Source organism: Passer domesticus, chromosome 17, assembly GCF_036417665.1.
Source record: "Passer domesticus isolate bPasDom1 chromosome 17, bPasDom1.hap1, whole genome shotgun sequence".
Classification (NCBI taxonomy): domain Eukaryota; kingdom Metazoa; phylum Chordata; class Aves; order Passeriformes; family Passeridae; genus Passer; species Passer domesticus.
The window spans coordinates 1,880,383-2,004,739 of NC_087490.1; the positions used below are offsets into that span (position 1 = coordinate 1,880,383).

The 124,357-nt window shown below is 55.0% G+C and overlaps 3 protein-coding genes across 6 annotated transcripts; all 3 read left to right on the forward strand.

Annotated features, from left to right (window-relative positions):
• Window positions 1–5,283: 5,283 nt before the first annotated feature.
• NOS1 (nitric oxide synthase 1) lies at window positions 5,284–85,516 on the forward strand. 4 transcript variants are annotated; one of them, XM_064392132.1, is made up of 29 exons: window positions 5,284–5,424; window positions 33,327–34,418; window positions 44,900–45,032; window positions 51,109–51,246; window positions 52,336–52,481; window positions 53,308–53,470; window positions 54,531–54,622; window positions 55,074–55,215; window positions 56,347–56,486; window positions 56,888–57,062; window positions 58,284–58,385; window positions 59,046–59,240; window positions 61,656–61,741; window positions 64,469–64,613; window positions 64,896–65,000; window positions 65,356–65,414; window positions 67,932–68,048; window positions 68,589–68,763; window positions 69,957–70,095; window positions 70,772–70,850; window positions 71,352–71,545; window positions 72,450–72,619; window positions 72,835–73,045; window positions 74,425–74,512; window positions 74,783–74,904; window positions 75,614–75,762; window positions 76,561–76,755; window positions 77,457–77,575; window positions 78,461–85,516. In XM_064392132.1, the coding sequence occupies exons 2-29, from the start codon at window positions 33,700–33,702 to the stop codon at window positions 78,474–78,476; spliced, it is 4,314 nt and encodes a 1,437-aa protein (XP_064248202.1). In that variant the 5' UTR covers window positions 5,284–5,424; window positions 33,327–33,699; the 3' UTR covers window positions 78,477–85,516. The 4 variants fall into 4 exon arrangements, with proteins under 4 accessions (XP_064248202.1, XP_064248201.1, XP_064248200.1 ...); XM_064392131.1 differs by lacking the exon at window positions 5,284–5,424 and adding an exon at window positions 21,140–21,448; XM_064392130.1 differs by lacking the exon at window positions 5,284–5,424 and adding an exon at window positions 23,761–24,010.
• A 3,590-nt stretch (window positions 85,517–89,106) lies between these two features.
• Window positions 89,107–110,068, forward strand: FBXO21 (F-box protein 21). Its single transcript, XM_064392237.1, has 12 exons — window positions 89,107–89,324; window positions 91,605–91,740; window positions 94,236–94,330; window positions 95,978–96,099; window positions 97,697–97,843; window positions 98,330–98,463; window positions 98,687–98,823; window positions 99,432–99,608; window positions 100,294–100,426; window positions 103,424–103,614; window positions 104,479–104,636; window positions 108,424–110,068. Exons 1-12 carry the CDS (start codon window positions 89,122–89,124, stop codon window positions 108,600–108,602), a joined length of 1,812 nt encoding a protein of 603 aa, XP_064248307.1. The 5' UTR covers window positions 89,107–89,121; the 3' UTR covers window positions 108,603–110,068.
• A 3,505-nt stretch (window positions 110,069–113,573) lies between these two features.
• On the forward strand, window positions 113,574–119,629 carry TESC (tescalcin). Its single transcript, XM_064392656.1, has 8 exons — window positions 113,574–113,732; window positions 117,006–117,075; window positions 118,077–118,157; window positions 118,368–118,507; window positions 118,669–118,730; window positions 118,798–118,905; window positions 119,249–119,296; window positions 119,369–119,629. Exons 1-8 carry the CDS (start codon window positions 113,675–113,677, stop codon window positions 119,444–119,446), a joined length of 645 nt encoding a protein of 214 aa, XP_064248726.1. The 5' UTR covers window positions 113,574–113,674; the 3' UTR covers window positions 119,447–119,629.
• Window positions 119,630–124,357: the final 4,728 nt, after the last annotated feature.

The window sequence follows — 124,357 nt, forward strand, 5'->3', positions numbered from 1 at the left end:
GTCCCGCAGCCCCGGTGCCGGTGCTCCCCGGGCCGGCTCCGCCGCGGGGCCGTGGCAGAGCCCCACAATGGGGCATTGTTCCCAGCTCTGATTTATGTTTCCTCCCCGGGCTGGTCTGGCCTTTCTCAGGAGCCGCAAGGAGCGCAGGGCCGCTCCTCTCGAGGGGAGGCGGGCTGGGCTGAGCCCCCCCAGCACGGCCCGGGGGGTCCCGCCCGGCTGAAGCTCCGGCTCTTCATTAGGGCTTGATTAGCTCATTAAGGGCTGCCCTGCGCCAGGGACAGCCCCAGCCCCGGGGGAGAGCCCCGGGGAGCCCCGGGCAGGCAGTGCCCGAGGCCGGGCTAATTGGCCGCTTGTGTCGTGGGCAGCCGGCCCTTGGCAGGATCGCGGCTCCGAGCCAGCGCGGAGCTGATCCCGCAGGAACCCGGGATTAATTCCGGCCGGGAGCGTCCCGGGGGCTCCAGCGGGGAAGGGGCTGCCCTGCTCCGAGCCCCCGCCGCTGCCCCATTGCTCAGCAGATTTTCTGTCCTCACCTCTATTTTTACGCTGCCCTCGGGGACAGAAACCCGACCCCTGTGAGCTCCTGCCGGGCTCCCAGCGCGGGGTCCTTTCCTCCTGGCAGCTCTGGGAAGGAGGAGCGATTCCCAATCCCCAGGTTTTTGCCCTAAATTTGACACCTGCAGCCTCCTCCAGAGAGCCGAGCCGTGCCCCGGGCAGCAGCAGGTAGAAAAACGAGCTGAAGGTTTTCCTGGGTCCCAGTTTTTTATTTATTCCTGGTTTTTTGGGGACAGGGTGGGTTTTTGTGCCTGGATTAGGGGTGGGAGGGAGTCAGGGGATCCTGGGGGTGCTGTGAGGCCCCCGTGGGGTGGGGAAGAGTCGGAGATGCTGAAGGAAAATAATTCCTCCAAACTCAGGGTTTGTGCCTGGGCACCTGGAGGGGAAGAGTTGTCCCAGGGGGAATTGTCCCACAGGGGTGTGGGTGACCTGTCCCAGCACCTCGGGGTGCCAGACATCCCCAGGGGCTCTGGAGAGCAAGAGGAGATCCCTGTGCCCCCCATCCCAGGGCCAGCCATGGGGTAGGGGTGCTCTGTGGGACCCCCTGGCTCCATGGCCCCACTTCCAGCTGGTGGAGAGACACATTCCAGCGTCCTGGAAGGAGCCAGGCAGGGTGGATGAGCCTTCAGCCTGAACTCCCATCCTCCTCACCCACCAGCTCCTGTGGGGACAGCTCAGCTCCAGACTCCTCCAGCCCCATGGCCATGGGGCAGAACCCAGCAATTCCCACTGCCAGAACCAAAGAATTCACACAGCCAGAACCATGGAATTCCCTGTACCAGAACAAAGGAATTTCCACTGCCAGAATGAGAGAATTGCCACTGCCAGAACCAGGGAAATTCCCCCTGCCAGAACCAAAGAGTTCCCACTCCCAGAACCAGCAATTCCCACTGCCAGAACCAAAGAGTTCCCACTGTCAGAATCCAGCAATTCCCACTGCCAGAATCCAGCAATTCCCACTGCCAGAACCAAAGAGTTCCCACTGTCAGAATCCAGCAATTCCCACTGCCAGAACCAAAGAGTTCCCACTGCCAGAATCCAGCAATTCCCACTGCCAGAACCTTCCCCTTCCCCCTCTCCAGAGCCTCCCTGCACCCCTGTGGAGATCCAGGATGTGCAGCTGCCCGTGCAGAGCCATTCCCACCCGGCACAGCCCTGCTTTGGCTGCTCCTAAAGCCTGGATGTGCTGCTGGAAATGCACAATGAGGTGGGAAGCAGCCAAATCTTTGGGGTTTTGGGGGCTCAGGGGCTGATCCTCTTGTGGGAGGGATAATTCCAGCAGCAAATCCCCCGTGGAAGGGGTGAGCAAGGAGCCATCCCCATGCAGGGAGCTGCCTGGCAGCTGGAGCAGGGTGATTCCGTGTGGGATTGCAGTCTGGGAGCTCTGGGATGCTCCAGGGAGGGACTGGAACCCATTTTGTCAATTTTTTCCAAACTCCTTCTCACTGGTGCTGCCAAATTCCCCCCAGCCGTGCTGGGAGCTCCCAGCAGGATTCCTGAAGGAAAACTCACTCCAGGAATGCCTGGTTTTCTCCAGAGGTTGGTTTGCTGGCTGCAGTGGCACTTGGGGCCCTGCTGTCCCTCTGTGCCTGGTGACACCAAGAGCCTCTGGTAGCCCTGGCTGCTCCCCTGTGACCAGGGGCTGCAGGAGGGGACAGCCCCCCCGAGCTCATGGACATTGGGATTGGGTTTCGGATATTTTTGGTCCTGTAAATCCCATGGGTGATGATGCTCAGCATGATGGGTCCTTCCTCCACGTGGCCAAGCTCTTTTTTGGGATTTAACCTCCCTTAACTCTTATTCCCAGCTGCACGCTCCATTCATCCCCAATTGCAGCTCCCTGCATGGGGATGGCTCCTTGCTCACCCCTCCCACGGGGGATTTGCTGCTGGAATTATCCCTCCCACAAGAGGATCAGCCCCTGAGCCCCCAAAACCCCAAAGATTTGGCTGCTTCCCACCTCATTGTGCATTTCCAGCAGCACACCCAGGCTTTGGGAGCAGCCAAAGCAGGGCTGTGCCGGGTGGGAATGGCTCTGCACGGGCAGCTGCACATCCTGGATCTCCACAGGGGTGCAGGGAGGCTCTGGAGAGGGGGAAGGGGAAGGTTCTGGCAGTGGGAACTCTGGTTCTGGCAGTGGGAATTCTGTGGTTCTGGAAGTGAGAATTGCTTGGTTCTGGGAGTGTGAATTCCTTGGTTCTGGCAGTGAGAATTCCTTGGTTCTGGAGTGGGAATTGCTGGATTCTGGCAGTGGGAACTCTTTGGTTCTGGGAGTGTGAATTCCTTGGTTCTGGCAGAGGGAATTTCTTAGTTCTTGCTGTGGGAATTGCTGGGTTCTGGCTGTGTGAATTCCTTGGCTCTGGCAGTGGGAATTCCTGGTTCTGGCAGTGTGTACTCCCTGGTTGTGGATGGGTGAACTCTGTGGTTCTGGCTGTGTGATTTCCCTGGTTCTGGCAGTGAGAATTCCTTGCTCCATGGCTGGGCAGACACCAGCGGCGCCTTTCCCCAGCTCCTGCCCCCGGGCTTGGCTCCGTGCAGAGCTGCCCGAGGCGCTGGGAGGAAGATGGATTGATTGCCTCATTATCCCTGCTCAACCCCACTCCTTAAATACAGCACACCTGCCCTGAGAGCTGCTCCCACACCTCCCACCGAGCGCCCCGGGACTGATTTTCCTGGGAAACAACGCCGTAGCCATCCCTGGGGGCAGCGGTGAGCGGGATCTGGGCTGGGCTGGGGGGATACCCCGGGCTGGATCCGTGTGCCAGGGTTTGGGATGCTGCTGGTTGGGATCATGCGCTCTGGGGTGCTGGTTTTGGGGGGAATTTGGGGCATGAGTGGCTGGGAAGGTTGTGCTGTGCTCCTAAAGGGAGATGGGAATTGTGGATCCACTACTCTTGTCATGGGAATAAAATGGGAAAGGCAAAGGATTTGGCTTCAAATATTTGGGAAGCTGCAAAACCAGCAATTTCCCTGGTGGGAGCTGCCTGTTCCTGGTGGGAGCTGCCTGTTCCTGCCTGGCTGCAGCTGCAAGGCATCCATCCATCCATCCATCCATCCATCCATCCATCCATCCATGGCTTCCTCCAGTGCTGCTGGAGATGTCCAAGCCCCCTATAAATTCAATTACAAAAGTGGGAAATTGGCCTGTCCATCAGTCACAGCCCCTTTTCCTACTGCTCCCTCCTTATTTCCATGAATCTGGCTGGTGTTTGGGGAGGGATCCTGGGAATCTGGGATTTGGAAGCCACACTGGGGGCTCAGAACCACTGAACTGCCCCAATGCCTCTGCTCGAGGTGGCTGCTCAAAAATCCTTCCCAGGGAGATTTGCTGGTTAAATGGGACAGAACTGCAGGGATGGATTCTGGTTTTGGGAGTGGGAATTGCTGGATTAAATGGATAAAAGTGGAGTTTGGAGCGAGGCCGTGCAGGGTTCCTGCTCTCAGGAGCTGTGTCTGAGTCACCTCGGGATGGGAAGGATCATGTGAAGTGTGACCTGCTCTGGAGGTGTTGACAACAGCAATGTGACATCAAAAACTGTTTTTATTTTATTTTTATTTGGCTGCTCAGAGTTAAACTGAGGCTTTTGGGCAAGAGAGCCGCATCTGTGTTGGTGTGATAGGTGGGCCAAGCTCATTTCTCCCTCCTCAGAGCTCTCACTGGGGTTAAAATTTTTTCAATTTAAAGAAGAAAATAGTTTCTGGGGAAGTTCCGGGGCTTTGAAGCAGAACCTGACATGGACTGAGGTGCAGCTTGTCCTGCTGGATGGGACAATTGGAGGGGACAGGGACAACGGGTCCCTGGTGATGATTTAATCTCCAAGGACTCCGTTAATTAATGCAGCAGCCCTTGGATGCCTCCTAATTGTCCAGGCATGCCTGACTTTGCAGCAAGCAGGGGCTGAGGTTGTGGTGAGGAGCCTGAATGTGCCTCTCTGCTCTGCCTCCCTTTGGAGCTGAGAAAAATCAATGGAAAACCCTTCCAAAGGCCTGGAGAGCTCCGTTATCTCCGATCAACCTCAAACAAAACCCCACTGCACGTCAAGGACAGCAGCTCCTTGCTTGCTCTTCTGAGAACAGGTTGAAAATTGAGTTTTTCCTAATAGATGGATAAAATTCCTTTGGTTTAGGGCAGAAAGGGCCGTGCTGTGGGGTGGAAATGCCTTTTTCCCACTCTGCAACTTTGGGAGATGCATTTTGGGGAAGGGGAGGTCCTGATCCCCCGTGGCCCTGAGGGGCTGCTGGGCTCTTCCTGCCCTTCCCATGAGCGGGATGTGTGGAACTCAACCCCGGGGCTTCTCCCATGCTCACCCTCCTTCCCAGCCCCACCGGGTCAGACACAGCCCCCGCTGAACACCCGAAAACCAGCTCAGAGCCGTGCTTAGGCAGGCGTGGAGCAGCTTCCAGCCGCGAGAGATTAAAAGTTACTGAATAACCCGGCTCCTCCGCCAGCCCCGGGGGCTGAGGCCGGTGCCAGGTGCCCGCTGCCCGCCGGGCATTCCCCTGTCCCCAAAACCAGCAGCAGCGATTTCCCGTGTCCCAGCCCACCGGCTGGACTGCTGAGCACGGTGGGTCCTGGGCATGGGCAGAGGGGACGAGGGCACTGCGGGACCCGCCGGGGGGCAATGCCACCGTGGGAAAGGCGGCGGGCACGGCGCAGCCGGCTGGGCACGGCTCCCGCAGCCCTCCCGCAGCTCCAGCGCCGCCCGAGCCCTTTTCCTGCCGCTGCCCAGCGCCTCCTTCCCCGGCTCCGGCCAGCCCTGCCTCTGGACCTGCCATGGCCTCGGTGCGTGCCTTTTGTTCGCTCTTCCTTTCGGGGCCCGGAGGCCGGGCGGGGGCAGCGGGGCCGCGGCCAGGCGGCCCCCCCGGACACAAGTAAGGCTGGGGCGGCGGGGACGCTCCGGGGAGGCGGCTCGGGGTGGCTCCGCGCGGCCCGGAGGGTGGACATGCCGAAGCAGGAGTTGTGGTTTTGTAGGAGCGCTTTGTTGGGGATGGGAGCGGGGGGTTTGTTCGGGTTCCTGCTGGGAATCGCAGGGGATCGCTCCTGCCTGCCCGCTCCACTTGTTCCTCGCCTCGGATGCACCTCTGGCCTCGCACCCCGCACCTTTGGGGTGGGCTGGGGATGTCGGCAGCGCCCTCCTGGCTGGGGGCTCTGCGGGACTCTTTTAGGGAAGTGACAACCTCAAAACCCCTCCCAGGTGCACCTTTCTCCACCCGGGACCTCCAGCTTCCCCTCCGTGCGTGGGCTGGCGGGGCCGTGCTCTGCCCGGGGCACAGCAGGGCAGGTTTGGGGCACCCGCGGGGTGTGGGGTGCGGCTGTGGGGAAGGGAGAAGGAAAAGCACCCCAAGGGAAGGGAAGGGATGGGAAGGGAAGGGAAGCATCTCCTGCGGGGAGGCGTGCGCTCCTTCCTCCAGCGCCGAGCTCATCCTGCAAACTGCGTCGGCACCGCAGCTGCTCCGGCTTCCTGGGAAGTCCTATTGATGCCAAAGCAGCCCTGGAGAGGGAGGGGGGATGACTAAAGTTATCCGCGGCCGTGTGCTGCTGCAGATGCGGGGTCCTTCCCCCCCTTCTCCCTGGTTTTTTGGGGAGGGGTTCCGAGCCTGTGATCAAAAGCTGGAGCTGGCGTCCATCTGCTTCTGACAACCTGAGCTCTCGCTGGCAGCTTCTGCATTCACAGCCTTGAATTCCTCAATAATTAGAGGAGTTTTTTCGGAAAAAAATCTCCATCTGGGCTTTTTCATGATGGGAATGAAAAGCCAAGGTGGGTGTGGGAGGGGGGCAGGTGGATTTTCAGCCTTAGCAACCCAAATCTTGAAATATTACATCAGCACCGAAGAGGTGTAATTAAGTAGGAAACAAATGAGCCCAGCTAATCTGTTTTGCTTGTTTGAGCTTAGCGGAGTGCAGAAAACAAACAGAGGCTGAATGATGAATGAGACTTCTTTTTATTTGTTTTTTAAAGGGTTTTTCTTTCCCCGAGCCCCGAGGGGGGGTCGGGATGTGGGTCAGGAAACGCGGCCGCTCTCCCCCGCGGCTCCGAGGTCACCCGGCCGTGGCAGCCGGGGCTCTGCGCCGCCGCTCGCCCGTCCCCCGCTCCGATTGCCCGCTCTGCCAAGCTGGCTGCCCTGGACGCCTTCCCGGAGGGATGGGGATGGATCTCCGAGCTGCTCTTCCCCGCGCCTGCCGTGGCATCAAAGCCGCGGCCCCGCGGGTGGCCGCGAGTGCCCTTTGAGGTGGCACTGCCACCTCACCCTCCCTCCGCAGCTGCTCGGGACGCGGGGCACCGCTGGGCTTTCTGCAGGAATTGTTGCTCTTGGGGCACCTTTGGGTGCCAGGAGTGAGGAAAAGCTTCATGGGGACCCCACAGGCTCAACCACACCCTCTCGTTGTCTCCCTGTCCCCGACCACCCCACAAAGGACAGGGGGACACGGCCCTGGCCCTGAGGCTCCCGCAGCTCCTTGAACACCCCAGAGGGCTCCAGCAGCTTGGCTGTGTCCCTGCGTGTCCCCCCCGCCCGTGTGGCAGCTGCTGTGGCATCTCCGTGCTCCCCCGGCGAGGGCTCGGGGGGCCGGGGCCGCTCTGGGGCTTTGGGATGGTTTGGGGCTGCTTTGGGGCTTTGGGATGGTTTGGGGCTCCTTTGGGGCTTTGGGATGGTTTGGGGCTGCTTTGGGATGGTTTCCCCCCGCTCCCGGGCGCTGTCGGGCTCCGGCAGTGACACGAGGTGCCAGGAGCAGATGGCAGCCATCGGCCGGGCTGGCTCTCAGATCCCTGTGGCTCCTGGCACCGTGCTGGGCAGCGGCTCCTTGTAACCCCCTCGCTGCCACGCTGCTCTCTGGGGGAAAACCGGGAGGTTTTGGGGCCTCTCCTTTGGGTATTTTGCATTTGAGCCCCGTGCCCAGCCCGGAGGAGCTGCTGGTTGCTGCTCCTGGTGCGATGCCCCGAGCTGGGGATGGGAGGGGAGGATCTCTGTGGGTCTGGAGCGCTGCCCGTCAGTCAGTGGTGACAACAATCCTGCTCCCCCACCCCGCTCCTGCTAAACCTTGCAGAAATGGATTTAAAACCGGAAGAAAAGAGCAGCTTTTTGGGCCCGAGAGGGCAGGGGGCTGTGCCAGGGGCTCGGCTGGGTGGAACAGGGGGCTGCCACTGCCAGCGTGTGGGGTCACCCCGGCATGGGGAGCCTGAGGTCCTCCCTGGCACCAGACTGCCCCAAAATCACATGGCAGAGGAGATGTCCCCAAAATGGGGGAGTCCCCAAACCCTGCACGGCAGAGGAGATGCTCCCAGAATGGGCAAGTCCCAAATCTTGCATGGCAGTGATGCTCCCAAAATGGGAGACCCCAAAACTTTTCATGGCAGAGGAGATGCTCCCAAAATGGGGGTGCCCCAAAACCTTGCACGGCAATGATGCTCCCAAAATGGGAGACCCCAAAACTTTGCATGGCAGAGGAGATGCTCCCAGAATAGGGGAACCCCAAAACCTTGCACGGCAATGATGCTCCCAAAATGGGGGAGCCCCAAATCTTGCACGGCAGAGAAGGCGCTCCCAGCGTGCCTGTCCTGCCCCTGGTTCTTCCTGGGCTCCCACTCGCTTGCTCCTGCCCCTCGAAGCCTCCTCGAAGGGGCCGTGCCCCCCCAGGAGCCCCCCACAGCCCCGGCTCTCCCCTTGTACCCCCCTGCCCTCCTCCCTCCCCTCCGGCTCCTCCCGCCCCCGGAGCGGCCGGGAATTGGGCAGCGGCCAAAATGAAACAAGTTCTCCCCTTCCCTCCTGGGTGACAATTTCAAGCCCGCGGGAGCTCCGTGGCCACCAGCCAGCTCCCGAATCCACAGCCCCGAGGGGAGCAGCAGCCCCTGCTTCCCTCCAGAACCGCCACAAGCACTCGTCTTGTTGTTCTTGTCATTATAATTATTATTGCATTTGTTTTAAATCCTGTTTCTCCTCGGCGAGGGGAAGGCTGGAGCGGTTTATTCGCAGGCGTTGCGGTGCCTGCCTGGTTTCGGCAGCGCTGCCTCTTCTCGAGTAATCAGAGCCGTTCTGGAAGGGAAAATTGAGCAACTCGGCAGCGGGCAGTGTCCTCCTCACCGAGCGAGTGAGGCTGTTTATCCTCCTCGTTTGGGTTTCAGACGAATAAATTCGCCAGACAACAATGATATTACCCTCGTCTCAAAGACTTTATCAATTTGCAGTTGTCTCTCCGCTGATAGTTTTTTATTGAGCTGTCTGAGATGATTTCCAAAGAGAGGACTGCAATTTCAACTATTAAGTAATTTGGGAGAGCAATTAGTGTGAATCTGGAAACTCCCTGTGTTGCTCCTGAATAAATCAACCTCTCTGTGAGAGCCGTGCTGAAAGAGCCCGGGCTGATTTATGGGAAGGGGGGGTTTGGCCAAGGAGAGTGTTCCTTGCCTGGAAAACTTTAATGCTTTGGTGCTGCTGTGCTTCAGAGGGTGTTGGGGTCCTGGGAGCTGGGATTTCCTCTGGGGGTGTTCCCCTCCTTGCACCCCCATTTCCAAAAGGATTCTCTGCTAAAAGAAGTCCCAGGTTCTGCTTTGGTTCTCCTGGGGGAGATGGAGGAGGGGAGGAAGGGATGGGGACAAGGAAATGAGGGAGGGCAGAGGAGATCCCAGATCCTCCCTTGCCCCATGGGGCTGGATCCAGCTCACAGCTCCCAGTTTTAAGCTGGGATGGGGTTGATTTATATGAGATACAAGGAAGATGTATTTCAGGATGAGGGTGGTGAGGTGTGGCTGCCCCTGGATCCCTGAAAGGTCCAGGCCAGGTTGGGCACTGGGACTTGGAGCACTCTGGGATGGTGGAAGGTGTCCCTGCCCATAGCAGGGCAGGAATGGGATGGGCTTTAATGTCCCTTCCAACCCAAACCATTCCATGATTCCTTTCTCTGGTGCCACAGGACTGTCAAAGGCCTTGCCACAGTGAGGTCTCACAGCCTGAGCTGCTGTTCCTGCTCCACAGAGCCCCTCCCCTCTCCAGGGATGAGATCAGGGCCACTGGCCACGATTTACACCTGGCAGATCCCTGCTGGCAGCTCCCAGTGACTCCCACATCCATCACAGGTGGGACCCTTCCAGCAGGATTTGCTCCTCAGAGCAGCCTGTGCTGCCCTGCATCACCCCTGCTGTGTGATGGGTGATGACTTTTCCCTTTTCCCATTTCCCTTTTCCCTTTTCCCTTTTCCCTGGGCTCGGGAGCTCCCCAGCATCACCCAGGGCCAGGGGCAGCTCTCAGAGCCGGAGGGGTGAAGCACAGGGGCCATCCCAGCCCTGCTCTCCACCCCAAGGTCATCCCAGGGAAGTTATTTCTGGCTGCAGGAGCACGAGCCTGGAGAGCCTCCCCCTCTGCACGCAGTTGCTCCTGTTTGGAGCTTTTTCCTGGTGGCTGCTGCTTCCCCCTGAATCCCTCTGTAATCCACTAAGGGACCTCACATCTCCCTTTCTTTCTCCTTTTTTTTTTTTTCTGTTCCTAAAACAATTAGCTTGGCTCAAACCCTCTGCAATCCATCAATTAATACAAGCTGCGGCAGTAAATTAAAGGGAAACAGGAACAACTATGCTGGGATTAGGTCACTGAAACTATAAACTTTGGAACAAATCAGATTTCCTTGGGAAGGGAAATGGACAGCAGTGATATGTCAAGCCCTGAGATGAGACAGGCTCGGAGCAACTTTCCAGAGTCTCCTGACTCGGCTGCTGGATGCCAGAACTTCTTCCCCAAGGGAAGTTTTGGGTTGCCAGACCCCGTTGCTGCTGCTGGAAGCTTGGATGGCCAAATAAACAAACAGGCAGAGAGGGAAAGGGGAAAGGGCTGGGGGGGAAGCTGCAGGGACACTTTGGGTGCCAGGGCCTGCTCTCACCATGGCTGTTGTGCCCTGCTAAAAGGTGGGGTTTGCTCCTTCCCAGTTCTCCCAGTGACATTCCTGTCCAGAGCAGTGCTGGGAATGCTGCTCAGGGGGAGGCAGGGCACCCACAGCCCTGTGCCAGCTCAGGGAAAGGGGATACAAACCCTCCCCAAAGCCAGGGTGAGGGGTACAGCGGGGATTTCTGTCCTGAGGGGTGAGATCCTTGTCCTGGAGCTGCGGCAGGGCTCAGGCTGCCCCTGCCCTGCTGGACAGGGCTCTGCTCTCCTCCCCTCTCCACAGAGGATGCCGCTGTGCTGGGGGGCTGCAGCAGGGCTCTGCACCCTCCTGGAGGGACAATCCCAGCCCCTGTGCCCCCATCACTCCAGAAACGCCTTTTGGCCCAGCCCTTGGCTTCAGGAGATGCTGCAAGCTGAATTCCAGAATGTCCATGAGGGAAACTTTCCCTGCTCTCTGCACCCTCCCTCTCTCCTCTCCTCCCACAATTTTCACCCCAGCTTTGCCCTCCGGGCCGGAGGTGCCAAGCCCTGAGATCCTTCCCGGGGAGGTCCCTGGCACCCCGCGGGCACCAGGCGCTCCTGCTGCTGCCCCGGCACTCGCCCCTGCCCGCGGGCACCGCGCCCCGCAGCTCCAGACAAAGTCTTGTTAACTGCAGAACTCTGCTGGAACAGCGTGGGAGCTGCAGGGCTCGGCCCCGAGAAAAACCACCCAGCCCGGCCTTTTATCCCTCCTAATGATGTGTCTCAGCCAGCCCCGGCTCCTTCCGAGCGCCCAGGTGGGAGCAAACACAGAGCTCTGCCCTGGGAGGACCGGGAAATAAATTCACATCTCAGCAGATTTGAACGGTGCAGAAATTCCGGGGGGAATTGGAGTTGCTGCTGCCTGGGTGGAATGGGGTTGGCATCCCCAAAATTCTGTACAAACACAGCCTGAAGGACTCCTGAGGGGGAGCAGGGTGGGGACACCAGGCCGGGTCTGGAATCCTGCAGGGACGGGAATTCCATGGGACCTGGGAGCTGATAAACCTCAGGGCAGCTCTCACAGGAGGGGTGAACTCTCCAGGGCCGGATTTGGTTCTAATTGTAATTAACACCTCCCTCCATCCCAGAGTTACCTACCCCAAAAGTATGACCACCCCTTGCTTCATATTTTTTTAATATATATATATATATATATATATATATATATATATGTGTGTGTGTGTGTGTGTGTATGTGTGTATATATATATATATGTATATATATACACACATATATAAAATACATTAATATAATATAATATATTACATATTCATCTATAAAATAGATATTAATTAATTTATTTTATAACTTTAACTGTTTTATATCTTTTATATTTTTATATGTTTTATATATTTATTTGCTATATTCATAATATTTATATTATTATATTATTATGTTCATATTATATATTTATTCTATATTATAGAAATAATCATAGTAATGATAATGATAATGATAATGATAATGATAGCTAGATCATACTCTGAGTGTGCTGAGGCAGATTTGGGGGACCAGATCTTGTTCAGAAATCTCTTTGGATGCATTTTTGCAGTGAGCAGCAATCCTTGAACACAGTCCCAGTTTTTAATTAACGTGTGCATTAATTATTTCCTAAGCTGACGGTGTGGGCCCTCAAGGGCACGGTGGGGAGCGCTTTGGGATAAACGTGGGGATGTGGGAAGGGTCCCTGGGCAGCCCCAGTGAGTGTCCCTGTGCTCCATGGAGAGCCCCACAAAGGGACACTCCAGGGCAGTGACCCCACAGGTCCTGGCTTTCCTGGGCTTGGGGAGAGAATTCCCCATCTTCCATGAGAGCTGGGGTAGTGAGAGAGGAGGGAAGGAGCGAGGATGAGGAGGGAAGGCGCGAGGATGAGGAGGGAAGGAGCGAGGATGAGGAGGGCTGTGATGGAGCAAGGCAGTGACAGGAGCCCAGTCCTGGCAATGCTGGTGCAAAAATGTCCTGGTTTAACAGGAAAACCCCAATTCCTTTTGGTGAAACCCCTCCCTGCTCCGAGGGGAGGCAATCCAGGCAGATCCTGCTCCTGTCTGGAGCCTTTCCAGGGGCACCTGGCGGGATGCTGCTGCTGCTGAGGCACTCCCAGCAGCTGCTGCTGAACATTCCCACGTTCCTGCTGCTGCCTCCTGCCCAGGGCTGAGCTCAGAGCCGGGCTGAGCTGCCTGTGCCACCCTCGGCCTGCTGGGGACAGCGCCTGTGTCCCCTCCAGGCGTGACCCAGCGTGGCCTTGGGGATCTCCAGGTGTGGCCCCACCAGCCCGGAGTGAAAACTGCGGCAGGAGAGGAGGGAGGGGGGTGCAGAGAGCAGGAAAGCCCAGAGCAGGGCTGGTTTCATGAGCCCTACACCCAATTTATTGCTCTTTATCTCCCTTTTCCTGGGTCTAAGTGGGGACAGGATGGGAAGAGCAGAGACATTTCAGCCTGGGCTGGGATGTGCTGCTGGCCCCACAAAATTCGGCTTTTTAGTTCACCTTCTCCTCTGGTTTATATTTTCCCACCCTCTTAACAAGAGCAGAGGCCAGGAATTGTGTTGGTGCTTCCAAACAAAAACTGTATAGACTCCAGACTGATGCCAGGAGAAGCTCAAGCAGCTTCCAGGAGCACCTGGATCCTGCTTTGGGAGCAGCAGGCAGGGAATGCCCAGCAGCACTTGGGTAACCCAGGGCATCCCTGGTGCTTCCAACATCAATATCCCCAGTTCCCACTGCTGGGGGACAAGGGACAGCTTGGGAGAGGCCAAGACAGCAAAGAAAAGTGGGATTTGCAAATGGAGAAACTGGGATAAGTCTGGGATAAATCTGGATAACTCTGGGATAAATCTGGGGTAACTCTGGGATAACTGTGGGATAAATCTGGAATAAATATGGAATAATTGGGATAACTCTGGGATAAATCTGGAATAACTTTGGAATAAAAATCTGGGATAACTGTGGGATAAATATGGGATAAATCTGGGATAAATCTGGGATAACTCTGGGGTAACACTGGGATAACCTGGGATAACTCTGGGATAACCTGTTCAAACCTCTGCTGGCAGCACCCACCTTCACACCAACAAATTCTCCACCTTCAGCCCCCCTCAATCTTCCCCTCCCTGCATCCACCTGAACCACGGTTTTCCATGGCTCTTTGGGGTTTTCTGGGGTTTTTTGGGGTTTTTTTCGTTCTTTTTGGGTTTTTGGGCAGGGAGATGCCTGCAGGGAGAGCGGGAGGTTCAGACGCTGGCTAATCCTGTTAGGAAGGCAGTGGTTATTGCAGGGCTTCCAGTGGGACCTGCTAAATGAACCATAATTCTGTAATGAGATTTCCTTTTCCCGGCCAGACTAAATGTTCTTGGCCACTGGGAATAAGAGGTTGGGGAGAGAAGGAAAAATAAAGAGAGAGAGAGAAGAAGAGGAGGGGGAGCCCGGTTCAGGCTGCTCTCTCTGGGCTGCAGGGAAGGTTTGAGGAGCTCTGGTTCTTGTGGCTCTTTCCCCACCCTGGGACAGCAGCTCGGGGCCAGAGGCTGCCCTGGCCTCCCCTGCAGGGCACTGAGGGGACCCTGAGAGCAAGAAAAACTCCTCTGAGGGTGTGCTACCACCCCAAAATCTGGAGAAGGAGTGAGAGACTTCTTCAGGGAGCAGCAGGATGCTGGAGAGGGAAGAGGAATGAGCTGTGAGGGGAAAACGGGCTCTGGAGAGGGGAATTCCTCCTGCTGGGAGAAGGGAATCACACCGAGGTGTAGTCAGCACTTCCTGATGGGTGATCATCGCCCTGGGCTGGGGCAGCTCTGATCCTGTCCTGGTCCATCCCTGGGACATTTTTGGCACGGGGTGAAGCCAGGGCAGAGCGCAATGGGATCCCTGGCCTGGGCAAACTGTGGGGTTCAGGTGAAAACCCCTGGCAGGGACTGGGATCTGCTCAAAGGTCATCAGGCCCTTAAATCCCATCCCATCCCACCCCTGCCATGGCAGGGACACCTCCCACTGTCTCAGGCTGCTCCAAGCCCTGTCCAGCCTGGCCTTGGGCACTGCCAGGGATCCAGGGGCAGCCACAGCTGCTCTGGGCACCCTGTGCCAGGGCCTGCCCACCCTGCCAGGGAAAAATTCCTTATTCCCAATCTCCCATCCAGCCCTGCCCTCTGGCAGTGGGAGCCATTCCCTGTGTCCTGTCCCTCCATGCCTTGTCCCCAGTCCCTCTCCAGCTCTCCTGGAGCCCCTTCAGGCCCTGCAAGGGGCTCTGAGCTCTCCCTGGAGCCTTCTCCTCTCCAGGTGAGCACCCCCAGCTCTCCAGCCTGGCTCCAGAGCAGAGGGGCTCCAGCCCTTGGAGCATCTCTGGTGCCTCCTCTGGACTCTCCAGCAGCTCCAGGTGCCTCCTGAGGTGGCCCCAGGGCTGGATGCATTTCTGTGCCAACCCCAGCCCAGGTCCCAGTGCAATCCCAGTCTCTGCCCCCCTCTCCCCCTTCAGCCTTCAGGTGTCCCCACACTTCCCAAATTTCTCTCTTTTCACCCCAGATTGAGAAGCCTCCCTGGGAGCAGAGTGGGCTTGGGAGTGCTCCAGGCAGGGAGAGCTCCAGGATTCACTGAGAGCCCTTTCCTTGCTTGCTGCTGGTCCTGTTCAGGGTTTGTTGCTTTTCTTCCTGGTCCTTCCTGCTCTGATTTTTTCTGTCTGGGTGACAAAGAGAAGCCTTTGCTTTGCCAGAGGTTCCTCTGCCTGTGCTGCTCCACTGGGGTGAGAGTGTTCCAGGAATTCCTGGTGGTCCTGGAAACCCCTGGGCTCTGTCTCTCATCCAGGTGAGAAAGGGAAGAAAAATGTTTGGATGTTTTTATCTTTCCCTTTGAAGTTTGGCCCCGGGGGTGCTGCAAACCCTGATCTTTTCTGTGCCTTTGTTCCCCATTTTTAAAATGGGAATTGGGGAGGAACTGGTTCTTTTCCAGCCTTCATGGGGCAAGGTGGCCTGGTTCTTTGTGAGGTTGTTTTTCCTCTTTTCTGTGGTTTTAGCCTCCAATCCCTCCCTTGGGCTGCATGGATGGGCACCTCCTGCTCCCAACTCCCAGCTTTTTCCAGCCCATCAGCTGCTCCTGCTGCAAAACACCCTGGGATGAGGAGGGGAAAATAACATTGCTAAAATAACATAAAATAAAATTAAAAATAACATAAAAATAAAATAAAATTAAAAATAACATTAAATTTTAAAATAGAATAAAATGAAATAGAATGTAATAAAATGTAAATAATAAAATAACATTCAAAAAATAAAATAAATAAAATAAAAATTTAAAAATAGAATAAAATGAAATGAAATAAAATGTAAGCAATAAAATAAAATAAAAATTTAAAACTTAATATAAAATAATAAAATAAAATATTTTTAAAATGTAAAATAAAATAGAAAAAAAATTAAAAATAAAATAAAATTATTTTAGATGTAAAATAAAATAAAATAAAATAAAATAAAATAAAATAAAATAAAATAAAATAAAATAAAATAAAATAAAATAAAATAAAAATAAAATACAGTGGTTTAGATGCTGGCTCTCCTTGGTACCCTGAGCACCTCCCCTCCCTCCTGTTCCCATACTGGCCCAGAAATAATTGTGGGGCTGGGTCTGTCCGGCCCGTGGGGCTCCAGCCCCGTTCGGGCTGTCCCCGGGATCCAGCACTGAGCCATTCCCAGGGGCCGGAGGCGTTCAGGAAAGGCTGGAAATCGGAGCAGGCGGGGCCCTGCCGGCTTTCCTGGCACGGACAGACAGGATTTCCCGGGATTCACCTCCTCCCACCGCAAACTGCACGGGATCGTGAAAAATACCAAGCACTTGGTTTTAAATTTTAAAAGTTTAATAGTAATAGAATGGTTATTAAAATAGTAATATAATTAGAGTAATAAAAATTTGGACAATTAGGATTTAGGACAATATGAGACAATAAAATCAAAGAGTTACAGACAGTCCGGGTACCTCTTTCTGGGCAAAATAAGCCCAAAAAAGGACCCACGTTAACAAAGGATTAACCCTTAAAAGCAATTGCCTGTTGCATATTCATACACCTCATAGATGATGCATAAATTCCATTCAAACACAGGATTCTGCCTGGTCACTGTCACCTTCTTCCTCTGAATCCTGACGGGATCTTCAGGGCTGAGAGAGGCAGGAAGAAGTTAATTTCTTCTGATGAGGGAGCAATCAATTCTTTTTCTCTGAAAGATTCAGGTGTCCTGTGGCTGCTATCTCAGTGCGAGTACCTCAATCCTCTCTTTAAAAAAGTATCTTACATAGCATAGTTTGTGTTTTAACATTCTGTTATAACCTAAAACTATATTTAACACACTACTGAAGAAATTAACACAGCATAACTTTCTAACATAGCACATACAATATTCATTTTAATATTTGCAAAAAGCCAATCATAAAATACACATTTTTCACAGGATGCAGGTGCAAGGGGTGGGACAGGGAGATCTGGGGGTGCCCAGAGTGGGATCGTGGATGGTTTGGGATGGAGGGACCTTAAAGCCCATCCCATCCACCAGCCTCCACTATCCCAGTGTGAGAAACCCTGCTCACCTTAAAAAATGTGAAAGGTTTATTAAACCTTATCAAAAACACAACAGAAGACTGAATAGAGAAATTATTATGGTGCCAGGAGCAGAGGATTTTCCCCACCACGTGCTCACCCACACCATGGAGGTTTGGCCTTTTAACCCTTTGGTCCCTCACAAAGTTCTGTCCATTGACTCCTCCTTCCCTGCCCAGGGGTGGAGATCCCTGCATAAATCCTGATTGGAGCTCAGGTGCTGCCATAGCAATGAGTGACCCTCCCAAAGGTCCCAAAGCCACCCCCTAATAACAACACAACGGGGTGAAACACAACTATAAATCTATAAAATTAACATATCTACAGGATATTTGCCTTTTGATCGTAAGAGCCAACCCTGGCATTGCTCACCTGTCGCACCTTGCTGCTCCAGTCCCTGCTCTGGCCTTGGACACTCCAGGCATCAGGAATCCTCTCCCTGCCAGGATTGATCCTGGGGATAAACTCCTCGATGTAAATATCCTGGAGGAAAACATCCTTGGATCCCCTCCAAGAGCAGCTGGGATTTCTGGGCAGCAACTCCAGCCCTTGGTGGAGCTGCCATCACCCCCGGGATGTATCCAGAGGGGAAAACCCTCCAGATTTTAAACTCAGGGACAATTTCCCTTCTCCAACAGCACCAAAACTCTGGAAGGTTTGGGGTTGTTTTTTTCTTTCTGGGGACCCCTTTGGTCTCCCTTTCCTGAGGGAGCATCCTGCATTCGTGGGCTTTATCCTCTGCGTCATCCTGGCCAATCCAGCTCAATTCGGGATGGGTTTGGGAGCCGTGGGAAAAGGGTGTGTGAAACGTGGGGGATAAAGCCAGGGAGCTGCGCTTGGAGCTGGAACCCACCCCTGGCAATCACAAGGGGGTGGCAGGGGTGGTCTTGACTCCAGGCAAAATCTCCATCACCTTCCTGGAGATTCCAGCCCCACCCAGGACGGGGCTCCCAGGGACCCCAGTGAGCTGCTGGGCCCCAATTCCCTCCCTTTACTGGGACCAGTCCAGCCTGAGATCCCAGGGCTGCTCAGGGGGAACCTCTCCCAGGTCAATCACTGGGCTGTGTCTGGAGGCAGCCAAAAATCTCTGTATTGAGTTGGTACTACTACTACTACTATTATTACTATTATTATTATTATCATCATCATCATCATCATCATCAACAACATCATCATCATTATTAAATTTTTTATTATTCTATATTATTATATTATTTTATGTATTATAATATATATAATACTATATAATATATTTTTATATTTATACATACTATATAGGATATATTGTATATATATACATCATATATACTGTATATTTATTATATAGTATTGTATTTATTATATTTTGTTGTTGTTGTTGTTGTTGTTAATTGAGGTTTTTTAGGGTCTGGCACGTCCAAATCCGCTTCTGGGGCTTGGTGCTCAGCTCTCTTGGCCAGGCTGGTGTTTGTTGGCTCAAAGCAAAGTGGTTTGGGGGGCTGAGAAGTTTAAGTAGCTTCAAATTCCAGCAGTGTCAATATCCCATCACAGCCGTGCCAGGAATAAATCCAGATTCCTGGCACAGCATCTGCAAACTTCTCCTCACTTGGTGGAAAGGCTGAGCAGAGGCTTTTTGTTGGATTTGGGGGAAAAAAGGAGGAAAACCTGACAGCTCCTTCTCTTGAGTTCTTGTTTGTCCCTCTTTTTTTGGGAGTTGGGCTGGGAGAGCTCCGTGGCAGCTGTTTGGAATCAGCCAAACGGGGCTGATTTGGAGGTGAACATCACTCAAGGGTTTTAAAAAAATTATTATTATTATTATTTTTCAGGGCTGTGATTAATTTGGGAGCTGGGATTTGCCCTCCTCATGGTCACCTTCTCCTTGCTCTTTGCTGCTCCATCCAGGCTGGATTCCAGACCTGGAGTCATGGAATGGTTTGGGTGGGAAAGGAGCTTAAAGCTCACCCCATTCCCATGGCAGGGACACCTCCCAGCGCCCCAGGTGCTCCCAGCCCTGCCCAGCCTGGCCTTGGGCACTCCAGGGATCCAGGGGCAGCCCCAGCTGCTCTGGGAATTCCATCCCAGCCCCTCCCCACGCTCCCAGGGAACAATTCCTTCCCAAAATCCCACCTAACCCTACTCACTGCTCCCTCCTCCCGGTGGCGTGCCCGAATTCCCTGTTAGAGTGTATTCCCTGATACACTTTATACACATTTTATTTATAATGAAATACACATTTTATTTATAATAAAATACACATTTTATTGGAGTGGGTCTGGGGCGAGCAGGGAATTGGCGCCTCCTCCCTCCAGGCCAGCACCGAGGGACTTTGCTGCTTCGTGGCGGATTATTTTTATCATATTATTTTTTCCCCTCCTTGCTCCTCTTTAGAAATGAAGAACTCGGCAGCAGCTGTTTCTGTGCTCTTGGGTTTGCTTTGTGCTGGTTTTTTGCAGTGAATGCTGTGCAGATTTGGCTTATCAGGCTCGTCAGGCTGCTGCACTCCTCCCCGGCCCTATTTACCCAGCGCCCCGGCCCTTTCCTGTGCTTGTCGCCACCCACCCCAAGGTGCTCCAGCGATAACTTTTCACTCCGGATTAGGGATTTGGGGCTTTTCAAAAGAGTCTTTAAGCCACAGCCCTCAGAATTGTGTCACTTCGTTAAAAAAAAAAAAAAAGGAAAGTAAACCTCGACATTTACTGCTTAAGGTTGACACGAGAGCGATTTTCCTGGTCTGTAATTACAGCAAGAATTGATCTAAAGGTTCAGAGGTGCCGTTTGGGGGCCTGATCCCGCTGGGAAGGAAGGGGCTGGAAATAGGGACTCAGATGGCACAAAATCCCGGGAAGCGGCTGCTTTTAGCTGGCTTTAATGATCTCGATTCCGCTGATTCCAGTGGAGTCGTGGAGCTCTGCTGCTGCTGCGAAGCATCTGCCCCCAGGCTCCAGCTGCTGGGGATGGCTCAGCTCAGCCACTCGTGCTTCCAAACAGGGTTTGCATCTGAATAACCCAGGAGTGACTCCAGCCCCTTTCAGGCTGCCAAGAGAGGTTTCAAAGCGGGGTTTTTAAATTTAAATTACACCCCGGATTTACAAGGAGTCCTTGAACTTTGGGGTGTTTGTCAGCCCTTCAACGCATCCTTAAAATGATAATGAGAGCAATTTGGATTTTGATGGGAAGGTGCCAGGGCTTGGGGCTGGAGGAAATGTGACTTTTGAAGGGAGGGGGTTCGTATTTTGAAGTAGAATTTAAAAAGAAATGCAAGGGAAGACAGACAGGTCCTTCCCTGCCCTGTAACAGCGATGAAACATGAATTCATCCCCCTGGAATTTCTTGTTTGTGTGCTCCCATAATCTCATTTCTTTGGTGTCTGTATGAAGCTCGAGATAGTTGAATGCCAGGAGCCAAATTCTCTCGGACTAATATCTTTTTATTAGATTTGCTGCGTGCGTGTGTGCCCACGTGTGAGAGAGAGAGATCACCCTTCATCACCCACCTCGTGCCGAGGAGGAGGAGGAGGAGAGGAGCTCCCAAGGAATCTTTCCAGCAGCGTTTTCCAACTCTGACCCCCAGGGCGGGGAGGTTTGGGACATAAACGTGGCTTTTGGTGGGGTTTGCAGGTGTCTTGCTGGTTTCTGGGGTTTGTGCTGGGGTATTTCGCGTTGTCACAGCTCTGCCTGCTCGCTGAGGGCTGTGACAGCTTCTGCAGGTGGGGGACAAAGAGTTTTCCCCTAAAATGTCGCGGGGAGGGAGGGAGGAGCTGGGAGCTGGCCCAGGATGTTTTAAAAGCGACCTGCCCTGGCCATGAACTCCCAGGTTATAAGGGTTTGATCAAAGCCCAGTTTCGCTCCAGACCTGGCTTCGATGAGCCCCAACCCTTTGCCCCGTGCACAGGGGACGATGCCAAGGAATCCCCCGAGGCCGCAGAGGCTGGGTGGGTTCCGGAGGGAGCAGCGGGTCCCTCCTGTCCCTGTGCGGTCACAGCCACCCTGCCCCAGCCCGCCAGAGCTCCGCGACTTGCCGGGCTGTGCCGGGGGTCGGGGAAGGGGAAGAGCGAAGAGCGAAGGCTCACTGCCACCTCTAGGCAAAGCCCAGCATCGGCGCTCGCTCTAAACTGGAGCACGGGCAGACAATCCTGGGATTTGTCCCAAATCGCCGCAGTGGCAGTGCCAGACCCCGCTCCCAGCCGCCGCTGTGTGTGCGGGGTGCGCAAAGCTTTGGTGGAAATGTGTTCAGCCCTTGCCCTGCTCCGCGGGCTGTAATCCCCCCGCACGCGCGGAAAGAGCAGCCCGGTAACCCCCGAGCCGCGGAGATCGTGTGTGTGATCCGTGCGAGGCCACGCGTTCCTAAGGAGCTCAGGGAGAGCCGAGCATCCTGAGCGGCACATTCCCGGCGGATCCCACCGCTGGGAGCTCCGGCCGAGGGACCCGGCTGCAGCCCCTCGGCACGCTCCCCTCCGAGAGGTGGGTGAGGGAGAAGGGCAGCGGCACAGGGGAAGCAGCGGGAGCGGCGGGGCGGGGAGGAAATTTGGGCGTTAAGCGCTGGGTTTCTATTCGGTTTCTATCCCTAACCTCTGGCAGCATATGGCCGGGAGCGAGCGGCGCTGAGCTGCTGCCAGAGGAGAGGGGGAACGGGGCAGCAGCGCTGCGAGGGGCGGGGAGGCGGCTCTTCCCTCTCCCGAGCAGTTTTGGGGGATAACTTCCCAGGCAGCACCGCCCGGATCGGCTCCCAGCTGTGGGAAAGGGGAAAGCAACTTCCATGGACGAGGCTGGCAATGGGGGGGTTCCTCCAGAGCTGGGGCTGCTCTCCGGGGTGCCCAGGGAGGGTGAGGCAGGATGCCAGGGACACGTTCCCTGCGGAGAAATGCTCTCCCCAGACGCTTTTTGCTGGAGGGAGGCGCAGCCTCGGCTGTCACAGCAGGAGCTGTGCGGGGAAGGGGCTCAGTGGTGCGGCTGTGCTGGGGAGGGTCTCGCTCCACCTTCTCCATTCACAGCCCACCCTCTGCCTCCTCAGTAGTTGTTTATGAGCCTCCAAGCCTTCCCTTCCCGGCTGACTCACGGCTTCCAGCGGGAGGGAAAGGCTACCTGGGGCTCCTCCCTGGCGCAGGGGAGCGCAGGCCGCCGGCTCCCTCCCCACAGGGACACTTTGCTCCTGCCTCACGCGGATCTCCGGGCAGCAGCAGAGCTCCCGGTTATCCCAAAACCATCCCCGTGGGGAAGGAGGCGCTGCCGTGCCCCGGAGGATGAGGCCCAGGGATGAGCAGAGCTCTGTTCTGGGATCTTGGGCTGGTAGAGGATGGGAGTCTGGACTGGCAAAGCCGTGTCCCAGAGTGGCACAGCGAGCTCTGCTCCCCTGGATCAGGGCTCTGCTTCCTCCAATGGATCTGCCTCGCTGGCAGGAGGTGCTGGTGGCCGTGTGCTGGGGTAGCTTTGGCAGCGCAGAGTCCCCTCAAACAGGTGACATCACAGCCACCAGCCCTGCGTGAGCCTGCGTCTGCCTGCACCCCTATCCAGGGAAAACTGCTCCAGCCCGCAGAGCCCTGCAGCTCTACGGCTCCGAGCTGTGAGCCCTGCAAGGAGAAGGGTTTGGACTTTTCCCAGCCCATCGCCACCGGGTCACGAAGTCCTTTGTCACCGCTGTCACTGCTCCCTGCGCGGGGCAGCGCTCCCCGGCCGGTGGGTTAGTGCAGATGTCCTTGGGCACCTTGCTCTTAGATGAGTCCTCCTGCCTCTAAACAGGCAGAATCACGTTCTCCTCAGCCCCAGACAGTGTTACAGCCTGATCTCGGTGAGGAGGGGCGGAACGGGGGAGGCAGCCCCGGTTCCGCTGCTGCATTTGCCCGTCCTCTCCGCCTCTGCGCCTCTGCACAGCTCCCGGTGCGCCGGGCAGGAGCGGGGCTGCTCCGCTCCCCTTCGCCGTGGGAAGTTCTGTAATTGAGCCGCCTGCTGTGCCCTGTGTTGTTCGCCTGCCTCTGGTGAGGCACGGGGGCTGGGTGGCACCGGAGCCGCCGGGCATCCACGGGCTGGGCACCTTCAGCAGGCTCAGGACACATCTCCCTGCTCCGGTGGGAGCTCCTGCTGGGCTCGGGGCAGGCTGGGAGCGGCTGAACCCCACAGCCCTGCCCGAGAGCCCGCTGGGTTTATATAATATTATATATCTATAATTGTGTGTTTGTTGTTGCCATGGGAATGAGCACAATCGCAAAGGCTGGAGGCTGATGTCGAGCCTGGGTCTGCTCTGGGCCGCGCTGGGGGCAGATGAAGAGTCAGGAGGGGCGATGGGGTGAGGAGCCCCTTTGTTCCCTCTCCCGTGTGCAGCCCAGGGCCAGCTCCGGCAGCCGAGGCGCGGGGATGTCCCAGCAGCGCCCGGACCCGGGCTGGGAGCGCCGGGAGCTCCCCGAGGAATGGTGGTGTCTGCCCTGGGCACCGAGCAGCCACGGGCTGCCAGGAGAGGAGCGGGATTTTCTGCAGCGCAACCTGCCTGGGGACAGGGATGTGGGGGCTGCAGCAGGGTTGGGAGGGGACTTGGGGACTTGGGGAGCACTGAGCCCCTCCGCTGCCCCCCGGGGCAGGCAGAGCCCCCCGCTCGCCCGGGGCAGGCTGAGTCAGGCCCGCGGGGGGTGAAGCGGAGCTTCCAGCAACAAGTGGGGGCCGGGGGGTGTCTCTGAGCTCTTTAATTGGTGGGGGAGTTGGGGGGGTGGGCGATGCTCCCCGGCAAGGGGAGGGAGGGGGGGAGAAAAGCCACGCTGGAAATGAGGTTATATAAAAGATGTATGATTTGGAGAGCGGAGTGTCTCCTAATGAGGGCTGCACCGGCTCGCTCCACACCCATAAAAACCCTGGTTGGACGTCAAAGCGGATTCGTTTCGGTGATGCTGGGATAAAGGGGCGCAGCGAGGACTGGCTCCCCCCTGCCAGCCCAGCCGAGCCCAGCGCCGCGCCGGGCTCCGTCCCTGCCGAGCCGCCGGGAGGGATGCGGGGCCGGCCGCGGGGCCGGGGCCGGGCACGGCTCCTCTCCGCCGCACGGTAGGTGCCCCCAGCCCCGCGCCGGGCGCCGCTTCTCCGCGAAACTTTGCAGGGGCTGCGGGACCATGCGCCCCGTCGGAAGCGCCGCCGCCTCCGGGCACCGGGGCCGCGCCGTGCCCGCGGCCGAGGGAAGGGGAAGGGGAGGCGGCGGGACCCCAGCCCTGGCAGTGCCGGGCTCCGCGGAGCGAGGACACGCGCGGGGCGTGCCCGGAGAAAGCCGCTCTGCTGCTCCGAGACGCGGCTCCCACTCTCCCCCCACGCCCAGGACACGCTGTGGGTGTACCCCCCGTCCCTCCGCGCCCCGCAAAGTTCCTCCAGCGCCTGCGAGCCCGGCTCGCCCCGCGGGGTGCCTCCCCCGCAGCCCGGAGCAGCGAGCTGGCACGGGGCAGCGGGGCAGGGCACGCGGTGTGCCCGGCCGGGAGGCAGCTGCGCCGAGTGCGGGGGTGGCAGGCGGGCAGCGAGCCCGGGACAGGCGGCAGTCTGCCCGGGGCGATGGCGGGGAGCGGGAGCCGCCGTTGCCCGAAGTGGGGTTAGGGGGGCGGTTTGGGGAGGGCAGGGGGACAGCTCGCAGAATGCCAGCCTGCCGAGGGAGGGCAGTTTTCCCCGGGGATGCCGTGTCCCGGGAGAAGGCGGTTTCGGGAGGCGGGCGGCGTTGTCCCGGGCGGAGGAGCGGATCGCCAGAGCTGTCCCGGGTGCTGAACTCGGCGGAGCTCCCGATCCGCCGCTCCCCGACGGGGAGGGCTTGGCATTGCGGGAGACGCCGCCGAGCCCGGCGCTGGGGTGGGGAGTGGCCCACGCCACGTCCTGCCCTCGCTGTTCGCCCTGTCCCTGGGATGTCCCAGCTGTCCCAGCGTGTCCTCACTGTCCCCGGGCACTGCGGTGGAAGCAAGACCCCCATCCAGCCCGGCGTGGGGAGGAGACATCCCACCCCTCGGGATGTCCTGTTGGGGCTGGCTCCTGTCCTTTAGGGAGGACGGGGGTTCAGCCCGGATCGTCCCCCTTCCCTCTGCCCACCAAGGACCTCGCAGGTCCCCCTGGGCGAGCCGGGAATGCAGGCGGGAGTTGCCGCCGCAGGGAGCGGAGGGATGAGCCCTGCTTGCCCTCGGGCTCGCAGCCCAAAGCTTTTGGTTCTTACTGGCAAAGCAGAGGGGAAAAGAGCTCTTTGTGCGGGCACATCTGGAACATCTGGCGCGGGGTGGGTGCGCACTGCCCCGCTCCCGAGCACCCACGGCCCGGGTGCAGACATTTTCTCCCGACGCTCCCAAGTTATGACAGTCGGGAGGAAATCCTGGCAGGCGACTTGACAACGATCTGCCGAGTCCCCGAGGAGCGGATCCGCCTCTCCGAGATGGAGGGGAAGCGTCTCCATCCTTCCTTCCGTCCTTCCTCCCTTGCCGGGGAGCAGGGGTGTCTGGCTCGGGGAACAGGGGAGACCGCAGGGGCAGCTGCAGCTCCTCTTCCTCACCCACATTCCCAAGTGCCAGCGGCTCTGGCAGACGGGAATCTACAGGGATGATCACACAGAAGCTGCAGGGAGGCTTCGGGATCAGGGGGGAAATCACTCTCGCAGGAATTTCTACCTGCACCTCTTGCTGGTTATCATTTTCTGCTCAAGGTCTCAGTGGGGAAGCCTTATTTAAAGAATTTAGGTTTGCATCAGCAATTTCCTCCCCCCTCTCTTTTCTCCCAGCTTGTATTTCCCAGAATATTTCCTTAAAGACGCCACAAACTCAGGAACAGACTCTGCAGTTTCAAATGTTTGCAAACAAACTCCGGGTGCGGAGTCTCTTCCCCCGCAGCCGTGGGCTTGGATGGGTTATTTCCCTCCTCAGGTATCCGCCCCGGGAGAATCCTCACACCCTTTCTGGAGCCCAGGAAAGGGACAATTCCTCTCGTCCTTTGGATTCTGTGTATTCCCCCTGCCAGCGCCAGAACTGTGAGCGAGAGGCCATCTTAGGCAGAGGGGTTTGGGCTGAATCCTCCTCGGAATCCTCGCTTGGAATTAACGTTCTGTGGCTGCTCACGGGGAGGGCTGGGTCCTCCCTCACCCTCAGGGGCCGTTTTGGCCCTGTCAGATTTTTTTCCCCCTCCCTGCTTTGCTTGTGTATTTTGTCTTTTCCATTTCAGTGGTGTGTCTGTACAAAGGCTTAGGAAATCTGCCAGAATCCCTAAATCAGTGCCTGAAAACAACTATTTTTAGTAACTGATAAGTCACATGAGCTCAGCTCGCATAGATTAGCATTTACCTTTCCCGAGGAACGAGGATATTGTTTGATACTTGTTGATACCATCAATTTTCCCCTAAAGAAACCCAACCCCGCTAACGAGGGGCCGGGTTGGAGAGGCGGCTCCGAGCGGAGCTCAGATGCCTTTGTTCTGCTCCCACTGCTCCGATCCTATCTGTGCGTTAAATCAAATCTATAGATGCAATCTGATCCTTCCAAAAATAAATGCATTGTGTCCCGAGGAGGCCTGGGAGCCACTGTCTGGCTGAGGCTGGATAAATCGTGCTCGTTCCAAATGAGCCCTGATGGGCTGTGTGTGATAAGGGACCCTGGGCTGTCACCATCCGTGCGGGATGTGGCCGTGGCAAGCCCCGATGTCACCAGGGTGGTGGCTCTGCATGTGGAGCGTGGCAGCCCGGAGGTTCTGTGTGTGTCCCTGCAAAAACGGGGGCAATGATGCCAGGGAAACGCTTTCCATGGCTTCTCCTCTCCGTGACAATCCCGAAACGCTTAACGAGATCCAGCAATGCCCTTCTAGGGGAGCTCGCCTTAATCCCATTTTCCAGAGTTCCAGGCTTACGTCTCCAGACGTGCAGGAACGTGAGGCTCTCCCCTTTCAGAGGCCGGGGAGCTCGGTGCCCCCCGAGCAGGGATTACCCCTATCCCCAGCAGGCAGCAAGATGGAGCTGCCCTGCCACGTCTGGGACCAGGCTCCGAGCTGGCCCTGGGGTCACAGCCTGCCCCAAATGCCAGCAGTGAGGAGCAGGGGCTTGGGGAGCCAAATCCTCTCCTCTGGCACGGGGGAAAACTGGTTTAGGATGGGGGCTGGGGCTGGTTTAGCTTCCATAGGGAAGAGGAAAACCCCTGGGATCGATGGGGTCCATTTCCATTCCTCTCCCACATGCACTCCTGGGTTTTTTGCCACATCCACACTCGGGATGCTGGAGGGGTGAGGATGATGAGGCTGGTGCTGCTTCCAAGGAGCCTCTCTCCTACCGGCAGCAAATCCAGGAGGCAGAAAGCTCCACATCATCTCCCCAGCTGAGTCCTGCTGGAATTGGGGTCAGAGCCCCTGCAGGACAAGGAGCAGGTCCCAGGAGGCCCCTGGAGAACTTTGCCGCTGTTGTTGGTACTATGGCAACAAGTGCTAATGCAAGGCATGGACAGAAACTCGGGGGAACAAATTATCCTCAATTTTCCCCTGGCACGTCCCTGAGGATGCCAAGAGCTCTGCCTTGGCTCCGTGTGGCAGACTCATCCCTGGGGAAGGGAGGAATCCCAATCCTGCCCCTTCCCGTGTTGGAGAGGGGTGGTGGCAGCGCTCAGGAGATCCCAGAGCTGTCTCAGGGGCAGAATTCCTGGGACCTGCCTGGGGCTTGGGGGCTCGTGCCACAAGGAGAACGATCTCCTCCCGAGGGTTTGAAACAGGGACACGAGTCACTCTTTAGAAAACCAGCGCCAACAGGATTTATTGGGAAATTTAATGCCAGGCAAGAAGGATTTTCGGGTGACGGCAGCAAAGGAGGGGACGTGAGAGGCTCAAAAGGACCAGGAGTTTATTCCTGGATGGACTCGGAGCTCCATCCCTGACTTTATTGATGCTGGCTGGCAGCTCCTGAGCTATTACAGCTCCAGCCAGCCTGCTGTGATTTTTAAATTTTCTTTTTCTTTTGTTTTTTCCTAAATGGAGCCCCAATTCCCCTCTCATGCTGCGATTGGACCGCCAGACCATCCATCAAGTGGCATTTTCTCATTTATTTCCTCCCTACCTATTTTGTCTTCCAGGACAAAGTGGCGGTGTGTTAACACCGCTCCAATTTGTCACACTGGAGTCACTGGTGTAATTCCAAGCCTCTCGGAAAATTGATGGTGGCGGAATTGAGGTTTTACAGATGGGCCAAGCCCTAATAAGAACATCAGTTTGAGATGGGGTGAGCGGCAGAATTGACGCTTTTATCTAAATTCTGTTGGAGCCACACACCGCAGGCGTCGGGGAAATATTGTAGGAAACAGCAAAAGAGGAATGGCAGGCGTGGTGCAGAAATCTGCTCAGTCCTGAACTCCAAATTCCAACAAAACCCTGGTTCTGGCAGCTACAGAAAAAGGGGGATTTTGTCAACACAGTTGTCTTGGCAACATTAAAATGCATTTCGTGCATTCTGCTCGAGTTGTGCTGGGTGGGGTGAGCGGGAAGGGGGGTGAGGGGCTCCAATAAATTGCAGGAAAGTTTTGGGGTGGCTCAGCCTCCTCCAGCACTGTTGTTCCATGAGCAGGAGCGTGCAGGACACTGGTGTGAATGGGATGGGATAGGATCAATCAGAAAAAATGGAATATTTGTGTGGGAAGGGAGCTGCAATGATCATTTTAACTGCCCAGACATTCCCGTGGCCGTTGTGCCAGCAGGACCTGGCTTTTCCTGGCTGCTTCATTCCCTGGAGAGGGGATGGACACCAAACCAGTGCCAGGAGCTGGATAAATGTGCAGGTCCCGGGGCTTTGGGGCACATTTATGAGCAAACAGTTGTGGTTTGTTTTCCAGGAAACAACCCCTGATTAGGGGCAGATGAACCCTCTTGGGGTCTGGCCATGGATTTATTTCTACCAGAAACAAGGATTTATCTGATTAACTGCCCTTCCTGTAGGAACAGGAATGGTTTGGGTGCAGAAGCCACCCAAAGGGGAGGTGAGGGGGTCTCCAGGGTGCAGCCCGGGGCATTCCATCCCTTTGGCAGTGTCCTTCCAGAGCCTGCTGGTGCCAGCTCGGGTCAGTGGGCACTGACTGGCACCAGGGCATTGTACAGATGGCAAAGTGTCTCATTCCGGTCACTCCTGGTGGAAATCAGGTTTATTGGGGGCAAAGGCAAGGTCCCAGCCCAGCTGGAATAACCATCCCCAACCCAAGAATGGTTGGGAATTGAGCTGGGAGTGGGAAGGGAGAGCAGAGCCATCGTTTTGGTTTGGAGGAAAAGGGTCTCGCCCTTCCTGGGTGGATTTTGGGAAGGCTGAGGGGAGGTGGGTGGTTAGAGCTGGAGGTGATGCCTGGAACAGGAACTAGACAGAGCTTAAAGAATAAAGTAGGTGGCTTTAATTTATTAAAGGCCTTCAAAGGACACACCTTGGGCAGTGCAAAAGCCTCACAGAGGCTACACCCAAGGTGGACATTGGTCACGAGTTTCTCAGACTGATTTAAGTTTGGTCTATTTGCATATCAGAGCTAATTGTCCAATTATAGCTTCAGGTAATGAAGTCACCAGTTCCCCTGGTTCCCTCTACCCCATTCCCTTTTGTTTAAACTTTCCAGGGTCTGAGGCTGTGTTGGTGGCCTTGGTTCTCAGGCCTGGAAGGATTGTTCTGTCTGCCCAAAATGTGAAGAGAGCTAACTAACACTCTGTATCAGTTCAGAGTTATACACAAATACACTGCAGGACCTGAAAAATGTAAAAGCTAAAACTTAAGGCATCAGAGGAACATTATCTGAGCATTTAAAGGCCGTGGCCAAGGACACCCTGGGCAGGGCTGGAGCGTGGAACTGCTGGCACCAGCGAGCTGCCTGCCAGGGAATCTCTTGACCATTCCCCTTTCAGAGGCACAGCCATGCAGGTTTACAGGAACTGTGCATATGCTGCATCCCAGCGCTCTTCATCCGATCCTCCGATGCTCCATGGGTCGTAAAAATTAAATGGGCATAAATCCATCAGCGCCAGGGCTCTTCCTCGAGCTATAAATCCCACGAAAGCTAATTAAAGAGGACAATGGTGCCCATTTAAAGCTGGCACAGGGATGCAGGAGCCATTATCACCGGGAGAACAGGGCTCCAAATGGATTTGTGAGGCCGAGGAGCTGGCATTGAGCACGGCACTGTGCCGGCGGCTCTGCCTGGCACAGTGAGGAGATTGTGTTAAAGCCCCCAGGATTGATTTCTCCTCCGCTTTGCCTTGGAAATCAAATCATCCCATTAAGGTTTGTGCAGGAGTTTGTTCTTGGAATGTTATCTGGCAGCTCAGGGAGCTTCTCCTGGGCTTGGTTGGTTGAGCCTCGGTCGCTGCCGGAGGGGAGCAGGCTCTGCTGCTCTTCCCTGAAAGCCTCCAAAGGAGGGCTGTTCCCAGGGATTGGCATTGGGATCAGGGCCAAGGCTTGCCTGGGGTGCTGCCCCTCTGCAGGGCTTGCTGCTTTCCTGTAGTTTGAGTCAGGTTTATGCTTTGGGAAGGGCAGGGAAACTGAGGCAGAAATGGGGTGACACCATCCGTGGAGGTTTATTCCTGCAGGGTTTGTTCCCAACAGGGAGTCGAGCCTGGCTTTGCTGATGGATTTTTCATGTCCTGGCTGGTTTTTGGGGTGAAATAAGTGCTCCTACCCTGGTGAAACCCCGTCCTGCTCTCACTGTTTTAAGGAGTTAGACCTGACACCCCCAGCAGCTTTTCAATGTCTGACCTGGCTCTGGGGCCCCTAAATCAGAGTCCTCACGGTGCTGGGAGGGAGAGCTGGGAATCTGTGGGCTCACAGAGCTCAGCAGAGGGCTGAGCTGCTCGGGCTCCATCCGAAGCGTGTCCCCTCAGGAATCAGGCCTGGGACACCCTGGAGTGGGGCAGAGAGCCCCGACCCTCCTGGGGGAGCTTTCCAAGCCCTCCTGGTGTCTCCCTTCTCCCTGAACTTCCCCCTCTCCCTCCTCCCCCCAGTCTCAGTTTGTGCAAGGCTTTCCAGCTGGAAAATAATCGGACTCGAGGATCTTTAGGATTACTTTCCAACGTAAATGATGCCATGATTCTGTGAAAATCCTTATCCAGCTATTCCCTAAAGGAGCAGGGGGCTGAGGGGCTTAGAGCCTCTCTGTCCTCCCTCTCCTTGCCTGTTCCTCTCTTTTCTGGCTCTTTTCTACCCTTCCTGATTCTGAGGAGCAGCAGAAATAAAGGACAAATCTCTGGATTGGTGTTGAGGTACCACTTAAAATCTTTTTTCCTCTCATCCCTTTTGCAAGGAATGCTGAGGTGTCAGTGGGTTTGGGGGCAGGCAACAATGAGCACCTAGAAATGCCAGCGTTCCGTGGGATTGCAGGCTGGGGCTGAACACACACCAGAAATGACAACCTTTTCCATGGAAATAGCTGGAAATTATCCTGCTGGGAGAAGAGTGAGGGATTAACCACCGGGGCTCCTCAGCTCTTTCCAGCGAGCTCAGCAAGTCCCTCTGTAAGGTCTGAAGGACATTCACGGTGCCCCCAGCTGTGCACATCTGCCCGTGTGGGCGGCCGGGTGCCCTGGCAGTGCCAGGGAGCCGTGCCAGGCCGAGACGGGCACGATGCACACCCAGAGCTCGCCCGGGGTGAGGAGCAGGGCTGGCCCTGGCAGGGAGCTGCTGCCCCGTGCTCCCGTGGCGCTTCGGCCGCTCCCGAGGCCACCTTTGTCCCCTTTGTCCCCACAGGATGGGTTTGGTGTGACTCAGCGCCCTCGTGGGGAGCGGGGTCAGGGAATCAGAGCCCGGCAGGGAGAAGGAAGCGGCTCCTGTGAATCCCAAAGAGCCTGGGGAAGGGGAACACTCGGCTGGGAAAGCGGGGTCGGGATGGGGAAGGGATGGAGGGGTGGGAGGGAAGGAAAGGGACAGGACCTGTCGGGGAGAAGCGAATTCCTGCTTTGCTCCATCCTCCCCGAAACTGGAACCGTCCCTGTCCTGCTCTGCTGCCCGAGCCCCGCGGGGCAGCACAGTCCATCCCGGGGTCCCGATCCGGTGTCATTTGTAATTAGGGCGTTAATTGGCCCTCGAGGATGTGACCCAGTGGTACTTAACCCTTTGCAAGCTGCTGCTGCTGCCCTGCAGGGCCGAGTCACAGCAGGGGAAGGGCCACAGGGGTTAAACTCATCGCTTTGGGTTATGGATCTCGAATTGTTTTATCCTTAATTCGCTGGTAAAAGCCCAGCCTGGGGTCAGCAGCGCTCCTCACATGAGGATTAACGTGCCCAAGTGGCGCTGGGGTCCCTGCCCCGCCCCTCAGATCCCTGTTTGTCCCATCGGGGGGCTGGAGGTGCCAATGCTGCCCTGAGCACGGGGAGAGAGAAGATTGTTTTCCTTGCCATGGCAGTGCCCCCAGCAGAGCATGTGCCCTCTGTTCTCTGCGCAAAACTCCGCTTTTAAAAAAAGAAAAGAAGGTGCTGGCTCGATGCGAAGTGTCAGGGCACAGTCCTGGAGAGAAACGCTCTCCAGAGCATCTGAGAAGCGCTCGGAGAGCGCGGGGAGGCTTTGGGAGCAGAAGTGACAGAAGCCAAGCGTGGCTTGTAAGAGCAAGGGTCCCATCAGGAGCCAGCGGGCTGTGACTCCCGAGCCCTGCCAGGCGGCTCCAGCCGTGCCCAGCTGCGCCGGGGAGGCTCCCCGAGGGCGGGCGAGCTCCGAGGTGCTCTCCCGGCGATGCTTTCCCTCCGCCGGAGCAGTTGGTGCGGGAGCGGGGCTGGGCTCGGGGGAGGGCGAGCGTCGCCTCCTTGTCCCCGTGCCAGGCTGGAAATCTGGGGAGAGGAGGAGCTGAGCGCTGATCCCTGCAGCCAGCCTTAAAAGCAGTTGCCTTTGGAAGTGTTTTCCTAACTCGGGGGAAGGGGAGCGGAGCGGCCTCTTCTGTTCCCGCTGCTCTTCAGCAGGTCCAGGACGGGCTCCTGGGGCTCCTGGGGCCACCTCGGAGCGACGGCACCTCCGGCACAGGTTTCCACCCGGGCGGGGCTGCTCGGCCCCTGGCTGGCTCTCACCCCGCAGGGTGTGGGATGCTCTGGAGAACACACGGAGAGGGGGTCCCGAGCCGGCAGCAGCCGCGGCCGAGCCCCCTCGGTGGGCAGAGCGGGCAGTGCCCCAGCGCTGCCCTGCCCTGCCCCGCGGCCCTGCCAGGGCTCCCCCCGCGCCCCCGCCGAACAGATGGTGCCGATTTTCGCAGGGGGAGGTGGAGGAAACAAAGCCCGGAGCGCTGCGAGGCTGCAGCCTGGCTCCCGAACGCAGCCCGGGGTGGGAGGGGGTGACATCTGTGGGGACGGGGTGCCCGTGGCAGGCACTCAGCAGGCACTCGCGCCTGCCCTGCCTCACTTATCTCCCTCCTTTGTTGGTTTTTCCCCTCCTTTCCAGATAAAGAAGCCCGCGCGCCGTCGGCGGGGATGCCGGTGAAGCGGGCGGGCTGCCTCCGCCTCCCAGCCCGGCGCGGGACCCGCGGCTGACCGCAGGCTGCAATGTTCCCCGCTCCAGGCGATGCCCAGCCCTGCCCGCCCCGCTCCTAGCCTGCCTTCCCAGCGGTGACATTCCCGCTTTCCTGCTGTTGGCACAGCAGTGCCCCGAGCATGCCGCAGGAAGCCCCTCGGCAGCCGAAGCCCAGGGGAGTTTTCCAGTGAGTCCAGCTCCCTGAAAGCCAGAGTTGCCCTTTCCCAGGCCGGCGTTGGGAAGCGCCTCCGACAGCGAATTCCCCTGCCCAGCGGGTGTCGAGGTCCTGGAGGAGGGGGCTGCCATGGAAGAGAATGTGTTCAGCGTGCAGCAGATCCAGCCCAACGTCATCTCGGTGAGGCTCTTCAAGCGCAAGGTGGGCGGCCTCGGCTTCCTGGTGAAGGAGCGCGTCAGCAAACCGCCCGTCATCATCTCGGACCTGATCCGGGGCGGGGCTGCCGAGCAGAGTGGCCTCGTCCAGGCTGGGGACATCATTCTGGCCGTCAATGGCAGGCCCCTGGTGGACATGAGCTATGAGACGGCGCTGGAGATCCTGAGAAGCATCGCCTCCGAGACCTACGTGGTCCTCATCCTGCGCGGCCCCGAGGGCTTCACCACTCACCTGGAGACCACCTTTGCGGGCGACGGGACGCCCAAAACTGTCCGTGTCACCAGACCCCTGTGCCCAGCTCCCAAGGCGGTTGACTTGTCCAACACAGGCGCTCCCAGCAAAGAGCAGCCGCTGCCAGCAGCCATGGGATCGCTGTGGGCCAGGGAAACGGGGAAGGAGGTGGAGCCCGTGGTCCACGTTAACGGCGTCGTTCCCGGCAGCAAAGGGCCGGACGGCGGCAAGGGCAGGGACGGGGCTTGTGGTCACTCCTGTCTCAACGGCGGCGTGGAAGACAACGAGCTGCTCAAAGAGATCGAGCCCGTCCTGGACCTGCTGAAGAGCAGCAGTAAGGACAGCGGTGGAGATGCGCCCTCCAAGGTAGAGACACGGGATATAGAAGTCCAGGTGGACTGGTAGGTCCCTAAATACATTTTTTACCTTTGGTGGAACGTGCTGGTTTTGGCTCCCTGAGGTGTCTCCACAGCTGCCTGGTGCAGTAGGGTGGAGATGGAGGGGAAGGGATGGGAAAAACCGGGAAGTGGTCGGTGAGGGGAAGATGAAAAATTGGGAGAAGATTGTGGAAGAAAGATGTAAGCACGGGAAATTGAGGAGATCGGGAATAATGTCACGGACAGCTGAGCTGTGGGATGGGGTGGATCACGGGCTGGGCTGGGCTAGAGCTCTGCTCCATGTTCTCAATTCCATTTGTTTTAAGATGAAGCAATATCCCGTGCCTCAGTTTCTCCACCTGCCAAATAAGGTCCAGGCTATTCCTGTCCTTGTGGTCCTGCTTTAGAGCTCTCCTGTCGAAATCTGCTTTAACTTTAACGGGAGAGGAAGGTTGGACTAGCAGAGCACAGTGCTTCCCAGGAGAAATGGGCTTCCAAACCTTTGGGAGAGGGGAGGAGAGCCCCAGTCCAGCTCCATCTGAAGCCAAGACTGGGCGAGGGCAGTGGGACCAGCCTGGTGGGAAGGGGGGAGATGTTCTCTACCGAGAGCTCGGGATGGCCAATCCTTGTGGAAATGCCAGGAAGGATCTGCCCCTGCTCCTCCTGGAGCCAGATTGCTACTTCAGGACTTGTGTGCATGGGTGGGGACGTGGACAGTGCTTGTCCCACGTCCCGCTGAGGAGGGGGAAGCGGCTCAGCTCCCGACTTTCCTCAGCGTTTCCCTGAGCTGTAGCGCAGCGCTCCGGAGCCGGGGCAGCTCCCCGGGGCCCTCCTGCTTTCCAAAGCTCTTGTTTGCAGCCGGGTTTTTTCAGTCCCAACTCCCTCTCCTCCTGACCGTTCATTAACACTGCTGGGTTGCCTTTTCCTGTTGCTTTTCCCCAAGTCCCCAGACGCGTTTTAGCGGTGTCAAGTGCTGCAGCAGGTTGTGGCTGCCCTCGCTTATTGACTGGCTGGAAAAGCCCCGAGGGTTTGCTGGAGCTGCAGATCTGTGCCTCGGCCACGGGAAGATCTGTAATTCCGAGTTTTCTGTAATTTCAGGTTCTCTTGCTGCAGAGAATTCTTAGGGAAAGGAAAACATTGTGTTCATTTTTCTTTATCAGTAACAAGAGGGGAGAGCCACAGGGGGGTCCCCCCATGGGCTCCCAGCCAAGGCTGGGCTCCCGCTCGCTCCCATCCCAATCCCACCCACCCCCTCTGTGTTTTCCACCTTCCTTGTTTTATTTTCAGTTGTTTTCATGTCGTTCCCGCTCTCCCAATTTATTCCTGTTTCCTGTGGCGGACACGGTACTCAAAGCTTGTTAGGGTGCTCACACTGAGTCAGAGGGAAAAAATATCTGTGGGCTCGGTGCCGGTGTCTGGGTGTCCTTCCTGCCACCCCCTCCCTCCACAGCTGCTCGCCAGGTCTTCTTCACTTTTTGAACAAGAATTGCTCAACAATCGTTCAATTGGATTGTTGGGATTTAGAAAATTCAGAAATCTGCTGTGCGATGGGAAGTGATTTAACCCCCTGAGCTCAGGACGCTCTCCAAAAACCTGTCTGGACTGTGCAGGATTTAATCCCATCCTGGGAGAGCCTGGTTTGAGAACTGGGACATTGAAAGGGTCAGGACTGGATACAAAATGTGCAGGGGGGCTTCAAAATCCCCTCTGGTTTAGCTCTGGGGGTCTCAGCCCAGCGAAGCCCCCAGAGGACAAAATCCCAAACATTGGGGTTGAACAGGGGCAGCCTCACCCTTCAAACCATGTCCCCATCCCAGCAGCTGCAGGATCTCCAAGGAAATTCTGCCCCAGCCGCGGGGAGGGATGAAAAACATGATTCTACTCTGAGGAGTCTCTTTTATTCAGAGATTAAACAGAAATGCTTTGATTTCATTATGATTTTATTTAAACTGAAGGATCCTGAAGCAGCAAAGGGGGGACTTCACCAAAATCTCAATTTTTTGTTTTCAATATCCTAATAATAATGATAACAGTAATGATAATGATAATGATAATGATGATGATAATAATAATAATAACAACAACAACAACAATAATAATAATAATAATAATAATAATAATAATAATAATAATAATGTCTTTGTAGTCTGTATACCTTGGGGATGAAAATCCACTATTCAGTCAAATTCTCCTGCTTGATGAAAAGCTGCAGCCTGGCTCTTGTGGAAGGACTTGGTGTGGGGGGGAAGACCCAGGCTGGAGCAGGGATGTGGGAAAGATTCACTGCAGGGAGAAGCTGTCAGAGCTGTGCAGGGCAAAGGGCATTTCTGTGGGATTGGGCTGGGGATGATTCATCTCCTCAGCTCGGCTCACACAGAGCCAGGGCATCCTCAAGGTCTCCTGCACTCCAAGTTTTCTTGGATGGCAGAAGTGCAGAAAGGTCGGGGAATAAAGGGGAGTGGATGACTGGGGAGAGTGTTTGTCAGTGCCAAGGAAATGCCAAAAAAATTCTAATGAGCTTTGTCAGATGGATGCAGCTCAGCCCTGGCTTGTCCAGGCAGGAACAGCGCAGGAATTGAGCTCTACCTGCACCCTGGAGGGTGCAGAACCTCGCTCAAGGTTGAGCTGGACCTCCTCAGGGGTCCAGCCTGGCCGGTTTGGCTGCTGATCCAGCTGGAGATGGTGGGTTTGGGATGGGTCCTGCTCTGCCTCCTCTCTGCCTGGTGCTGACCTCCCCAGCCCGAGGTGCTCTGTTGGATCCAATCCAGCTCAGGGAGCTGGGACAGCATTCCCAGGCCAGGAGGGAATGGCACAAGGCTGAGCTTGTCCACAGGGAGCCAAAAACTTCTTGCTCAAGATGGGCTTTGGTAAAACCAACTCGAACTACACCTGATGCTTTGGGCTTCCAGCTCCTCTCTCCAGTGTTCCTTCCAAGGAAAACTGAAAGGGAGCCTGCCAGAGAGATGGAGAGGGACTTCTTATAGGAGGGACAGGATAAGGGGAATTTATTCAAAATGGGCAGGGATGGATGGGATATTGGGCAGGAATTGTTCCCTGGGAGGGTGGGCAGGCCCTGGCACAGGGTGCCCAGAGCAGCTGTGGCTGCCCCTGGATCCCTGGCAGTGCCCAAGGCCAGGCTGGACAGGGCTGGAGCAGCCTGGGACAGTGGGAGGTGTCCCTAGCATGGCAGGGGTGGCGCTGGATGGGCTTTAAGGTCCCTTCCAATCCATCCTGTGATTGATTGATTGATTGATTGATTGATTGATCCTAAGTTTGCTTTGGGGACACAATGAGTTCCTCTCCATCCCCCACGGTCTGCATTCCCCAAGGGAATTCTCCTTGCTGGCTTCTCCTCCATGTGCCCTCAGGGTGTGTCCATGGAGTGACCACAGCTGCTCCTCAGCTCAGGCCATCTGCAGTCAGAAAAGGAGCACAGAAGTGGGGCTCAAGGTATGATGAGAGCTGGCATTTCTGCCATGAGGCTCACCGTGGGCTAGGAAGCAAAAATAGAGTTTGATTCACTCCCTGCCAGCAAAGCCAGGTCTGTTTTTCCCTCAGAGCTCTGGGGAGATTGTCAGGTCCCATCTTCCCTCCTTCCTCCCCCCCTCCCCACTGAGTTGCCAGGGTTTATTTTCCTTCCCAGGTCTCTTCCATGACATGAGCAGCATGATGGAAACATGGCAGTTTCAGTCCAAGCAGCAGCCCCGAGAGGGAGAAGTGTGCTGAGAGCAGGAATTCAGTTCAGGAAAGGTTTCAAGGTTTCAGGCTCCAGCTTGCCTTGGAACAAACCCCATAATTTTGCAATTCACCAAGAGAAAATTCTCTTCCTCCCACCTTCCTCAGGACCACCAAAATCTCTTTGTATTGTTCTAAACATTTCATTTGCATTTCTGATCTGTCTTTGTTCTTCTGCACTTGGAGAAAAAACTTTAAAACCTCAGAAAGGAGAAGGTTTCCTGGAATTTCCACGTTTGTGCCATTCTGGAAATGGATGCAGGGAGCTCTGGCAGGGAAAAGCCTTCCCCTGCTCCCCTGGCTGAGGCTTCTTCCTCATCATTCTACTCCATACCTGATCCAGAGAGGCATTTTGTGCTTGGAGACTGTATATTCCCTCCAAATATATCCTATATTCCACCCAATATATCCTATATTCCCCCCAAATATACCCCATTTTCCTCCCAAATACATGCCATAATGCCTCCAAATATACCACATATCCCACCCAAATATATCCCATATTTCTGTCAAATATATCCCATATTCCCCCTAAATATATTCCATATTGTCTCCAAATATATTTCATGTTCCCCTCAAATATGTCCCATATTCCCACCAAATATATCCCAAATTATACCCCATATTGCCCCAAATATATCTCATATTCTGCCCAAATATATCCCATATTCCATCCAATATATCCCATATTCCACCCAAATATATCCCATATTGTCTCCAGATACACCCCATATTCCACCCAAGTATATCCCATATTCCCCTCAAATATATCCCATATTCCCCACAAATACATCCCATATTCCATCCCAAATATATCCCATATTCCCCCAAGTATATCCCATATTCCCCCCAAATATGTTCTATATTCCCCCCAAATACACCCCATATTCCACCCAAGTATATCCTATATTCCCCCCAAATATATTCCATGTTCCCCTCAAATATATCCCATATTCTGCCCAAATATATCCCATATTCCACCCAAATATACCCCATATCCACCCAAATATACCCCATATTCCACCCAAATATATCCCATATTCCCGCCAAGTGCATCCCATATTCCCCCAAATATGTCCTACATTCCCCCCAAATATATTCCATGTTCCCCTCAAATATATCCCATATTCTGCCCAAATACACTCCATGTTCCTCCCAAATATGTCCCATATTCTACCCAATATATCCCATATTCCACCCAAATATATCCCATATTGTCCCCAAATATACCCCCTATTCCCCCAAATATATCCCATATTCCACCCAAATCCATCCCATATTCTCCCAAATCTATCCCATATTCCACCCAAATCTATCCCATATTCCACCCAAATCTATCCCATATTCTACTCAATATATCCCATATTCCATCCCCTACATATTGCATATTCCCCCAAGTACATCCCATATTCCCCCCCAAATACACCCCATATTCCCCCCAAGTATATCCCATATTCCACACAAAAATATCCCAACTACACCCCATGTGCATTCCCCAAACCCATCAGCCCTTCCCTGCCCAGCGCTCTGTGCTGCTCCCTGTGTCCCCAGCCCTTGTCCCCGTGTGTGACCCCAGCAGACAAACCCCGGGGTGACCCCACAGGAGACCCAGGGCTGGTTCCCAGCACCCCTGGGCTGCTTTGCCCCTCTGGACAGGCTGGGATCCTGCAGGAGCTCGTTGGGAAAGGCCGGCAAGGCACAGGAGCCCGGTGCTGGTTGAGTTGGAGCTGTGCTGGTGGGACTTTGGGATCGCCTGGATCTGTTCCCGGGTCTTTCCGTGTCAGTGCCTCCTCAAAGGCATGTTCCAGCCTCATGTTTCACAGGCTCCCTGAGGCTGCAGCTTGCTCGGCTCATTAGTCCCTGATCCCAGAGCTGGGCACATTCCTGACTTTCTGAGGCTGCCGGATCTTCTCCAGATCATTCCACAGGTTCTTCCCGAGGCTTTTGTCCTCCTCCTTCTGTGCTGTCCCACTTGTTCCTTGCTTGGATCACCCTGCAGTTCCCACTGTCCCTGTTGCCTCTCCAGGGAGTGCACCCCGGATTTTGGAGTTTTTCCTTCTTCCAATTTCCCACCTCCTTCCTGAGCTCTGCTCCATCCTCTGCACCCTGCAAATCCCTTCTCCTGCCCCATTCCTCTCCATCCTCTGCACCCTGCAAATCCCTTCTCCTGCCCCATCCCTCTCCCTCTGCTCTTGTCCAGACCTTGCTGAGCACTCCAGCCTGCAGCCAGCACCTTTTCCAACTGCCCCGGGGAAGGAAGCATTTTCATTTTAATTAAAATAATTGAATTAAATTAATTAAAATTAATTAAATTCAGGAATTTTAGTTCCTGCCCCTCTGGAATGTGGTTTTCCATGGGGCAAAAGAAAGGTGAGGCAAGAGCTGCTTATCCCAGCCCCAAGCACTGGAAGGAGGAACACTGCAAGTGCAGCCATTCCCGAGGAAAAATCAGGGAATGAGGCAAGAAGAAGGAATTTCTCTCCAGAGAATAAATCAGGGAATGAGGCAAGAGGAAAGAATTTCTCTCCCAAGGAAAAATCAGGGAATGAGGCAAGAGGAAGGAATTTCTCTCCCGAGGTGTGAGCTTCCCATACAGCCCCGGGCTCAGGTTTTCCAGGAGAAGGAGAAGCCGGTCCCTGGTCACAGCACAGGGTGATGTTATCAGTGTCACCAGGGCTGTCACCAGAGGTGTGGCACTGCCATCCTCATCATCCATCCCGGCTGGGGTGGCAGCAGCCAGGGCTGTCTCTGCTCCCTGCCTGGGAAGTCAGAGAGATCCTTCTGCCAAGGAAATTCAAAGGAGCCGAGTGACAAACTGACAAATTTCCCTTTTGCTTTTTTTTTTTTTTTCCTTTAATTTCTTTTTGGAAAAGCTTTGGAGAAATTTCTGAAAGGGCTGTCTCAGCAACTTCCCTTCTGCTTCATCACTCGGAGCACTGCAACATCATCAAATTAGTCAAAAGAAAACAGTGGTGCCTCTCATTTCTCCAAACAGCCAGATGCTCTTTCCGAGGGGAGGCAGCATCCCGGGCTCTGCTTAGCACCAGTGGGGGAGGGCAGGATTCCTCTTTCCTTTTTAAAGTATCACATTTGGCTTGCAGATCAGCCCCTCAGACAGGGGTCTGGATCTCTCTGGATCCAAGAGATCAGGCCAAGAGTGTGTGATGGATCTGGGAGCAGGCAGAGAGGGATCCTGGATCCTGGATCTGGCTTTTGGGAGAGTTCAGCCAACCGATGGCTTCCACCTTCAGCATTGCTTCCAGTTCCCCAAAGACATCAAAATGGGGATTAAAAACATCTCATGGAATGGTTTGGGTTGGAGAAGACCTTAAAGCTCATCCAGTCCCAGGACACCTTCCACTATGCCAGGCTGCTCCAAGCCCCAGTGTCCAACCTGGCCTGGAGTTCTCCAAAAAGAGGAGCCAGCTCCTCTCTCCCTGTGGCTTTCCCAAGGCAGATCCCTGGGGATGTCCAGCCTGGCTCCCTCAAGGGAGCTGTGCCCCCCCAGTGCCCACCAGAACGGCTTTTGGGGCTCTCCTGTTGATAAAATCCTTTTGGGAGCATTACCCAGGGGCTGAGCTCGGGCACGGCGCTGTGGCTGTCCCCTCAGCCTGCTGGAGCTGAGTGACATCCTCCCAGGCCACCCTGTGCCTCTGGGGCTCCAGCAGCCATGGCAAGAGAGGAAAATAACTCATCCCAAAAATCCCATTCCTGCCCCAGCTCGCAAACAAGGCCCTTACAAGCGAGGGCCAGGAAATATTTGTAAAATGAAGCAATTGATGGTTTTTATTTTTGTTCCCCCATCTGTGCTGGGACTGGGGCGAGGCTCTGGCTGCTCTGAATGGGCTTTTCTCTCCCTGCCTCTCTCCAAAAGGACAGAGCCGGATCCTGCTGGGCAGCCCCATCGGGGGGGCTCAGGGCAGCCCTGGCCAGGCACAGCCCCGGAACACCCCCAGGTCACTCTGTGGCTTTGTCACCGCCACGCCTGGCTGTGCTTTCCCAGCAGAGCTTTCCCTGCAGGGTCAGCCCCTCAGGGCTGGGCTCGGCCACAAATCCATGGGGAAGAGCAGCAGGAATTCAGCTCCTGCCACAGCTGCAGGCACACAGGGGGTGTGGAACTTCCAGGTGATTCCCACCTGGATGTCCCTGTCCCTCAGCTGTCAGGTGCTGCTCGAGGCCAAGGAATGGGAGCAATCCCTGCCCCAGCAGGACCTGGAAATCCCAAACCACCCAAATTAACACCCAGTTTCATTCAACATCTGGGATTTCTCCAGCTGCCAACATTTATATCTTTGCTGCTGTGCACACGATGAGATCCCACATCCCAAGGCCTCCACCTGCTGCTGCTGGGTGGATCCCTCTCCAAGCTTCCCTCGTGCTGGCACTGGCCCTGCAGACCCTTCTCAGGTACCAGCACCCTTCTGGAGGTGCCTGTGGGATCTCTGGCTGATCCCAAACTTCTCCTGGAGAGGCCCTGCGGTTTTCCAGCAGGTTCCTTCTGCGAAGTCCCAGGTTCCAGGAGAGCCAAGGGATCTCTTCCTTGTGGATTCAGTGCTTCTGTCTGGATTTTGGGCCCGCTGTGAGGAGCAGCTGGGGCCTGTCAGCTGCTGGAGGTGACTTCAGGAGCTCGGTGGCCCTGTGCTGACCTGGCTGTGTCCCTGTTGGACAATGCCCTTTCCTGACCCAGAGATGGGGCAGCTGAGAGGTGTTTGAAAAACATTTATTCCATTTTCAGACTCATGAGAAGGGTGAGACAATATATCATTCACACCATCACAATCAGAAGCTAACTATTTTTTAATTATAATATATTATAAGCATTTCTTGGCCTATCAGCTTTTGCCACACCATGCTGTAAATGCTTTAAAGCCAATCACCTAAAACTACCCCTCATAAGTCTTAATACAATGCATCTTTCACAGCTCTATTTCTCCAAAGTATCCAGTCTTATTTGCAAGGCCATCTTTGAAACTTGTTTCTAGCTCCACTTCTCTCCCAACAATGTCTGTCCTATTCCATGGCATTCCTAATTCAGCATTTCTTATCTCAAGGTTTGCACACTGGGTGGGCCTTCTGTCAGGTTTGGAGAATTCCCTACAAATCCATTTCCCACCGGTCCCCTGGCAGGCTGGGATCAGGGCAGGAGGGCAGGGATGTGCAGCCGTGGGAATGAGAGCTCCCCAGGAGATTGAACAGCTGGGCTGGCTCCGAGGCACAGCCAGGCTGGCTGTGCTTCCATCCTGCTAATTCCCTGCCTGCTGGGATTACTGGGATGGAGGCAGGCTGGGCAGCAGACCCTGAGCTTGCCCTCTGGGTTGGGCACAGAGGGGCTGGGTGGCTGCTGGCTGTCCCTGTCCCCAGGATCTCTGTGCAGCCCTGCGGATCCTGGGACCTGTGGGAATCACCACCCCCTGCAGCAGAGATTGGGATCTGTTGCCTTTGGGTGGGGTTTTTTGTAAGCTGTGTTTTATCTGATTGAAACCCTTTCACATCCTCCTAGGGGCCAGCTCACCAGGGAACAGCTTTCATGGCCTGGGGGGCACAGAAATCCCAGGAAAACAGCCCTTGGTCACCTGTGCCTCCTCACTTGCACCAAGGCGGCCACTTTCCAACCTTTGGAAGGTGGCCAGAGCCCAGGGAAATATTTTGGCATCTGAGCATGGCTCTGTAAAAGCAGAAAAATGACAGAAAAAGCACAGGGAGATGCTCTTTAAATGAAGTCTTTTCCTTAAGCTAAAGGAGTTCAAGGACTGTGAAACTGAATTTATTTGTATTTATTTGTCTTCCTGAAATTGGATCAGGAGCATGCTGGTGGTGTGATTTATGCCTTGGGTGCAAGTGTCCTACTTTGGTCAGTGCCCAAACCCTGCCACCATTAATGAGAATTCTCATTATTGGTTCAGTGGCACCTGGAAGGTTTTTAAGGACTGACAGCAGGAGCAAAACAGTTCCAGAGGGCATTTCCTCACTGCCTGTGCCCATCCTGACCCATGCCCCTGCTCTGCCCAGCCCAGGAGCCCATTCCTGGTGGCCTTGGAGGTGACACAGGTGCCACCCCCTGCCTGTCTGCATGTCACCCCTCTAGACCCCGTTTGTTTTCTCCTTGACGAGGGCTCACCTGGCAGAGGTTTTGCACCAGCTCAGGTGGCTTTTCAGAGCCTGTCCCACACCCCAAAAGGTGTGTGGTGCAGTGAGCTACTCCTGAGTTACTCCTGAGTTACTCCTGAGTTACTCCGGTGTCACCGCCTGGCCCAGGCAGCCAGCGCTGGGATGTCCCCAGTGCCCAGCCCTCCCCTCATCCCCAGCAGGGACAATCCCTCATTTGCTTGGCTGAAATCACTTCCACTCCCAGCTCCTGCAAAGGTCAGGAAGAGGAGGGAGAGCTCCTGGAGCCTCCTCTTTGTTCTGGGCTGGTTTTTCCTCTCCCCTGCTCGCGAGCACCGAGCTGCTCCGCAAACTCCTTCTGCCACGAGCTGCCCCAGCCTCCCTTCCCCATCTCCCAGGGTGTTCTCCCAGGGTTCCAGCCGGGGTTTGGGGTGCAGAGGCTCTGCTGTAGAGCCGGTGTGGGCACGGGGCATGCCTGTGGCTCTGAGGTGGAGCTCCCGTGGTGTTTGGGCTGTTCTCACCTCGGTGATTCATTGCCCTGGCTGGGGCTCTGCCTTTCCTCCCTTCCCACGGGGCAGTGGCCAAGTTTTGGCTCCTGTGGGAAGGAGCTGGAGCAGGACCTGTGCCCGTGGTGCCAGCACCCCGAAAGGTTTTTAACCCTTCAGTTTCAGGGAAGGGGAGAACAGTCCCCAGAAAGCTTTGCCGGCTCGGATGGAGAACGATCGTGTCCCGGGGGACCTGTGGGGGAAGAGCAACGTCCCCGTGGTCCTGAACAGCCCCTACTCCAAGGCAGAGCAGGTAAGAGGCCATAGCTGGGGCTGCTTTGGGTGGGAAAACCAAAATTCCCGGGGTTTGTGGGAATGTGACCCATCCTGGTGGGTTCGCCCAGCACAGGGAACCTGCAGGGACAAGGTGTGACCCCAAAAGCCACAGGTGATGATCCCAGAGCCCCTCTGGGCCAGGAGCTGGAGTGGCCGTGGTTCAGGCAGGGAATGGAGGTCACTGGAGAATGATGCTCCCCATGTGACGTGGCACGGGAGCCCAGCCAGGGAGCAGGACGCCGAGGCCTCCCTGGGGAATGTGATCCCTTCTGGTGGCACAAGGCCAAGCTGCATCATTAAAGTCGTTTGGATTCATCTGATGGTAATTCAATAGAGCACTTCAGATAATGCCTTCCACGGTGCCTTTTCATCTCCTCACACTCCACGGCCATAAATTCTCAGGCTTCCTTGCCAAGAGGAGATTAACTCCACGTTTGTAGCAGAGCCAGAGACGTCAGGCAGACCCTGCCAGGCCACCAAGATCACCTTGGGGAAAACACGACGTGCCTGAGCTCTGCCAGTGCTTGGGCAAAAGGATCTCCCTGATGGGATTATCCAGGGCAGGACCTGGGGGACCAGACTGGAGATCACCTCCCTGCCATGGCCAGGGACACTTCCACTGTCCCAGGCTGCTCCAGCCTGGCCTTGGGCACTGCCAGGGATCCAGGGGCAGCCACAGCTGCTCTGGGCACCCTGTGCCAGGGCCTGCCCACCCTGCCAGGGAACAATTCCTAATTCCCAATATCCCATCCATCCCTGCCCTCTGGCAGTGGAAACCATTCCCTGTGTCCTGTCCCTCCATCCCTTGTCCCCAGTCCCTCTCCAGCTCTCCTGGAGCCCCTTCAGGCCCTGCAAGGGGCTCTGAGCTCTCCCTGGAGCCTTCTCCTCTCCAGGTGAGCACCCCCAGCTCTCCAGCCTGGCTCCAGAGCAGAGGGATGGGTGGCCTGAAGATCACAGGGATTCCCACAGGATCACCCAGTGCCACCCCTGCCATGGCAGGGACACCTCCCACTGTCCCAGAGTGCTCCAATCCCCATCCAGCCTGGTCTTGGACACTGCCAGGGATCCAGGGGCAGCCACAGCTCCAGAGCAGAGGGGCTCCAGCCCTTGGAGCATCTCTGGTGCCTCCTGTGGACTCTCCAGCAGCTCCAGGTCCCTCCTGAGCTGATCCCAGGGCTGGATGCATTTCTCCTGGCAATCCTCCATGCAATGATGTTCCCATGCACTTTTGCAGCCTGGCAGTGCCAGAGACCCGTGGGGGACACAGGACACCCTCTGAGCTGGTGCTGATGCCCACACAGGGCACTGGGATAGCCCTGGCCAGGCTGCAGGGCTGTACCCAGCCTGGCTGGGATCCATTTCCACCCTCCCTCACCTCAGACATGGCCAGGTGTCCCAGCAGCCTCGGGCTGGGTGTCACCCCACGCTGGTGACAGCACCCCTGAACTGCAGCAGCCACTGGGGATGGCCCTGGGCAGCCCCACGTCGCAGCAATGGGATCCTGAGCCTGGGGACAGGTCAGGGCTGCTCCCTTTGCCCCAGCTCTGCAGAGACTCCGATTTCCTGCCTCCTTTGCTAAGCCCCGTGCGTGTCCGTGTCTGTTACTATAAGCACTTTATAACCTTCTGTGTGCAGAGCTTAATTTCTCTCTGTGCTGGGGCTGCCAAAACCGCCAGTCTTAAGCTGCTATTAAACTCTTTATTATTTTTTTTCCACTGGATGCACAGCTTTCTTTTTATCCTTCTTATCCCCGAATCCTTACGCCTGCTTTTCTGGAAGCAGTCTGGTTTTTCCCCCCAGCCATTCCCCGGGGCTGTGCGCAGTCAAGGCAGCTGAACTTCTTTCAAGCAGCAATAAATACTATTAACACAGGGGAAAGTCAAGCCAAGTGGGAACTTTCCTTGGTCTTTTTGAAGCAGGATTGGGTGGATTCACTTGGCCAGGTGGCGAATGCTCACTGAGGCTCATAATAAGGTGCTGAAAGCCCCGCTGGGCATCGATCCCCATCCCTCTGTTATTTTTTACAAAACCACACGGCGTTTTTTGCCGTTTCCCAGCAGCCCGATCCCCCAGGTCTAACCCTGAGGATGCCGGGGCTGTGCCGGGTCCCGGCTCAGCCCGCAGGATCGATTCGTGAGCAGCCCGGGGGCAAGCGGAGCCCTGTGCCCGGGCGGCTCCCGGGGGAAGCGGCTCGGAGCAGCTTGCGGGGGTGATTTGCAGCTCTGCAGAGGCAGGGGACACGCTCTGAGCCCAGCGGGCTGGTGCAGTCTGGACGGAAATGTCAGCACGGAGATAAATCCACGACCCGGCTGCCGCCGCTGCATCCCCGGTGGGATCCAGCCGAGCGCTGCCAGCGCAGGGTGGGCACCTGCAGAGCCCGGACGGGGCATGTCCGCTGTCACCGTGTCCCCAAGGAGTCCCCGGGGCCGGGCGTGCTCCTCCCGCGGGCGCAGACAGCTCCGGCACGCTCCGGGTGGGAGCTGTTTGCATAACGCGTGTGCCGCAGTTGTCTCTCGGCTTGTCCCTCTCCTGAGTCACCGAGATCCCAGCTGCCTCATTAAAACATGAAAGGAGCGCACGCAGCCTCCCTGGCACAGCGGCGGGGAGTGCTTGGCTCTGATTTCGGCACACACACACACGACACGAACTCACACACAGCTCCTTCCCGGCTCCCCTGGGCTCTCTCTTCTCTCCGCAGCTGCTCCGGGGTGGGGCTGTCAGAGCTGACACCTCTGCTCCAGCCTGGCTGCTGTCCCAGGATTCAGCATCCCTCTGCTCCCTGGGCTCTCCCGGCAAGGGTAGTCAGGCACTGGATGTCTTGGTTTGGAAAGACAGGTGTCTGCTAAGGCAGGCAGGAGCCTCCCCTGAAGTGGGAAATGTAAACCCCTTCCTTCCCAACTGTTATACATTTGAAATTAAGGGGCTCTCAGGCAAAAATATGGGAGCAGGAATAACAGTTCTTTATTAAGGAAAAAATAAAAATATAAAATAAACAATGCAGTAAACCAAAACAGCACTGACAGAGTCAGAACATGACCTGACACCCTGTGGGTCATGGTGCTGGTAGCCTCCAATTAGAATGGTGCCTGCATTCCTCCTGGAGTGTTGGAGCAGGGATCCTGGAGAAGGGTGTAGTCTTCCTCTGAAGATGCAGTGGAAGAGGCAGCTGCTCCTCTGGGAAATCCAGTGGAGAAGCTGTGCTGGTGTCCCAGAATCTCAGATTCTATCCAGGCAGGAATGCTGGGCTCCTCCTCTGGGCTCACATCCCCCAGTGGATGCTGTAGTTCTTATCAGCCGTGCAGGGACATTCCACAGCCTGTTATCAGCAGATGTGCCCCCAGAGGGAGGAGTGGGTGTGGAAGAGATAAGGAAAACTGCCCACTTGACAGAAGACAACTGCCATACAGATGGCAAGTAGAACACACACATTACCTTGCAGTCTGGGACACTGGGACAGATTGATGTGGTCCCACTGATCCCTGGAAGTGTCCAAGGAATGACCCTCGGTGCTCTGCTCCAGCTGACAGCTTGGTGCTCACCCAGAGGTGGGGATCAACCACCTTGGAGACCTTTCCCAACCTCAGTGACTCTGTGATTCCAGGATTGCAGCTCGCCCAGCTCCTGCAGCAGGGAAAAGACAAATGGGGAGGGAGCAGCTTGGGGGGGTTTGAGCAGAGCACTGCAGGCAGATAAGCACCAGCCCTCAGAGAAGTTCTGTCCCTTTGTCATCCCGTGGTGGCAGTGTCCCCTGTCCCCAGGAGCTGCGCTGGCCCCAGGCAGGGAAGGGCAGGGACTGCAGGTCTGAAGGCTCAGGTTTGGCCAGATTTTTGAGTCTTGCATCCCCTCACTTTCTCCAAGAATGGGGACATTGCTACATCTGCATTCCCAGCACGTTTTGGGGCCGTACCTGCTCCAGCAAGAAGTATTTTAGCAGCCACACCTTGTCAGGAGATCAAAACTCCCATTAAAAAGTGCTGGGTACAATCAACACTCCCTGCCTGGTGCTCCTGGCTTCTGTCTGGCAGGTGGAGCTGCAGGTGAGGATTGGTTTTGGTTGCATTTCTGAGCTGTATGCAGCACATTTTGCCCATCTCAGGGAGCTGCTCTGAGCAATCAGCCTCAGAGGGAAGGTGGCAGATTGTCCCCTTTGGTCCTTGGGGTGGGTCAGGGAGCACAGGGAGCTGTTGGTGACTAAAGAATGATTCAATTCTCTTGGAAGAGTAAAACAAGCAGGGGGGAAAAATGACCAGGAACTGTCAGTGCCATGATTCAGGCTGGACTCCTCAAAATTGAAAAAAATGAGCTTAAAAATAGTGTTTTTGCAGGACTACATTGAGGAGGTTCTTATTTACTGCTGGGTTTGAGCTCTGCATGAGGTTTTTTATTCGGTTTCTGCAGCGTGCAAAGGGGAGGCTGAGGTGTGGTGTGTGGACATTTGGCTTCAAGGGGCAGACTTTGACAAATTCCTTGGGAAAATCATGGGATTTGTGACAAGAGGAATGTCAGAGATCCACGGCAGCACAGCCTGAGGGGTGCAGGAAGCAGCTTTTGGAAACTGCAAGGGCTAAAGAAGGCCCTGCTGAGGATTCAGGCTGTAAATCTCTGCCTTCCCCTCCAGCCTCTGTCCCTTGTTCCCAGAATATGTTTTCAGAGCGTGGCATTACACCACAAGCCTCAGGCTGCTTGAAATCCCTGTTTTCCAGGGCAAAAAAAGGTCTGGAGTTTATGGTAAAAACAAGAACTGAGCAAAAAGTCTGGCCAAGAGTGCTAGAAAATGCAAAGGTGCCTGCTCAGCTCAGGCCTCGGCCTTGGAGTCAGCCAGGATTGATGTCCCAGAGCTTTGGAACAGCAGAGCAATCCCTGGTGAAGTGAGAACCAGTCAGACCTGCAGCCTCAGCTGCTCTGTCATGCCTGTGGCTCCTGCTGCCTTCCCTCCTGAGCCAGGAGCTTCTCCCATCCTGTGCTGGTTCTTTGCTTCTTTAAGTTTGTGCTGCTGCTGCAGGGGTGACAGGAGCCCCAGAAAGCAGGTGACACTCTGCTGAAGGCAGGGTCAGCGTCAAGAAAACCAGATTAATTCAAAAGGGACACCAGCCCCAGGGTTCTTGCAGGAAGGACAGACCCAGTCCCAGCCCAGAGCTGCTGTGCAGAGCCTTGGAGTGGTGCCAAACACCAGCAGCTTTGGCCAGGACGCTCTCAGATGTCCCCTGGAGAGCTGCAGTGGTTCCAGTGATGGAATTCCATCCCTGTGTAAGATCTGATTCCGAGGAGACAGAGCTGTGCTGCCCAGAGCCACTGCAGCCTCCCCTGGCCCCACTGGCAGACACTGATGGCCCTTGAAGCTTTGAGTGCTTGGGGTAAGGGCCACAGCAGAAAATTGCAGTTTTATCTGTGAAAACATGCAAAAAGGAGCACCTGTAACCAGTTCTGCTCCTCACAGGCTCTGTGCTGGCTGAGGCTCTCCCTGTGCTGGCACAGAACTCAAGGAGAGCTGGATGAGCCCATCCAAGGCAGTGTCAGGGAGCTGAGCCTGGAGAAATCCAACTACTCATGATTCAGCAGCCCCCCCACTTGGATAATCCATCCATCCTCACCCCTACAAGCTTCCCAGCACTGGTATCAGAGGAGCTGTGCCTTTGGCTTGCTCAGATTGATGCTCAGCTCTTTGTTCTTCCTGGCACAGCTTGGCACCTGCAGAACCTGAGCAGGTGATGCTCCTTGGGCAGAAACACCCCACAGGTTTTGGAGGAGAGTCTTCCTCTGGGAAACTTGAACACAACATTCTCCAAGTCACTTCCACCTCTGATTTTAATTCATTTCCCACAGATTTGGCTGTCCCGTAACCAGACATGACTTCTTAATTCCATTGTGAGTCAGTGGCTGTGTTGTAGGATCCCAAATAACACCAAATATTGGGATTACACCCCTTGTCTGGCTGTGCCACCCCGGAATTTGCACCCAGCCATCCAGCCATACACGAGGCTGAGTTGTTGGCACCTTTTCCTGCGTTTTGCTGATGAGTTCTGACCTTGTGCCGGGTGTTCCCTCTTTTCCAGCCGCCGCCATCCGGGCGCCAGTCCCCGACCAAGAACGCCCCCAACGGGAGCCCTTCCAAATGCCCCCGCTTCGTGAAAATCAAGAACTGGGAGACGGGCTCCGTGCTCCACGACACCCTGCACCTCAAGACTGCCATGGTGAGTAGAGCTGGCCACAACTCCCTGAGCATCGTTGGGTGGATGGCGTTGTTTCCAAGGTGGATTTATCCGGGAATGCAGAAGTGGAGGAATTCATGTCTTGGTTTGAAAGGACAGGTGTCTGCCAAGGAAGGCAGGAGCCTCTCTTGAAATGGAAAATGCAAACCCCCTCCCTCTGAATTGTTATAATTTTGAAATTAGGGGCTCCCAGACAAAAATATGGGAGTAGGAATAACAGTTCTTTACTAGGAAAATTAAAAATACAAATGCAATAACCTAAATAACACTGCCAGAGTGAGAGCAGGAGCTGAGCCCTGTGTGTCAGGGTGGTGGCACAGTCCCATCCCATGGGGGCTCAGCCCTCCTGCAGTGCCAGCTGTGCTTCTGCTGGAGCAGGGATCCTGCACAAGGGGGGAGTTTTCCTCTGCAGCTCCAGGGCTGCTGGAGATGGGCCTGCTCTTCCTCTGGCAATGCAGGGCAGGAGAAAGCTGCTCCTCTGGGAATGCAGTGGGCAAAGGCTGCTGGGCTGTTCCAGGCTCAGATTGGATCCAGGTAGGAATGCTTGGCTCCTGCCCTGGGCACAGCATCTCCCCTGGGATGCTGGAATTTGATCAGCCCTGCAGGGACACTCAGTGGCCATGGACAGCAGAGATCTCCTGGAGGGAGGATTGGCTGTGGGAGAGATAAAGAAAACTGCCCATGAACAGCAGAGAACTGCCCCAGCTCTGACAGGTGGCAGTAGAACACACACCCCAGCTACACCTTCCAACCTGAGACACTCTATGGGGTTTGAATTTCAAATCTGGTGCAATAAACAGAGAGAGGGAAATCCATCTGGGCTAAACAAGGAAAAGCATTTGACTTCATGCCAAGCTGGGGTGTGAATCCCATCTCTCCATTGTCTGCATCAGGAGGGACAAGTGGTGACTGCACACGGCCTGGCTGTCACCACTCAGTGTCCCCAGCCAGCTGGCAGTGTCCCCGTTTGTCAGACACCACGGCCTCTGTGTGGGTGATCGCTGAGTGCCCCAGCCCAGCTCAGCAGTGCCGTGGTGTCTCAGGACATTCCTGCTCCTCCTGTCCCCTCAGGCCACGGCGTGCACCGAGCAGATCTGCATGGGCTCCGTGATGACCCCCAGCCCCCACATCCGCAAGTCAGAGGACACCAGGACCAAGGAGGAGGTGCTGCTCCTGGCCAAGGACTTCATTGACCAGTACTACTCCTCCATAAAGAGGTGAGTGCTGCCTCAGCCCGAGGCTGCTGCTGGTGCTGAGATGTCACACAGGTCACCCAGAGCTGCCTCCACCCTGGGGCCAGCACAGGAAGGAGCTGGAGCTGCTGGAGAGAGTCCAGAGGATGATCAGAGGGATGAAGTAGCTCTGTTGGGAGGAAAGGCTGAGAGATTTGGGATTGTTCCACCTGGAAAAGAGAAGCTTTGGGGTGACCTCATCGTGGTCTTCCAGTGCCTGAAGGAGGCAAAAAGAAACATGGAGAGAGACCTGGGACAAGGGATGGAGGGACAGGACACAGGGAATGGCTTCCCACTGCCAGAGGGCAGGGTTGGATGGGATATTGGGAATTAGGAATTGTTCCCTGTATGGTGGCAGGCCCTGGCACAGGGTGCCCAGAGCAGCTGTGGCTGCCCCTGGATCCCTGGCAGTGCCCAAGGCCAGGCTGGACACTGGGGCTTGGAGCAGCCTGGGACAGTGGAAGGTGTCCCTGCCATGGCAGGGGGGGCATGGGATGAGTTTTAAGGTCCCTTCCAGTCCAACCCATTCCTTGACTCCATGATCTGATCTCCCACCCATGCAAGTCACAGCAGGGGGAGGCCCTGGTGCTCCTTCAGCAGCTGCTTCTTGAGTAGAGTTTCACTCCTGGTGTTTGTTGTGTCTCTGCACAAGTCACTGTCCTCTCCGCCTGATCCTCGCCCCGCTGTTATCCCAAATCTGGGATAGCCATCCCCACAATCCCTGTGTAAGTGTAGGAACAAGGCGTTCCAGGTGGAGAGCAGCAGCATTCCCTGCCTGACCCTCCACCTCCTCTGCTCCCAACCCTCCCAGATCCGGCTCCAAGGCCCACATGGAGAGGCTGGAGGAGGTGACCAAGGAGATTGAGGCCACTGACACCTACCAGCTGCGGGACACGGAGCTGATCTACGGGGCCAAGCACGCCTGGAGGAACGCGGCGCGCTGCGTGGGCAGGATCCAGTGGTCCAAGCTGCAGGTGAGCACCAATCCCACCAGGAACACCCCGGGCATTCCTGCCAAAGGGTGTGCTGGAGTTCTGGAGAGGCAAATCCTGCTCTCCAGCACCTGGGAAGCGCAGCACAGGTCCAGGGGCAGCTGTTCAGCACACACAGCTCCCCTCAGCAGCTCCGGGATGTTGGCAGGAGCTGGAAAAGTGTCTGTGGGATGGGAGATGAGGTGGCTGTGTCTGAAATGGAAGCTGGTGCTCCAGGGGATGTTTTCCAATATCAGATCCTGCTCCAACATCTTTCCTGCTGCTTCCAAACCTGTTGCTCCACCTGGAGAGAGGCAGCAGGACACATTTGTCCTCAGTACTGAGATCCAGCAGGGGAGGATTTGGCTCAGTGCCCTTTTGGCAAGGGAAACACAGAACAGGATTGGAAATCAGTGATCCCGAGGGAATCCCTTGGTACAGAGCTGTCCTCTCCTGTAACCTGGAACAAATCCAGAGCTGCTGAGCAGCTCCTGTGGCTGCTTCACACAGGGAACGGGCACAGCCACTTCTGTTGATCCCCCTTCCTGATTTCCCCATGCTTTCATGGATGCCCCTGGATCCCTGGAAGTGTCCAAGGTCAGGCTGGATGGAGCACCCTGGGGTGGTGGAAGGTGTCCTTACCACGGACAGGGGATGGAATGAGATGCTCTTTAAAAGTCCCAACCCAAACCGTTCCATGATTCCATGATTCCCTGTCCCTCAGCCCTGGCTGACACCTGTCCTGCTCCAGCTTTGAGTGCTGATCTACAAGAGAAGCAGAGCAGAATCTGTAATTGTTGGGGGATGAGGCAGGAGCAGCAGCAGGTTGGGAGCACGGGAATGAGGAGGTTTTTGCCTGAGCAGCAGATGAGTCACCTCTCCAAAGCAAAAGGGGCAGCTGGATTAGACATCCACGTGTTCCAAAGGCAGGGAACACATAATTACGGAGCTTTAGATCCCTGAGAAGCCACAGTGGTGCCTGGAGTTCTCCATGTGCTGTGTTTCCTCTGCCTGGCTCTGCCCTAGGAGCTGGAACATCCCCACAATTGCTTCCCTCTTCCAGGTGTTTGATGCCCGGGACTGCACCACGGCCCACGGGATGTTCAATTACATCTGCAACCACATCAAGTACGCCACCAACAAGGGGAACCTCAGGTGAGCCACCAGGGAGTCACCAGGCTTTGAATCTGAGGGCCTCTGGATGAGTGGAGACCAGCTCTGGGCCCTGCTGGAGTTGGGTCAGGCACTGCACAGGCAGCAGCAGTCCCGGGAAGGGTTAGAGGGATCTGACCTGGGGTGGAGGAGTCCTGCTGGTCCAAATCTCTCTCTTCTTGCTGCCCGTGAGACCTCAGAGGGAAGATTTTCCCATTATTTCCCCTTTCCCACATTCTGCATCCAGCACAGAGCTCAGACCACTCTCCAGATCCGTCTGGACCCCCCTGCTAGCAGCCAGGAGCTGGGAACACCCCAAATTCCAGAGCCACGAGTGTACCAGCTCTCAGGGACTCACTCGGGGCACACCCACAGGTGGTGGCAGCACTTTTCCTCCAGCATCTCGCCGCTCCCTCATCTCGTGGCATTCAGCAGCGCTGCCTTTCCCCTCCAGGTCTGCCATCACCATCTTCCCGCAGCGCACGGACAGCAAGCACGACTTCCGCATCTGGAACGCGCAGCTGATCCGCTACGCCGGCTACAAACAGCCCGACGGCTCCGTGCTGGGGGACCCCGCCAACGTGGAGCTCACCGAGGTGCCAGCCCCGGGGACAGTGCCCTTCCCGACCCTTTTCCACCCTTGCCACAACCTGGGGGCTTCACACAAAACCCTCACCGAGGTCTTCCCTCCAGGGAAGCTGGCAGAGCTGGCGGGGAGGTTGTGTCCGTGTCTCAGGGCTATCCCGTGTATCCAGATGGATTTCCTTGGAAAGTTTCCTTTTTCTTGAAGCCTCCCAGGGCTTACACCACTCCATAATCACCTTGTCCCCATAAATGAGAGATGGGGCAGCTGAGAGGTGTTTGAAGAACTTTTATTCCATTTTCAGTCTCATGAGAAGGGTGAGGCAATACAGATGTTATAATTCACACCATCACAATCAGAAGCTGATTATTTTCTAATTACAATACACTATAAGCTTTTCTTGGCCTATCAGCTTTTGCCACACCATGCTGTAGATGCCTTAAAGCCAATAATCTCAAACTACCCCTCGTGGGTCCCACTACAATGCATCTTTCATAGTTCTCTTCCTCCAAAGTATCCAGTTTTATTTGCAAGGCCATCTTTGAAACTTGTTTCTAGCTCCATTTCTCTCCTAACCAACAATGTCTGTCCTATTCCATGGCATTTCCAAGTCAGCATTTCTTATCTCAAGGTTTGCATACAGTTGCACACTGGGTGGGCCTTCTGTCAGCCCCTGAGAACTCTCTACAGATCCATTTCCCACATTAAACCCACTCTTCCCGTGCCTGCTGGGGACACACAAGAATTCTGGGCACCCCCAGAGGCAGGAGGAGCTGGGTCAAGCAGGTTGGGATTGTCCAGTGCGGCCCCACCTGGGGAGGCTGGGTTTGTGTCACCCTCAGGGTTTTTTTCCCCAGGGGTAAAGGCTGGGTTTTGTCACTGTTCTGCTTTTCTCACCCATTTTCTCCTTCACCACTGCAGGCACAAGCCATGATCCTACTGGGGATCGATTCCAGGCTCATTTGAAGCTGAGATTCCCCTGACTTGGCCATGGGTGGGCTGGGACAGGCCTCTCCCTGTTGTAGCTCCCTTTGCTCAGCGATAAGGACAGAAATCCTGCCAGGAGCTGTGCCCAGCACCACGAAATTCCCTGAAGAGCAGGTGACCTGCTGGGACACCAACCCTGCCTTTGTTTTCCCCGCAGATCTGCATCCAGCAAGGCTGGAAGGCTCCGTACGGGCGCTTTGATATCCTGCCCCTGCTCCTCCAAGCCAACGGCAACGACCCCGAGCTCTTCGAAATCCCGCCAGAGCTCGTGCTGGAAGTGCCCATCCGACACCCCAAGTGAGTCAGGGCAGCCCCAAAACTGCTCCCGAGGACCAGCAGGACTGAGTTCCCCTCGTTCCACCCTTGCCATGGCCTGGGGGCTTCACCCAAGACCTTCTCCCAGGTCTTCCCTCCAGGGAAGTTGGCAGAGCTGGCAGGGAAGTTGTGTCCATGTCTCAGGGCTTTCCCATATATCCAGATGGATTTTCTTGGAAAGTTGCCTTTCCCTTGAAGTCTCCCAGGGATTACACCCCTCCATAATCACCCTGTCCCTATGAACAGCCCCAAAGGGAGGTACTGATGGAAATGTTCTGCTCAAGTCCCTCACCTGGGTGGCAAAGTGACCTCCCCCATCCCCCTGCCTGCACTGGGAAGGGAGCTCCTGGCTGGTTGCCTAATCCTGACCTGTTCCCCGGCAGGTTTGAGTGGTTTAAGGACCTGGGCCTGAAGTGGTACGGGCTGCCAGCCGTTTCCAACATGCTCCTGGAGATCGGGGGCTTGGAGTTCTCCGCCTGCCCCTTCAGCGGCTGGTACATGGGCACGGAGATTGGCGTCCGCGACTACTGCGACAACTCCCGCTACAACATCCTGGAGGTACCTCCTGCTGCTGTGCTCACAGCTCTGGGCTTACTGGGGAGCAGCAGTACATTGGGAGAGCACAGGATAGCCCTTCTGGGTCCAGTTCTGTTCTGGGCCCTCAGTTTGGGAAAGATATTGAGGGGCCGGAGCATGTCCAGAGGGGGCAACGAGGCTGGAGAGGGGCTGGGAACACAAACCCTGAGAGGAACCTCTGAGGGAGCTGGGGGTGCTCAGCCTGGAGAAAAGGAGACTCAGAGGTGACCTTATCACTCTACAGCTTCTGAAAGGTGCCTGTGCTCAGCTGGGGTTGGGCTCTTTCTCCAGGAACTGACAGAACCAGAGGACACAGCCTCAAACTGCCTCAAGGGAAATTTAGGATGGATATTAGGAAAAAGGTTTTACTGAATGAGTGATGAAGTTCTGGAATGGCTTCCCAGGGAGGTGGTGGAGTCACCATCCCTGGGTGTGTTTAACAAAGCCTGGCTGTGGCACTGGGTGCCAGGGTTGAGCTGAGGTGTTGGGGCTGGGTTGGACTCGATGATCTTGAAGGTCTCTTCCAGCCCAGTGATTCTGTGAGTCTGTGAATTCTCCTGGAGCCACATGGTCAAGGTTGGCAAGGTCTCTGTGTCCTGTGGGGCCAGCAGGTGTCTGACACAGCCAGTGTGATCCCTGTGGAGCTTCCCACAAGCTTCCCAAAGAATCCTAGGGATCAGCAGGCACCGGGTCACGTGCTCAGTTGAGGCCAAGTGCTGAAACATGAAAGGGTGCAGAGACCCTTGGTGGCTCCTCAGGGAAATGTGTGACATTGGCCCTGTGGCTCAGGGAATGCCCAGACTGGGAGAGGCAAAGCCAAGACATGGGAAGGTGCCAGTGCAGGGGGTCTGGATCCATCAAAGCCTCCCAGGGAAGGTTGGGTTATTTAGAGGGTCTCTGTCCCTCCCCAGTCTCCTGAAAACCAGCGGGGTGGGAGCAGTGTGAGTGTCCAGCTGCTCTGGTGGCCTCCTCAGCAGCATTTGGCCACCAATGCTCAGGGAGAAGGAAAAGCCATGCTCCTGCCATGGAGAGGAAAAGGCAGGATTTCTTCCCAGAGGAAGACACAACATCAGCCCTTCCCTGCCCTGTGGGTGCCTTGTGCCAGCCTGGGCCTCTCCTCTGGGTTCCTCTCCCCAAGCACAGCTCTCCAGTCCTTGGTTTTTGGCCATTAAATCCCTACCCTCCTGCCACGTGTTGTTACAGCAAGTGGCCAAGAAAATGAACCTGGATATGAGGAAAACGTCCTCGCTGTGGAAGGACCAGGCCCTGGTGGAGATCAACATCGCTGTGCTCTACAGCTTCCAGGTACCTCACACCCTGCCTTGCCCGGGCCAGCTGGAGGGACACAGGGACAGGGTGGGACAAGTGTGGGGACATCCACCCAAGGACAATGGCTGAAACTGGCCTGTGCCTCCTGAATTTGAGCTGTGCCTCCTGAATTTGGGCTGCTGCAGTGAGATTTAATAATCTCCACACTCTGGACATTGTAAAACCAGCACCCGAGTCCTGCTGGTCCAGAAGGAATATCCCAACACGGGGAAAATCCAGCCCTTCTGACCCATCCATGAGGCAGGAGCTGGCCCAGGCTCTCCCCCAGCCTGCCCCTAAAGGCTGAGTAACAAAAGCAGACCTTGGCCAGCCAGCTTCAAGGGGTGAGAGTCCTTCCCAGTGCGGGGTCAGAGCTGCCCCTCTGGAAGAGCTTCCCAGGGCTCTGAGCAGAGGATGCTCCATCCCATCCATCCCATCTTTGCTTGGCCAGGACAGGGGGCTCCAACAGCACATCTATTCCCAAAGCACTTTAGAGCCCCCTTGGGCAGCCCAGGGTCAGCAGCCACCTTTGGATCATCCCCAAAGACCATGGGAGTAAGGAATGTTTGGGACAAACAGCTCCAAACATAAAATTATGGCTTTTCCCCTCTGGGATGAGTTGACAGCTGCTGGCTCTGCTCTCTTGTCCCCCCACAGAGTGACAAGGTGACCATCGTGGATCACCACTCGGCCACCGAGTCCTTCATCAAGCACATGGAGAACGAGTACCGGTGCCGGGGGGGCTGTCCCGCCGACTGGGTCTGGATCGTCCCGCCCATGTCGGGCAGCATCACCCCCGTCTTCCACCAGGAGATGCTCAACTACCGCCTGACGCCCTCCTTTGAGTACCAGGTGCTGTCCCCACCTCCGCCCTCCACCGGGCCTGTGGCCAAGGGCGGGGTGGGAGAGGGAGCTCGGGAGGTGCAGGAAGGAGAGGGACAGCATCCAATTCCTTCACAATGGATATTTCACCCTAACATGGTGGAATCGTGGGGGTTTGCCCCTCCATGGGACAGCTGAGCTCCCAGTTTTTAATCACACTTTGGAAGTGCCTAATGGGTGGGTGAGGAAATGGCCTGGAAGGCTCCTGTATCCCATCCCAGCCTGCAGGGTTGAGAGGATGGCTCCTGGATCCCACATCCCACATCCCATATCCCACATCCCACATCCCACATCCCATATCCCATAGCCCATATCCCACATCCCACATCCCACATCCCATATCCCATATCCCACATCCCACATCCCACATCCCATATCCCATAGCCCATATCCCACATCCCATACCCCATATCCCACACCCCACACCCCACACCCCATCCCAGCCTGCAGGGTTGAGAGGATGGCTCCTGGATCCCACATCCCATATCCCATATCCCATAGCCCACATCCCACATCCCATATATCCCATATCCCATACCCCATATCCCATACCCCATACCCCATACCCCACACCCCATCCCAGCCTGCAGGGTTGAGAGGATGGCTCCTGGATCCCACATCCCATATCCCATATCCCATAGCCCACATCCCACATCCCATATATCCCATATCCCATACCCCATATCCCATACCCCATACCCCATACCCCACACCCCATCCCAGCCTGCAGGGTTGCAAGGATGGCTCCTGGATCCCATATCCCATACTCCATACCCCATATCCCATACCCCATATCCCATATCCCATATCCCATATCCCATACCCCATACCCCATACCCCATATCCCATATCCCACACCCCATCGCAGCCTGCAGGGTTGAGAGGATGGCTCCTGTATCCCATACCCCATATCCCATACCCCATGTCCCACATCCCATATATCCCATATCCCATATCCCATATCCCATATCCCACATCCCATATATCCCATATCCCACACCCCACACCCCATCGCAGCCTGCAGGGCTGCGAGGATGGCTCCTGTATCCCATACCCCATATCCCATACCCCATACCCCATATCCCATTTGCCACACCCCACACCCCACACCCCATCCCAGCCTGCGGGGCTGCGAGGATGGCTCCTGGATCCCATATCCCATACCCCATATCCCATACCCCATATCCTATACCCTATATCCCATATCCCATATCCCATATCCCACACCCCACACCCCATCGCAGCCTGCGGGGTTGCGAGGATGGCTCCTGGATCCCATACCCCATATCCCATACCCTATACCCCATATCCCACATCCCATATATCCCATATCCCATATCCCATATCCCACATCCCATATATCCCATATCCCACACCCCACACCCCATCACAGCCTGCGGGGCTGCGAGGATGGCTCCTGTATCCCATACCCCATATCCCATACCCTATACCCCATATCCCATTTCCCACACCCCACACCCCACACCCATCCCAGCCTGCGGGGCTGCGAGGATGGCTCCTGGATCCCATATCCCATACCCCATATCCCATATCCCACACCCCACACCCATCCCAGCCTGCGGGGCTGCGAGGATGGCTCCTGTATCCCATACCCCATACCCCATATTCCATACCCCATACCCCACACCCCACACCCATCCCAGCCTGCGGGGCTGCGAGGATGGCTCCTGCCCCCAGGGGTCCCGCAGAGGCACAGGGCTCCAGCCCCGCAGGGATCACACTGGGCTGTTTGATCCCCAGGCCGTGAGGAAAAGCCCCGAGCAGACCCTGCCCCGTGTGCAGCCAGCCCTGCTCCGCTGCTTCCCACACAATGTGACCTTTAGCGAGAGCCCTTGAGGAGCAATCCCGAGCAGGAGCAGTCTGCTCACTCCTGTAAGCAGCGACCAGGCACCCCGGTGCTTCCTGGCTCTGACTGCAGCCTGCAAGGGCACGGAATGAGCTCTGTGTGCTCGCTGCTGCCTTCAGCTGCCTCCCCTTCCCAAAGGGCCTCTCAGGGAAAAAACCTGTGGCCAGAGCAGGGAAAGGATCTGTTTCCATCACCTCTCCCCTTCTGGCGTTGTCTTCTTTTTGGCTGTGGCCCTATTAACGCTCCTCTCGAGAGGTGACAGAGCAATTGGCCAGATGCTGCTACAAGCCAGGAGGGTTTATTAGATTGCAATTTTCCTGGGCATGTTCCATTGCCCAAAAAAAAAAACCCACAAGGCTCCAAGGATCAGGGACATAGAAAGGAGAAGGAGAGCTGTGCACTAGCAGCTATTCCTCCCTTTTCTGACTGGAAAAAATTAACTCTCAGTGCTGTGGATGCTGCATTTCTCCAAGCTCTGAGCACTCCCCACCCTCTGATCCTGCTTTTCCCTCTCCTAGCCGGACCCCTGGAACACCCACGTGTGGAAAGGGGTCAATGGGACACCCACCAAGAAGAGGGCCATTGGCTTTAAGAAGCTGGCAAAGTGAGTACCAGCAGGCTCTGGAAAGGCCTGGAAGGTTTGGGGCTGGTCCTGGGTTTAGGCACCCTGTGGGTGTGTGCATCACCCTACAAACGGGCTCTGAGCCTGGGCTTTGGGTCACTGAAGGCTTTACCTGCCAGGAGGGACATTTGGGGACACAGGCAGTCCTCTGAGCACCCCCTCAGACCACCAAAAGGGGTGTGACCAGGTGAACACCAGATCTTGGCTATTGTTTGTTCTCCCAAGCTGTTCATTCTCTGGTTAGGAGGTTTTGATGCTCAGGGATGGCTTTCCCAATTTTTGAGGGTGTTTTGACCATTTTTCCTTTCACTGGGGCAGGAAGATTCCCCCTCCCCCTTCAGGGCTGTGCTGGCACTAACGAGATCAAACTCCTGTCCATATTCCTCCTTTTCCCTACGTGAGGAGAACCTGCCCCCAGTGTGTGCCCAACCCTCCAAACACCTGCTTTGGAAGGAAGGGGGGAGAGGGGAAGGAGGGATCTCCCTGCAGGCAGCAGATGGATCAGGGCTGGGCTGAGATTTGCACTTCATGGTCAGTTGACCCCTGGCAAGGGGCCACCCCAGTCCCTGTTCCCTGCCAAGGCTCCTCAGCAGCAGAATGCAGGAATGGAGCTCAGTTTGGACCCTTTGGCTGATTCTGGCCCAAATTCCTCCCCCGGGGGCCATTGGCATGAGGAGCTGCTGGTTCTGTGGCAGCAGAGCCCTGGGCCAAGGCAGGAGCAGGCTGGGTGTGCCCTGGTGATGGCAGCCAGGCTGCCAGGTGGCCCTGGCTCCTGCTGCATCTCCCCACGCTTCACTTTCCCCAAATCCCTGCTATCAATTTGTTCCCACTCTTCAGCTGTCGCCTCCTGCGAGCTGCTCTCTGTGGTGCATCCATAAACAGGAGAGCAGCTGAGGAATGTGCTCCTGCAGCTGACACTGGGGCCGGGGGAAGAGCAGGAGGATTCATGGAGTTTGGAGAAAAAATGCTTTTATTGCTCCCCTCTGCCCCATTGAGGGATGGTTTTATAAAAATGTGAGCGTGGCAGGTCATTTAAAAGAAAATCTCCATTGTTCCTGGTGTAGGGAAAGGAATTGTTTTTGTAATTCACCATTAATCCTGTCTGGATCTGAGCTTATCAGCTGTAGAAGAGGCAGCCTGAGCCCAGAGCCTTGAGCATGATTTGGTGCCTGCTCAAATTCAAAAATCTGGCCAAATCTGAGCCTTCAGACCTGCAGTCCCTGGGGACAGGGGACATTGCCACCACGGGATGACAAAGGGCAGAACTTCCCTGAGGGTGGTGGTGCAGCAGCAAACAGAAATGTTCCTGAGGCTGACCTTGCCGTGGAGAGGAGCTGCCAGGGGCAAGCAGGATAAACCAGCCTGGAGGAGTTTCTGCCTCTTCTTTCCTCTTTTGTCCTCCCTAAATGATTCCCCAAAAGCAGAGTATTTCTGGGCAGGAGGGGCAGGGGGACACTGGACTCCTCCTGCCCAGTGTGAGCACTCCAGCTGCAGCCTCTGTTCCCCACAGCTCCTCTGAAGGGGCTGCAGGAGCCCTGCTGAACTCAGAAACCTGGGGCAAGGGCTGTCAAAGTGAATCAGGCAGCCCTTCCTCCTGCAGAGGCCACCGAGATGCTTTGTGCTCCCTCAGCCTCCCAAAAATCACCTTTCCCTGTTGCAACAGCAGCCTAGATCCAGACCTGATGGAATTCTGCCTTTCTGCTGGCCCCATTTAAAGGCTTGTGGTCCACTTAGGAAAAAAATGTTCAGCATGTAGGAAGAACATTGTTGATGTGATTATGAATGTCCCTAAAATGACAAGCCCACAACCCCTGCCCCCAGTGATGCCACAGACAAGGAATCAGCATTCCTGGTGCTGCATCACCTGGGCCAGGACTGGAGAGAGGCTGGGGACCCCCAGGGCCCCTCTGTGTGCCCTGGGCCAGTGGGGAAACCTGGAGGAAAAGCCCCCAGGCACTGCTGAGGAACGGGAAAGAGCCACAAGGATGGGATAAATGTGTGAGGTCTGGGTGTCACCAGAGTGCAAACCACAGGCACTGGGACAGCTGGGTGTGACCTCGGGGTCCCCAGGCTCTGTGTGGAGCAGGGCTGGGTTGGATTTAAGGGATGGAGGAGCTGCTGTTCTTCCTGTAGCTCCAGCTATGGTTGGTTCCCCTTTCCTTTCCTTTCCTTTCCTTTCCTTTCCTTTCCTTTCCTTTCCTTTCCTTTCCTTTCCTTTCCTTTCCTTTCCTTTCCTTTCCTTCCCTTCCCTTCCCTTCCCTTCCCTTCCCTTCCCTTCCCTTCCCTTCCCTTCCCTTCCCTTCCCTTCCCTTCCCTTCCCTTCCCTTCCCTTCCCTTCCCTTCCCTTCCCTTCCCTTCCCTTCCCTTCCCTTCCCTTCCCTTCCCTTCCCTTCCCTTCCCTTCCCTTTTTTATTTTTCCTGCCCTTGATTATTCTCCTGCTTCTGTGCCTTTGCAGAAATACCATCCCCACCCTGGTTTAGCATTTCCTCCTTCACCCCATCCAGGTATTTGAGCTCTGTTCAAGCTCCCCCATCTCCTCTTCCTCTCTGACAAGTTCAGCTCTTCCAAGGCTTCCCTGTTTGCCACGTGACAACCAAAAATTGATGCTACAGCTTCGTAAGGCTGTTCATTTAATAAGGAATAAAAAGGTCTAGAGGCACGGGTCAGGACCAAGCTCTGACTGGGATTTATTTATTCCTGCTTCCCAGGGCTGTGAAGTTCTCAGCCAAGCTGATGGGCCAAGCCATGGCCAAGAGGGTCAAGGCCACCATCCTGTACGCCACGGAAACGGGGAAGTCCCAGGTCTATGCAAAAACCCTCTGTGAGATCTTCAAACACGCCTTCGATGCCAAGGTATTGCACCAGCTCCTGACACACAGTGGGTGTGAAATCCTGGTGTGAAAACAGCTGCCAGGGGCCTTCAGGGTGTGCCCCTGTGGGTCTGGGGTGGAGCAAATCCTGATTTCCTGCAGTGATTGCAGCTGTGGCCCTGGGGTGGCAGCCCCAGGGCTGCCCTGTCCCTCCAGGCTGCTGTTCCCACCCTCCCCGTGCAGAGGTGTCAGCAGGGACGTGCTGTCCCCAGCCCCAGCCAGCCCAGGAGGCTCCCAGCTCTCTGTGACCTCTCTGTGCCCCCAGGTGATGTCCATGGACGAGTACGACGTGGTGCACCTGGAGCACGAGACCATGGTCCTGGTGGTCACCAGCACCTTCGGCAACGGGGACCCGCCTGAGAACGGAGAGGTAGGACAGCAGGGGACAGCAGGGGACAGCAGGGGACAGGGCCAGGAACGTCCTCGTTTGGCTCAGACTGAGCTGGAAGGATCCAAAACAGGTCCAGGTGCTGTAGCTGCCCGCAGCCTGCTCTGGAGCAGGGACATCTCCTGGTTCCCTGCCGTGACACAGCCACTGCGCCGTGGTTCAGTTTGTCCTGTGTGACCACCAGCAGTGTCACACAGAAGGTGACAGTCCCCTGGCTGTGACCCTGACAGCTGGGAGCAGCGAGCAGGGAGCAGAGCCACGGCCCAGGCTGTGCTCAGGGCTTGGTTTCCTGCAAAACCTGGCAAAACTGATGGCCTTTTTTGTTCTTTCTCTGTAGAAATTCGGCTGTGCATTAATGGAGATGAAGAATCCCAACTCCAACCTGGAGGAGAGGAAGTAAGAGCACTCCAAGCCCTTCCCCTCCCACTCCAAGCCTGTCCCCTCCCAGTCCAAACCCCAGCATGCAGGACAGGTTCCCTGCCTTCCTCCTCTCACAGGGGAGTGCGAAATCCTCGGGCAGGTCTCACATTTGCAAATATCCAGGAATGGGACCTGCCTGGAGACCCAGGAAATGGAGAGACTGGAGCTCCCAGGGAGGACAAAAGCACAGACTCAGGGGTGCCTGTGGATCCCAGCTTGTAATTCCCTGGGGTGACACTTTAAAGCTTCTCTCTTCATCTTGAAGAGGCAGGAATCTGTGAAAAAAAACAAATTAAAATAGGAATTTCCCCAAAATCATAGATTCTGAGTGCCAGGGCCTGTCCAGGAGGCACCAAAATAGTAAGAGTTGGAGGTAGGAGGGAGTTCCCAGCCTTGCAGATGTAGGTGGGGGAGGGCGGGAGAACCAGATTTAGCTCCATGCATGGTGTGAAAAGATTTCTAGGGAAAATTAGAGCTGTGATAATCCTGTGATGTTTGTAACCATTACCTTGGAGACAGAATCGGGGATTGTAGAAAATCCCCCTTCAGGGGAGGATGAGCTTTGTGCAGAACCCAGGGGGGGAAGGAAGGGAGGGCAGTGACAATGATCGTTTGGGGTCTCCTCTTATTTTAGCTGTGAAGAATAAAATATTTCCCTGAACTGGGTCACTGCTGTGCCCTGGATTGTCTCCTGAGCTGACAACTGGCACAGGGCTGCTCCTTAATTCAGGAGGGATCCAGGGCAGTTCCAGCCCCTGACTCAGGGCAGTGTCACCTGTGGGGACAAACACACAGGGACCAGGCTGTGGCTCTCCAGAGCTGGCCCTGCTGAGCAGCCAGGGCAGCTGAGGGATCCCTGCAGCTGAAAACCCACCAGGCTCCTCATGGCCTCGTGCCCCAATGGGGACAGTGACAGAGCTGCCCTGGAGGGGTTGGCATGGAGAAGGGGCATTCCACACGTGGTTCTCACCCCAAGGATCTTCTCCTCGGCTGCAGAGGTGCTGTCCATGGCTGGTCAGGCAGATCTGAGGAGGTTAAAAGCCCCTGAGCTCGGTGCTTGCTGTCCCAGACACCTCCAGGTGTGATTTAAGGGCTGGTAGGAGTTTCTAAGAGCCAGGCAGGGACACCCTGCACTGCCCCAGGCTGCTCCAAGCCCCCTCCAGCCTGGCCCTGGACACTTCCAGGGACCCACAGCTTCTCTTTTTGGGATTGCCCCAAACCATATCCAGGACTTGCTAACATCAAGCACACAAAAAACCTTTTGCAATGAGAAAAGGAGACGTGGAGGAGGCTGTGGGGGGAGAGGGACAGTGTCAGCCTGGTGAAAGACACCCGGAGAGAGCAGCTCCTGTCCATGCAGCCCATGGAGTCCCAGCTCCCCAGGGAATGCTGAGACCCCTCAGGGCAGGGTGGCCTCTCAGTGTGACAGTGTCACAGGAGCCTGTCAGGGCTCTCTGCCCACAGCCCTGAGGCTGTGCTGAGCTTGGTACTTGGCTCCTGAGCAAGGGTTTCCCAAGGGTTTCCCAAAGCATTCCTAAGCCATTCCTATTCCAAGCCTGCTGTTCAAGTGCAGCCCATCCATCCCACACTTCTCATTCCAGCTGCTGTCCCAGCCTTGGGCCAGCACCCACCTGGGCAATGTGGGCTTTGTGTCCCTCTGATCCAGAGGGTTCTGCTGCTCTGAACAGAGCCTGGATTGCAGAAAATCCCTCACACTGCAGGATGAGCTTGGGGCACCTCGGAAGCCGGGGAGGGAGGCCATGGCCAGGGCCAGCACGGTGGAGGAGCAGAAAAGCGTGGAGGATGGGGAGAGGGAGTGGCTGAGGGGCAGAGGTGGCACTGGGGCCCTGTGACCCGGCTGTCACTGGCTCGGGCCGTGCTCTCCCGTGCCATGCCATGCCGTGCCATGCCGGCTGCAGGAGCTGTGCCATGACTCATGCACGCAGCACTGCTCACTGCTCTGCCTGTAAATTTAGAAACTCTTGTGAGGAGCAATTTTGGGAGATGGCTCAATTCAGAAATACTTCTGCTGTTGTCAGATTTTATTTTTTTTTCCTCTGCTCCCCTTCCCCCTCCTCACCCCTTCTTCTCTCACTCCATGGGTTTTTTTTAATTTCCCACTTCCTATGAATGAAACAACCTCAGAATATCTCTTCAGACACACACCCGACCTTGTGTGCTGCCAGGGAAGGGCAGGGAAAGCCAAAGGTCCTGGCAGCTCTGGTCATTGTGGTGGCCAGCACCTGGGCCAGCACAGTGGCAGGTGACAAGGACCTGGGTTCAGGGTCAGCATTCCTGCTCCAGCTGGGGCGTGCAGAGGGGCTGCTATGGCTTTACCCCCGGAGGGAGCACATCCCTCTGCTCTTCCCACTCTGCCTGCTTGTGGAATTGTGAGCCCTGAGCTCTGCTCTGGTGCCCCCCTGTGAGCCCAGAGCCAGGTGAGAGGCACGCGGGTGCCCCCAGAGTGACGCTGGGTGCTGTGGCTGTTCACAGGAGCTACAAGGTGCGCTTCAACAGCGTCTCCTCCTACTCGGACGCACGGAAATCCTCCACTGATGGCCCTGACTCCAGGGACAACTTCGAGAGCACGGGGCCCCTGGCAAACGTCAGGTAAAGGGACAGGGCAGGAGCTGGTGCTGCACAGAGCCACCTCAGCCTGAGGGGTTTTGGCGATGTGCAGACCCCTCCTGGCTGCTGGGCTGGTGCTGGGCCAGCTGTGCTCTGGTAAGAGCTCCTTGCTTCTGTAATGTTTCTATGAGACCTGAAATAATTCAGATCAATAGCTGCGATTTTTAAAACATAATAGCTGTATCTGGATGAAGCTTTTGAACTTGACCTATCATTTGCTGACTTGCTACCCAGACATGTGGTCTCCAGTGCAGCACAAACTGCAAATTTACACCACAGCCACGCATCAACTGAATTCTAAGAATAAATTGTTCATATAGTAAGTGATAACAGCTGCATTGTGGTGAGTCACCCCACTGCACACTGGGGTTGAAAACTGCTCATCACCTCATGTGTGTGAGACAGTTGTGAGCCCTACATTTAGGGACCACATTAGTAAAGTCTGGTATCTTCTGGTGGGGTTAACTTCCCACTCAGGGTCCCTCCCGGCTGAGCAGCCACAGCTGAGCCATCTTTGCACAGGTTCTCCGTGTTTGGGCTGGGCTCCAGGGCTTACCCCCACTTCTGCGCCTTCGCCCGCGCCGTGGACACGCTGCTGGAGGAGCTGGGGGGAGAGAGGATCCTCCGCATGGGAGAAGGGGACGAGCTCTGTGGCCAGGAGGAATCCTTCAGGACCTGGGCCAAGAAGGTCTTCAAGGTAACCTGGGGCTGCAGGGAGGAGCAGGGAGGAGAAGGACAGAGGTTGGAGCTGGATCTCCCTGCTGGATTTGGAGCGCCTCCTTCATCCCTGCTCTGCCCAGAGCCATTGCTTGTCTGCACTTGGGATGTAGAGCAAGGGTTTGAAGGGTGGGCAGGGCCCTGGCGAAGATTTTCCATGCTAAAACTAAAGGTATTTATATTCCCTTAGAAAGGGCGATGTCTAGGATTGGGAAGAAGAATTAAGGGATGTGGAGGGGCCATCCCAACACTGCATTTCAGGGATTTCCTGATTCCCTCCTGCCATGCATGGTGTAACTGGGACACTCCAGCACTGCCCCAGCCCACAGTAAAGAGGGTGGAGCTGATGCTCTGGTTTGTGCTGACCACCCAAAGGTCAGCAACGTGTTGAATTCCTGCATCATCCCAGATATCTGGGAAGGAGAGCCCCACAAGCCATGCCTGTGGCCACTGGTACAGCCCCACCCTGCTGGGGGCTCCTTTTCCGTGTGAGTTTGTGGTATTTTTGGGGTCCCCCACAAAGGTGAGGAAAATTATAAATCTGACTCCATGTTCTTAGAAGGATTATATATTATATTATACTATATTATATTATATTATATTATATTATATTATATTATATTATATTATATTATATTATATTATATTATATTATATTATATTATATCATATTATATATATTATATTTATTATATTATATTATATTATATTATATTATATTATATTACATTATATTACATTATATTATATTATATTATATTATATTATATTATATTATATTATATGCTATACTAAAACTGTACTAAACTACGCTAAAGAATAGAGAAAGGATACATACAGAAAGCTAGAAAGATACTAATGAAAAACTGACTCTCTCCTCAGAGAGTCCAACACAGCTGGCTGTAATTGGCCAATAAGTAAAAGGAATTCACATGCAACCAATGAAACAATCACCTGCTGGATAAACAATGTCCAAACCACATTCCAAAGCAGCAAAACACAGGAGAAGCAAATCAGATAATTATTGTTTTCATTTTTCTCTGAGGCTTCTCAGCTTCCCAGGAGGGAAATCCTGGGCAAGGGGTTTTTCCAGAGGATATGACAGTGGCATGGGCTGGGCTGAGGGGGTCAGCTGGGCTCGGGAGGTGCCTGAGGGCCTGGTGTGTGCTGCAGGCAGCGTGTGACGTGTTCTGCGTGGGGGACGACGTCAACATCGAGAAAGCCAACAACTCCCTGATCAGCAACGACCGCAGCTGGAAGAGGAGCAAGTTCCGCCTGACCTACGTGGCTGAGGCCCCCGAGCTCACACAAGGTACAGGCCTGGAGGGCTCTGCCTCCGGGCACAGGGACAAGGCAGGCGAAGGGGCCAGACCCTGCTTTTGGGTTAATTTAACAGAATTTCTGTTAAATTCCCAGCGTTTCCGCCCTGCCTTTCCTCATCCCACGCCCAAGGAGCAGGCCCGGGCCTCTCTGGCCGGTCCTGTCTGTGTCTGTAACAGAGATGTTTGGACACTATCTGCTCTCCCTCCTCCTGACCCCGTTTTTTGAAGAGAGGAGCTGGAAAATTGGGATCTTTCCAGCCTTGTTTTGTCCAGTGCTGCTCCGTGGAGCGTTGTGGAGCAAAGGCAGGTCCGGCCCATGGCCACCTGGCCCCTCAGCAGGGCTCCTGCAGCTCCTGCAGCACCGCCTCAGCTCTGCCCAGAGCCAGGCGCTCTCCTGCCAGCCAGGCAGCAAGAGGAGCTGTGGGCAATGTGAGGGAACTGCCCTGAGTGCCACAGGGGTGGTTTTGGAGTCCTCCTCTGTCACTAACAAAACGTGCTGTCACTAACAAACGTGGGTCACCCCTGGGGTTTCTGGTCCCTGGGCTCGCAGGAGGGAGGTCAAACCCCTGTGGTCAGCCCTGGTCTGAGGGGCTGAACCCACAGTGATCCTACAGAAGCCTTGGCCATGCTCTGCTGAATCCCTTCCCTGACTCTTTTCCTCCTCAGGACTGTACAGCATCCACAAAAAACGTGTCTATGCAGCCCGGCTCCTCACACGCCAGAACCTGCAGAGCCCCAAGTCCAGGTAGGAGATGCTGCTGTCCCAGGAGCTGAACCCACACCTGGGGCACCCAGAACAGTGCTACAAACAGCCCTTGAGCTCTGGATGTCCGTGGAATCCACCTTTGTGCAGGCCATGAGTCAGCCTGGAAGGCAGTGGAGGGTGTTCCTGGCCTCCAAGCACGGTGGAATTCCTGCAGGTCCCTCCCTCAGCCCACGGCATGGGGAGCTGGCTGGAGGGGCAGCAAAGGAAGGATAAAATTGCTGAGCAAGAGGTTCAATTGTTTTTCCCCTTTTAAAAAGTCCCTGAGGGTGAGTCAGGGCATGGTGCCATGTCCCTTCTCCCTGCCGTGACCTTGGTGACATGGCCACCACAGCCTGGACATGCCACCACCCCTGCCCAGCTCACCAGCAGCTCCAGGGCTCAGCCACTCCCTGAAGGATCTTTAGGGGCTTTCCCAAAGTTGGCGATTTTGGGGAAGGCTCCCCCAAACCACTTTTTCCTGCTCTCCTCCTTCCCCCGCAGCCGCCTGACGATTTTCCTGCGCCTGCACACCAACGGGCACCAGGAGCTGCAGTACCAGCCCGGGGACCACCTGGGCGTCTTCCCGGGCAACCACGAGGACTTGGTCAATGCCCTCATCGACAGGCTTGAGGATGCCCCTCCGACCAACCAGCTGGTGAAGGTGGAGCTGCTGGAGGAGAGGAGCACGGCTCTAGGTAACCAGGGAGCACTGGTGGCCTCTCTCCTCCTTTCCCTGAAGTTCTTGTAGTTCCTCAGGAAGGGAAAAATTATTTCCATCTCCCTGCTGTGTTTGTGTGGATTGGGATCACTTCCTTCATCCCTGCTCTGCCCACAGCCATTGCTTGTCTGCACTTGGGGTGTGGAGCAAGGGTTTGAAGGGTGGGCAGGGCCCAGAGGAAGATTTTCCATGGAAAAGCTAAAGGTGTTTATATTCCCTTAGAAAGGGCAAGGTCTAGGACTGGGAAGAAGAATTAAGGGATGTGGAGGGGCCATCCCAACACTGTATTTCAGGGATTTCCTGATACCCTCCTGCCATGCATGGTGTAACTGGAGATGGAAAACCCTAATCCAGTGTCTCAGGGGAAGAAAGCCAGGATTTGCCCACCTTGGTGTAGGAATGTGCCTCCTGTTGACAGAGGGGCAGAACTATCTTTTGTCCCCCTAAAAAAGAAATAAGCCCAGAAGTTTCTCTCCTTTATCAGGTAAAAAGGCATCTCATAGGCCTAAGAGACTTCACCTCAAACTTAAGGATAGCTAATTGGATAAAAGCCAAAAAGTCCCACCTAAACAATTTACTAGAAAAAGAAGTGAACAAAGAAACTAATCACTTTTATGAGGTGTTTTACCAAGAGCAAGAACCTCTTGCAACCACATCCATTTTTATGTTTGTTATTTTGCCTTTTATTAAACCTTTTTGTTTCCAACAGTGCAACAAAAGCCATCCTGCTAATTTTATGCCCACAAAAGTAGCTGAACTATCTTAAGTGTGTTATAGACCTCCAAAAGCTTATGAGAAGACCTAGCTTGAAAAAGCACATAAAACACCTTGGCCCTGCTGCTGAGCTGATCCCAGGCTTGTGCTGGATTCCCTCCTGGCAGGTGTCATCAGTAACTGGACAGACGAGAACCGTGTCCCACCCTGCACCATCTTCCAGGCCTTCAAGTACTACCTGGACATCACCACCCCTCCCACCCCGCTGCTGCTGCAGCAGTTCGCTCTGCTGGCCACCAATGACAAGGAGAAGAAACGTCTGCAGGTCCTCAGCAAGGTAAAGAGCCCAAGCCCCAGGTTCTGCAAGGGCCTGGGGGCAATCACAGCCCAGCCAGGGGACTTCCATCCCTCACTGTGCTTAGGCTGTCTCCACCCCTGAGCAGGGCTCAGGGGGCCTTCACTGCCAGCCACTCCAGCTTTGCCATGGACCTCCTGGGCTATCACCTGGAAAAGGTGGATCCTGCAGCTCTCTCCTCCCTCCCTCTTTCCCAGGGCTTGCAGGAGTACGAGGAGTGGAAGTGGTCCAAGAACCCCACGATCGTGGAGGTGCTGGAGGAGTTCCCCTCGGTGCAGATGCCCTCCACGCTGCTGCTCACCCAGCTGCCCCTCCTGCAGCCTCGCTACTACTCCATCAGCTCGTCCCCAGAGATGTACCCAGGAGAGGTGCACCTCACCGTGGCTGTGGTGTCCTACCGCACCCGAGGTACCGCCGCGGGGCTGGGCTCTGGGGGAAGCAGAGGAACCACACCACATCTCTGGCAGGGTGATGTTCCTTTAAAGCCTTTCTGCCTGCTGCAAATTCCCCCAAACCACAGCACTGCTGTCCCATGTCATGGAGAGTGGCAGTGACACAGAGGTGACACTTCTGGGGCAGTGTCTTGGTTTAAAAGCCAGGTGTCTGCTAAGGAAGGCAGGAGCCTCCCTTGAAATGGAAAATGCAAACCCCCTCCCTCTGAATTATTATAATTTTGAATTTAAGGGACTCTCAGGCAAAGATATGGGAATAGGAATAACAGTTCCTTACTAGGAAAATTTAAAATGCAATACTACAGAAAAGCAATAGTAAAAAAAAAAAAAAAAAAAACAAACAAAAAAAACAACACTGCCAAAGTCAGAGCAGGAGCTGAGCCCTGTGGGTCAGGGTGCTGGCACAGCCCCATCCCATGGGGGCTCAGCCCTCCTGCAGTGCCAGCTGTGCTTCTGCTGGAGCAGGGATCCTGCACAAGGGGGGAGTTTTCCTCTGCAGCTCCAGGGCTGCTGGAGATGGGCCTGCTCTCCCTCTGGGAATGCAGGGCAGGAGAAAGCTGCTCCTCTGGGAATGCAGTGGGCAAAGGCTGCTGGGCTGTTCCAGGCTCAGATTGGATCCAGGTAGGAATGCTTGGCTCCTGCCCTGGGCAGAGCATCTCCCCATGGGATGCTGGAATTTGATCAGCCCTGCAGGGACACTCAGTGGCCATGGACAGCAGAGATCTCCTGGAGGGAGGATTGGCTGTGGGAGAGATAAAGAAACCTGCCCCATGAACAGCAGAGAACTGCCCCAGCTCTGACAGATGGCAGTAGAACACACACCCCAGATAAATCTTTTAGCCTGAGACAGGCTAAAAGGCAGGTCCATAACCCAAGCTCCATGTAGGATTCTGTTTGCCTACCCCAAAATCTATATTCTCAGTAGCCAAACTTGTGTAGCAGTGACCCTGGTGTGTCCAAGCATGGTCATGGTGTGGATGGACACAGCCCTGGCGTTCTGCAAGACAGAGGGAGGACAGTGGAGCTGCCATGGAGGGTTTGTGTTTGGGGGCATCACGATGCTGCTCCTGCCATAAACATCCAAAGGAGAGCTGGGTGCTCCCTAAGGATTGTGGAGGTCCAGCTATGCCAGGTCAGGGTCCTGGGTAGCTCCACAGAGGGATCCAAGTGCCAAACTCTGCCAAGTTTGTGGAGAATGGATGCTGAGATATGACATGTTTCAGGGAGGTGTTCATCGAGGATGTAACAGGGAGGGTTTTAGGAAAAAAAACCAGAGTTGTTGGGTGATGTGCCACGTACAGACCTCCTTCCCTTCCTCCCTCCCTCCCTTCCCAGATGGAGAGGGACCAATCCACCATGGAGTGTGCTCCTCATGGCTCAGTCGGATCCAGACAGATGAAGTGGTGCCCTGCTTTGTACGAGGGTGAGTAACCCACACAAGACCAGGTCTGAGGAAGACTGGGTGAGACCTCTCACAGGATGAGCTCTCTGCCCTCCATTGTTGTCATAGTGGGAGAAAACAGAGCTGGGTTTGTGAGAAAATGGTTCCCATTTGAGAGAAATTCTATACAAAAATGTCACATCCTGTGATTTCACCTCATTTTGTGCCCCTCATTCTCTGGGAGCTGTCTCAGCTGGCTGTGGGCAGAGGGAACTCCCTGCTGGTGTTTAACTGGAGCTTTGGTGTGTGCAGTGCCCCCGGGTTCCACCTGCCCCAGGACCCCCAGGTGCCCTGCATCCTCATCGGCCCCGGCACCGGCATCGCCCCTTTCCGCAGCTTCTGGCAGCAGCGGCTCTTCGACATCCAGCACAAAGGTGGGGCCATCCTCTTCCTCACCCCACAGATTGTGGGTGGGGCTGTCCCCTGTTTCACCTCACACAGATTTGGGTGGGGCCATCCTGTTTCCCCACCTCACACAGATTTTGGGTGGGGCCATCCTCTTCTTCACCTCACGCAGATTTGGGTGGGGGCATCCTTCCTCACCTAACATATTTTGGGTAGGGCTGTCCCCTGTTTCACCTCACACAGATTTTGGGTGGGGCCATCCTTCCTCACCTCACACAGATTTGGGTGGGGCCATCCTCTTCCTCACCACACACAGATTTTAGGTGAGGCCGTCCTCTTCCTCACTTCACAGATTTTGGGTATGGCTGTCTTCTTCTTCACCTCACACACATTTTGGGTGGGGCCATCCTTCCTCACCTCACACACATTTTGGGTAGGGCTGTCTTCTTCCTCACCTCACACACATTTTGGGTGGGGCCATCCTTCCTCACCTCACACACATTTTGGGTAGGGCTGTCTTCTTCCTCACCTCACACACATTTTGGGTGGGGCCATCCTTCCTCACTTCACACACATTTTGGGAACCCTGGGTCGGGGTGTCGGGGTGTGGGTCCCACCCTGCCAGGGGTGTCCCAGCAGATCTGCTGGCAGTCTGGAGGGAGGTGGCTGGTGGGAATGGGAGGTGGCTCGTGGGACCTGGTGTCCCTGGGCTGAGTGCTGTCCCCACGCTGTCCCCAGGGCTGAAGCCATGTCCCATGGTGCTGGTGTTTGGCTGCCGGCAGTCCAGGATTGACCACATCTACAAGGAGGAGACGCTCTTTGCCAAAAGCCAGGGTGTCTTCAGAGAGCTGTACACGGCCTATTCCCGGGAACCCGACAAACCAAAGGTGGGCACAGCCCAGGAATGCTCCCTGTGCCCACGGGGAGCCACCAGGGCTGGTTCCCTGGCCAGTGGTGGCTCACCCCTGGGGCACAGAAATGTGCAGGACTGTCCCTTCCCTGTGGGCACCGTTCCCAGGGCGTGTCCCCATCCCAATGCCAGCTGGATGTGTGCCCAGGCTGGTCATGCAGCTGTCCAGGTGGGAGAGGAGAAGGGGAAAGGAGAATGGGAAAGGGGAAAGAGGAAAGAGAATGGGAAAGGAAAGGAGAATGGGAGAGGAGAGGAGAGGAGAGGAGAGGAGAGGAGAGGAGAGGAGAGGAGAGGAGAGGAGAGGAGAGGAGAGGAGAGGAGAGGAGAGGAGAGGAGAGGAGAGGAGAGGAGAGGAGAGGAGAGGAGAGGAGAGGAGAGGAGAGGAGAGGAGAGGAGAGGAGAGGAGATGAGAGGAGAGGAGAGGAGAGGAGAGGAGAGGAGAGGAGAGGAGAGGAGAGGAGAGGAGAGGAGAGGAGAGGAGAGGAGAGGAGAGGAAAAAATAAAATATGTCACCCAGTGGGGTGGCCCAGAGCCAGTGCAAATACCTGCTTCAAATTCCCACTGGGACTGGACAGGCCTGGCAATGGAAGAGATGGTGCATGTGTGCCCATGCAAGAGCAGAAGGTTGCTTTGCTACTGTCCCCAACTCTTTTTTTTGTCACTGTGGGTGCTGCAAGGCAGAGCTGTGTGCCCCAAAGAGGGGTCACCCCTCAGTGCTGCCCCCAGGGCAGGACAAACCCGAGATAATCCCAGCTCCCTCCTCCTCACCCCTCAGAAATACGTGCAGGACGTGCTACAGGAGCAGCTGGCCCAGACCGTGTTCAAAGCACTGAAGGAGCAGGGAGGCCACATCTACGTCTGCGGGGATGTCACCATGGCCGGGGACGTCCTCAAGGCCGTGCAGCTCATCGTGAGGCAGCAGGGCCAGCTGTCAGCAGAGGAGGCAGGAGCCTTCCTCAGCAAGCTGCGGGTGAGCCGTGTCCGCAGCGTGCCACTGCCGCCACTCCTGCCACGGGCACTGCACCTGCTGCCTGCCCCCTGTGCCCAGGGAGGGGAGGGAGGGGACATTCCAAAGGTTTCTGTGTGCAGGGAGGTCACCTGGCTCCTCTGGGGAGCAGGCTGAGCACCGGTGCCAGCGCTGTTGGGCACCCCTGGCAGGGCTTGTTCGTCATCCATCAGAAAATGGATTTATCAGGGCATTTTGTGGGTCCCCACTGCAAATCTGCCTGTGTGCCCCGTGCCAGACACAGATGATGAAGCTGAAGCCTAAATGAGCTCAGTTTGGGACACAGACCCGTGGATGGGTGCTGGAACAGCTCTGCTTCTCCCCAGGAGGATAGCTCAGCATGATTCCCCTCCTGAAGCATGTCCCCACCTCCATCCAGTCCCCATCCAAAGGAGCCTAGAGCCTCTGGCTGTCCACAGACTGCCCTTGGGCTGCTGTGCCCCTGCCAGCCAGGAATGTCCAGCAGCTGAGGGGGTCTGGTGCCCAGAACAGCCGCACTGTGCCCAGGGTGTGACCTTGGGAAGGTCACTGCACCCTCTGTCCCCTTGTGACAGAGCCCAGACCCTCTCCCATGCTTCTGCTGCCTCCCCACCATGCAGGATTTTGCTGGGGCCGACCCCAAGCATTCACAAATCCCCTTTTTCCCTCTGCCACCTCCCTCCCAGGATGACAGCCGGTACCACGAGGATATTTTTGGAGTCACCCTGCGCACGTACGAGGTGACAAACCGCCTTAGATCCGAGTCCATCGCGTTCATCGAGGAGAGCAAAAAAGACACGGATGAGTGAGTCAACACTTTGTTTTAACCCCTGCAGCCACCTCGTGGGCTGGGGGATGGGGAAGGCTGGGAAAGGATGGGGAAGGAAGCTTTGGCTTTTGTGCACACCTTGAAGCACAGGCTGAGGAAGGCACTGATTTTTGCCCTGGAAGCCTGGCAGTGCCTCTGGAATAGCTGTCACCTCTCTAGGATAAATCCCCCCAGCTTCCCAATTTATTGCACTGATGTGCTCAGACCTGACAATCTCATCCAAAGGAAAATGGTCCTGCCTGCTGCCTGCTTCCAGGCTGGCAAAACCCACAGGTAGGGGTGGCTCTCCCCAGCTGCAGGGGAGCCTGGCTGGCTCCAGGTGTTCAGCTCTCCATGCCCCTTCAGGAAAGATCCAGAGATTTTTCTCCTGGTTGTTGCAAAAACAACCAGAAGTGGAGAAAAAAAAAAAAAAAAAAGAAAAAAAAAAAATCTTGACATTTGCCGTGTTTGTTTCTGCTCTACCAAGTCCTGCCATTTGCTCAGCTTGGTCGTGGTGGGATTTTCCCTGGCTGAGCAGAAGGATTATTTAGGATAAAGGCTGGGCAGCTGCATGGATCGTGCTCCTTGTGCTGGCCCTTTGTAGCTTGGGGTGAAACCCTTTCCCTGTGTAGTGCCTGGAGTGGGTTTCCCCACTTCCCTGAGGTTTGGCAGGAATTTTTCTCCAAGGAATCACATACTCTGGGGTCTGGACTCCATGACAGTGCCTCAGTTTCCCTTCTTGGATAGGGATAAATGTCACTTCCTGCCCCCTCACCCAGCTCTGTAAACCCCTGCCCACAACACGGAAAGGCCAGGTGGGGACGATCCCGGTGCTCCTCACTGCTCCCTCTAAGGCCAGCCTTTCTCCTCTTTCCCTTGCAGGGTTTTCTGCTCCTAACTGGACCCTTTGCCCCCAGGGGATGCCAAACCAGTCCCAGCACCTGCTGCCCCCTCCAGCTGGAGGGCACTGGGTTTTGTATTTCACGGACACGCTGGCTCCTTTCCCAGGGGAACTGCCCATGGAAAGCGCTCTGTCTCTCGTCCTGTTCTTGTGTCCTGATGATGATGATGATGATGACTTTTATTTCCTTTCCTTCCTCCTTCTCTTGCTCTTGTCCTGTGGCCATTTCTTTTCACTTCCTTCCCTTTTCCTGGATTTCCCCACTGGAGTTTGATGGCTTTATAACCTGCAGTGGCTCTTTTCAGAATTCCACACTTCCCCTCCTTCCCGTGAGGGCATTTTGCAGCTGCATGAAATCACCACCTTTGTGATCATTTTTGGGAGTTCCTGGGGGTGAGCAGAGGTGGCAGGGGCTGGGCAATGGCGAGGTCTTGTTGCTTGCCCAGAGCTGGGGGTTGTTCCTGCCAGGCTCCCTCTTTCCCCAGCTTGGGGCTTGGCTGAATCCTTGTGTTTCCATGGCTTTCCTCTGGATTTGGACAAACCTGGGCACATGACCGAGGCTGGGGGCAGATGATGTGCAATTCCCTTGAATTTTATTCATCCCAAGCAGCCTGGGTACAGCTGTGTGGTTTTTGATCTGATTTATGTGTCACGATTGCTCCTAAACGGGCCCTGCTTTGTCTCTCTTCTCTCTTCTCCTGCTCTCTTTTCCTGCTCCCTCTGAGCCTCTCCTTTTGCTCACTCCCAACTTTTGCTGGCATGGAAATTCTCCCACAAGCTCTGAGCACACAGGCTGTTGTGCAAGCCAAGGAAAAGCTCCTGGCAGTGACTTCTCCAGGGGGTTTTCCAGGGAATATTTGATCTGCAGCCACGCTGGCTGCACCCAGAGCTTTGCACACCCTGATCCCTCTCCCAGGTGAGCCTGGAAAGACACGAGGATGGGACAGCAGCAGCTCCCAGCTGCCAGAGGGAGCAAAGGCAGCACTTGGAGGGGGATGGAGGCTCCAGGTCTTTGGCAAGGATGTGGCAACAGAGGAATCATGAAATCCCAGAGCCAGCAGCTCTTAGCACGTCTCATGAGAACTTCTGGGAGAGTAGACCCAGCCCTTTTCACGTTTTAGGGAGCAGAAAGTGCCACCGTGGAGCCACCTGCCTGCCAAGAGAGATGTGTGTGGCATTTTGGGGGTGAGGCAGGCCCCTCTGTGCCACCTGCCAGTGGCACGAGCTGTCTCAGCCAGGACAGCTCCTGTGAGAAGGGAGGTGAGATCAGCTGCAAAGGTGCTGGGCTCTGACACGCTCACACCTCAGCCCTGCTGCAAGAACCTGGCCCCAAAAGCAATTTAACACAACCACAGAAAGGTTGGAGGAAACAGAAAGCCTCTAACAGAGAAAAGCTGTCTGCAAGGGAAAGCAAACACGACCTTGTGTGTCCTTCCTCCTGCTGCACCCTGAAGAGTCACAGAACATTCTGAACTGAAGGGACCCACAAGGATCCAGCCCAGCTCCTGAGTGAATCCCCATCCAGGGACTGGACCTCAGCGTTTCTGGCACCAGGCTCTGCCCAGCTGAGCCCAGCCCAGGTTTGTCCTCCCTCACTGCCACCACAAGGACAGCAGGACGTGGCTGCAGCTCTTGCTGGGGGCAGGGATGCAGGGTTGGCATCTTGAGGTGGCAGCTGCTGCTCCTCCCCTCCTGCCCAGCTGTGCATGGATATCCTGGATGGAGCCGTGCTCCTGGACTGCTGACAGCACAGGGACTGCCCAGGAGCTTTCACAGGCCTCAGATCACCTGCCCTGAGCTAAAGGCAGCACAGAAAGAGCTGCAGGAGCTCTGCTGATCTCCCAGCCATGCAACAAGCCCCACTGTCCCAGGCTGTGCTGTTATTGCCACCCTCAGCCAGGATCTCCTGCCCTCTCCTGCCTCGTCTCCATGGGCTGTGACACCTTCTGCAACTTCGACCCCCTGAACCCCTGAAGCATCTCCAGCCCAAAATCCAGGAGCAAAAGGGCTCCAGCCACCGGGAGAATTTGAGATCCAGGTCTGCTGGTGCCAGCCGAGCATCCAACACGGGATAAAACGAATAAATGCTGCCACGGTGTGGCCAGAGCTGAGCTGGCAGGGCTGGGACACGCGGCCAGCTGTGTGGCACTGCCTCGGCACTGGGTGACCTGGAGGGGAAAGCTGGAGAGCTCGGAGGAAAGGACAGCCCACCCCAGTCCCAGGGCGGACCGTGGCATGGGGGAGCTGCACCCCTTGGCTTGGGATGTGTGAGTTTGGGAGGGGTCTGGGAGAAAACCCCCTGGCTCCAGAGCTGGGAACTTGCAGCAAGCTTGGCCTTGACCCCCATCCTGTGGCTGCAGAAACCAAGCTAAAATCAGAAAGAAAGTCGGAAAGAAAATCAGACTCATCCTCTTCTTCTGGGAAATTCTGGCTCCTGAATTGTGCTCTGGTCCTCCTTCAGAAGAAGGGAAGATGCAACCTGATGAGGAGGAGGAGGAGATAATGCATAAAAAACCATCTCTTTGTCCTGTTCCTAGCTCCCGCCGTGGTGCTGGCAAGGTTTCCCCCCTGTGCTGCCTCCTGCCTGCCCTGCTGTACCCTCTCCCACCTGCAGCCCATGCCTGAGCTGGATTATCTTACTTTTTGTGCATCCCAAAGCTCATCTCCTGCATCTCCCTTGCCAGGGGAGCCAGCAGGGCAGCACAGCCCTCCTGCCATGGGACTGCAGAGGGTCTGGGCCAGCAGAGCTCAGCAAACACCTGAGCTTGAGCCCTGCCCTTGGAGGGGAAATGCTGCTTTAAGGCTCCTTGCCTGGACCCGGAGCAGAAATCCCCTCCCTGCCATGAAGGTCCATGAGGTTAAAGCCCCCCAGGGCTCCGAGCTGCCTCTGCTCCCGCTGGCTCCTCACCAGCTGCACCACTGGGAATTTTGATTCACTCTTTGCTGTTGAGTCAGTCTCCGACGTCTGAACTGCTCCCCTTCATCCCCTGCACCTGCAGGGGCTTCGCACTCCCCTCGAGCTCCATTTTCTCCCATAGCAACAGGGGAAAGAAACTTGTGGATGTGCTTTATTATTCCTGAATGTGGCTCTTCCAGCCTGGCCCCTGCTCGTCTCCCTGGGGCCTTTCTGATGTGCAGGTGAAGCCACAAAATCTCTGCTATGAACACAGAGGGAGGTGGTCTGCCCCACCTGAGATGCTCCAGGGGTCACACACACGGGGCTTGTGCCTCTGGGGCACTCAGGTGACAAATCTGTCCCCTCTGGGTGCCTGCTGCCCACCCTTCCTGTGCTGGACCGATGCACCCAGCCTGGCCAGCGTCCCAGTTGCTCTCCTGAGGATCTCCACCACCACCACCACCCCAGTCTGGAGCAGCTCTGCTCCTTTTTGCTCTCCAGGTGTTAAAGAGACTCTTCTCTCAACAGGAGGTTTGGTTTTCAAGACACTACAAAGTGGGGTTTTTTGCAAAGATTTCACTTCCTAGTTCTTTCAAGTGTCCACAAAGAGTCATTAATGGATTTGAAAAGCCAGGGGGAAAGGTTTTGTGTTTTCCCACCCTGCTGTGTCCACCAGCAGGGAAAATCCATTCAGTGCACGGGTATCCAGTGCTGTTGGTGATTTCCGAGGTTCCATCTCCTGGGAAGGGCTGCCTGGGAGTTTGTTGTTCTTCTGTTTATGAGAGACAACGGCAAAACAATGAGACATCAACAAAACAATGAGACAACAGCAAAACAATGAGACAGGGGCAAAACAATGAGACATCTGCCACCAGGAGTGGCCTCACAGAGCTGTCACCTCCACGTCGTGGCCTGAGCTTGTTGCTCAAGAGGAACTGAGCCAAGCTGGCCAGAGAATGGGATCTGGCTCCGGGCTGTCCCTGTCCCCTCTGTGCCTGTGTGTCCCCAGGGGGAGCAGGGGCTGTGTGCACAGCCTGAGCACGGGGATCTGAGGGATCTGAGGTGTCTGTCCTGGCCAGCAGTCCTGCAGCTGTGTCCTGGCCAGGAGCCACCCTCTGCAGGGAGAACGTGGGCACAGAGGGGACAGTGCCCCGTGTCCAGCCTGTGGCTGCTGCTTCCCTGTCAGTGTGTGATTCCTCTGCCCCATCCTGGCTGTTCCCCCTGCAGATCCCTCCCGTGGCAGCCCTGCCTGCCCAGCTGGAGCTGCAGGGGACAGGGACCCACAGTGCCTTGTGCTGGGAAGGGAGCACGGCACTGCTCCTGCCTCGGGCTCCTTCTGGGACAACTGGGAGCAAACCCAGTCCTGTGCCCCCGAGCTGGGGCTTCCCAGGGGGATGGAGATGAGGGGAGGTGACAGTGTGGGTGCAGACTGGGGCTGGGAACTCCCCCCCACCCTGGAGACCCCGCTCAGGTCACACTGGGGGAGAGGTCGTGTTTGGGCTCACAGCCTCCTGGACCTGCACCAAGCCCAAGCCAAAGCTGCTGCCTCCTGACCTCTGAGTGCTGAAGCCATTCCATTGCCCCCTGAGGGTTCCCACCATTTTTTTGGAAGGATGATTTTATGCTCAAAACTCGATTCTGTTCCTGCTTTCACCAGGGACTCGTTCTCAGCTTCAGAACTGCTCTGATAACTCTGCAATTGGGTTGACAGTTCCAGAGGGGAGCAGAGTCCCTTCCCAGAACAGATGGAGACACATTTGCAGGACCATTCAACTTTGCTGTAACTCCCTGTTTGTTATAACAATTCCTTCTGCTGTAACAGGGAGAGCAAAATTTGGCCAGTGCTCTTGAAAAACCTGTAATCCTGAACTTGGATAAAATTAGCCTGGAATCCAAGTCCTCCCAGATCCAAAATGCCTTCCACACCTGCTGGCTTCAGTGGCACTGGGGATTTTGGCAGCTTGCACAGCAGCAGCAGCAATTTCAGAATATTTTTACGTGTGTCAATCTGCGCTTGCACGTGCCTGCAATGCATGGCTCCAGCAATCCCTGGGAAATCTGCCCCTTCCCAGGAAAATCCCAGCTCCAGCTTCTTCCATGTGGCCATGTGTGCTCAGCAGGGAGCCAGGGGAGAGGGAGAAAGCTGCTGCTTTAAAGCACTCGGTTCCAGAGGTGAAACAGAATTTAGGAGAGGTGAAAATCAGCTTGGTTTAGCCCAGGGAAACTCGTGGCATATCCAAGCATTGCCATGCAGATCCACCTTTTTTTTAATTTTCCTGCTGGGAAAATGAAGCAGACTGGCAATTCCTGGCCTCCACCCCTGCAGATGTTTGGCTGTGATGGAAATTTGAGCCCTGGAATCACAGGAATAAAACCCCGAGAGGTTGTGAGCTCAGAGCTGGGCAGTGGCAGCACCTCACTGCCAGGGCTGCTGCTCTCCTGCCTCACTCATCCACGTCCTCCCTGGCCAGGTTTTGGGGAGGGAGGAGGGAGGAAGCGCCTCAAAGTGAGCAAATCAAACCCGTGAGGCCCTGAGAATCCCTGGTTTATCAGGAGCCTTCAGGCTGAAGTTTTGCAGCTATTCCTCATTGCTGTGGTGAGGAGTTGGGCAAGACTCTTGTACCCAAAGCTTTCAGAGCTGTCCTGGAGCTGTGGAAAAGCAAGAACTGGGATGCAGGGCAGCTGTCTGCAGGGCTGGTGCAGAATTCTGGGAGGGAAAAACACCAGACAAAGTATTTTCCTTCCAGGGGCATGCTTAATACCTGGAAAATTAAAAGGCTAAATACTGGAAAAGTTGGTCTAAGAGAGGAGCTAATTCAGGGCTTCTTTTGGCTGCTTTGTTTTCATGGGTTGGTTTTGGGGTGGGGAAAGCAAACAGAGAGCAAACAGCCAGTGTATCAAATTTGGATTAAATCAAACTTTTTGTTCCTACAATAACTGCTGACGGAGATTTTTAAAATTTATCAAGGGCAACAAAACAGCCTTAATTAACTGAGACATTAATGCTCCTCGCTTCTGAGCCTGCTTTTTTGTTCTCCTCTCTGTGTGACCGTGGCATGGAATCCTGTCTTAACAAAAGCCACTTCCCAGCAGCCCAGAGGATGCTCAGGAACAGGAGATGGGGTTGGAGAATCTCCCTGCGAGTGAGATTCAGTGCAAAATCCCTGCTTTGATAAAACCCTCCAATAAAGGCAAATCCCCACAATTCCCAAGGTTGAATTCCCATGCTCGGCTGCCTTGAAATGCCTTTAAAAACCCCGGGCTGTGTGTGCTTTGTGAGCAGTGTGCAGCTTTTGCAGAGTGCACACGCCGTTCCCCAGGCAGAGGATGAGCAGAGCACGATGACTTTCAGCCAGGACTCGTCGCTTTTTCGATTGCACAGAGTCAAAAACACCACTTCTGCCAGCTGCCTGGGGAATTTGATATTCAGTGCCAATTAATTTTTGTAATAGGAGCAGGGATTTATCCCCTCGGCTCCCCCAGGCACCTTCAGTCTCAGACTCAAAGGTTGGGTTGGAGTTTTTCATTTTCCAGTGGCCTTTTCCTGAAGAGCAGCGGTGAGGACGGGGAGTGGGCTGGGGAAGGTGGCAGCTTTGGGGCAGGGAACTCCCAAATTTTCCATTGCAGACCCTTCAGATGTGGGTAAATCCTGCTGGGCTGGGTGGGGCTCCAGGCCCTGGCTGCTCCCTGCTCCCCTCACACCTCACGTCACTGTGCCTTCATCCGCTCGAGGAAATTATGCCAAGATTTGAGCCTGGCACTCTCACCTTGCATCCCATCCCCCAGCTGTGTGCGGGGCAGGGGAGCTCCTTTTGTAGCTGCTTTCTGTGTGATCCCAGGGCAGGTTTGTGCTGAGGCCGCAGGGGTGGGGTGACCCGAGCTGTGTGTGATCCTCCCAGTGCTTTAAGCAGCCAGAAACGTGGTTCTTCCCCTACCTCCGAGCTCTCGATGCTGCTAAAATCTCTGCCATTCGTCCCCCGTGCTCCAGCCCCTCTCTCAGACTGGCTCTGGCTCTGTTTGCAAGATATCCACGTTGTTCTGAAGCATGCACCTCTCTCTGTATAGTCCCAATCTTCTGATTTTATGGAATACTTATGCCTGTTTGCATTACGGTCAAAATAAAAAAGCGAACTAAAAGCTGGCGGTTCTTCTGTCCTCTCTGGGTTTTTAACACCAGAAGGTGCTCCAGGTCTCTGTGGCGCCTTGGCCTCGCTCTGCTCTGCCACCTGTAATGCCAGGGTGCCACAAATAGCAGTGACAGTCAGCAGCACCCGCTCACCTGCCAGACACAGGCAGTGCCCGAGAGGCGCCTGAGTCACAGCACTCCGTGTGAAAAACACCTTCACTCTCCTGGGAACAGCCAAAAGGTCAGTGAAGGACAGCAGGGGACAAGGACCACAGAGCAAAGGGTATCAGGGCCAGGTGCATCCTGGCACTCAGCCAAGAGCACCTCTGCTATTTTGGAAAAACCCTTTTTATCCCATTTCTATTGCATCAGCCTGTTGCATGTTCATGGTCCCTCATGCATAGTAAACTTTTCCCAAACTAGTTTATATGTTCCAAGAACTGTTTAGCCTGGCTCCTCCTTAGAGCATGCACGTTCCTGGGTTGTGGTTTTAGTCCATTTTTATCTCCTCCAGTTTTTGGGCCTTGTTCCACACTGCCCTCAGACTGTGGGTGCTGATAATTGCAATGTCAATAGCAGGGTGCTCAGTCTGTGTGCACTGGCTGTTATCCCATCCCAGCAGGCACTTTAACACAAGCACACTGGTACCAGCTATTTCACTGAGCTTAATTAACACCAGGAACAAAAACTTTATAACAAAGTCACTTTAACACCACACGTACAAAATCCATTTTAATATTTGCAAAAAGCCAATGTTATAATGTGTGTCTGTAACACAGAGATCCTGCCGTTCATCCCGTGTCCTTGGGGGAAATGTCACAGGCTGGCTGTGTGCAATCCAGGGCGAGTTCTGGAGCCTTGGGAACACAGCAAAAGCAGCCCAGGCTGGAGCTGGGAGGCCTGGAAATGAGAAAGAAATGAAATGAGAAAGAAACGAGAAAGAAATGAAATGAGAAAGAAATGAGAAAGAAATGAAATGAGAAAGAAACGAGAAAACGGCCAGGGCAATGAGGCAGAAACATGGACATGGCTTTTCCCATGGGAAAATGATTTTCCCATGTAAGGGAAAAGGGAGATTATTAAAAAAGAGATTTTTTACATGGGCAGGGAGGAGTTATTCAAAAAGAGATTTTTTACATGGGCAGGGAGGAGTTATTAAAAAAGAGATTTTTTACATGGGCAGTGAGGAGTTTCCCACTGCCACAGGGCAGGGTTAGGTGGGACAGCAGGAAGGAATTGCTCCCTGGGAGGGTGGGCAGGCCCCGGCACAGGATATTGATATCATTGATCCACTTCAGGTATTTCTGCTATTGATGAGGACCCCTCTGTGCACCCTTTTAGGTACTGATGTAAAGTTAGAACCTCAGCCACTGAGAATTTTAGATTTTCTGTGCTGGCAGACACTGACCCTCAAAAGAACTCTGCATTTGACCCGAGGCCGTGAGAAAGGATTCCAAAATGGAATGGTAAAACCAAGATTATGGGTGTGGAGTTTGAATAGAAGTGTGTAATATCACATGGTGGAAAACTTAAGAATTTAAAGTTTTAGAATATAGTAACATATAAAAAATATATATTTAATTAAAATAATCATATTAATTTAATATATTGTATATTATATCTATATAATTTATATAATAATATCTATTATATATAATAGATATATAATAGATATCATTTTATATCTATATCTATCTATATATATATATATATATATATATATATATAAAACAAGACAGATGTTTTAGGGTGGAATCCAGTCCTTCTTCTTTACCTTCTTCACAAATTTAAGTAGTATTGTGTAATTAGATTAAAAAGTCCACATTACAGAACACAGGTAATTAGTTATTAATTAAAAATAAAAATATTTAAGTGTAATTTCTTAATTAGACAGTTTATCCTTAAAAGACTGCTACACATTGATAAGTCTCCTTTTGGTACATTTTGAGATATTTTCACACATTGATATGTTCCCTCTGTGCACCTCTTTTAGCTATTGATACACATTGATAAGGTCCCCTGTGGGCTCCCCCTTTCAGATATTGATACCCACTGACACAATCCCCCTTTTCAATATTGATACATTCTGAGGAGTCCCCTTTGGGCACCACTTCTTAGGTATTGATACATATTTAGTATTGATTAGATAAGGTCCCCTTTGGGCACCTCCTTTTGTTATTGATACACATTGATCAGACCCCTTTTTGGAATCTCCTTTCTGATATTGATACACTGATGAAACCCCCTTTTTGTCCCCCCCCTTTTCAATATTGATACATTCTGATGAGTCCCCTTTGGGCACCACCTCTTAGGCATTGATACACATTCGGTATTGATTAGATAAGGTCTGCTTTGGGAACCCCCTTTTTGTTATTGATACACATTGATCAGACCCCTTTTTGGAATCTCCTTTCTGATATTGATACACTGATTAAATCCCCTTTTTGCACCCCCACTTTCAATATTGATACATTTTGGTAAGTCCCCCTTGGACACCCCCTTTCTGATATTGATACACATTGACAGATCCCCCCGTGCACCCCATTTTTGATACTGATACACATTGATCAGACCCCTTTTTGGCACCCTGCTTCCAATATTGATCACATTGATGAGGCCCCTTTTTGGCCCCTGTTTCTGATATTGATCACATTGATGATCCTTTTTGGCACCCCCATTTCCAATATTGATCATACTGATTCAGTCCCTTTTTGGCATTCTATTTCTGATATTGATCACATCGACTCCTTTTTGGCCGCCATTCCCGATATTGATACACATTGATGAGATCCCTTTTTGGCACCCTGTTTCCAATATTGATCACACTGATTCAGTTCCTTTCTGGCACTCCGTTTCCAATATGGATCACATTGATCCCTTTTTGGCCTCCGTTTCCAACACTGATCACCCCGATACGATCCCTTTTTGGCACTCCGTTTCCAATATTGATCACATTGATCCCTTTTTGGCACTCCGTGTCCAATATCGATCACCCCGATACGATCCCTTTTTGGCACTCCATTTCCAATATTGATCACATTGATCCCTTTTTGGCACTCCATTTCCAATATTGATCACATTCATTTGGTCCCTTTTTGGCATTCCCCTTCCAATACTAATCACACTGATTCAGTTCCTTTTTGGCACTCCGTTTCCAATACTGATCACATTGATCCCTTTTTGGCCCCCGTTTCCAACACTGACCACCCCGATGCAATCCCTTTCTGGCACTCCGTTTCCAGTATTGATCACATTGATCCCTTTTTGGCACTCCGTGTCCAATATCGATCACCCCGATACGATCCCTTTCTGGCACTCCGTTTCCAGTATTGATCACATTGATCCCTTTTTGGCCCCCGTTTCCAATACTGATCACACTGATCCCTTTTTGTCCCCCGTTCCCAACACCGGCCACCCCGCTGCGGTCCCGTTCCGGCACTCCGTTCCGGTGTTACACCCCCGGCCCCGGCAGCCCCCGCGCCCGCCGCTCCCGCTCCGTCCCTTGGCAGACGCTCCCTGGGCGCTCTGCGCTCGGCGCCGCGGCCGCACTTGGCGGACGCTCCCCGGGCCGCCCCTCCCCGGAAGCGCCGGCGGCCCCGGGGCGCAGGTAAACAGCCAAGATGGCGGCGGAGGCCGCGGGCCCGGCGGGGCCCGGCAGCGGCGGGACGGGCCTGACGGACCTGCCGGGCGAGCTGCTGGAGCTCATCCTCTGCTGCGACGTGCTGGGCGCCGCCGACATCGGCCGCGTGTCCTGCACCTGCCGCCGGCTGCGCGAGGCGTGCCAGCCCCGCGGCAAGGTGTGGCGGGAGCGCTTCCGCCTCAGGTGGGCAGCGCCGCTCGGGCGGCAGGGAACGGGCACCGCCGGCGCTCCGCGGCTCCGGGGCTGCTCGGGCGGGTACGGCCGGCCTGGGAGGCTCGCGTGGGGCGGTGGAGCTCCGCCCGGGCTGGGTGAGCGGCGGCTGCAGGGCCGTGGGTTCACCCCGGGGCTGCTCCGGGTGGTCCCGCCTGGCCCGGAGCACCTGCGGGGATGGCGCGGCCGCGGCCCCTCCGGGCGGGTGTCGGGCGCTGTCCGAGCGCCCTGCAGGGCCGCCCGCCCTCCCGGATCCCTGCCGGGGGACCGGGCCGGGGCTGCTGCCCGCAGGGGACTCCCTTGGCCGCAGAGCAGGTTTGTGGCTCTTCCACAGCGGGGCCCGCGAGTCCCCTGCACCCCCGGGCTCTGGCAGCAGAATCGTGCCCTGGGGTTGGGGATTGGCTCCCTGACCCCTCCAAAGCAGCAGCCAAGAGACATCTCAGCACTCATACTGGAGAGCAGAGAGGTGTTTGTGCATGAGGAGTTGGGGAGAGCTGTCCTCACAGATACCCAGGTGCTGCGGTGGGGTTTTGCTGCTGTTCTGTTTCCCCAGGGTGCCGTGCTGGGGCGCTGTGCACGTTTTGGCTGGGGTGAAAGATGGGTGTGATACTGGTGATGATGCTGTACCCTGGGGGCAGCTCTCCTCATCCCCGAGGCTGTCCAGGCTCATCTATTACCTCCTATTGTCTGTGTGGGCACAGGAAAAGCAGCAGAATTGCTTTCTCGAGCTGGCAGTTGGCTCCTGAAATTCAGCTCAGCCCAAGTGTGGGGATTGTTCCCTTTCCCCCCAGGGGTAAAAAAGCTGCTGAGGAGTTACAGCTGCAAGCCATGGCTCTGGGGCTGGCTTTCAGCAGTTCAGTGGCTGCAGTTCCTGCAAGTGTCAGCCTGGTTGGGATCCAGCAGCTGGAATGGGCCGTGGTGGGTGATTGGCACACGTTGCTCTCCTCCTCTCTCCTTGGAAATGGAATTTTTGGCAGGAGGCTTCACCCTGACCTTGCCATCCTGGCTGGATTCCGTCATGAGCGATGGCACTTTCATCTTTCCAAAATTCCCAATGTCCTTCCAAGCCATGCAGTTCTCCTTTCTCATCCCAAAACAGGGGACTGTGGTGGTTATTATGGGGTGGCTGCATTTCAGCAGTGCTGAAGGGCCAGGGATTCATCAGGAGAGAGGTTGTTACGTAATGTGAGGTCATTTGACTTTGTTTTGTGGAGACAAGTGCAGGGGAGTTTTATTATTAACCAGCAGTTAAATATCTTCCAGATGTGGTTTGGACACTGGTAATAATCATTATACAGGAGGAGTGATTGCAATATTTGGTAGATTAAATGTATAAATATACATATATATATATATAAAAAACCTGAAAAGAGCCTAAGACAAAGGAAAATGGTTTGTATAAACCAGTAATAATGAACAGCATTGCAAAATGTGGAATAAATCCCGCAGCAAATGAAAAAAAACCCTTTCTCTCAGCTTCATTTCCAAAATATTTCCATCTGTGCCGATTCTTGCATGTTTCTCACACAAGTGATCTTGGTGTCTTCACAGCAGCAGAATTGCAGAGCTGGCACCTGTTTTGTGGCACAAAGCTGTGTTGTGGCACCACACACCCACTTTGTTCAGCAAGGTGCTGCCAACAGCCCCCAAAGCATGCCCTGAAGTTGGGTTTTCAGCTGAACCTTGAAATTCTGAATAAGCTGTGAAATGTGTGGTCTTTGAGTCTCAGTAAAGGAGGAGTTTTTAACAAAAAAAGCTGTGAGGTGTCTTTTTTTTTTCTTCAAACAATTATTTCTTGTCTCTTGTCAAACTGCAGAAGCATTTAGTCACAATTTGACTTCAGGTTGTGTTTTCCTCCCCTAGATGTTGCCACCAGCAAGGGCAGTGGAGGGAGCTGTGTTTTAATGAGCTCCCCGAGGTGGTAGGAAGAACACAGGACAGAGAATTCCCCTTCTGTTCAGTGCCAGGTTGGCTTCCTTCTTTGTGGTAAACTCTTTTAATTATAAAACTGAAGCATTTAGGATGTTTAGGTATTGAAATCCTGGAGTGGGAGCCTCTGAAGGCTTCAGGAGAGCTTGCTTTTAAATCATCATTAATGCACAGCTGCAGTTGGGGAGTTGTGCTTTGATGTCTGAGGTAATTTAATACAGTTTAAAGCTGGGCAGTGTCTGGGCTCTGTCTCAGCTCCTCAAGTCCTTCTGGAGGTTCTCAGGGAGGTGAAATATTGATGATGCTGTTGGTTTGTGTGTGCAGGTGGCCATCCCTGCTGAAGTACTACAGCCACAGTGACAGTGTCAGCTGGCTGGAGGAGTACAAGGCACGGCACAACGCGGGGCTGGAGGCACAGAGGATTGTGGCCTCCTTCTCCAAAAGGTTCTTCTCAGAGCATGTAAGTCCTCCTCTCTTTGTGTGTGTGTGCAGCAGCCCCGCCACTTGTCCAATAGAATCATTAATGAAATCAGTAATTGAATCATTAAGGTTGGAAAAGACCTCCAGGATCAAGTCCTGAACCGTGTCCCTAAGCAGCACATCTTCATTTTCTGAACCCTTCAGAAAGCCAGAGCTGACCTTGCTAAATTCCCTCAGAAAAACAGATCTTGAAGCTGAGAGCAGCACAGTGCAGGTGTCTGTAGGGCTGCTCGTGTGGGTCTCACAGCTTCATCTCTGGACAGCAACCAGAGCTCAGAGGGGCTGACACTTCTCACAGCACCCTGGGCTGCCATCTCCAGTACACAAAGAGCATCATCATTATTATTATTATTATTGTTATTATTACTCTTTCAGAAATGTTGGGGCTTGCAGATGATGCAGCCACAGGAGCCCATGCTGTGCCCTTGCTCTGCTGCCAGGAGGGTTTATTTAGGCTGAGCCCAGCACTGCTCTTTGCACCAGCCCAACAGCAGCTGCTGTTAGGAGATTTTCCTCCCAAGGGTCCAGAAAACTGAACTCCTTTGAAGGACAGCGATTGCACCACTTCCCTAAGCAGCTTGTTCCAATGCTTAACAACCCTTTCAATTAATCAATTTTTCCTAATATCCAACCCAAACCTCCCCTGCAGCAGCCTGAGGCTGTTTCCTCAGCACTGCCTGAGCATTCACATCACCAGGGTGTATTCTTTAAAAATCCTTAAACCATTCAAAAGTTGTTTATTTCTTAGAGGGCTTTTCCCTTTTTAAAACATTTTTATGTAGTCTTTATTATTATTTTTATTAGGAAAAGGTTCTTCTTCCCCCAGAGGGTGCTGGGCACTGCCCAGGCTCCCCAGGGCAGTGGGGACAGCCTCTGGCTCTGCCAGAGCTCCAGGAGCATTTGGACAGCACTGCAGGGATGTGGTGGGATTTTGGGATATCTGTGCAGGGTCAGGAATTAGACTGAATGATCCTTGTGGTAGCTTGGGATATTCCATGATTCCATAGCAATTCAAAGATTCACCCTCCTTGATTGTGATAAATGCTTTTCATTAGCTTCTCTTGCCCCTCTTTCCACATCCCCTCAGCTGTGCACTCAGAGATTTTGTATTTCCTGACTTTGTATAAAATGCTGAAACACAGCCAGAAGGGGAGAGAATTCCAAATGCAGAGGTGTGTGGAGTGCAGCACTCCCTGGGATTGCATTCAGCCCTAACAGCTCTGTGCTGTGTGCTGGGACTTCAGCCCTGGCTCTGGGAGTTCTGAAGGCCACAGGGTTTGTTGCCACAAAGCACAGCTGCTGTTTCTCACTGCAGACCTTGTGCAAGGGTGAGTTCTGAGAGCTGTCACAAGCCCTTGGAGTGCAGCAGCAAAGCACAACAGGGCCACTCAGCTGCAAAGTGTGTTTTTGAAGTTCTCCAGGCAGCCATGACCCTGAAATGCTTCTTTGTTCAGTGGGGAAAGGTGGGAATGTGGTGTCTCACACTGACATGCACATGAAACAGGAGTTACTTGGCTGTTTGCTTGGTGGCTGTGGATTTTGGCAAGCTGTACAGCTGGGTCAGCCTGGAATTCTGTGAAATGAGTATAAATACTGCCTGTAACATTGGCTGAATTCAAAATCCCACACAAGAGCCACTGAACAGCCCCCCTTTTATGGCTGCTGTGCAGAAGGAAGGCAGCAGGGCCAGGAGGGTTTGGTGTCTCCTGGCTGCTCTGTTCTGCAGCAGCCAGACATTTGTCCATGGAGAATTGTCAGAGCATTAACTGGGAGAAGCAGCTCCTGGATTCCTCCTGTTTTGATCACATATGCAAAGACCATGGAGAGACCATTAAGCAATACCCAAAGGCCTCATGATGAGAATCATCTCCTGTGGGGCCAGAAGCTGCAGCTTGATTCCCTGCTCAGAGCTCAGAAGAGAAGGCTTTCAACCCATATATGAGCCCATATCCTATAGTGAAAAGCTTGAAAGTCAATTTTTTTTTTTTTACAGTTCAGCCAAAGTTTAAAAAGTAACTCTGAATTCTGGAAGAAAATAGCAGTTCTGAATATAGATGCAGAAGTGGTTGTTGCAAAAAATAAAGGCTCCTGCCTCTTCATTCCTTCAGCCAGGATGAGTCTCCTGCACAGGGGGTGTGTGGAGAGGTTCAGTCAACCACGAGCAGAAGTTGATTCCACCTTAAAATCACTTGCAGCTTGTGCCCACCCTGCATGAATGTGACTCTGCTGGTCCTGAACTCAGCATCACAGCCCTAAATGCTGTGGAATTGGGCTGAAATTGCTGTAGGATGTTCCTGGGGTTCTCAATGGATTAATAAATCAATGAGTACAGACTGGGAGTATTTGGGGAGCATAAGGTAATTCAAGATCATTAATAAATACATTTAAAAAAAGGACTAACTTGGTTTTGAGACTTTTTCTGAAGTTATGGGAGAGCCTGTTGTGCTGTGCATAACTCCTTGTCTGCTTTGGCAGGTGCCCTGTGATGGATTCAGTGACATTGAGACTCTGGGGTGCCCCAGCCATTTCTTTGAGGATGAGCTGATGTGTATCCTCAACATGGAAGGAAGGTAAGAGAGGGCTGAGAAATGGCAGGGATTTCCCTCTTGCACCAGTTCAAGGAGAAAAATACCCTGGTTAATGCCTGACACTCATTAAACAGCACCCCCAGGCTTGCTGAGGCCTGATTTCAGATTGAGTATTTCCAGAGGAAGCCATGGAACCCTTGTCCCACAAGAAGATCCCTGGGCTTTGTGTTGCTTTTTGTTGTTTATTTCCTTGCCAGCTCGTGGCATCTCCTGGGACATACCCCATGCACCCTCAGCTCTGCCTAAGCAGTTCCCATCCTCTTGTTCCCTTTTGATTTAAACCTGGATCAGTTTGCTGAACTGAGTTGCAGGATTAGGCCAGAGCACCAGAGGGAAGCAGGAATCCTTCAGGATTGCCACCAGGAATCCCTGTACCCTGAAATTTCAGCTCTTTCTTTCCCTTTCTGAGCTGGAGTACGTTGGTCCAGTTTTTGTCCCCAGAGAAGCAACTGAGGTGAATTCAGCCACTGCAAAATTTGTAGTTCTGTAAATTCTCCAGACAGGTGGTGAATAAAACTCCTGGGTTTTATCTGCCTGGGTAATCTCATCACCTTGATTAACACTGGGCAAGATGAGGAGGTTTATTTGAAGGTTTTATTTGCTTTATTTGAAGGTTTTTCTGCTGGTACCACCTACCCAGGCTGGCTTTGGTGTGACACAAAGCTGTGATAAATGTCCTTAATGGGGCCTAATAGCCTTGATTAGAGGGACTGTTAATAGGGCTTGAAAAAACCCAACTGGAATGGCAATCATCTCATTTTTGCCTTTTCCCATCCATTTTATTGCCTTGTCTAGTTGAGCTGGGTCTGAGCATCTCTCATTTGACAACTGGTTAAAAAGCTTTTGAGGCTTTGCACTGGCCAAATGCCTCCCCATAAAGCAGAATTGATGCTAATTACACCCTGATTAAGCTGTAGTCAGTGCCATTCAGGAGCATTAGGCTAAATCATCTCCCTGGAAGATATCCCAATAAAGCAGTTGTCCCTATCGAGGATCCCAGTTTATTGGAAGAAGATAAAATATTATGAGTTTTGATTGCCCTGCTGTCCAGGAGGATGGAGAGGCTTTAGAAAGTGATGGGGCTTTGCTGTGAAAAGTTTTGGAACTGTGTCACCTACAGAGCAACTGTTGATCTCCTCCTGCCTTGTCAGAGCTACAGAGTTGGTTTTCCTCTGGAGAATTTTGTTTTTCTTCTGAATACTATTGGACTGACATTCGTGTCCCTCATCAATCTATTTTTAATGCTGAGAGGATGCTTTAGGAGTGGCTCTGGAGAGATGCAGTCAGACAGAGGGTAATGTTTTATGAATAAAGTACAGGATTTTAATCAGATATTCCTGAGCTCCTTTAATTAGGATCTGTGTTGTTTCCCATGATAATGTATCTTATCAAAAGAATGTATTGGTGATGGGATGAAAATTGGAGATGATAGGAGCAATGTTTTGCGAGTTGTGTGGCTTTTTGTGATAAATTCCTCTCAACATTCCCCTTTTGGCTTGACTTTCAGTGACAGTGCTTGTTGAGAAAAACAATTACCCAAACTGTAAACTTGTATTAAAACTTAAACCAGCTGTTCACCCTTCAAATACCTCTTTAGGGAAATGCTTCCTCTTGTGTTTAACTGTGCAGGAAAGGTCTCACCTGGAAGTACTATGCAAAGAAAATTCTCTATTTCCTACGGCAGCAGAACATCCTAAAGAACCTGAAGGAGTACCTGCAGCGCCCCACGGAGAGGCAGTCCTTCCTGGAGGGTGAGTCCTGGCAGGGAGCCCAGCCCCAGCCCCTAATGACAGCTCTCCATCATGCTGTGACTTGCAAGGAGCCTGCCTTGCTTAGATTCCAGCGAGCCCTTGGCTAATGACTCAGAGTTCTGGTCGGATTTTGGATGTGTCTGGAATGCATCAAAATGTCAGGGTGGCATCAGGTGCTGTCGGTGCTGCGTGCTTGAAAAATCACCCTGGACAGCTGGGCTGGAGGCAGAAAATGGTAAAACACTGGAATACTAAACAAGGTGCTGAGAAAATGAGCTGTAGCTCGACATCCTCGTTACTGACATTGCTGCTGTGGCCCCTGAGCTGATTCCCAGTGAGCTCCCTGCTTTCCCCCTTCCCAGGAACTCCTCAGATAAGGGCAGGCAGCAGGCAGAGGGAATTGTTGTAGCCTGAGCACTGGGAGTGTCTCAAGAACTGAGTGCTAGACTTTGGTGAGAAACAAATCCAAGTCCAGTCCTGTGGTGGGAGGGCACTTACACCTGCTAAGAAAGAAAAAGCTCTTTCTTCTGCTCTTCATGTCCTCAGTCTGGTGGATTATTCTCCTTCTGTCTTCTGAATGGCTCAGGAGCTGCCAGAGGCTGTAGAAGAGTCCCTTGCTCTTGGTACACACTCCAAAATGTCCCTGAAAGAGGACAAAAGAGGCTGCAACACCAAAGCTGGTTCTTGTTAATGCAATAGACTTTGAAGAAGGGGCTGTTAGGGCAAGAAGGGCAAGCAAAAAGTGGTGTTTTCTAGAAAAAAACAAATTAATTATGAGACTTAGTCATGTGGGTCACAAATGTGTGATTTGCTTGCCATTAATGTGCCAGCAGGAAGTGTTTTGGGAATTTTCACCTGGTCAGCACAGGGGACACTTTGGGAGGACAGAAAGGAGACACAGAGCCCTGCTCAATTCCCTGATTTACAGACCTGTCATGGACATGTTGGCAAAGCCTTGTAGGAGGCTGGAAAAGGTATGGTCCATGCAAAATCCTTGCAGCTGATTCCAGAGATTGAAGAGGAGGCTTTGGAAAGAGGAGTGGTGCCAAGGAGAAGGCTCTGTGAAAAGGAAATGTTTTCCTGCAGAGGCTGGGGCAGGAGGAACATGAAAGCTTGTTCTGTTCTGTTGTGTTAGGAAGATGGAGAGCAGGTGTGGAAGAGAAAGATGGATGTAGCAGATAAGGAATGATGAACAAGGATGATATGGAGGATGTGACAGGGAGCAGTCAGGACTGAGGCAGTTTGAGTGAAGCTGGGATTGCTTCAGACTGAATAAAAATCTCTGTATGCTGGGGAGCTGCCAGGGGCTGCAGTGTGAGCACAGAGCTGGTCCAGCCTGACCCAGCAGCATTCCTGCTCAAGGTACAGATGCCTTTCAGCGTGGTGGAGAGGGCAATACTGAGATCACCTAGTAATTTCTCATGTCAGCTCACTCTCTGCATTTTGTGTAACAAATCCAGGAGGTGACTGCAGGTTTCAGACACAGAGCTCTGCTGTTCTGCTGCAAGCACTCGCTGCATGCCTGGAATGTAGAGCAGGCAAAACCAAGCAAAGGAAAAACTGAAGTCCTGTTTCTTATGCAGTTTGTTTTTTGCAGGTGCTGTTTTGATTGATCAGTACTGTAACCCCCTGTCAGACATCTGCCTGAAGAGTGTCCAGGCCCAGGTGGACGATATCACAGACAAAGTGCGCAAAGTGCTGCGGACCAAGAACCCCAGGCACCCCAGCTTGGCTTCCAAGGCAGGTACTGTACAGAAATGTGCCTTCCTGCAGAGCCCTCTGCACAGCTCAAACAGCTGGGGAGTGGTGGCAGCTTAAAGAGCTGTTGATTTTATCCCCTGGCAAACAAAATTGTGACATTTACTGAAGCCATCATTCAAGAAACAGCTGTTCAGTAGCCCAGGGTTCAGTCCATCTGGTACTGAAAGAATTGAGAGGGGAATTCTATTTTTTCCCATTTGTCTCTGGAATCTTATTAGTCCTGTTATCTACAGCTAAGCTGTGGGACTGGGAAACAACCTCTTTCCTGCCAATCTCAGAAAATCATCAGTAGAAAGGTGCATGTTTATCATCTCCAAAGGTCAGGCAGCATCTTGCTCCATGGTTTTATAAACACTGAGTAATTTCTGGCTTTCAAGGAGAGACTGAGCCTGCCCATGTGAAGATTTCATCGCATAAAGGTTGAGTGCTCTTGTTTTCTCAGTCTTTATTTCACTGCATGTGTTTCCAGGAGAGGTTCTCGTTCCAGAAGTGGAGCTTCAGAGGCAGGTGCTTGATGCCATGAACTGTGTCCTGTATGAGCAGCTGAAATACAAAGGAAATGAGCTGGATTACTACAACTCCCTGAATTCCTACATTCACCAGGTGTGTGTGTGTCAGGCAAAAACTGGGAGGCTGCAAGGCTTGAGATGCTTTATTTGTCTGAATGTAGCCAGACAAATAATTCTCTGTGAAGAGCAACTCTTAAATAAATATATTACCCTTCAGTGCATATTCTGTCAAGTTGCATTTTCAGCTGTGAAATCAATCCTTGAAATTTATTTTTCTTAAATCCCGCCTGTGTTTTTGTCTCATTTTTCTCCCCCAGGTTTTGATCCGCAGGACAGGAATTCCCATCAGTTTGTCTGTGCTTTATTTAACAATTGCCAGGCAGCTGGGAGTCAAACTGGAGCCTGTCAACTTTCCCAGCCACTTCCTACTGCGATGGTGTCAAGGGAAAGAAGGGTGAGTGACCTGCTGAACTCTGAAACTGCCCACAGTGACAAAAATCAGAACATATTTACAGCTCCAGACCTATGTGAGAGGGTTTGATTGTTCCATCTGCCTGTACAGAGGGAAAGATCAGATCTTGAGGAAGGTTTTCCTGGAACTCAGCTGCTGCTGCTCTAGACCTAGAGGAGAATATTTAATTATTTTCCCTCTGGAATTATAATCTATACAGAGGGAGAAACCAGATTTTTAGGAAAGTTTTCCTAGAACTCTGTTCTGGTGCTGCTGAATGGTAACAAATTTCTTGCTCTAGGCCTAGAGGAGAATGTTTATTTTCCACATGGAATTATAACCTATACAGAGGGAAAAACCAGATATTTAGGAAAGTGTTCCTGAAATTCATTTCTGCTGTTGCTGAATAATAACAGATGTCCTGAAATAGTAATACCCATGAGGTGATTTGGGAATTATGGAAAGAGAGAAGGTACCAGGTAGTCTCTGTTTAGGAGGGAGCTGAGGAGTGAAGGACACGGGTTGGAAGTGCTGAGGGAAGAACAGAAACAGCAAACCCTGCTTTACCACGAGACCCTGGTCACAGTTTGGGCTCTCTGTTGCCTCTTCAGAAGCACAGATATTTTTGACTACACCTACATCGATGCCTTTGGGAAGGGGAAGCAGCTGACAGTGAAGGAGTGCGAGTACCTGATCGGGCACCACGTGACAGAGGAGTTCTATGGAGTGGTGACCTCCAAGGAGGTCCTGCAGCGCATGGTGGGGAACCTCCTGAACCTTGGCAAGAGGTGAGTTCAGGATCCATACCCTGGGAAAAAGGAGCTGGGGTACATTATCTGCATGTCCAGTATTGCTGCTTCCAAAAGGTGTCGCTCACCTCCTGAGATCCTGAAAATTCCCTGTGTCACAAGGCATTTAATCACCTGCATCTGAGGGGAAACAAAAATATTTAGTGAAACTAGTTCCTCCCAAGAAAATAGGCAAGATATTTTATTTTCTCTGTGAAAAGCTGATCGGGACTGTCCACTTTTAAGAGCAGAGCCTTTTCCTGTCATGGTAGGCACAACCCTCGTGTTCAGATGAGCATTTTCAGAGATCCTGTTGGTGTGTAGAACATCAAGTTTTGTTTCCAAATCCTGATAATCCTTTCCCAAGCAGCCAGAGACAGACTCACAGGAGTGAAAGGATTGTTATAGGTGTCAGAGGAACAAAAGGAAGTGTCTTGGAGAGTGAATTCTCTGTGTGGCATCATCTGACCCAGGAGAAGAGCAGTGGGTGGGAGGGCAGAGCTCAGTGATCAGGTGTGGAGTGCTTTTCCTTGTAGCAGGCTGATGTGGTGAGTGACAATCCATTCTGGAGTCACTGCTGTGAGCATGCTGTACCTGCAGCACCATTGTGGGCACCCCCCTGTCCCTGGGGGCTCTGGGGACAGGCTTGCAGAGGCTCACAGGTGGGTTTCCTTTCTGCTGGCAGAGAGAGCACTGACCAGTCCTACCAGCTGCTGAGAGACTCCTTGGACCTGTACCTGGCCATGTATCCAGACAATGTGCAGCACCTCATGCTCCAGGCCAGGCTGTACTTCCACCTGGGAATCTGGCCAGAAAAGGTACCTGGGCACTCAGGGGAATGCTTTGGGGAAGGCTGAGCACTATTAACACTGGGTTATTGATTTTTGGGCTATGTCAGCCTGCATTACAGTCTGACACAAGTTGTTTCTGTAATAAATGCAGTTGGAGAAGTTCTCACATTGCAGAGAATCAATTTTAAGCAGGGATAGTGGATGATTCTTGGCTGCCTGTCCTAGGGGAGACTTGGGAGCAGCTTTGAGTCATAATTTATGATTTACAGCTTGTCTTGAAACCAACACCATGGACTGTGAGTTACAGGAGTATCCTGTTTGCTCTGTGCTTAAATTGTGGTAAAACTCCTGCTGGGCTCCTGGAAAGGGAGCAATTACCTTATCAGAAAACTTTAGGAAGTTATCTTTTATAAATAAAAACCAAAGCTGTGTTCCCAACTTGGGCCACAGTCTGTGGCTCCTGTGAAAAAGCAGCTTGATATTCCTGTCCTTGGAATTCCTTTTCCTTCAGGGTAACAACTCCAATCCTGTTATCTTGGGAGTGTGGGAAGGAAGGTGCTGAGATTTACAGGTTGTCTGGATCATCCAAGGCTTTCACTGAATCAGGAGAAGGCACAGGGAAGAGCCTGTAACTCAGAAAATCTGATTGTTTTAGTGTGTCACTGCAGCACAGAGGTTTTTCCTACTCAAAATTCCCTGTGCTGGTTCAGTGGAGCCTGTGCCAGTTCCACCTGTGAGGTTTGGGAAGGGGACAGGAATATTGGCTGGACAGCTGAGCAGGAACAAAGCTCTTCCCACCAAATCAACTGGAACAGGACTGCTGGAGGAGCTCCCTCCTTCCCTTGAAGAGCAAACTGTGCTAAGCTTGGCCTTCTTTTCTTATAGCAACAAATTTTAGGGTTAGCACAGAAAAAACAGCACAAAAAATTGTGTATGGGACAGACTCAGTGAGCTGGATGTAAATAGGGAACACTGAAAGATCTTCCTGGCACTCAGGGCAGTTTGGAGAGCACCAGACTTGGATTTGCAGCCCCCAGAACACAGAACCCAACCCCAGGGCTGGGTTTTACTGAGTTCTCTGCAGCAGCTGCAGTGGAAATGAGCAAATTTGGATTTTTCAGGATGGCAATCCAGTCGTTCCAGGCTGTCAGGCAGGATTGCAGCTAACCAGAGAGAATGCTGTGTCTGACAGGACACAATGTACCAGCTTTGACAGGGGCTGCCAGATTTATGGATGGGTAGGAAATCTAAAAAGTCCTGCAGAGCTACACGTTGCCGTAAATATTTGTAAATAACAGTAAATAAAACTCCCAAGAATCTCTGGCAGCTGTGGTTACTTACTTCCTTCAGGATTTTTCAGGATTTTCACATCCTTCTTAGTTCTTAATAGGATTAAAGTGGCCAAGAAGTCTGAGCTGTGTTTCTTCTCATTAATTACTCACCTGCCCTTTATTTAAATTGATTTTCCTCGATTTTTGGCTGCTGTTCATGCTGAACAGCCTGAGATTTCCATTCCTCTTCTGCTGCTGCTCTGAACTTAATGACCAAACCTATGATCAAGGAGACAATCATTTTACATGGTGCCAGAGTGTGGCAGATTTTGGGACTGAAGGTATCTGCTGTTGAGACAGATACCTGTCTTTTCCCAACGTGTTTACACAGCAGGTTGGGTTTTTTCTTTGCTTTTACCAAAAAATTGAAATTTGCTTTGCCTGCCTCTAACAATCTTGGCAGCAGGTGCTCTGATGTTGTGCCAGAGGGTGCTGGGAGGCTGGAATTGTGGATCTGCAGACCTTGCTGCTCTGTGTTCTTCAGTCAGCCTGAGACAAGCAGCTTTTCTGCCTTGTTCCTTGGGAAAGCATCATGGAGGTTATTTCCATTTTCTCCTGTGCTGCCCTATTTTTCTCCTCACAGACATGCTGAGAAGCTCTTTTAAGTTAAAATATTAGTTCTCAAGAGCACCACAAGTCACCTGGAATCACTTCCCAGCAGCATTTTTGGGACACTGGGAACTGCATTCTCATGACCACAAACCTTGAGAGGTGGTCTGTGGGCACTAAACAGGACATGATGAACTCGTGGGGCTGAGTTTTGAGGAGCTGCTGAGCTCTCCAGTGCCTTTCCTGAAGCTGGAACTTTACAAAGAGAAAAGGAGTAAGAACAGGCTGTGTGCAGGCTGAACATGAAGCTATGGCAGAGAACAGTGTGCAGATGTTGTGGCAGATCTCAGGGCACTCACGTGCAGCTGACTGCAGCAATACATCTGTACATGTTCATGTCTTGGTTTGAAAGGACAGGTGTCTGCTAAGAAAGGCAGGAGCCTTACCTGAAATGGAAAATGCAAACCCCCTCCCTCTGAATTGTTATAATTTGGAATTTGAGGGGCTCTCAGGCAAAGATATGGGAATAGGTTCTTTACTAGCAAAATTAAAAATACAAATGCAATAGTACAAACAAACCAAAAAACCCACTGGCAGAGTCAGAAGAGGCCCTGACCCCTGTGTGTCAGGGTAGTGGCACAGTCCCATCCCATGGGGGCTCAGCCCTCCTGCAGTGCCAGCTGTGCTTCTGCTGGAGCAGGGATCCTGCACAAGGGGGGAGTTTTCCTCTGGAGCTCCAGGCCTGCTGGAGATGGGCCTGCTCTTCCTCTGGGAATGCAGGGCAGAAGAAAGCTGCTCCTCTGGGAATGCAGTGGGCAAAGGCTGCTGGGCTGTTCCAGGCTCAGATTGGATCCAGGTAGGAATGCTTGGCTCCTGCCCTGGGCACAGCATCTCCCCATGGGATGCTGGAATTTGATCAGCCCTGCAGGGACACTCAGTGGCCATGGACAGCAGAGATCTCCTGGAGGGAGGATTGGCTGTGGGAGAGATAAAGAAAACTGCCCCATGAATAGAGATAACTGCCCCAGCTCTGACAGATGGCAAATTGAATACACACCCCAGCTACACCTTCCAACCTGAGACAGTTTATAAGTTGTGCTGCTGCAGGGACGTGTCCTGACCCTGTTTTTCTGTGGTTTGGAAGGTCCTGGACATCCTGCAGCACATCCAGGCCCTGGACCCCTCCCAGCACGGGGCTGTGGGGTACCTGGTGCAGCACACCCTGGAGCACATCGAGCGGCGCAAGGAGGAGCTGGGCCCCGAGGTCAAGCACCGCTCGGACGAGAAGCACAAGGAGGTTTGCTTCTCCATTGGGCTCATCATGAAACACAAGAGGTGAGCTTGGAGCCTTCCCCCCAGTCAGCTCTGTAGCAGCAGAGCAGAAGGGTTGGAGCTGATAGCAGTGAGATGTGGTTTAGTGCCAAGGAGGAGTGGGAAATGCCAGGCACGTGCGTCTGTCCCGTGCAGGAAAAGGGGGGAGGCTCTGGGAGTGCCTGGAGAGAGCAAATGTTTGCACTGCAGAGAGCCTGACTTGTCTGAGTCATCCTCTGTCACACAGGTAACATCCCCACAGCACAGAGCTCTCCAGGAAACAGCAGCTATCACTTAATGAGGGGTTGTGCAGGAGAGTCAACCTCAGAATCGATTCTGATATTCCCAGGACAGTTTGTGGATGTTTCCCTGTGCTCTCATTCCCTGTTCCTGCTGCACTGTGTTGCTTTGGCCACTCCTCTGGCTCACCAAGACATCCAGAGCATATTTGAGGGGCATCAGCAGTGACAGTTACAGCACCTCACAGTTCACCCCATGAATATTCTGTAAATAGTGATGGCTTTGTTCTCACTGTTGGCCTGGTCTGTATGATGAGCACAGGAGTAGTTACAGCCCAGCAGGGTGGTTCCTTATTTCTTCCTTCCTCTTCTGGCTGCTGACTTCCAGGCTCTTTTCTTGCTCACATTTGGTTTTCCTTTGTCTTCAGATGTTTATTCCTGTCTGTTTACCCAGTCATTCATATTTACTTCCCTCCACCTCAAAATACAAACACAAAGTCTTTCTGAATTAATTTTTGTCCCCTCTTGCTCCTCTCCTCCTTGTGCCAGCTCTCAGGAGGTTCCTATCCTGTTTGTACTCTGTTAATCTTGAGGAAAAAGAGCTGGCTCTGGAGTTTCCACAGCCTTAGTGTGCAATTTCTTGAATCAGGTATGGCTACAACTGTGTGATTTATGGCTGGGATCCTGCCTGCATGATGGGCCACGAGTGGATCCGGAACATGAACGTGCACAGCCTCCCCCACGGCCCCCACCAGCCCTTCTACAACGTCCTGGTGGAGGATGGCTCCTGCAGATATGCTGCCCAAGGTGAGCAGGGGCTCCTGAAGGCACTCTGCCCACATCAGGACAAAGGGGTGCTTCATGGGTTAATTAAGTGTGGTTAATGAGGGTTGTAAAGGTGGAGGTAGGAAGGAGATGATCTGAGTCCTGGCCTGCTCTGTTTGCTCTCCATGAAATCAGCACTGCTGGGATGGACATGAAAGCTCACTCTGGTGTGATCTCTTGCCCCAGAAGTGTTTTGGACACTCTGATGGTGTGAACCTTGATTGATGCTTTGAAAGAAATAACTCAGCTTCTGGTGGAGGCTGAAGGTCAGTCAGCAGCTCCTGACGGCTGTGCCTTGCACAGGACCTGGAAATGGGACTTAGTGAGGGGTTGCTGGTCAGGACATGGCTCTGGCCACTGTCACATGCCAGGACCCCAGGGAACACAGGTAACCTGGCTGTTAGTGCCACCTTTAACCAGAACAAAAATGAATGTCTCTTCACAAGTGCAGGGAGGTGTAGAAATCTCAATGTCAGATGTGCTTTGTGCAACAAACCATGAGAGGAAACTCTTGTCTGGTGGTCAGAGTGTGTGGCTGGGATACAGGAAGAACTGTTGAACCGAGGTTCTGAAGAAAATTACAAAAGAGAAGCACATGTGTGACTCTGTACATTGTAAAAATGTTAATTTGCCTCATGTTTGTGTCCCCCCTGTGACAGGGAGGTCCCATCCAGGCAGGGCAGCTGCACAGCCAGAGTGTGTTTGGCTAAGGGAAGCTGCTGGAGGGAAAATGCTGACCAAAATGCCCTTTCCCTGGGTGCTCCCTCATGTTCTGGTCCCCTGAGCGTGACAAGAGGTGTGACAATAGGTGGTTTTACAAGCAGGGACACTCCTGCCTCTGTAGATTTAAAGGGCAGGTGTTTCCTTCCCACTGTCCTGAGATTGGCTTTTTTTGTATTCAGAAGCCCAGAAAGCTGAAGTGGCAAATCCTGATGGCTCAGATCAGACAGGGCTTGGCCTGAGAGAGTCTTAAACCCAGAAATTCTCATGTGCCATGAGTTGACATTAAAATGTGCATCTTGGTAATTACCTAATCAGGTAATTGTCCCCAGTGCTGCTGGGGCTGAGTCATTGCTTATCTTGTGTCTAATGATGTTTAAACAAACAGAACCCTGTCTGGTCCCACAGTTCTTGCAGGGTAGGCTGACACTGTTATCTCTGTGTAGGAGACACTCTTATCACTGCATCTCTGTGGCCTTCAAGGGTTCTGGTATTGCTGGGGAAAAGTGAAGGGTTTGTTCTTGCTGCTATTGATATCCCCTCCAAAACATCCTCAGATCATTTGGGAATGATTATTTCATATCCTCCTGACCTGACTCTGGGGAGGGAGGGAGAGATTTTACTGAAAGAATCCTAAACAAATCCTCATGTGGAGTTTAATTTAACCAGCTCAGAAATAACCCCAAGCTTATTATAGATAAGTGTACCTCAGTTTGAGGCCTTCCTGTAAATCTGTGGGTTGAGTGCAGCTAATTCCAGAACTCCTGTGTTGTTCAGGGAGTTTGGTACCTGTCCACTCTTGTCTGTGTTTTGTTTGCTTTGTGACAGCACAGGACAGAGATCTGTGGCTCAAAACTGCTTGTCAGCACCTTTGGGAGGCTCCCACCTTGTGCTGAACTCGCCTGTGTCACCCTGTTCCCTGCCAGCTGCTGTTCCATCCCTCCTGTTTCATGCCTGCAGCTCCCCATGCCTGCAGCTCCCCATGCCTGCAGCTCCATCCCTCCTGTTCCATCCCTGCAGCTCTCCATCCCTGCAGCTCTCCATCCCTGCAGCTCTCCATCCCTGCAGCTCTCCATCCCTGCAGCTCTCCATCCCTGCAGCTCCCCATGCCTGCAGCTCCATCCCTCCTGTTCCATCCCTGCAGCTCTCCATCCCTCCTGTTCCATCCCTCCTGTTCCATCCCTCCTGTTCCATCCCTGCAGCTCTCCATCCCTCCTGTTCCATCCCTCCTGTTCCATCCCTGCAGCTCTCCATCCCTGCAGCTCTCCATCCCTGCAGCTCTCCATCCCTGCAGCTCTCCATCCCTGCAGCTCTCCATCCCTGCAGCTCTCCATCCCTGCAGCTCTCCATCCCTGCAGCTCCCCATGCCTGCAGCTCCATCCCTCCTGTTCCATCCCTGCAGCTCTCCATCCCTGCAGCTCCATCCCTCCTGTTCCATCCCTGCAGCTCTCCATCCCTGCACTCCATCCCTCCTGTTCCATCCCTGCAGCTCCTGAGCACAGCTCCCAGCTCAGCCATGCTGCTGCAGAGCACTCAGCAGTGCACATTGTTTTCCGCAGTGGTGCAGTATCCAAAAAGGTCCTTTGCAAGCCTCTAGGACTGCACCAGGCTGCTGAGGCATGGAAAGCTCTGGTGCTGCTGGCTGCACACCCTGGCATGCAGCAGCAGCTTCAAAGAGCCTGCTTGGATTAATAGGAATTCTCTGTTCTCACTAATGAACTGGATTTCAGAGACAGATTATTCCTGAATGACGTTCTCTGCACCCCAGCTCGTTCCTGCCCTGCCCAAAGTCAGCCTTTGATCCTGATGCAGCTTTTTTTTCCCTAGCTAATACTACCTGTTTTATCTGACACTGTGCTGGAAAAAAATGACATCATCTGGGGAGTGCTGCAGGGCTCCAGCCTGTGGGATTTCTTCCCAGTCCCTGCTCTGCACCGACACTGCGGAGCGGAGCAGCCCTTGGCCGGGGTCACCTTTGGGGTTCGTGTTCAGGGATCACCTTTGGGGTTCAGTGTTCAGGAATCACCTTTGGGGTTCAGTGTCCAGGGGCCACCTTTGGGGTTCAGTGTTCAGGAATCACCTTTGGGGTTCAGTGTCCAGGGGCCACCTTTGGGGTTCATGTCCAGGGGCCACCTTTGGGGTTCATGTTCAGGAGTCACCTTTGGGGTTCATGTTCAGGGGCCACCTTTGGGGTTCATGTTCAGGGGCCACCTTTGGGGTTCATGTTCAGGGGCCACCTTTGGGGTTCAGTGTCCAGGAGTCACCTTTGGGGTTCAGTGTCCAGGAGTCACCTTTGGGGTTCATGTTCAGGAGTCACCTTTGGGGTTCAGTGTCCAGGAGTCACCTTTGGGGTTCAGTGTCTAGGGATCACCTTTGGGGTTCAGGGGCCACCTTTGGGGTTCAGTGTTCAGGAGTCACCTTTGGGGTTCAGTGTTGTTTAACTCTTGTGCCTAATCAGGTTATCTGGAGGAAATGAGCTGCTGTGGGAAAGATTAAATTTGTCCTTCTTAGGGTTTTTCACTGGACTTGGGGAAGTTTGGATTTAGGGAAGTTTATTTTGCTGGAGGCAAGTGCTGGGCCTTGGCATGGTGGAAACACAGGCTGAGGGAGGAAGCTCTTGGCTCCTCTGCCAGGAGGGCTCACCTTGGAGCATTCGAGGGGCATCTCTCCTCAAACAGATCCCCCAGGGCTGTGAGGGATTAGAGGAGCAGAGCTCAGTGCAGCAGCTTCTCCCCACACTTACAGCTGAGTCCTGTGACCAGCAGAGTGGGAGCAGCATCCTGCTCCTCCAGCCCAGTGCCAGGCAAGCCCAGGCACAAACCCAAACCAGTTGCCATGTCCCTGGTCAGTGGGGTCACCAGGAGCTGAGGCTCTGTGAGCAGTCCCACTGACTTGCTCCGCCCATTTCCCTGCATTAGGGTATTTTTCTCCTTTCAGGCACCAGATTTGGTGTTTCTAGACACACAAACAAGGCCTGAGAGAGGCCCAGGTTCACTGCCCTGCAGCAGGCTGTTCTCTGGTGGTAACTGCTGCTTCCCTTCCCTCACAGAGAACCTGGAGTACAACTCTGAGCCTCGGGAGATCCCTCACCCCGACATCGGCCGCTACTTCTCCGAGTTCAGCGGCCTTCACTACCTGGCAAACACCGAGCTGGAGATTCGCTACCCCGAGGATCTGGAGCTCACCCGGGCCACGGTGCAGAAGATTTACAGCTCAGGCAAGGAGTGAGTGCCAGAGGCAGCCTGGGGACAGAAGCAGCTGGAGTGTAGCTTTACCCTCTGCAGAACTTGCGTGGGAAGCAAGTTTGGTGACAATCCTTTGGCTTAATGCATTAAAAACTGCACTGAACTTGGAAACTGGTGCTACAGCATCTTCCCATTGTCTGCCTGCCCGTCCAGGCCCAAAGGCACACGGACACTTTGGTACTTGAGGCCCAGCAGGAGGATCTTGCAGGGACAGCTGTGCCAGGAGCGTTGTCCTTGGGAAGGATCTGCACATTCTGCTCCTTCTGTTAGGAGGTCAACACAGCGAGATCCTGGTGTGGAATATGGAGGAATCCCCTCTTCCAGAGAAGGAAGTGGCTTGTCCTGGCAGTATTTTTGTTTGACTGTGTGTGTCTGGTTTGGTCTGAGTGTGTATCCCATGCAGGCAATAGTTTTTAAAGTCTCTCACGTCTCGCTGTTGTCTTCTCCGGTCTGAATGTTTGGGTCAGGTATTGCTTCACCTCTGTAGTCTGATTGTTCCTAGAGCTACTGTTCCAATCCTGAATATCCTTCTGGGCCTGGCAATATCCTTATGGGCCCAGGAGAGAGCTCCAGCCACAAAACCAGCAGCAGTGAGGCTGTGGTGGGTGAGCAGTGCTGACCTGGGGGCCAGGTGGCCACCTCGCCGACGGCAGGGACTCCGAAAGCAGAGGAGGAGCTCCTGGCCCTTTTCCACGCCTGCTGAACACACCCAGCCCATGTCCCGCCCTTGTTCTTCGGTCTGTCCATCGTGTGTGTCCAGGGTGGGATCCGTGGACAGCCATGAGTGTTCCCAGGAGGAGTTGGAGCCTCGTGGGGATGTTTGGTGGGACCTTGAGTGACTTCGATGGACGCGGAGCTGCCGCTCGCTGCCATCTCCAATTTTTTTTCCAGTAGGTATTTATGCAATACAGTGGAATGATGACTGGAACCTGGCCATCCCTGGAGTCAGCCAAACCATTATGGAAGCAAGATGTTAATTCCTGCAGCTTGAGGCCTTCCTTGTTGCCAAAAGAAAACTGATTCTAGGGGGGCGCAGACTTGGCTGCCTACAAGGGAGGAGCTTCAGCAGCTCGAGGCACAGGACTTTTAACCTTGACTTAAAGGCCCAGACAGAACCACTGCAGAAGAGGTTTTCCTCTCGGCTCAGGGGCTGCGGGGTGCAGAGTGACACAGTGTTTGTGCATATCGTTGTGGTTTCTGAAGCAATGTGTGTAGAGTAGCTGCAGCTCCTGTCTCCTGTCACTGTCCACTTGCAACACAGTAATTCTTCTCTCTGAGCTGACAGTTAGGGCCCTGTAGAGGTAGGTGGATGCTCTTTAGTCTCTCATGCACTACAGGTATCTCCACGTGGAATCACAGCCCTCCTCTCCAGCAATGCCTGCCCTGCATGTCACCTCCTGCAACCCTGAGCACTGGTTTGCTGTGGAAATAAATGCTGAGAGCCCAGCACTTTGGTGGTGGTGGTCTGCAGGGATCTGGGGCTCCAGGAGGAGCAGCCTGTGGGGAGAGAGTGAGGAGTGCTGAGGGGACTCTGCTCCAGGCACTCTGTCTTTAAAGTGTCTGAATCCCAGAATGGTTTGGGCTGGAAAGGACCTTAAAGCTCCTCTTGTTCCATGGGCAGGGACACCTTCACTGTCCCAGGTCTGTCCTTGCAGGAACCTGGAGGGAGGAGGAGTTCCCATGGTGAAGCAGGGTAGGGAATCCTCAGGCAAAGAATCTGAAATTCCATCTCTTGTTCTTGAGGGCTGGAGTAGACCCCAAACCTCCAACCCATTGTGAAAGCAGATCCCAAAAGATTCCTGGCAGGGATGCAAGGTTGGGAATGGGGGTGCTGGGTCCAAGGTGGCTGAGAAGGGGCAGAGCAGGGCTTGGGCTCCCCCTTCCCATTCCCAGCAAGGTTCTGGGGTTTGGTGCTCCCTTCTGTTGCCACCTGGGCCTCCCTGCAGGGAATTCCAGAGCTCCCAGGAGCCCTCAGCACGAGGAGCTGCCTGAGCTGCAGCCGTGCCATAGGAGAGCCACAGGGGCCAGCAGGAAGCACCCAGAGTTCCCCTGAGGACTGGGAAACCCACCTGGAGAGCTGCTGGGGGCTCCAGGCTGCAGAGCAGCCAGCAGGGCCCTTTCTGTCCCTCTCTTGGGGCCACTGTGCTCGTACCCTGAGAGGAGCCTGGCCCAGGAGGAAGTGTGGGAGCTGTGGCCTGGGGTGCAGCAGGGTTGGGTACTCAGGGCAGCCCTGGAACTAAATCCTCATCCCTCTGGCAGGAGTTTTTGGAGGAGCTGTGACCTCAGGCAGCTCTGCCTGCTCTGGGTGCTGCCCACATCCACACCCAGGCTGTGGGTGTTGGGTCACCCAGAGCACCAACACAGCCTGGGGGGTGCCAAATTTGGAAAGATTGGGCTGTTTCAGTGTGTTTTCCACACAGCCAGGGGCCAAGTTAGATTTTGGGGTTTGACACAAACCCAAAGGGAATGGTGAGTTCCCTTGGTCTCCCATTAGGGACAGGTGTCCCCACTGCCTCCAGTGCTGCTTGCCCTGGGTGGAGTCTTTGGTCTTGGAGAGGAGAAACTCCCCTGTGAGCCCCTGCTGCTGTGGGAGGGCTCAGCCCAGCATCTGGGGGGGCAGGGGAGCTGGAAACCCCCCCAGGATCCACCCAGGGTGACCAGGAGAACTGGAAACCCCCCCAGGATCCACCCAGGGTGACCAGGAGAGCTGGAAACCCCCAGGATACACTCAGGGTGACCAGGAGAGCTGGAAACCCCCAGGATACACCCAGGGTAATGAGGGAGAGCTGGAATCTCCCAGGATACACCCAGGGTGACCAGGAGAGCTGGAATCCCCCAGGATCCACCCAGGGTGACCAGGAGAGCTGGAATCCCCCAGGATCCACCCAGGGTGACCAGGAGAGCTGGAATCCCCCAGGATACACCCAGGGTGACCAGGAGAGCTGGAATCCCTCGGGATACACCCAGGGTGACCAGGAGAGCTGGAATCCCCCAGGATACACCCAGGGTGACCAGGAGAGCTGGAATCCCTCGGGATACACCCAGGGTGACCAGGAGAGCTGGAATCCCCCAGGACAGCTCTGTGTCCGTGCTGGAGCAGCCTCTTGGAATGCACCTGGCTGCCCATCCACAGTCCAGCACTGTGGGAACACCTCTGTGGGATGGTGGGGTGACATTTGGGTTCACCTGTGCCCCTCCCCTCCTGGCACTGTCACCTTTGCCCCGAGGGGACAGCAGTGGATCCCAAAAGCTCCGTGTGTCTGTGGTGATGTCTGGGTCCGTGGTGTCTGTAAGTGGGGGTTTGTCCTGTCCTGTCTGTGTGCAGCTCTCCCTGTGGGGCTTTTGGAGAAGGTGGAATTGCCTCCCCTTCTGTCCCACCAGGTGCAAAGCCAGGCCAGGTCTCTGCTGTGCAGTGCCACAGTCCTTGGGAGCAGGGGGTGAATGCCCTGCTCTCCCTTCCCTTCCCGTGTCACAGCCACCCCTGCTGGGGACAGAACAGCCCCGTGCTGGCATGTGGGAATCCAGGGGGTGCAGGGAAAAATCCAGAACGAGGGAAGAGGAGGCTGGGAAGGGGCAGGAAGTGTCTGGGTGGTGAGGAAAAGCCAGGACTGGTTCCAGGCTTTGCCACTGCGTGCTGGCACTCGGGGGAGTCCCAGGCAGTGCCATCCCCAGGGGGCAGTGCCATTCCCAGCGGGCAGTGCCATTCCCGGGCACTGTCCTGGGGGCAGCAGCATCCCCGGGAGGTTTCTCCACCCTTGCAGGCCGAGGTCTGGGTGTGCTGCTGCTCCTGGCCAGGCTGAGGAGCTGCTGGTGCCCTCCAGCAGCCATGGGACAGGGAGGGACAGGGAGGGACAGCTCCTGGGTCCTTTGGGAAGCTCTTCCAGCCCCTTTGGAGCCAGCCTCACACAGCCGAGGGCAGGCAGTGAGGCCTCTGACAAACCATGGGAGTTTATCTCCAATCTCTGCAGGAAAACCAAGCCCCAGGAGCATGCAGAGCAGCCAGCCCTGCTGGGGCCAGGGAGAGCTGTGTCCTCTGGGGCAGGAGGATGAGAGGAGGAAGGGCTGCTCTGGCCTGGAGAAGGGTCCCTGGGCTCTCTGGTCCCTTCCAGGCCACCTCCACCTGCACAGCAGCTGGCTCCAGGTGCTCCTGAGCCATTCTGGGCATCTCCAGGGATACCCCAGCTCTGGGGGCCCTGCCTGCCTCCCTAGTGGGGGACACGGGTCTGTGGGCAGGGACAGAGTGCTGCGGGGATTTCCCACCTCCCGCCCTCCTCCTCCTGGGCTGGGCACAATTCCACCTTGGATGGAAAACTGCTGGCCCAGGAAGGGAGGGTGAGGAGCCCTGAGCCCCAGGGCCCCTGACCCTGCCAGCTGAGGTTGCAAGATGGGGACATCTCTCCTTTCTCCGTTTTTATTTATAAACAGGTATTTTCCTGGACAGCTGGAGGTTGGAAATGATTTCATTCCTTTCCTGTTTATATTTGGCTTTAAACAAATAAACAACACTGACTTGCTACCTGCTGCCGGTGTGCTGTGCTCTTTGAGCTGCTCCCACCCCTCTGCTCTTCCCTGTGCCCGGGGGAGGGTGACATGTCCCTGGCAGTGCCAGCCTGGCACCGGGGAGATGGGGACAGAACCCCCCGCCCTGCCAAAGCTGCCTCCTGGGGAAGCCCCCCACCCCTTATGGGGGTGCTGGGTCACCTCTGGGCGCCCCCCTTGTCCCTGCCCGCCCAGGGGGCGCAGCCCGGGGTTCAGGAGGAGCTGCCGCGGGGAGACCCCGGCCCCGTTCCGCTCCGGGGTACCCGGGGTGTCTGGGGGCACGGCCGGGGGCTCCGGGTGCCAGCAGCCGCTGCCGGGGCTGTCCCCGCTGCCCAGGCTCCCGGTGCCAGCAGCCGCTGCCGGGGCTGTCCCCGCTGCCGAGCTCCGGCCCCGCTGCCTCCGGGCGGGGCGCGCAGGGCCCGGGGCCGCCTCCCCTCCCCTCCCGCCGCGCCCGCCCTCCAAAGCGGCGGCGGCTCCGGTGCAGCGCCCGCGGCGGCGCTCCCGGCACGGCCCGGGATGGGCTCCGCGCACTCCGTGCCCGCCGAGATGCGGGAGCTGGCGGACAGGACGGGCTGTGAGTACCGGGGACCCTGCCCGTCCGAGCCCCCGGCGGAGGGGACACAGCACCCGGGAGGGGGGGCTCTGCGGGCCCTGTCACCCGCGGGGGGTGCGGGAGGTGCCAGCCGGGAAGGGGGAGGGGGGAAAAAGAAAATGTCACCTGGGTGTCCGGGGGGCTGCGGGAGGTGACGCTCGGGCGGGGCAGGGGATGAGGACATGTGCGACCCGCGGGGAGGGCGCAGGGAATGTCCCTCGGGAGGGTGCAGAGGTGTCACCTGGGCTGGGGAGAGCAGGATGTGTGTGACACCGGGGGATGGAGCGGGGGAGGGGACAGGGGATAGGAGAGGAGGGTGTAGGACTGTCACCAGAGGGTGCCAGCATGTCACCCGGGGCGTGCAGCCGTGTCCCCGCTGCCACCGCGCCACGAGCCAGGGCGTCGAGCGGCCACACGTGCGAGCCCCAGCCGGGCTCTGCCCACCCGCGCCACCCGCAGGGCACTGTCCCCGCAGGGCCGAGAGGGTCCGGTGACTGTTCCCAGTGCTGCTGCTGCTCCTGGGGCCACATCTCCCTTCCTCTCCCTTCATCTCCCTCTCCTCTCCTCTCCTCTCCTCTCCTCTCCTCTCCTCTCCTCTCCTCTCCTCTCCTCTCCTCTCCTCTCCTCTCCTCTCCTCTCCTCTCCTCTCCTCTCCTCTCCTCTCCTCTCCCAGGGAGGGCTGAGCCCCCCGTACCCCACTGAGCCCCCCGTACTCCACTGAGCCCCCCCGCCGGACTCAGGAGCTTGGGGAGCCCGCGGGGTGCCAGCCTGGCAGCCCGGGGTGGCAGGAGGATTTTGGGGAGCCCCCTGGCCCGGGGATCCGGCAGCAGCATCTCAGGCACAGGCGGCACCTGCCCGTGGGAGGCTCCTCCCCGGTGCCCCGTGGATCAACCCCAGGGCAGGGTTTGCGAGGGCAGCACCCAGAAATCTCGTGGAAACCAGAGGAGGGAGGGCACGGGGAGCCCACAGCTCCAGGCATGTCCGGGGTGCCCGTCCTGTGCTCCCCGCGGTATTCACAGAGCTCCCCGGCTGCCAGAATCCCGGGATTTCAGGAGATTCGCAGCCTTGCTGCTGGGCTCCGAGCTCACCGGGGCACTGCAGCCACCCTCGGGCCGTGCGAGGAGCAGGGACAGGGCAGGGACAGGGCAGGGACAGGGCAGAGCCTCCTGCAGGTGCCCACGGCTCCTTCCTTTGCCGTGTCCCCGCGGAGGGACACCCGAGGGGCTGCTCGGGGCTCCTTCCCTCCCTCCCTGCGAGGGCTCCATCCCAGTCTGCTGCAGCGTCTGTCCGGAGTGAATGGCTCTTCCCGGGATGCTGTGACCATCCCTGCAGCCAGGCTGCTCCCACGGGAGCCTGAGCCCCCCCAGTGCTCCTGAGCACCCCCTGAGCCCCTTCTGAGCCCCCCCTGAGCCCCCTCTGAGCCCCCCCAGTGCCCCTGAGCCCCCCCAGTGCCCCTTTCCCTTTCCCCAAGCAGCACAAACCACGCGAGGCTGGGAGCAGCGAGCCCGGCTCCCTTTGGTTTAAATCCCATTTTTCCCCCATTAGCAGAGGCTGCCGTGCTTGGACACGGGCCTGCAGCATCAGGATGCTTCTCAGGGACACGAGCAGCCTCTGCTGCCCTTGAGCCAGCCCTTCCTCCAGCAAAGCTTTTGCCTTTTCTGCAGATTTCCCCTTTTTTCTCTGGAAAGCAGCCGAGCTGTGCCACCTTCACAGGCAGAGCTGCCCCGAGAGGAGCACCTGGGATGGGACAGAGGCAGCAGAAGCCTCCTCCAGCCCTTCAGGGCCAGCCCAGCCACGAGCACCCAGCCTCTGACCCCAGTTTTTGTCCTCTTGGTGCCTGGGACGTTTTTCTGAGAGATCAAAGCTTTTTGGTGTGCACCCAAGGCCCCGATGCCGAGGCTTGGTGGCCCAGCTGCTCCCACGGTGGCGTCACGCAGAGGGTGACAGGTCACTGCTGCAGGGCCAAAGCTGGAAAGCAAAGTGCAGGGAAAGTTTCCATGGGACAGCAGCAGAGCAGCAGCCAGCAGGGGCTGGGGAGGAAATGATGGATCAGGGGGGCCTGGCCATCATCACCTGGGGCCAGGGGGCTCAGGGGGGCTCGGGGGTGTGAAGGGCATCCTGGGGACACGCAGGCAGGCTCAGGGCCCTGCTCCCTCCCTGTCCCTGCAGCCCAGAAGGTTCCCAGGCTGTTATCAGGGCTCTGAAGGCCCAGCCCCGCTGATCAATGCAGCTGCTATTTCCAGGCCGTGGAGCAGCGCTGGGAAAGCAAAGGACATTATTTAAACATCATAAAAGGCAGCGAGGGAGGCAGCCCAGCCCAGCTCTGACCCTGCTGTCGTGCTGCAATTAACCCTTTGCAGCCCTTGAGGTGTGTTTGTGTCTCTCCATGGTGCCAGGAGTGTCCCGGGCTGGCCCTGCCCCTGCCCAGCCCCAGCCGGGGCTGCAGGACCCTGGGGGCCCAGCTGGAGCCCAGACAGACCCCCAGATCCCAGACACACAGCTCCCCTGGCTCCTGGGAATGGCCCCGTCAATATTTGCGCAGCAGTCAGGCTCTGGGGGTTAGAGCTTGGTTACAGCCCCAGGGGAGCAGCAGGGGAAGATAAACTGGGGGATCAGGGCACTGGGGAGGCTCTGCTGAGCCCCAGCACTCAGGGAGCCCAAAGGAGCTGCTGGTCCCCCCTTCCAGCCCTGCCTGGGATGGGGTGGGTGCATCCCTGGGGCAGTGCCCACCCATGGTTTGTGGCTCACCCCGGGCAGTGGCAGCAATTTCAAAGCCAGGAGTTGATTTTGGGGTCTGCTGTGCCCCCTCAGTGTCCTTTCCTCTCCCCTGGCTGCTGTCAGGATTCTGATCCCGGAGTTATTTCCTGCAGCAGCCGTGGCTGTGGACATGGAGGAGCCTCCAGGCAGAGCTGTCCTGGGGCAGGGGCAGAGGAGCTGCCTGGGCACAGCTCTGCCCACGGTGCCAGCGACCCCAGAGGAAAAGCCAAGCCTGTTCCCGTGGGCTGGCACCAGGATCCTGAGCTGGGGGTGGGATCACTGTGCCACTCCATGCCAGGGATCCCTGCAGGGAATAACCCAGCCCTTGGCACCGTCCTGGGAGCCAGCCCCGGGCACGGGGACACAGAGGGACACTGGGAGAGGGGGGTGGCAGGGTCGTGCCCAGGACCCTGCCCCGCTGCCGGGGTGGGACGGGCTCAGAGGGTCCCGGGGGTCCCCGGAGCTCAGCCCCTGTCACCTCTCTCCTTCCCCCGGCAGTCACCTCTGAACAGATCGAGCACCTGCACCGGCGCTTCAAGCAGCTGAGCCAGGACCAGCTGACGATCCGGTACGGGAACGGGCCCGGGACAACGCTGGCCCGGGACAGTGCCAGCCCGGGACAGTGCCAGCCCGGGACAATGCCAGCCTCAATTCAATCCCAGCCCGGCTGCAATCCTGGCTCCAGGGCAATCCCAGCCCCGGGACAATGCCAGCCCCGGGACAATGCCAGCCCGGCTGCAATCCCAGCCCCACTGCAATCCCGGCCCCATGTAATTCCAGTCCCATGACAATCCCGGCCCCACGACAATTCCCCATGCAATCCCAGCCCCAGAGCAATCCCAGCCCAATTACAATCCCAGCCCCTCTGCAATTCCAGCCTCACATCCAGGGCCACCCCCAGCATCTCCCCCTTCCCTGGGCTGGTCCAGGGCTGGGATTCTGAGTGTCTCTCCCTGAGCCAGCTCCTGCAGCGTGGCCTTGCAAATATTCCAAGGAAAACACACAATAACCCACTGGCCTGGGAGCAGGGGCTCTCCAGAAAAACATCTCATCCTCCCCAGGTTTAAAATCAGTTCTGGGGAGGGAAGGGGGTTCCAGGTGCTCCTCTCCCTCTCCTCGGTGGCTGCACAGGGAAGGGGGAGAGCTCCGAGCTCCCGCTGCTCCCAGGGTTATTTCTCGGCTCGTTTGCTTTATAAATCCCAGAGATCAAATGCCCAGCCCGGGCTCAGCACGAAGCTGAGGGGAGGGTGGGCAGCAGGATCTCCTTGCTGTGCCCTGGGGAGCCCTGCTTGAGGCTTTTTTCCTGGGAAAACTCCACAATCCGTGGCAGGTGGAGCCATGCAAAGGGCCCAGGGTCATCCCCAGCGCTTTCCCAAGTCCCATTCTAGTGGGACAAAATCCCTGAGCACGGACTTGCTCTCAGTCTGAACAGAAGAAAAAAGGGGTTTTTATCCAAAATCCCTTTATTTTTCTGTGCTTTGGAAGAAAGGGTTGGGTCCCTTGGGGGCTCTCAGGGCTTTCCCTCCTCCCCAGCTCCCTCACGCTCAGGGCTCTCTGTGCCCTTTGCAGCAAGGAGAACTTTGACAGCATTCCCGACCTGGAGTTCAACCCCATCCGGGGGAAAATCGTCCACGCCTTTTTTGACAAGCGGTGAGCACCCCCCGCACCCCGGGAGGGGGGATTTATCCTCTGGGAATGGGGTGGGGCTGGGCGAGGACCTTCCCCCCGAAGGCTGGGGTGGAGCCAGGTGGGAAATGAGACGTTTAAGGTGAATCTCGGGGACAAACCAGTCCGAGGGTGTGGTGATGCTGGGGGTGGGAGGCCGGGGCTCCCCATCACCGAGGGCTCCGGCACCCCCAGGAACCTGCGGCAGGAGTCGGAGGGGCTGGCGGACGAGATCACCTTCGAGGACTTCCTGACCATCATGTCCTACTTCAGACCCATCGAGATGAACATGGACGAGGAGCAGCTCGACCGCTTCCGCAAGGAGAAGCTGAAATGTGAGGCTCTCCCCAGGCAGAGCCCGGGCTGTGGGGCTGTGGGGCTGGGGGCTGTGGGGCTGGGGGCTGTGGGGCTGTGGGGCTGTGGGGCTGGGGGGCTGTGGGGCTGGGGGCTGGGGAAGGGGCTGCCCTGACCCTGCCGTCCCCTCCTGTCCCCCCAGTCCTGTTCCACATGTACGACTCGGACCACGACGGGAAGATCACGCTGCAGGAGTACAGAAATGTAACGTGGGCTCCCCCCCCTGCCCCGTGCCCCCCTCCCGGGCCTGGCCTGACCCTGTGCCTTGCAGGTGGTGGAGGAGCTGCTCTCAGGGAACCCCCACCTGGAGAAGGAGTCGGCTCGATCCATCGCCGACGGGGCCATGATGGAGGCGGCCAGCATCTGCGTGGGACAAATGGTGGGAGCTACTTCCTGCTCTGAGGGGCTCTGCTGCCATCAAAAATGGGGCTGGAAGGTGTCCCTGCTTCCCAGGGCATCTCCCTGTGCCACAGCTGCTCTGGCTGGAGGTGTTTTTTGCAGGCAGCAGCTTCCAGGGTGATGTTTTCTCATGAGCATCCCACAAACCCCATCCTTACTGCCTGTGGAAAGGGCTGCTCCTCACAGCCGGGGGGGTTTGGGGATGTGTTTGGGGCTGGCCATGGGGCACAGGGCAGGAACCCGTGGGAGATGTGTCCCCAGCCCCAGGGGACATCCCTGGGCCACCCCTCCCCATCACTGCGATGTTTCCTCTCCTGCGGCAGGGCCCGGATCAGGTGTACGAGGGCATCACCTTCGAGGACTTCCTTAAGGTCAGTGACACCCCCGTGTCCCCAGGAGCGGGGCCGGGTGTGGCCCTGGCCCCTCAGCCCTGTCCCTGGCAGATGTGGCAGGGCATCGACATCGAGACCAAGATGCACGTGCGCTTCCTCAACGTGGACACCATCGCCCACTGCTACTGAGGGGCAGGAGGAGGAGGAGGAAGAGGAGGAAGAGGAGGAGGAAGAGGAAGAGGAGCCAGCAGCAGCTCCGTGTCCTGGCTCTCAGCTCAGTCTCTGCCCCTCCCGTGTGCCTGTTCCACGCTGGGGCTGCCCTCTAGAAACATCAGAGCCTTTTATCTGTAATAAAAGAAATTTCTCTTTTTAGTCCTCGCTGAGAAACACTCCGTCCATCCATCACTCCGTGGTGGAGTGTTCCCCTGAGCAGAAAGCCTCCACAAATCCTGGCTGCCCCACAAATCTGGGTTTTTAGGCTCTGCCAGGAGCTGATCCCAGGCTGTGGGAGAGGCAGGGGCGGGGATGCAGAGGGGCAGGAGGTGAAGGCAGCACCCTCAGCACCTGCAGGGACAGCCACGTCCCGCTCTGCACCCTGCAGGGAAGCTGGTGGCAGCCACAAGGAATATTCCCATTGAATCCCAAAGCAGGAGGAGCCCCGGCAGGCAGCAGGGACACGGGACGTGGGCTCCTGGCAACCAGGTGGCTTCTGCCCCCACATGTTCCCGCTGAACAGGCGCAGGGACCGCGTTGTTTACCGGCGCTGATGACTGCGGGGCTCCAGGCGGCTTTCTGTCTCTAAGGCAGCCTGAGCTGGGAGGGAGGGAGGAGGGGAAAAGGGCAATGGCTATTTTTAGGAAAGCAGGGAATATTTATTTGTTTTATCAAAAAAAACCCAGCTTCTCCTGGTGACAGGGGCCGGCGCTGGGAGCAGCACAGCCAGAGGGTGAGGGGCTGGGCAGTGATGGGTGTGCAGCCACCCCTGGGTCACCCCTGTCTCTGGGTCACCCCTGCCCCTCCCTGGATCACCCTTCTGTCCCTGGGTCACCCCTGGGTCACCCCTCTGTCCCTGGGTCACCCCTCTGTCCCTGGGTCACTCCTGTGTCACCCCTCTGTCCCTCCCTGTGTCGCCCCTGGCTCAGGGCAACATTTCCTCCTTCTTTTCCTCATTGTTGGGGGTCTCTGCTCTGCACCCCCACACTGAGGGTTCATTTAGGGCTTCTGTCCCCTCCCAAGTCCCCGTGTACGTCCGGAGCCGCTGGAGCTGAGCCGGGAGCCGCTCAGGGGACGTCCCGCCTGGGAATGTCCCGCCTGGGAATGTCCCGCCTGGGAATGTCCCATCTGGGAATGTCGCACCTGGGAATGTCGCGCCGGTGGGGCCGGGCCGGGTGGGAGGGCGCGGTGGGGCTGGAGCTCCCGGCTCTCCCGGAGGAGAGGAGCCCCTGCAGCGCTCCTGGTGCTGCCCCACAGCCTGGGCTCCGGGATTCCCTCCTTGGGCCCCTCTGGGCACCCCCATGATCACCACCATCACCTCCTCCTTCTTCTCCTCCTCTTCCTCCTCCCCCCGTGCCGGACCCCAGCGCTCCCTCCCCACCCCATGCACACGAGGGCACAACCCGCAGCTCCTCCCCAAATCCCCAAGTTTCCGCGGCCAGCCCAGGCTCCTTTCCCTGTTTTCCCCCCAAATTCCCACCCAGCGCTGCGGGACCCCCCGGTCCCCGATCCAGCCCAAGCTCCCGCTCGGTCCTGGCTGCCTGCAGGGTCCGTTCTGCCCCACGTCTCCCCGCTGGCGCTGCAGGGGTTAACAGAGCCCGGGGTCCAACTCCCGATTTCCTCGGAGGAATCATCCGAGAGGATCCCAGCAAGGCAGGGGAGTGGAGGCCAGGAGGAGTGAAGAGCATGGATGAGAGGATAATTATTATCCCTTGAGTTAATTAGCTATAACTCCCTGGAGTTAATTAGTTGCCCCCGAAATTCTACGTGGCAAGAAAAGCGAGGGAAGTTGGGAAACAGAGGCAGGACCCAACAGAAAGTGGCTGCAGCGTTTTCCCTTTGCTTGTGCCGGGAATTCCCGGTGGGAAATGGGAGAGGGGAGAGCGGGAGGGAGGGAGGGAGGAGAGGGAAAGGAGCCGATCCCAGGCCCGGCAAAGGGATGGAGAGCCCCAGGCATGGGCAGGAGCAGCGTGTTCCACACAGCAAAACGGGGATAATCGTCCTGAGCATCACAGGGAAATCTGGCAGAGCCCCGGGAAAGCTGGCAAGGACAAAGCTCCTGCCACAGCAAAATCCTGCAAAGCCCAGAGCGTCCATAAGGGAAAATGGTTCAGTTGTGGGGCCGGGAGAGTGGACGTGGCACAGAGCTCCGTGCAGATCCCAGGGGGAAATGGAGTTGGAGCTGCCTCACAACAACCGGGAAACTCCAGGGAGGCTGAAAGGGCTGGGCAGCACCAGAGAGAGCAGCAGCTCCTGGGAGTGGAGAGGGAACAGAGGGGCTGGAGAGGGGACAGAGGGACCCCAGGACTGGAGAGGGACAGAGGGACCCCGGGGCTGGAGAGGGACAGAGGGACCCCAAAGCCAGAGAGGGACAGAGGGACCCCAGGGCTGCAGGGCAGGGACCCTGGGCAGGTGGGTGCTGGCACAGAGGTTGGCACAGAGGTTGGCACAAAGCCTGACCCATCTCCCCACCATCCCCCCTCATCCATCAGCCACACTGGAGCTTGGGAAAGGCAGGACAGACCAAACAAGGGGACAGCTGGCCAGAGCAGCAGAGCAGAGGCAGCACAGACCCCACAGCCACCTGCAGCTGATATTTCTAAGCTGGATTTTGAGGAGTTCCTCGTTCCTTTGAGTGGCACTGGCTGAGACAGGGGTGACAGAGGAAGCCCCCTCCTGCTGTTCTCCCATGAAGAGGAATTTGGCCCAGAGGCTGGAGATCCACATTTCTGGATGAAAATCTGCCAGTGCAGATTCTTTTCCTGGCTAAAAATCTGCCAGATAAATCCTGACCTGAACAAGCCCTTCCCACAGGTTTGTGCTGCACAATCCACCAGGAGCTCATCAGCTTTGGGGCCCCCAGCCCCTGCTGCCCCCAGCCCCTGCTGCCCCACCTTCCCCCTGGCAGCAGGGAGGACTCCAGCTCCGGGTACCTGGAGTTCCAGGAGCATCCACAGGAGGTGGAAATGAGCAGGCAAATGTCACTGGAGGAGAAGAGGGGGCAAGAGGACATGAACAATTCCTGCACCACGTCAGAGCACCTGCACTCACCCCTCAGTGACAGCAGCAGGGACAGGAGTGACAGTGGTGGGCAGGGCAGGAGAGCAGAGCTGGCTGGGAAAGGACACAGGGTGGGGAGAAAAGGGTTCAGAGACCCCCAGAGCACCTCAGAAAAGCACCTCTGCTACCTCTGCTCCTCCTCCCAGCACTCCTCAGATCAGGAGAGGGATGGCAGCCCCTGAAACCCCGGGGTGGCTCTTCCCTCCCTGACTGGGGACACCGACCGAGGCTAAAAGCACTTTCTGGGGCTGTGCTGGAGGCTGGGGCCAGGAGCAGAGCAGGGCACTGGGGATGCCAGCAGGGCTCTGCAGTGTCCTGCCCTGCAGGATGGTGTGCCAGGCTCCCCTGGGGCTGCTCCTGTGGCACACACACAAACGGATCCCTGTGGCACACACAGATCCCTGTGGCACACCCAGATCCCTGTGGCACACACACACACACACACAGATCCCTGTGATCCCACATTCCCTCCGAGCAGGGATCCCTCTCACCAGGACACAGGCTCCTCTTTTAACCCAAGGATCACTGCCCCCAGCAATGGACACCAGAACCCTCGAGGCTTTTCATGCCAAACCATTTCCTGCTGTGCTGCCTTGGGCTCTGCAGCTGTCCCTCACCCCTGTCTGAGGGCCACCAGCCTGGCAGGTGGCACCATTGTGAGCCTGACCTCTGCCAGCCCAGCCCACTCTGCTCCAGGGTCCTGCCTGCAGCCCCTGAGCCCCCCAAGGCAGATTTCCCCCTCCCAGTGCCCCCCTGACCTGTGGGACAAAGCACTGGGCCCCTCCCTGCCCCTGCCTGCCCCCAGTGGGCTGGGAAGCTCCAGGGTGGCTTCCACCCCCAGCCCAGCTGGGATGGTGACTCTGTTCCTGCTGCTGGAATGAAGGCAGAGGCTCCATTTCAATGCCCCCTGATGCCTCAGGTTTGAGCTTTTCTGTTTTTCAGGTTCTGTGCTGCTTTAGTGTCTAAGTCTGGGTCCCATATTAGGGGATGCTGAGCTCTCTGCACAGAGCAGGGAGACAAAACAATTCCTGCTCCAGCTGGGGACCAGTGACAAATGATCCAAATCTCAGCCCCAGAGCACAAACAGGGATTGAAGAGAGAAAAACAAGGATGGGGCTGCATGGGCTGGAGCTGGAATTGGACAATTAACCCCAATATGCAAATGGAGCAGAGCTGATCAAAGTGAGAGACCCTGTGAGTGCTCGTGCATTTTGGGACCATTTTGGTTCATCTTGGGTGCAGCCCTGGCTGGGCTCTTGTGCTGCCCATTGAGGAGATCCTTTAAATAAATCCCTGCTTTGTCCTTTAGCTCTGCCCAGCCTCTGCTCCAGGCCAGCCTGCACAAGGCTCACCCTGACCCCAAAGCTCAGCAGCTCCAGCCCCACTGAGCGCCCAGGGCAGCAGGACACCATCCCTCCCCAGAAACCCCAACAGCCCGAGACATCCACAGGAGCAGCGTGAGTCAAACACAGCCACCCCTCTGCTGTGGTACAACCTTCCTCAATTAACTGCATTAATTAACAGGGAAAAGCCCCGAAGGAGCTGGGAGCTGTGGCTGTGAGCCCGTGGGGCTGTGGGGACAGAGGGACACTGGGGCTGCCCAGAGAGGGAACGGCTGCTCCAGGTGCTGCAATCCCCTTGCCTGGCACGGGACAGCCTGGCACGGGACAGCCTGGCACGGGACAGCCTGGCACGGGCGGGCAGGAGCACAGGGAGCAGCAGGAACATCGGGCAGCGCTCCGGGAGAAGGGCACCGCACAAACTGATGGGCTCCGGGCAGCAGGAGAGGGAGGAGAACAAAGCTGCTCCCAGATAATGAGGAGAGAT

Excerpts from the sequence above, each read along its gene's own strand:
- NOS1 (XM_064392132.1), top strand. The coding sequence starts at position 33,700 with ATGGAAGAGAATGTGTTCAGCGTGCAGCAGATCCAGCCCAACGTCATC. Across the intron at positions 55,216-56,346 it reads CCAACGTGGAGCTCACCGAG|ATCTGCATCCAGCAAGGCTG; the intron begins GTGCCAGCCCCG and ends TTTTCCCCGCAG. Across the intron at positions 65,001-65,355 it reads ACCCGCCTGAGAACGGAGAG|AAATTCGGCTGTGCATTAAT; the intron begins GTAGGACAGCAG and ends CTTTCTCTGTAG.
- FBXO21 (XM_064392237.1), top strand. The coding sequence starts at position 89,122 with ATGGCGGCGGAGGCCGCGGGCCCGGCGGGGCCCGGCAGCGGCGGGACG. Across the intron at positions 96,100-97,696 it reads GAGGCAGTCCTTCCTGGAGG|GTGCTGTTTTGATTGATCAG; the intron begins GTGAGTCCTGGC and ends TGTTTTTTGCAG. Across the intron at positions 98,824-99,431 it reads TGGTGTCAAGGGAAAGAAGG|AAGCACAGATATTTTTGACT; the intron begins GTGAGTGACCTG and ends TTGCCTCTTCAG.
- TESC (XM_064392656.1), top strand. The coding sequence starts at position 113,675 with ATGGGCTCCGCGCACTCCGTGCCCGCCGAGATGCGGGAGCTGGCGGAC. Across the intron at positions 118,158-118,367 it reads CACGCCTTTTTTGACAAGCG|GAACCTGCGGCAGGAGTCGG; the intron begins GTGAGCACCCCC and ends CGGCACCCCCAG. Across the intron at positions 118,508-118,668 it reads CCGCAAGGAGAAGCTGAAAT|TCCTGTTCCACATGTACGAC; the intron begins GTGAGGCTCTCC and ends CTGTCCCCCCAG.